At 45.2% G+C, this 144,179-nt stretch overlaps 1 protein-coding gene across 7 annotated transcripts; it reads right to left on the reverse strand.

Moving 5' to 3' along the window:
- Nucleotides 1-6,538: 6,538 nt before the first annotated feature.
- Nucleotides 6,539-95,640, reverse strand: LOC147424271 (5'-nucleotidase / magnesium ion binding protein). 7 transcript variants are annotated; one of them, XM_086501286.1, is made up of 10 exons: nt 95,395-95,495; nt 94,982-95,009; nt 94,741-94,877; nt 66,698-66,821; nt 65,990-66,046; nt 65,808-65,904; nt 65,069-65,279; nt 54,818-54,878; nt 51,457-51,517; nt 6,539-6,863 (listed from the first exon to the last, which is right to left on the reverse strand). In XM_086501286.1, exons 1-10 carry the CDS (start codon nt 95,472-95,474, stop codon nt 6,694-6,696), a joined length of 1,026 nt encoding a protein of 341 aa, XP_086357412.1. In that variant the 5' UTR covers nt 95,475-95,495; the 3' UTR covers nt 6,539-6,693. The 7 variants fall into 7 exon arrangements, with proteins under 7 accessions (XP_086357412.1, XP_086357416.1, XP_086357414.1 ...); XM_086501290.1 differs by having other exon boundaries at nt 6,540-6,863; nt 94,982-95,076; nt 95,395-95,534; XM_086501288.1 differs by having other exon boundaries at nt 6,541-6,863; nt 94,741-94,873; nt 94,982-95,076; nt 95,395-95,534.
- Between the last annotated feature and the right edge of the window lie 48,539 nt (nt 95,641-144,179).

The following is a 144,179-nucleotide window of genomic DNA, read 5'->3' on the forward strand; positions in this document are numbered from 1 at the left end:
TTGGCTTGGAAAGTAGCTCACTCTCGGGTTTCTAGGAAGGAATTCACAGCACTTAACAACTCTCTGTGTGAGGTCACTAATATTATCTCAAAACATCTAGGAAAAAAGGGGTATTTTCTTCAAGATACTAAACTTCCAGTAATTTTTCCCACCTATAAACTTCATAAGCATAAATTCAGATGGATATCTGATGCCTTGAATGGTAATTTTCACTAAAATTACCAAAGATATCACCCTTTGCCTTGACCTTGTACTTTCAAAATTTGAATTTGTTTGTGCTTCTAAGCAAAAAATCTGCTATAACTTTCTTCAAGTACACTATAACCCTTTTTGGTTAGTAAAAACCTTCACAAAAGTTACTCTTAACCCCCCTAAATAGATTTTCCATCTCTTCACAATAGATATTACTCATGCTATGAGAATATACCCCTAGAAGGAGAATTAGGAAGGAAGGATGTTCTATCTCGGATGATTAAGCTTGCCTTTAAACATGCTAAGAAGAAGGATTTCTTCTACATTTCTCTTTCTAAAAAACCTAGATGGATTAAAAAAACACAATCCTCTTTTCCCTTACACTTCAATGACGAGAAATTATGTATAAATATATCGTGGATCCTTGATAATTACACTATTCTCTTTGGAGGATAGTGCTTAAACCAAAACCTGGGCATTCCCATGGGCTTTTGATACTTAGCCTTCTTTGAATACAAATGGTTTCTCAAAACCATGGGTGACAAAAGTAACTATCATAAACTTTCACTACTCAAACATAATAATAGATATATGCATGACATATTAAGCCTTAACAATAGAACATTCTTATTAGAAATCAATCATATCTATCCTGACTGCCTAAAAATTGAACCAACCTATGGACAAGGGTTTACTACATCAAACGGCTTCTTTACGACTACGGTACAATTCCTTAACTTTACAATTACACTTCATAAACCATGTGTAGGAGACTATGAACAAAGGTTTTCTTGGAAGAGAGACCTATTAGATATCCACCTATTGAATTCATAAAAAGGAGCAACAATCAACGACATAAAGCTGCTCTTAGTGCTTGCATCAGTCTCCTTTACTTGATAGTATACTCCTCTTCTAACTGCTTCTTAGCATGGGAAGATATCAAGATACTTAAACACAAATTTTGCCTTAATGGATTCAAAAGAAGTGACATAATTAACAAAATCACACAGTCTCTTTCTCAAAATGACTGGCCTGGATTACATTTCAACCACACTAACCTTATTTCTTTAATTAGATATTAGGCCCATTCACAATGGGGCTACTATCGACCCATTGTGTATGGTGCCTGGGACAGGAAGGGTACACACACACACACACACACACACACACACACACACACACACACACACACACACACACGTACTTATATATCTAGCATTTTTCTCGGGGATACCTATCAACTATGATCAAAACCCTGGACTCACTCTCATATAGCTTGGCATTAATAAAAAAAACCCTGAAAAAATCCTTCTTTTCTTCCCCCTATGGGCACCCACCCATTATACTAAGCTCGAAGAAAGTGACATTTATGCATCTTACATGTGGACAACTAACCACTCAAGATGGAGGGATTTCTTCAATGTTTCCCTCTTGGCTACCCTTAGATACTCCCACTACGTGAGGCTATCCTTATAGAGGATGCATTGAGGAGAAAAACAATTAATTGTAAAAAACATGGGAAATAACTTCTCTTGTTTAACAAGGCCAGCTTCACGCCCTGAGTATTGGTCTCTGTCTCTCTCCCCTGCCGTATTACTGGCTCATAGGCAGCTCTCTAGATAGTGACCTAACCCCCTCGGAGGCGGCTACACTTGTAATCATGATGAGAATGGCACCCTGCCAAATCAGGCATAGCATGATGGGAGTAACTGCTCGCAATACGCCATGATTGTTCAAGCTCAACCTGCTTTTATTTAAACATGTGAGGGTGCTTTTTGCCTCTCACTTAGCCTTCAATGTGTTTGATAGTGTGTGATTTTGAAAGAGAGGGTTGTGCGCATTGATGCTTGCTGTGGTGATATGGAGCTCACAGTGCAACCCACGCAGGTTTGTACCTCGCTTAAGTTCATTCTTGTACTGTAATACGTTAATCTCTTTATGGTCCTCTATCGAAAGGGTTGTTCTGTAGTGGTGTAAGCTCCTCTGCTTTTTTCTGAACTTCCGTAAGACACACTGAAGGATGATTTGTGGTAACTGCCTGGCGGTTTGGTAAAGTAGGCTTGATAAGGCCCATATACTAGTTAGAATAGCATGAGAATGTTCATAACATCACCTTATTAAGGATGTTGACAATTATTTTGGACGATGTTAATGATGGTATAAAGGTAAGTAGCACCGTCTTTTGATGGCTCTTTGGCTCTGTGTATGTATGATGACACTTGGAGGGATTGATTACCTTGCTTTTTTCCAGTACTGTGCACAATGGTATTTGATTTTGTGGTCAATCGGGTTTTGCACTTTGTGTATGTTCTCACATCACTTGCATAAATTTTCTAGAAAACTAAACGAGTTCATACTGAAAACGCATGGCGTCGCCATTTTGTGCATACCAGGGTGTTTTATATCTATTTGAGCGAATTGTGAACTTAATATTTACATCTTACCAAAGATATATGGTATCTATACAAATAGTGGGTTTTTAGCCTGCTAAGGTTGATATTTTTGTAGGTTTTTAAAAAAGAGGGGTTTTGTTTAAAACTTCTTCCTTTGATCAACCATATTAAATCGTTTGATTTTCATGTATGTGACTGATACCTATGCCTTTGTTGGGCAAAATTTCAAATGGATGGAAGGTTTTTTTTTGAAATAACCACATGCATCTAGTCTTAATAAGAAAAATTCTCTTACTTTGGCTACTGCATCAGAAGATTTTACTCAAATCTAAAGGATTGTTGGTAAGTTAGAAAAAGGCTAAACATTGGGGATTTAGTACACTTGGATCAGAAGGGGTGGTCGCCTTGTGCTCAGAGTGATATGTATGCTATTATCTATTTAAGGTTTAAAAAAAAGAGAGGGGGATAGATAGAAACCATACATATAAATACTTCTATAAAACTTTGGGAAAATAAACCTTTTTCATAGAAAACCCCAAGGAACTGGATTACATGAACACTATGGACAAGGGTTTTTTTAAAGTGAAAGAATCTGTATGTTGGACATGGATGATATAGTCCATTGATACCTGTAAAACACATCCAAGGTTAAGTATTTGTTATCTTGTTTGGATAGATGCAGGTGAGGACTGTATCCTTTTTTGGAATTTTTTTGGCTTAAAGCAAATGTTTGTCCATGATTACACTTGCTCCTACTACTTGGGAAGTACTTCTATTATCGATTTATACTAGAATGAGCCTTCATTTTCATAAGCCATGAACAAAGATAATTGTAAGGCTAAGTTGTTTTTGTACTATTCATTGCCTTTTCTCTAAAGCCACCTGTCTTTTGAATGTTAAAGTTCAATTATGTCTTATAATTTAAGTAAAAATAGCTACACACACCATACATATATGTACACACACAAACACACACACACAGACACACACACATGTCACTTTCATGTGTGGCTTACTGTTTTGAGAATGGTTACTTGCTGGTATTTAACACTACATGGATAGTAGGTATAAGTTAAAAAGGTTCAAGTAGAACATAGATAACAACTGATAGGTTCGTTTACAAATATAATACTTATTCAAGGTTAACAAATTTGTTGTCATGTTTATATGGATGCAAGTGATGACTTTATCTTTTCCTCTCTCTCTCTCTCTCTCTCTCTCTCTCTCTGTCGTTGTCTCATAGAATTGCAGCACTAGCGATTGCAACACCCCATGCTCCATCAAGAGCTCGATTTCACGCACATAGCAGGCAAGGAATCCAAGAAGTAGCATGTGTAGGTAGCTTGCAGAGCTCAGGCAGCCCGAGTCCTCTCATGCAAGTCAAGCCTCGTGCAAGAAATTACAGCCTCCATCATGTTCTTCCACAACAACAACATCTGCCTCAAAAATTGAAGATTTCGTGCACATAAGCTTCAAAACATTTGGGTCTTTTCATGTATAAGTGAAATTTTACTCAACTTACTCAATTTCCTTGACATTTGTTCACGTTTAAACCCAAAAAATTTGGGGCTTTTGCAGCATTTGTCAAAATTTTTCCATTTTTGTCCAAATTTTGCTCTTAGGATGATGTGTTAATGGAATTGGGACAGATTCGTCAGTATAATTTCAGGGCTTTTACTGAAATTGTAGACTTCAGCAAAATTGACACGATAAGTTTTGGGGCTTTTGCTGGAAGTTGTGGATTTTGGCAAAATTGATGCACATAGTACACTTTGGGGATGTTTTGGAGAAATTGTAGATCTTCTTTGTTGTTTTGTGTATTAGAAATCGATATGAACTCTTATGTATGCAATACGTGTGTTATGCAGTACATGTGTTGGGTAACTCTCATCGAATAAATATATATTGTTGAATATTTATGTTTCAACTGTTCTATAAATCATTTGTACATCTGAGACTGTTGCAAATGTATTTTTTGGTGATATTGCTGAAGTGGGAGTCACTCGATGGTGCTGTATGCGTGTTATGTATGCTGAGAATTTTAGCTACTCTACTGAAAATAATCACATTTACTACAATATATGCATTTGGGGCATATTGGTGGTGATCCTTGCTCTTAATCTTGCTGTGATATTGGATTGCATTTGGCTAAATATTCAGTTGGTTATTTACTGTTATAAATTGTAGCATTATTATCTTTGGTGCATTGCTAAAATATGGCTACTAATGCTTCCAGTAACAATGACACTAAATCCCTCCTTGAAATCAAGAGGTTTAATGGCACCGACTTTGATATGTGGAAGGATAGAATTGAAGGCATTTTGTTTCTTAAGGATTGCAATGATGCGCTCTTGGAAATTAAGCCTTAACCATGCCAGATTAGGGTTGGGATAGACTCAATAAGAAGGCCATTGCATACATTGAAATGGTTGTGTTTGATGATCTACTTACATGCATTAAGCGTCTTAATGTAGCTCATGCTATATGGAATAAGCTAAAGGACACTTATGAAAATCAAACTCCTCTGGATCAAGTTCACCTCATTCGTAAAGATGTGAACATGGAGTCGGATGAGTTTAAGTTGACGTCTGAGCATTTGAGTGCTTTCACATGGATTTTGAGTCAATTGTTGCAGGATTCAGGTCTGCCAGCCTGATAAATTGAAGGCTATTTTCTTGTCGATGGCTTTGCCTGATAGCTGGGAATCTTTGGTGGTTTCACTTAGCAACAACCCTGCTTTAACCTTTGATGGTGTTTGAGACTCTATCCTGAATGATGAAATAAGGAGAAATTCTAGTGGTGAAAGAAGTGGCTCAACTTATCAAGTTAGGCAAATCCAAAAAGATGGGGAATGCAACCAATAAAGGCAAAAGCAGAAGTAGAAGCAAGGGAAAACAATAGGATATGACTTGTTATCAATATGGGTGTAAAGGGCATAAAAAGCCCAATTGATGATACTACAAGAAAGAGCAAGGAAAGAAATCAAAGGATGACAAGAAAGATGATGATAGCTCTTTCTCAAAAGAAGTTGCTAAAGCAAATGTTGCATCTAGTGTGGTCATTGAAGAGATTCTTGACACTGAAGAAGTGCTTGTTGCAGCTTCATGCATTAATGGAGATGTTATGGTAGCAACATGTGATATGCACATCACCAAAAGGGATGTGATTGATGCTTTACTTTCAGCTCATGATGAGCTGTCCCAATCTTGGATAGTGGACATCCGTGCCTCTTTTCATGTGACTCCCTCTTTGGAGTCGTTTTCTTCCTATAACACATGCTGGCTACTTGGACAACAACTATGCATGTGAGATAGAGGGTGTGGGCACCATTCACTTAGCTCTCAAAAATGGCCAAGAGCTGGTTTTGTAGGATGTGAGATATGTCCTTGGCATTAAGAAAAGTTTGCTATCACTGCGACAGCTGAATGCTAAAGGCTATTTGACAACTTTTGCTGGTGGGTCTTGGAAAGTACACAAGGGTTCTATGATGATTGTAAAAGGCAGCAAGAAGGGGACTTTATATTATTTGTATTGCAAAGCATTACCTGGAAAGTTTTTGGATGTAGTTGAAGTCCATTCTCAAATGGAGATTTGGCGCAAAAGACTTGGCCATATGAGTCAGAAAGGTCTTCAGGTTCTTTCCTCTTTAGGGAGAATTGATGTAAAAGGCACTGGCCTTGACTTTTGTAATGATTGTATATATGAAAAACATGTGGTCTCCTTATTCCTCCGGTGTCGCTAAGAAGTCTAATGCTCTTGATCTAGTATACACCGATGCATGCATTATGCTTATCAATTCATATGGGGGTGCAATGTATTTTGTTACTTTCATTGATGATTTCACTAGAAAGTCATGGGTGTATGTGTTAAAGAGAAAAAAATGAACTGTTGAATACTTTCAAACGGTTTCATGCCTCTGTTACCACACTAAAAGGACTTATGTTGAAAGAAATTAGAATGGATAACGGGGAGAGTATGTCTTTGATGAGTTCAAAAAGTTTTGTGAGATGCATGACATTAAGAGGGAGTTGATGACTCCTTGTAACCCTGCATCAACGGCCTGGCTGAAAGATATAATTGCACACTTTTTGAGAGAGCCAAATGCATGCTATCCATAACTAATCTCCCACATGAGTTTTGGGGAGAGGCTCTTAAAATTGCAATTCATGTATGCAATTGCTCTCGAATTGTGCTTTGAAGAATGGCATCCTTGGTCCGGAAAACTTGCTTCATATGACCATTTGCGTGTCTTTGGTTGTGACGCTTTTGTGCATGTACCTATAGAAATGCGGACCCATCTTGTTATGAAATCCATCAAGGACATCTTCATGGGATATAGAGATGAGGGAGAGATGGGTTATAGAATTTGGTTACCTCAGAACAAGAAAATAGTATGTAGCCGAGATGTAGTGTTAAACGAGGCAAAGTTATAGAACAATGCTACACATGGTGATCTTGATAAAAAGAAGGTCAAATTTAGTATGAACATCAAGCGATTAATTAGCCATTATTTGAAGATTTTGTTCTTATTGATGATGAATTTGAGTAGCAACCCGTTGTGCTACAGCCAAAAGATCATGGATAGCCAATAGATGCACAGGATGGGATAGGACAAGAAGAAGAACATGCTAAAAAAAAATTACAGCAGCAAAGAAACACTCAAAATCAGTCACCTAATGATGGTGTGCACATTCCTGAGGATGTAGGTCCTTAGGGCTGCTCCACACTGGCTAAACCAAACTCCATGAGTTCCTAGACCATGTTTCTCCTCGTGTGACAACATGTTCCAAATAAAACCTTACCATTTAGGTCCTTAACTGCATAACGCATAAATGTAGCTAGGACACTTCATTGTAAAAGTATGTGCTCCTACATGACCTTGTCATGTCTCTTAGGAGCAAAGTGGACGAAAGCATTGAAGCTTATACATCCTACTTGGAAAAAATAATCAAAACATGTTTCAAAATGAAAGAAAACCAAATTTGATGCGTACCTAGAGGTTGAACAAAGCGGTCACTAACCCATAGTCAAATGCAAACAAGCAAATTTTCCGCCTGTGGAACACTAATTGAAGGATTAAAGAAAATCAAGAAGTATTGCACGGCTAACCCTGGGTTTGCCTTTGCAATCCGAACCCCTTGGTCAAACTCTATATGAAAACTGTTCAACCTAGCAGCTAACGGTGACCAATACACTTTATCGTGTTTAGCAGCGATTGAAGTCAACATTGGAAGTTGAGCTTGGCCACTACCCCTTGGCAACTTGCGAACTTATTTCCTTGAAAGGAGAATCGTGATGAGATCAAATTGTGACCTTCAACACCAATGTAGTGATTGTATATTAGCTGGGTCATACCCCTACAATTACTACTCCGAGAGACACAACCAATGCTACAACTAAGCATAGAGCGTATCATAGTTGGAATCTTATTCACAACTAAATCTCAAAATGATTATATCTCTCCTCGGACAGAAGAGAATGATTCCTAACACTCCAAAGAAAGGAGTCATATTATATTTTCTTGGGTTTTTAAGAAGAGAGTACCTACTGGGAGGCTCTCTTAATATGTTCATGTCGTCCCATGGAATATTTGCTTGATAGCGAGGCCATGCCTACTTGCTATCCACAAAAAGCATGATCTATATTACTAGCACCTTGTGCATAGAAACTGCTCGTTGATATAATCATATTCAACGATGATAAGCAATGATACCAGTCGCAACTCGTTCTTCTAAACTGAGTAGGTGATGTTATAGCAGAAGCATAAACCATGCTTAAGTGGAATGAGTCCACAATACTGGCATGCCATGCATGCATGTCAAAAAATATTATGATAAGCCCTTGGCTTCAATGATGATCTCCAATGTGAGAAGATGTCATACGTACCTTGCACGATGCGTGCTGGCATGGATACATCAAATTTGGTTATTGTCAACCAAAACTGTGAGCTTATATCCTCTTATTTCCAAATCAGTGTTCCACTATCCTTGATCCTAAGTCAATGGATAGTACTGTAGCACAAAATAGAAGCCTTGCTTCATAGTAAGTTTGTCAAAGTACTTTGCTTTGCACATTAGAGAAATCTTATTCACATGAAAATTGTAAGACATAAATAAAATTAGAACATGAAATTATCTAGCCATAACCTTGTTGCCTCTGTAAGAGCAGTTGCCTTTGCTTGAATGTGGTTCATAGCCATGTATGCCGAGAAATTTAGAGCTGTTGGATGTACCTTCTATGCCCTTGAGGCTTGGTTCATACCAACCTCAATAAAAAACAGGTAGACAAGGGGCCAAGTTTTTTCTAGTTTGTATGCTAATAGCATATTCCAAACTTTGGAAGCTTCTAAGCCAAATGACCTAAATAGAAGCCTTGCTTTGCATAAGTTCATTAAGGAGATTAGAAGAACAGAGCCTGAGTGCTCCTAGCTAACATGTGCTCATGTCAAATCAGAAAAGAATCGATCTTGTCAAAATTTTATTGAGAAACAATCTTGCCAAATCATGCAATTTATTGAGAATCATGAGATTGCTTGCCCAATATTGAAAGAGATACTCAAGAGCTAGCACCTAAAACTTAGCTATCGAATGTCATCGAGCTGCCAAACACGGCTTGACCGAAGCAACATTTGCTTGGCAAGTTGGCCTTGTAAAAGATTCTTCAAGAGTAAGGAAGTTCAAAATCTTATGTTCTTACTGATTTTTTGAAATTACCGCCCTTGGCATAGGAACTGGGAACATATGGTGGCATGATTGTGCTTTCAATGTACTTTACGTACTTATTTTCCAGCACACTGGCAAGCTATAAGGGCTTTGAAGTGAGTATGCATCCAATGCATGGAGCCATCCTCCTGGAAGCCTTGCTTTCCCCCCTCCTCTACGTAGCACAAGGAGAAGATATCAAAGATATAATGGCCGACATAATACAAAAGCAAGTTCTTGAGAATCTTTGTATGGAGCCTTGCTCCCTAGTTAAAATTGATGTTCCTTTGTGCATCTTATGGCATTGTCATATTAGATAGAGCCAAAAGGAAATTAACCCTGCCGATTGTCGACCTTGTCGAGTAATATATTGGATGAAAAACCTAAAGACATCTACAATAATTATAGAAACAAAGCGTATAATGGGTTGAATATGACTGCCTCAATTTTTGAAAAACTTGCCTAGGAGCCGTGCTCCAAAAAATCCAAAACTTTGAGCTAGAGAGAAAATTTTTTGTTGGCTTTGTGAATAGAAACAACTAGTCGGCCATGTCGAGCATCTTTGCTTTACAAGCCACAGGCCTTGTGTGTACTAGCATGACAAGCACCTCAAGCTTGGGCAAGGTTCCCACAAACACGTTGAGCACCTTAGTCTCAACAAGCACAACAAGCACCTCAAGCTTGGGTAGGGTTCCCACCTCAAGGTCAGCCCCAACTTGCTTAAGGTCCTAGGTCTAAGGAATTTTAACACTAACCTTTGGAGGTCTTTAATGAGCTAACCTAAGGTCTTCTAAGCTCCATTATATTCACGTCTATATTCTACCTCTTGTTCCCATTCATCTCCCCCATATTAAATGATCAGTTCAATATGAGAGTCTTTTTGAAATAGGTAGATATGACATTACCTCTCTCTTGAATCCATAGTCGTCCTTGACTATGAGGTAGAAGAGATAAAGTCTTAGTCATTAGTCTACATTTCTTAGCGGGCAGAGGATCCCTTTTTACCCTACGACATCATTCTAGAATGGATGACTAGTCCATTTGGTGCTTGGGAGACTTAGCTGCTGCAAGCATGTATGCTCTTTAGTCCATATCATACTCTCAACGTGGAATGACAAATTCTACTTGGTGTTTGAGTGACGTCGTGCATACTATTTAAATTTGTGCACAAAAGAGGATTAGTCTTATAAGACAAAAACATTGTTCATTTAGAAAGCATTTACGTTTGCTTACTCTAGTGTAGCATTGTAAGCATTGACAAGGTTCATACTATCATAAGCCGTGTTCCTTACATCCATCTAGCATCTTCAAAAGGATAGTTTTTAAATTTAATAAGATACTGTCGGATAATCTTACCATGTCTTAGTTTCAATCTGTGGCGGGTCCTCAATTATTGGTTCTTTTGGTGACTCGCCTTTGTAAGGCTTGAGTAGGCTCACATGAAAAGCATTGTGAATGAGCCAATGGTTGGGCAACTTGAGTTGATAGGCCATCTCGTTGATTGGTTTTAAGATTTGCCAACTTAGCATAATACTTTTGGTGGCCCGTAGGATTTTTGCCCGTAGTTTGCCTCAATCGAGCCTTGGGAAACTTGAGTAGCACCGAATCATTTTCCTTGAAGGCTAAGGCCCTTCAATGCTTGTCAGCAGCAAACTTTTGCCTTTGTCGGGAGATGGATATAGCCTCCTTAATCTTTTGAAAAGATTCTTGTAGGTCTCGGCTATACTCATTGTAGCAGGGCTACAATGTCACTTCACAGGACAGACAGTTGGTTACACTTGGTCTGGTTCACACTGGACGGACCCTCTAGCTTGGGAGTGACACGTGGCAAGGTACCGACGGTGGTCTAGTGGACCTCGTGGCCAGGTCACCACATGGCTGACATTTATGAGCCGTTGGTGGCTCTTTATGGTGATATATATGAGTAGTAGCGTTTGGTCAGGGGAGCTTGGACGTAGTCGTCTAGAGTGAGTCTATACACAGAGCTCGTCTTCACCATCCCAGCACATCTGAGCCTCGACACCCCCATTGTACCTGTGAGTCCTAGGCTGGAGCTGAGTGTGCTGCCACACCAAAGTCTGTATCAGTCTTTGAGATAGTCGAGTCATATGTTCTGGTCTGCTGTTGTGTCTTTGTGAGCTCTGTTGATGTCTCTTGTTTCCTTTCTGTTCAGTCTGTTTGAGTGAGATTGTCACGCACATTGCACTGAGGACCACTCACTGTAGAGAGCACGACACATTATCCGTGCTACAAGTGCTCTCATTTTGGAGATCACCGTGGGACCTCAACTGAAATTTCATTCTGAGGTACAAATCTTGCAGCTAGTTGGGTCTATCTAGCTTCGCCTACCTTGCCTTGCATTGTTGCTCTCTCGCCTGGTCCAGCAGGTCTAGTCCCTCGCACTAGTCATCTCGCACCCTGGTCTGGACCTCGTCCCTGGTACAACCTGGTCTTGTCCCTGGTCCAGCTTGGTCTCGTCCCTGGTCCAACCTGGTCTAGTCACTTGCTAGACTGGTCTCGTCCCTAGTCTAGCCTGGTCTAGTCACTTGCCTGGTCTAGTAGAGTCAAGACCAGTCTTTAGCCAGTTCAAAGTTTTCTTCCCCAAAAGCTTGGTTGGTTTGGTGGTCGCTGCATGACCCATAGAAGGAGGTCAGTCGAGCGTCAAAGCGCACTACTGAGTCCTCTGAAGTACTACAATAGAAGACGACCCTTGGAACCTGCTGTTAGAAGCCCATCAACCTCATCAACCATACCTCCACATACGACATCACCCATTCCTCCCTCCGCTTCCATATCTTCCAGATCACCTTCTCTGGTAAGGCTCTCTCCTATTCTGCTATAGCAGGCTACTGAGCAACATGCTCAGCAAGGGGCCATGGGGCCGTTGGCTAGCGTTTTGGCTAAGGTAAACATCAAGTTCCCTACATTCAAAGGACTCTCTTCAGAAGATGCTGACGACCATGCAAGGAGGTTTGTATCTCTCTGTAGGGGTCGGGGTCTTAACAGGGAAGATGCCTATTTGGTACTCTTTCCTTTCACCTTGGATGGCATAGCAGACAAATGGTACAGCGAGTTTGCAGAGAACCATTTTGCAACTTGGGCAGCCTTAAGACAACAGTTCTGTGCAACTTTCAGGCCAGGTGACTACCAAGAGAAAGTGTTGGATGAGTTGGCCAACATGGTGCTCTAGCCAGAGGAGACCTTTGCAGAACTTATGATGAAAACCAAGTCTCTGGTTGCCAAGCTTCCCCAGCAACCAGGTGAATTTATGGTTAAGAAGTGGGTAGAGAAGGCGCTTCCCAAAACTTCTCAGCAAAAACTACGAGAGAGCCTCCGACCCGACGCCACTCTGGAGGAATTCATCGCAACTGCTACTAGGATAGAGGGGGCTAGGAAGCTGTTCATAGAGACCACCTCAGTGTTTTTGGAAAGTCCTTCTGATCCGATAACTTCTTTACGCAGGGAATTGGAAGCCCTAAAGTTACAGAGAGCTCTTATAGAGGAGAAGTCAATCTCCCTCAGACAGGAGAAGCCCCCACATCACGACGCTTTGGATCAAATAAAGAGAGAGCTAGAAGAGCTTAGGTCTCAGCAGGAGACTAAGGCTATGGTATGGTGCAACTCATGCCGCTCTCCAGGACACCCTCCACAGGACTGTGAGAAGTCTGGTCATGAGGACAAGGATTGTTACTACCTCAAGGGATTGCGAAAACTACAACAAAGCCTTGGTCATACTCTTCAACAAGGGACAACTCCGGCATCCAACATGGTTTCTCCCTGTGGCCATCCACACCATATGCCACCGTTGCTGATAGCCCCTCCAATGCAAGGTATGCAAAGTACTTTTCTGTCTCAGAGCTTTTATCATACCCATGCTCCCTCATCCCCTCAAAACTTGTATGCCTCCACCTCCAACTCCATGCACCAGGAGCAAGGACCACCTCGTCCGTCGACTCGCCCTTTGAATCGGCCCATTTTGTGCTACAGATGCGAGGAATATGGGCATTACCAAAGCAAATGCCCCCTACCAGAAAGATCCCCTCCTTGCCGTCATTGCCCTGAAACGAAGGATCACTACAGTAAGGATTGCCCTAAACTTCAAGCATCCACGGCTTCGAACTCAAGTCAAAGCCAGAATGAGTTTGCCTTTCCCAAGCTCAATTTGATCACAGTGAGCACCGTTTTCTCAGCCGCCCCCTTCTACCTACGTGGTTACCCCTCAAAATAAGCCACCGTAGTTGGCAGAGGAGCCATCGGGTGTCCTCACCCGGGCCCAGAGAGCCGCTCTCGGTCTTAGCATTCCATCAAGTTCAACTCCCCCACACATTCTCACACCAGTGGATACCCTGCCTGCAGTTGTTAACAAGCCATCCCCCAGTGCCATGAAAGAATCCAAATCTTTGCTCTCCGATATTGATGAAGCTTTCTTGGAAGCAGTTTCCAATCTGCAGAAGATCAAGATACCAGAGGAACAACAGGTAGAAAAAGAGAAGCTTACAGTAGAGACAGTCTTGAAAAACAATTTCCAACAAGTGTCCCTCTATGACATGTTGCGGCTAGATGCAAAATTTTAGAAGTGACACCCTTGCTGTTGTTCAGTCACTTTATCGTGGAGAGCAGGTCCTAGTGGCGGGCATCTCCCAGTGCGACCATCAGGTGATGATTTGTGATGTTAGTGAAGTGAACCCCTAACAAGTAATGACAAAACTTTTGTCAAGAATACACCATAGCCAAACTTCCCTTTCTGTGGTGCTGTAGTTGCGCTCTGCTTTGGTGAGCAGGCGACTTGCATAGTGAACAGGGCGATCCAGGTTGTACTCTTTACTAGGCTGAGTCAGCACAGCCCCCACAGCCAGTTGACTGGCATCCGTATGCACATGAAAAGGGAGAGACCAATCTGGAGACACTAAAATAGGTGCTTCAGTGAGGCGCTTTTTGAGGTATTCAAATGCTTCAGCCTCAGGTTTTGACCATTTAAAGGATACTGTAGCACTAGTGAGTCGGGTCAATGGTTGAGCCACCTGTGCATATATTCGTATGAACCTATGATGATATCTTGTGTGGCCTACAAAGCTCTGAACACCTTTCAGATTGATAGGAGGTGGTAACTTCAAGATTGCCACGATCTTCTCTGGGTCTGGTGCTAAACCTTTGGCAGACACTACATGGCCTAGAAGTGTGCCCTCAATGACCAAAAAGTGACATTTGTTAGGATTGAGTTTTAGCCGTGCCTCTCTGCACCTGAGGAAGACAGCAGAGAGCTGAGCGAGGTGTTCCTCTAGATTTTCCATTGGGGTTGAACATTGAGCACCTGAGAAGGTCAAAAATCGTCCATGAAGATGCGAAGATGATCCGTAAGCGGAGGACAAAAGATGAGATATACCGGTCGATTGAAAGAAGGTGGAGCGTTTTTCAACCCAAAAGACATTCTAGTGTAGATAAAAATATCCCAGGGAGTCACAAAAGCCGTTTTCAGCTGATCACCTGGATGGATGCCCAACTGATTGTATCCACTAAACCCATCCATGAAATTGTACAAAACATGCCCTGCTACATCTTTGAGCACACGCTCAGTGAAAGGTGTGGGAAAACCATCTGGAATAGTTACCTTATTCAACGCGCGGTAATCTACACACACCCAAATTTTATTGGACTGTTTCTTAGGCGCTATCACCATGTGTGATAACCACTCAAAGTGCTCCACATGTACAATGATCCCTGCCTCTTGCATTTTTTCGAGCTCTGACTTGACAGCCTCTGCATACTTTGGGTTGAGCTTATAAGCTCGGCCTCTGACAGGCTTAGCTCCTTCAACCAGAGGGATTGTGTGGAGACCCAATTCTGGTGGGATCCCTTCCAAATCCTTGTAGGACCAAGCAAAAACATCCTTAAAAGAGTGAATAAAAGAAACTACTAGGTCAAGTAATGCGGGATGCTCCCATAACCAAGCTGCTAAGAGGACGTGCTGAGGGTTGTCAGGGTCGCCCAGGTTGACTTTTTTGACAGGGTCAGGAGGTGTAACTATGGAGGGTACTTCAGAAGTTGAAAAATGAGCTGCCTCTTGCAGCTTCGAGACATCATGTGCTGGCGTTTGATCGATTGGAAACTCCGCATACTCTTCTTGTAACCATCCTGGTGGAAGCTCATCGAAGGGTAAATCTTCCAACACAAACATAACAGAGTGCTTTTGAGTGGGCAGGGCATCCGACCTGGGAGATGTTAGAGGAAGGGGGAATCATTGGTGAGTTCATGCAAAGGAGATTTTCCCCCCCTTCGGTGATGTGTGATAGGTTCCCTGAGGCCGAGGGCTTCCATAGGAGGATCATCTGAATCATGAGAACTTAGGGCTGACCCACTTACTTCTTCGACTGGTCCACTGTCTGCTGTAGGACTACTGTCTAGTGTAGGACTTGTGACATCTGTGTTCGCCTGACTAGTTGGAAGAGAGAGTGTTACCAGCACATGTGAGTTTTGAATAGAGACCACATAGCATGGCATCGAGGCGATAGCTTCCAACCACTGCAGCAAGTCTTCGTCAGACCCGTCAGGTGGGATGGGCTGCTCAGGGTCGGGGTTGGATTGTATTGACAATGAGCTGCGATGAACCACTCGATCCATACCTCCTTCGAGCCGAATTGGTTGCATGGGGGAGCCAAGAGTATGTATCCACATGGCGTCGTTGCCCCAATCATGAAGTGCCTTAGTATGCCTCAACCATGGTCTACCAATCAGCAAAGGAAATCCTCCCTCCACCTGAGGAAGACTGACCACCATAAATCCAAGCTAAATGTGAAGTCTTGTATCATCAGAGGCACCTTCTCTACTATGCCCACAGGGTAGACTGTCCTCTGGTCTGCCAATGTAGCAGTGAATGGAGCAGGGAGGGTAGGCTGCAGACCTAAGGCCAACATAGTAAATTCTGGCATCAGATTGATCCCAGATCCACCATCCACTATGACGCCTGAGAATTGATGCCCAAGAATAGACACAATGAGACGAGGACTTTTGTAGTCGGTGAGGGGAGCAGCTGGATATGAAATCATGTAGGGCTCCAAGGGCTACACAGGTAGGTGCCCGCCACTAGGCCCTGCACCAGGGTACAGGGACTGGATGATGGAAAGGGTGTCACTTCTAAAATTTGCATCAAGTCGAAGCATGTCGTACAGTCACACTTGCTGAAAATTGTTTTTTAAGATAGACTCTGATGTGGGCTTGTTTCCTTTGATCAGAGCTTGCTCTGGTATCTTAAGCTTCTGCAAGTCCTCTACTGCTTCGATGAAAGCACCATCAATATCTGATAGAAGCAAGGTAGGTTGGCTCTTGACACTACCTGCTGGTTTGTCGGCTACTACTGGAGTTTGACTCATTTATGTGACAGATGGAAAGATTGGACCGCCAGGGAGGCTGAGGCCAAGAGCAGCTCTCTGTGCTCGTGTGAGCACCCCAGCCGGCTCTTCCACTTGCTTCAACCCTTCTTGAGAGGCAACTACAAGAGTGGAAGGCGGTGCATGTGGAATGGAGCTTACTGTGATGAGGTTAAGCTTTGGAAGTGTAAACTCTTGCAGGTTCTAGCTTGTGCTTGCAGATGTGGACGCTTGTTGTTTTGGGCAACTCCTTACTATAGTGATCTTTAGCTTCAGGGCAATGTCGGCAAGGAGGGGACCCTTCTGGTAAGGGACATTTGCTCTGATAGTGTCCATACTCCCTGCACCTGTAGCACAAAATTGGCCTATTTGAGGGGCGAGATGGTCTCAGCCCTTGCTGCATTGGACCGGATGTTGACGTGTAGAAGCTTTGGGGAACTGAAGGAGTACTAGCATGATAAAAGCTGGGGGATGTAAAGTTGTTGTGCATACCTTGCATAGGAGGTGTTGTCAACAGAGGTGGCATCGGGTTCTGATGGCTACATGGTGACACCAGGTTTGATGCAAGTGTAAGCCATTGTTGGAGAGAAGGACCTAGACTTTGTTGTATCTGCCGTAATCCCTTGATATAGTAGCAATCCTTGTCTTCATGCCCAGACTTCTCGCAGAAGTGGCAATAAGCCCGAAGGGGACAGTTCTGTGGAGGATGTCCTGGAGAGCGACACGAGTTGCACCATACCATAGCCTTAGTCTCTTGTTGAGACCGAAGCTCTTCTAGCTCTCTCTTGATTTGATCCAAAGCCTCAAGATGTGGGGGTTTCTCTTGGCGAAGAGAGATATTTTTCTCCTCTTGAAGAGCGCGTTGTAGTTTTAGGGCTTCAAGTTCTCTACGTAAAGAGGCTAATGGATCAGCAGGACTTTCCGAAAACACAAAGGGGGTCTCTATGTGAGGGGAGTTGTTGAACAGCTTCCTAGCCCCCTCTATCCTAGTAGCAGCTGCGATGAACTCCTCCAAAGTGGCGTCGGGTCGGAGACTCTCTCGGAGTTTTTGTTGAGAAGTTTTGGGAAGCGCCTTCTCCACCCACTTCTTCACCATGAATTCACTGGGTTGCTGAGGAAGCTTGGCAACCAGAGACTTGGTCTTAGTCATAAGCTCTGCAAAAGTCTCCTCTGGCTGGAGCACCATGTTGGCTAACTCATCCAACACCTTCTTCTGGTAGTCACCGAGCTTGAAAGCTGCACAGAATTGTTGCCTTAAGGCTGCCCAGGTTGCAAAATGGTTCTCTGCAAACTGGCTGTACCATTTGTCTGCTAAGCCATCCAAGGTGGATGGAAAGAGTACCAAATAAGCATCTTCCCTGTTAAGACCATGACCCCTACAAAGAGATACAAACCTCCTTGCATGGTCGTCAGCATCTTCTGAAGAGAGTCCTTTGCATGTAGGGAACTTGATGTTTACCTTAGCCAAAACGCTAGCCAACGGCTCCATGGCCCCTTGCTGAGCCTGAGCCTGTTGCTCAGTAGCTTGCTGTAGCAGAATAGGAGAGAGCTTTACTGGAGAAGGTGATTTGGAAGATGTGGAACCGGATGAAGGAATGGGTGATGTATGTGAAGGTATAGGTGATGAGGTTGATGGACTTCTACTAGGTACCAAAAGTCGTCTTCTGTTATAGTACTTCAGAGGGCTCAGTAGTGTGCTTTGACGCTCGACTGACCGCCTTGTATGTGTCATGCAGTGACCACCAATCCAACCAACCCTTGGGCAAGAAAACCTTGAACTGGCTGAAGACTGGTCTAGACTCTACTAGACCAGGCGTGACTAGACCAGGCTGGACCAGGGACGAGGAGGACTAGACCAGGGTCGAGGAGGTCTAGACCAGGGACGAGGACAAGTTGGACCAGGGCAAGAGAACGGTTGGACCAGGCGAGAGGAGAACAGTGCAAGGCAAGGTCGGCGAAGCTAGGCAAGGTAGGCGAAGCTAGATAGACCCAACTAGCTTCAAGATTTGCACCTCACAAAGTGAGATTTCAGTTGAGATCCCATCGTGGTCGCCAAAATGTGAGCAAATGTAGCGCGGATAATGTGTCGTGCTCTCTACAGTGGGTGGTCCTCAGTGCAATGTGGGTGACAATCTCACTCAAACACACTGAACAGAAAGGAAACAATAGACATCAACAGAGCTCACAAAGACACAACGGCAGACCAGAACATATGACTCGACTATCTCAAAGACTGATACAGACTCTGGCGTGGCAGCACACTCAAGCTCCAGCCCAGGGCTCACAGGTACAATGGGGGTGTCGAGGCTCAGATGTGCCGGGATGGTGAAGACGTGCTCTGTGTATCGACTCACTCTAGACGACTACGCACAAGATAATACTAATGGCCCAAAACGACTACTCATATGTACAACCATAAAGAACCACCAACGGCTCATAAATGTCCAGCCAGCTAAGTCTATCTCCAAACTGAGTGGTGGTGGTGACCTGGCCACGATGTCCACTAGACCACCGTCGGTACCCTGCCACGTGTCACTCCCCAACCCAGAGGGTCCGTCCAGTGTGAACCAGACCAACTGTAACTAACTGTCCAACTGTCTGTCTGTCCTGTGAAGTGACACTGTAGCCCTGCTACAGTAATCTCCCGCGGTGCCGCCAATTCAAGTGAAATAAAGTTGGCCTTGGCTCCTCCATCAAAGAAAATCAAGGCTTCTTGATCTTTCACTTTGCCCCAAGCTCGGCAAAATTCTATACTTTCGTCAATCGTGCTTGGGTCAGTACCCATGCAATCAGGAATCAGTCATGCTTTCATCTTGCCTTTTCGTCCACGTTCCTCAGCTGCTTTCGAACTCTCCGGCCTTTCTTCATCTTGTTCTTTCTGTGCCTTTTTAGGGCACTTCGCGGAGATGGGTCCTTGTTCCCCGCATCCAAAAAACTTCCCCTCTTTGATGTAGTTGGCTCTCTCCCGAAGAGTGAGTCAAGGTCGTGCATCCTTATCTTTCTGATCTTGGGGGCTCTTCTTCTTTCTACTTTCATTTTTAGAAGTCTGTTCGGTCTTCTGCGTCATAATCTCATCTGTGGGGTAAGTCAAACTGCCCGAGTGTATGGCAAAGCCCCATTTTGCATGACTCATCAGTTCTTGAATAGAATCTGACTTTTGTTCTAAGCAGTGATCTCGGATCTCCGTTGGAAGTCCGCAGCTAAACCGCTCAATCTATTCTTTAAACGAGATCTTCTTAAATGAAGAAGCGGGTAGAAAAGAGCTCCAAAATCTCTCGCAATATGCGTCCAATCTTTCTTGGTCATCCGAAGATGATTCCAAGCAGTTCGTATGTCGCGTTCGTACTCCCAAGTCAGCCAAGAAGAAATAAAAAGCCTCTTAAATTTCAGCCATTTAACTAGCGCTTTCTTGTTCAATAGAAGAGTGGACCACCATGTTCGAGCATTTCCCTTGAAGTAAGAGGTAGCCCTCCGAATCTTGGAGTGCTCTGAGTAATGCCCTCCGGAGAAAGCTATATCAAGATGTTGCATGAAGGCCAAAGCCCTCGAAGCATCTTGGAATCCAGAAAAAGTGTCAAATTTAATTGACTGTCCACCTTCTTTAAATTCTCGAACTTTCTTGCTTTTATCCTCCAGAAAGTTATACTGGTTGGCTTTATAGAAATTCTTCTTCTTTGCATAAAATCTCTGATCATCGGAATCCGAACTATCCGAAGACGAGTCCTCTGTAGAACTGGAGAAACTTAGGCTTCTTTGCCTTCTTCTTGCCCTTTCCGAAGCTTTGCTTTTTGCTTGGCTTTTTCCCTTTCCTGTCTTCTTCGCTCGAGTTAGAAGAGCTAGAAGAATTATCAGAAGAAGAAGAGGAAGAAGAACTGGATACTCCTTCAAATCTGACATGCTTCTTCTGCCTTCTTGCCAAGGCAAAAGTAGATTGACGACCCAAATAACCCGGGAAGTTAGTTCCTTTCTTTTGCTTTTTGTCGAGCTTTTTAGCTTTGTTGTTCACGTAAAAAGGCTGGGTAATTCGTGTATCAACCACCTCTTCCAATTCTTGCTCTGTAAACATCCTCGGAGTAGGAGATTTCTTGAGTGCCGGTTTGAGGGGTGGTTATGTGGCCTTCCGCCACTGAGAGTGCACTTCGTCGAAGGATGTCTGAGTCAAAAATTTGGAAAATTTCGGATCCTTTGCAAGATTGATCATCATCTTTGTCGCATCGTCAACCAATTGTCGACGCTCCATCTCTTCAATCTCCGCCTAAGTAGGACGAAGCGGGCCGTACTCCTCGTGAGAATCTTCTTCGTGTTCTCTTCCCGTATCCCCAGATGCAGAGGAAGTCGACTGTTCGTTGTTGGAATCCATAAGTGCCACGAGAAAAGGATCGGATTTCCTGATAGCAGAGAAATTGGCCGCGCTCTGATACCACTATAACAAACTTGGAGACTCCAAGTCAAGATTCTACCGCGACACAGCAGAGATTCACTTCAAAACAGTTCACAGTTCACAATTGATTCGACACGACCCAACGGAGTTCTGTGCCTAGAGATATTGGCCCCAAAGCCTGGCAGCCCTTTCGGTTTTTATTTTTGTATTAATCTGAGTCCAAATTACAAGAGAGTGGGAGGGTTCTCACTCTCAGACTATACGTCCAAATGCTCAGAGTTATGAGAGCCCAACCCACCTATTTATTGATTACAAGGGACACCCAAAAGCAGAGCCCCAAAAGCTTCCAATTTTAAAGTAGCTCAAAATAAAGCATCTTATCCCAAAGCTTCTCCAAAAGCTTGCATAGAAATCAGCCCACGCAAAAGCAACTTCCGTACAACCTGCCGTACGCACTGCCACGTCAGCCTGTTTTTCCGCTTTTCCCGTCGCAAATTACGGAGATGTCGTACACTGCCACGTCAGCACCTCCAACGTGAATTCTGGAATCTGCAACCGGGGTGTGTGTGTGTCTGCTGCCATGTCACCCATTTGTGACAACTGGTTCTAAAGAAAGATGGATCTTGGAGAACGTGCATCACTATAGAGCTCTCAACAAAATCACCATCAAGAACAAATTCCCTATTCCGAGGATCGATGATATACTAGAGAGACTTCAGGGGTCTACTTGCTTTAGCAGAAGTGATCTGAAGAGTGGTTATAATCAGATCCGAATCGCTCATGGGGATGTCTACAAGACAGCCTTCAGGACGTCTTTTGGTTTGTACGAGTATTTCGTGATGCCTTTTGGTCTCACAAATGGTCCCGCCACATTCAACCGCATGATGGACATGATTTTTAGTGAGTATAGATCGTTTATGGGCACCTTTTTTGACGACATCATCGTCTTCTTCAAGAGTGAGGCAGAGCACAAACACCATCTTTTATTGGTCTTCCAACCATTGCGGCAACATCAATTGGTCGTAAATGGGAAGAAGAGAGAGTTTTTCTTGCCAGAGATCCACTTCTTGGAACACATGGTCTCAGCAAAAGGTGTGCAGATGGACCCGACCAAAGTGGAGACCATTCGTGATTGGCCAGACTTGAAAAATGTTCATGAAGTTCGAAGGCTTTTGGGTTTGTGCTCTTATTATCGGCTATTCATTCGAAAGTTTACAGAGATAGCTACTCCATTGCATGTGTTGACTCAAAAAGGGGTTTCCTTTACTTGGGGACCGTCGAACATTGCAGCCTTTTGGACTCTCAAGGAAAAGTTGACAACGGGCCGACTGTTGGCTTTGCAAGACTTGCAAAAGCCCTTTGAGGTTTATTGTGATGCTTGTGGTCGCAGTTTGGGAGCAGTCTTGATGCAAGAGGGCCATGTTATAGCTTATGAGAGTAGGATGTTTTCACGTCCTGAACAGGTTGCACAGATTTATGAGAAAGAAGTTTTGGAAGTTATTCATGCTCTTACATAGTGGCGACATTTTCTACTCGGAGCGGATTTTACTGTGTTCAACGACCATCAGAGCTTACGCTACTTTCTATCTGAGAAGCAGCTTTCGGAAAAGCAAATGCGGTGGGCTAATATCCTGTCACAGTTTCACTTGCAGATCGTCCATGTGCAGGAACAAAAGAATTTAGTGGTAGACACGTGTCTCGCAATCCATTGGTTCTGGCTATTTTGGCGATTCATCATAGAAGCTTCAAGGATATGGTCGATCAGTACACCACCAATCCTGATTTTGCAGACATCTTTAACCGGATATAGAGTGGGGGGACAATTGCACGCTATTCCATACGGGAAGGTTATCTGATGCGGAAAACGATGTTGTGTGTTACACAACCATTGAGTAAAAAGGTTATGACGGAGTGCCACTGTCCACATTTTTTGGGCCACCGCGGCATTGATACCACCTTGAAAGGTGTCAAGCATTGCTTCTATTGGCGGGGGCTCAAAAAGGATGTGGACGAGATTGATCACAGTTGTTTAGTATGCCAAAAGGTCAACTTTGACAACCATAAGGCACCAGGTCTTCTACAGCCCTTACCCATACCTTCTCAACCATGATAAAGCATAGCTATGGACTTTATTTTTTATCTACCCAAGACTCAAAGTGGGCATAGGCATGATGGCATTTGGACAGTCATCGACAGATTCAATAAGCAGGCTCACTTCATTCCGGTAAAGAAAATAGTTAAGCTCGATCATTTGGCAAAACAATTTGTCTCGCAGAGATTACATGGTGTGCTCGAGTCTATTGTTTCAGACAGAGATCCCCGATTCACTTGTTTGTTTTGGAGATACTCCTCAGGTTTTGGAACTTTACCTTGAGGCTTTTGGTCTAGCTTCGACTATTCTAAGAGTTCCCGATGATCAACGGGTTGAATCTAGTGCAGCAGGGATTGCACAAGAGGGGAGTCACTCCGCTCCTTCGTCACAGATTACCTAGATGGAATAAAGTCACTGACTTCCTTTGTGATTTCAGGGATACTGATGGGCTAACAGTATTCTGTTGTATGACTTTATGAAAGAAGTACTTCGAAATGGGAATTCCTGAAATAAATTTGCTATATGTGCTCTCATGTGAGTGTATTTGAGCGCATGTTTGAAAGACCTAGCAGATACTCCTCAAATTTTGGAACTTTACTTGAGGCTTTTGGTCTAGCTTCGACTATTCCTAGAGTTCCTGATGATCAACCAGTTGAATCTGGTACAGCCGGGACTGCGCAAGAGGGGAGTCCTCCGCTCCTTCGTCACACATTACCTAGATGGGATAAGGTTACTGACTTCCTTTGTGATTTCAGGGATAGTGATGGGCTGACAGTATTCTGCTGTATGACTTTATGAAAGAAGTACTTCGAATGGAAATTTTTGAAATGAATCTATTATATGTGCTCTCTCATATGAGTAGTGTTTGAGTGCAAGTTTGAAAGACAAAATGATTGCAGCATTTCTGTCTTGTTCTCCTGAGAGACTCCTGAGAGATGAGGTGGACATGATGGTAACAAGATTTAGTCAATCAAGACATCCACGAGAGATCAATGAGATCTGGATGTGATTGCTAAAAATGCTACACTATTTCATGATTCCCATCCAAGATCTCGACAAGGATGGTAATGTGAATGTGATTTGAATGTTCAGTGACTGTCGTCTTTGTGCAAGTGCTGAATATTTGAGTGTCATGTACATCGGTACCTAGAGTCACTATCTACTGAAATGGTTTTTGGCTTATGTCGGTTTTGTAGGCGTAATCAAGGGCCATTACATTTCTTTCAAGAGGGGGGTATGTCACAAAGTGATGACATGGCATGGTCGACTGGACAAACCCCGATGAAAATGAAAGATTTCATTTTACAAGTTGTTCCAACTTATAAGATCCTATCAGATGGGGCCTAGAGGACACTAGAAACTAAAAAGAAGCACTGAATTGCTAACGTGGCAGCGCTATATAAACTCCCGTGATTTGCGGTAGAGTGCTGACATGGCACAACGTACGGACTTCCCCGTTTTGCGGTAGCAGCGCTGGCAGCTTTTGGAACCAATTGCTTTTAGAACTTGAAGCTATTCAATGTACTGCTTTTGGGCCAAGGGCCTTAAAAGAATTGTCAGGGCCTCTCTCCCACAGATTGGCTTGGGAGCACTACGGAGAGAAGAGGACCCTCCGACATTGTACTTTGCCAAGTTTTAATAATAAAGAAATACCGAAAGGGGCGCTAGACTTTGGGGCCAATCTCTCTGAGCGTGGAACTTCGTCGTACCATGTTGTCTCTCTCTCTCTCTCAGTTTTGTTCAAGTCAGTTAACTTGTTTTCAATTTCTCTCACGTGTGTTGCATCAGACTCTCTGCTTGGGGTGTCCAAGTCTATTACACTGTGTCAAAGGCTTTGCGGAAATCTACAAAGCTACAATTAATCCTTGTCCCATGTGCTTTGCCCTCCTCAATGATCGCTCTAAGCATGAAGATATGATAAGTGTAGAGAATCCCTCATGAATCTAGCCTGCCCAGAAGCTGGTACACCCTCTCTCTGCCCATCTGCTCCAACTCATACTCAAGTATAGATGCATATATGTGCGATAGTTAGTGGGTTGGATCTCGCAACGTGAGTAGTTGTACAATTGTGGCTGTACTCCAAGTCTCAAGAAACCCCTCGCACATGGACCTGTGGAACATGAAGGCCAACAAACCATCAATATGATCCCTAGCATGTATGAAATGCTCTTCCACTATACCATCATGATCATGTGCCCTCCCTGTGTGTAATATGTCAATGGCTCGCCTCACCATCTCTACCATGAAGAAAGTAGAGGTGGGAGGACACGGCACCAATGGGTCTAGCAATGGTAATTGCTCCTCTACTGTGTATAGAGAGGATGCATATTGTGTCCATGTCTCTAAAGAAGTAATGACTGGAGAGGGTGAGTGCTCTCTAAAGAGTCACCAAGTGTGCCTAGAGTCCTGGCTTAAGAGTATCTGATAAATATCTCTGTCAAGCTGAGCTAAGAAAGCTCTCTTCTTTCACCATATCAAGCGGCAGAAGAGTATATGTGATTGCCCACGTGTGATGTCTTCCAAAGCCACCTCTCTCTATAGTCGGCGGGCTGTGGTCTTTCGACATTCATTATTATACCAACTATTCTGAGGCGTGCTCCCAAACTGTGGTCTCCCACTAGGCTCAGAGTGGGGAAAAGCTGTGATTGCTACTGTGTGTAGCATTTTGTCAATATTTGGGTGAGCTCTGACAAGGGTCTATAGGGATTCTCCCCTGCTAGAAGACTATATATCTCTTCTATATACACTTCATCTGTCTCTTTGCAGAACTGGTATCTCGGATGGCTATGTGTTGCATGATCAAAACCACCAATAGTGTAGGTAAAATCTATTGCAAAAGATATTTGAGCATGATCTACCACCACTCCAATAGGTTCAGGCAAGACTGATAAGTTTTGAATGCATGGTATAAGTGATGTGGGAGCCAAAACATAATCCACAGTGCAAGAAGTCCTATAAAATATGCAAAGCAATAAGCACAACAACAAGCAAAAGAAATGTTCAAACTGTCATCGTCTCGGGCATGAGGCAAAGGACTGTTGACAACCCAAAAGTCAAGGTAATGTTTATCAACGACCTCCTATTGCTCTCTCCTGCTTATATACATAATTACCCAACTTATCATCAAGGGGGGACCAGGCCCTCATTTCCGTCTACACCTATCGCAGGTCAAGCTCAATATGTTGAAATGTCTTATATGATAGTAGCCCTCATTATCCCATACAGTTATATGCTACTACTATCCTTCTCCATTTGGCAACCTATGGCTATACTGGAGCTACTCACCATATGACTCATCATTTATCTTGGTTATCAAATCTTATATATCTTGATCATCCACTTGAAGTCTGCTTGGGAGATGACAACATTCAATGTGCCAAAGGTTATGGAGATGTTATCATTGATCTTCCTAATGGTCTGCAGACTACCATCTCAAAGGTATACTATGTTCCTAGACTTAGGAAAAATCTCATTTCTGTTAGTGAGCTAACTTCTACGAGTACTAAAGTTGAATTCAACAATGAAGATTGCAAGCATCTAGCTAGAGACACCAATGGTCATCCACTCAATTTGCATGTTTCCTTTTTGCCTAGTCAACCACCTCAAGCTCCAAGTGGCTCCCACCCACCTCTCACACCCCCTTGCAAGTTATTGGCCTGTTTTTTGTTGCTCCCGCTCTAATCACCTCTTGCGCCACCTTGGCCCCATCTCATGCTTCCGCCCCTGCTCTCTCTGGCGCTGACCAATCGCTCCCTCTGGCTCCTGCCCCTTTGCAACCGCCTCCTTTTCCTGCAGCTGCTCCTTGTTGGCACTCAGCTTCCGTTGGTGCTCTCGTCATCAGCACTCCAACCTCACTTACACGCTCTACAGGCGGCACCTCAAGTTTTCATTCCCTTGCTTCCAATCATTGCCTACATCATCGCCACTAGTTGATACTACCCTATTAACGCCCTTAACTTCACACAATGGCCGCCTTGCATCTACCCATCCTCTTATGCCAACCATACCCTCACCCTCTCATCCAACACCGGCCCAACTGCTATAAATTCAGCTTCTACACACCGCTGCAACTCATTTTCCTCTTGCCCCTGTAACTCATCTCACTCCGCAACGCTATTATCACCAGTCATGACCCTCTTTTACCCAAATCTTATACCTTTAATGAACCCCCTTCTCTTTCCAATCCCTAGCTTCATGTGCAACCGATTTTCACACCTAGCTCAATCCCATCCTTGCTTTCCATGTCCCGTTTAAGTTTTTCTGCTCTCAAGTTGTCTCAACCAAACAGTGACTTATCCCTTGCCCCTTGCTACAGTCCCACCTCTCTAGCCCGCCATTTCCCTCACTTCAAGCCCTTCATTGGTTCCCACCACATACGCCTCGCCCTCCCCTCCGAACTCCCATAATACTCCCATCAACTACAGCATCCCCTCTGACATTGATGAAGTGGAATCCAAATCCTCTCAATCGGTTTCTTCCTCAACTACATTGTCTTCCACTGCTTCTCTGGGGATCCCAACCTTGATAGCTCTGTTACAAGCCGCCATGTTTGCACTCGCTCTATCGCCGACATCTATGTTGCTATTAGTTTTTCTGTAGTGCTTGGAAAAGAATTCTTGGAGAATCCGCTCTCGCAACCACTTGAAGATAAATTACAGCTTTCAGTTGTTGATGCTCTGTCTTCCTCCAAGGGCCCATTATGGCATGCAACCATATTAGCAGAGCTTCATGCATTACATCTGGCCAATATATGGGAGCTTGTTCCCCCGCTGGAACATTTCAATATATCAGTTGCAAATGGCTATTTAAGAAGTACCACCTCGCTGGGCAAGTTGACTGCTACAAAGCAAGTCTCATTGCTCGCGGTTTTACTCAACGTCATGACGTCCATTATTTCGACACATTCACCAGTTTTAGCTACGGCATCTTTCTGTTTGCTAGTTGCCATTGCCGCCAAATTTGGCTTGCCTTTACATCATCTTGACGTCATTACAACATTTCTGCATGGTTAGTTGTTTGAGGCCGTCTACATGGAGCAGCCACCTCACTTTGCTCATTCCGAGTATATACATTGTATCTGCAAATTGACATGCCCAATTTATGGTTTGAAGCAGTTCTCTTGTCAATGGTACACTAGAATGCATAAATATCTTTTGAGATGTGGAGCGTCTCGCTGTTGATTACAATATCTATTTATGGCTGTGTCATAAAGGAATTACTCTATTTGGCTTATTTGTAGACGACATTCCACTTACCGGCACCAATGATCTGATGGTTTTTTGTGCAATTGATTGCTTGCAACAAGAATTTCTCATCACCGACAAAGGCCCTTTGGAGTACTTTCTTGACATTGAGGTACTTCGGGAACCCGCAAGTAAGTGGATCAAGCTTTCTCAACTCAAATACATTAAGTAATTATTGCAATATTACGGTATGAGCTCATGCTCTTCTGAAGCCGCTCCTCATCCACTAAAGCATAACCTAGTCCCTGAATATCACGCATATACACAAATTGATTCACTTTTTTGGCCTTACTTTCACTTTCCACGCTTTTGCGGCCAAATACGCTGTCTCATCTCCTGCACCCGCCTTGATCTCTACTACACAGAGCACATTCTCTCTCGCTCTATGGCTAAGCCCTACAAAGTCCACAAGCCAGTTGTCAAGCGTACTCTTCGCTATTTAAATAGCACTAAGCACTATACCATCATATATCACTTTGATCCTACTATGCCGCTCTCCATCTTCGGCTATGTGGATGCAAACTAAGTTGGAGATGACCCACGCTACTTCTCTACAGACGTCTATGTCTATACTCTTCTACTTGCAAAAGGCTCTATTTCATGGCAAACGAAGCGTCAGGCTTCCATTGCCTACTCATCTACTAGGGTAGATTATGTTTCTGCTGCTCGTGAAGCTCTTTAACTATCCAAACTTCTTCAAGAGTTTTGCTTACCCTACGCTATCTCCGACGAACCACTGCTACTCTACTGCGACAATCAATCAACGATTGCCTTATCTACATCGCCTGGTTCGTCATCCAAGCTCAGCCAGTTCGAATTAGCTCATTTTTAGAAGGAGCTAGTTGCTCAAGTTTTCTACGACTATGTTAAAACTTAATCACCTTGAGTCGCAGAAAACCTTGCGCAACTAGCTCTTTCAACATATGAAAGCTAATGCAAACATGTTTGAGCTTGGATGAGTAACTCGGCGATGTAGTTAAGGCAATCGTTGATTGATTGTCGCAGTAGAGTAGCAGTGGTTCGTCGAAGATAGCATAGGATAAGCAAAACTCTTGCAGAAGTTCAAATAGCCAAAGAGCTTTACGAGCAACAAGAAAAACAGAAACATATTCGGCCTCAGTAGATGAGCACGCAATTCAAGCCACCCGCTTGATTGGCCATGAAATAGGGCTTCCTGCAAGTAGAGAAATACTACAGCTTGTAGAGAAGCAGTGTGGGTCATCTCAAGCGCAGTTTGCATTCACATAGCTGGAGATGGAGAGCGGCGTAGTAGGATCAAAGTGATATATGATGGCATAGTACTTAGTGGTATTTAAATAACGAAAAGTACGCTTGACAGCTTGCTTGTAGACTTTGCAGGGCTTAGCCATAGAGCGAGAAAGAATGTGCCCTCTGTAGTAGAGATCAGAGCGGGTGCAAGAGACGAGATAGCGTAATTGACCGCAAAATCATGGAAAGTGAAAGTAAGGCCAAAAAAGTGAATCAGTTTGTGTATATGCATGATAGTCAGGGGCTAGTTTATGCTTTAGGAGAAGAGGAGCAGCTTCAGAAGAGCATGAGCATACCATGATATTGCAATAATTCCTCAATGTATCTGAGTTGAGAAAGCTTGATCCACTTACCGGCGAGGTCCCTGAGTACCTCAATGCCAAGAAAGTACTCCATAGGGCCTTTGTCGGTGATGGGAAATTCTTGTTGCAAGCAATCCATTGCACAAAGAACCATCAGATCATTGGTGATGGTAAGTGGAGTGCCGACAGTCAACAAATAAGTCAAGTAGACCAATTCCTTCATGACACTACCATAGATAGATGTTGTAATCAATAACGAGACGTTGTCATTCACATCTCAAAATATATTCATGCATTGTGTACCATTGACGAGAGGACTGCTTCAAACCATAAATTGGGTGCTTCAATTTGCAGACATAATATGGATACTCAGAATGAGCAATGTGAGGTGATTGCTCTAGGTAGACGGCTTCAAAAAAATAACCATGCAGAAATGATTATAATGACATAAAGACGATGTAAAGGCAAGCCAAATTTGGCGACAATGGCCACTAGCAAACGGAAAGATGACATAGCTAAAACTGGCGAATATGTGTCGAAATAATCGACGCCATGGCGTTGAGTAAAACCGCAAGCAACGAGACATGCTTTGTAGCGGTCAACTTGCCCAATGGGATTGTAGTCCTTAAATAGTCATTTGCAGCTGACAATTTAAAAATGTTTCAACAGGAGAACAAACTCCCATGTATCGGCAAGATGTAATGCATGAAGCTCTTTTAATACGGCGACATGCCATAATGAGTCCTCGAAGGAAGACAGAGCATCAACAACTGAAAGCGGTAATTCATCTTCGAGTGGCTACGTGAGCGGATCCTCCGAGAATTCTTCTTTTAGTACTACAGAAAAACTAGTAGCAGCATAGATGTCAGCGAGAGAGTGAGTGCGACAATGGCGACTTGTAATAGAGCTATCAAGGTTGGGATCCCCTGGAGAAGAAGCAGTGGTAGACAATGTAGCTGGAAAAGTGGCCGATTGAGAGGATTGGGATTCCATTCATCAATGTCGGAGGGGATGCCGTAGTTGATGGGGGTATCATGGGAGTCCGGAGGGGAGAGCGAGGCATATGTACTTGAACCAATGAAGGGCTTGAAGTGAGGGAAATGGCGGGCTAGAGAGGTGGGGCTCTAGCAAGAGCCCGGGGATAAGGCACTGTTTAGTTGTGAGCAGAAAAACTTAAACGGGGCATGGGAAGCAACGATGGGGTTGAGCTAGGTGTGAAAATCGGCTGCACGTGAAACTTGGGATTGGAAAGAGAAGGGGTTGTATTAAAAGTATAAGTTTTGGGTAAAAGAGGGTCGTGACTAGTTGATTATAGCACTACACAGTGAGATGAGCTGCAAGGGTGAGAGGAAAATGAACTGCAGGGACGTGTGGAAGCTGAATTTATAGCAAGTTGGGTTGGCACAAGGGGATAGGTAGATGCAAGGCAGCCAGTGTGCCAAGTTAAGGGTGAGAATAAGGTGGTATCAACTGGTGACGATGATGTAGGCAATGATTGGAGAGCAAGGGGATGAAAACTTGAGGTGCCTCCTGCAGAGCGTGTAGGTGAGCAAATGAAAACGATAATCTTTGACTCTGAAGCGATCTCCATAGCCCACAAATAAAGCACGACTGGCACGGGGAGCCAATTTTGAAGTTGGATGTGTGTCGAGAGGATACGCCGGACAGCCCAAGATGCGCAGATGGGCGAGATTTAGAGGCTGATCATGCCAAAGTGTATAAGACATGGTGTCGGTATTCCGTAAAGATAAAATATAATTTTCTAAATAGGAAGCAGTAGCAGTTGCTTCTTCTCAATAAAAATCTCCCAGATGAGCTTGAGTGGCATGGCACGTGCAACCTTGAATAGTGTGCGATTTTTACGTTCGGGAACGTTGTCATCTCCTAGACAGACTTCAAGTGGATGATCAAGATATGTAAGATTAGATAATCAGGACAAATGATGAGTCATATGGTGAGTAGCTCCAGTATCTAAGAGCCATAGGTTGCCAAATGGAGAAAAGATAGCGGTAGCATATAACTGCATGGGATAATGAGGGCTACTATCGTATGTAGACATTTCAACATATTGAGCTTGCCCTGGGATAGGTGTAGAGGGAAATGAGGGCCTGGTCCCCCCTTGATGATAAATTGGGTGATTATGCATATAAGCACGAGAGACAATAGGAGGTCGTTGATAAACATTACCTTGACTTTTGGGTTGTCAACAGTCTTTTGCCTCATGCCCAAGATGATGACAGTTTGAACATTTCTTTTGCTTGTTGTGATTACGACTTTGCATAATATCATAGGACTTCTTGCCTTGTTAATGAGGTTGCCGAGGTTGCTGAGGACTATGTGGTTTCTTTGAAAAATGTTTCCGATGCTTTCCAGTAGTAATAAGAGCCATAGACGTATGAGAGCCAAAGGTTTTCTCTCTAAGAGTTTCCTCTTGCTTACTCTTAGCCACAAGATTATGTAGCTGCAAATTTTCAATAATCGCTTGAGTAGTAATAAAAGCTCTCCAAGATGCAGGGAGAGATGCTAATAAAAGCATAGACTGTAGCTGCTCCGGGATGGTTAGTCCAAATATAAGGACTTCATCAAGTATAACCTGCCAAGTTTCTAAGAACTTGGAGGATGACTGACCTTCTCACATGGTAGTGTTAACCAATTTCCTGATCACGAACCTTGGTAAACAAGATTAGTATGCTCATATCTTTTCTCGAAGAATTTACAAATAGCATGAGCACATTTGAGCCTGTCGATCTTGGCAATGAAGAATTAAGTCCATCTTTGCACTAGTATTATTGGTTTGCCACGCATTATAGGCATCAACGGTGCTAGTAGACACCTTCAATTTGGGTTTGGTCAGGTTGTACCTCTTCTCCTAACGTTATGTCCCAAAGTTGAAGTTGCTGGAGATATAGCTCCATTCTCATCTTCCATACTTGATAATTAGTGCCATTAAGCTTGTCGATAACATAACGGGCTTTGTAGGTAGCTGTAGTAGCGGATGTAGAAGCAAGCTCAACAATCTTGCAAGGTTCTGGATTCCTTGAAGATGACTTAAGAGGATAGGCTTTGAGTAGGAAGATAGGCTCGAGACACTTAAAGCTTCAATACTCTGATACCATGGGAAAACTTAATCACTTAGGCACTTAACTATGCTCAATTAACTCACTAATAAGACACACACACACACACAGAGAAAGATTTTTTACCATCTATGTGAGACCGAAGTTGGCCTATGAGACAAATCGAGTATACATGTGTGTATGTCCTCTGTGGGAAAAGACAAAACAATCTAAACTGGTACAAAGTAGGATAAGGATAAAAATCTCTCTCTCTCTCTCTCTCTCTCTCTCTCTCTCTCTCTCTCTCTCTCTCTCTCTCATTTTTGCTTAGTTCACATCGACTAGTCTAGGATCCTCAAACCGGCCCGTAGGGCAGTAGGTGTTGGCTTTCACACGAAATTCTTCACTTTAGACACACACACAGAGCACTTTGCAAAGGAGACCTGTAACGGGAATTAACACTTAATCACACACACGGCTCGGAAGCTAGAATGCTCCGAGCAGACGCCGACAACCTGTAGGCCCCAAAATTGGCACCCCTTTCGGTATTTCTTTATTCTTAGGAGGGTAAAGTACAAAGAAGAGTCCTGGGAATCCTTTGACTGTATCCCACTAGATACCGCCTGTTTTGGCCAAATTTCGGCAACATAACAGCCCCTAAACTTGCGCGAAACCAATTCCCCTGCTGGAACTCGCTTCTAATGGCGTATACCCTCTGATTCCTGCCCAAAAACAGTAAATTCAGCACGCTGTATTTACTGGTTTTTGCCCTGTTTTCAGCCCCAAACAGTCCCCTAACTGTCCTCTGCCAGTGGGGCACGATTCCCAAAGGTTCTGGCGTCCGTATGGCTGAAAAACAGTAAAATTACAGCGCATACACAGCGCTGATTTTGCACCTGTATGGTGAGGTTATGACCCTCACCAGTGCCTGCCTTGGAGTAGCAGCTAGCTACCCCTGTTCCTGCTCAAGGAGGCTCTTGCCTCAGCACAAAAGCATGAACCCACACAGTTGTACATCAATCAAATGAGGAGCCCTCTTGTGGGGCATCACATAACTGCACGTAGGAGAGAGAGAGAGCAGTGTGTAGTGTGCAGGGCATCACTCCTAGCACCACACTGTACATGAGAGGGAAAGGAAGCACTCCATAGCTCTTAACCTGACAAAAGCTGAAATGAGGCCTCTCCCAGCTTAAAAATCAGCGCCCATTTTTCTGCAAGGGGAAAGTTCATGAAAAATCGACACTTGGCGCATTTACAAGCATTTGCCCGTTTCGGGTTCGCCGCTTAAAAATATCTTGACCGGTTGCCCAGTTGACTTCGCGGCAGAGTTGTAAAATGTTCCCCTAGTCATACCGGAGGTAATGACGCGAACACATTTCATGGCCCAAAATAGCAGTTCCCTAAATTTTAGGAGATGCTTCCGTTGGGCTCCCACTGGTCTTCTGACCATCTATCCTCATTGGGACCGCATCCAAAAGTGCAACGTGGCCCAACTGTCGGATACTTTTTGTTGGTAGTCCCACCTTGACTTTACGCCTTAATTGAGTTCACTTCCTAGTATCCACCAACTTGCTAAGAGTGACGGGGGGACCTATATGATCTTGCTCTGAGCCTAGACATCCTCTTACCATACGAATTCCAGTGCCGACCACTACCCATCTGCGGGTGAAACTACCGTTCACATTGGCCATGCAATGCCCGACCGTTTGCTACTTCAAGAAGAGGGTCTCAAAAACAAAAAAAAACCCCTTGGAAAGAAACCAACAACTAAAGTTAGCAGTTGCCACGTCCTCGTGACATAGTTAACAGTAGCCACATCCCCGTGACAGATCCCATAGTATATATCTTTGTTTTGTTTTGTTATGTTGTTATTTTGTTACTCTGACTCTGTATTAGATCCACCACATTGTAACTTTCTGGTCTCATAGGTCACTTTGGCCTTTTGAAGACGTTAATATAACATTTCATTTCATTTCATTTCTCTCTGGCTATATCTACTTGAGTTACACAGATATAGAGACACTTTACTGGGAAGAGATAGAGAGAGACAGTCCCAGAGACAGATTACAGATTTCTTTTCGCTAGCTTTGGGACAGCCAGAGGAGCAGTCATCATTGCAGAGCTCGGCCCACACTCATTCGACCACTACCGGCACTCTCATCGACCGAGCACTGGAGCTACGGAGATCTAGACGGCCACGATTGAGGAGAGGGGCTACACAGCATCGACGGAGACTACAGCAGAGGATTCGAGCCATACTCTCTCGATATCCAGAGTGCGGATGAGGATGGATTCTAGTAGTAGTATCTAGTTCTTTTGTACCCAGACATGGTATTAGATTTACCATTTTGTAACAAATTGGTCTCATAGGTCGTTTTGGCCTTTTGAAGACGTTAATATAACATTTCATTTCATTTCATTTCATGTCATAGGACCTATGGGACCACACTGAAGATGGCTACTTGGAATTGTAATGGATCTATGAGGTTGGACGTTGGTGCCTTTGAGGACAGTTTCAGAGACACGGACATTGTTTTCTTCTCAGAGACGCATCAGGCCCCCGGACATCTTATGCCACATGTGGTGGGATACAAATGGGAGACAGCCCACAGGACAGTCGCGAGATCTGAGCATGGGAGTAGAGGTTCAAGAGGAGTAGCAGTGCTATTTAGGGAGGAGTTACAACCACTATTACATATTGTACGGAGAGATGATCATGCTAGATACACGTGGGTGAGGCTAAGAGCTGACACAGGCCGATTTCTATACATTGCCATATTTTACTTCCCCCCCAGTATGTCAGTATATGCTGCATCTAGAGGACAGTCGCCTTTCTCTATACTAGGTAATGATATATGGGAGTTTTCTAGGGATGGTGATATCATCCTCCTAGGGGACTTCAATGCCCGAACAGGCAACTCTCAGACATCTTCTACGACACTTCAGATGAGATGCTTAGAGAGCTGGATGTGGGTGAGTTGGGGCTTGACAGATCCTCACATGACAGAGAGCAGACGGAGTATGGGAGATACCTCACGGAGATGACGACTGCACATGGGTTAGCCATACTTAATGGTTTACAGCAATTTCCTGGAGCAGCCGGTTTCACATGCTTTCCACACACACAAGGCCAGTACAGTGGACTATGTTATGGCATAGCCGAGCTTTATTCCTTGTATTCAGAATTTCATAGTGAGAACCTTTTCTGTTTCATTTCAGTATAGTACAACACGGACATTAGGAGGTAGGTCACATACCCGTTATACATTTACACCAGAGACTGACTTAGTTTATACAGAGGAGATCTATAGCCGTCTATGCACAGCTTGTCCTAGCCTCTCAGTGGAGGAGTGCACCACTTTACTGACTGAGACACTGCATGGTGCAGCATCAGAGGCATACCCACACACTCAGCCTGGTCGGAGGCGATATTCTGGGAGCATGCCCCAAAATAGTTGGTATGATGAGGAGTGCAGAGAGATGAGAGCCCAGCTTCAGAGGATCTTCTTTTAGGAGTCATCACTTACAGACAATCTCGGATTGCTTCCCGACGCCTTGTGCGACAGAAGAAACGAGTTACTTGGCCCAGATGGAGCGAGACTTGTTTCAGTTGTTCTTGAGTAGAGACTCGGGAGAGGCATGGCGATTCTTTCATGAGCACTCCCCTCCCCCAGTGATTACTTCTCCTGATGTGTGGGGCTAGTATGCCTCATCGTTATATACGGTTTTTGGACAGGACCCCCCTTCCAAATCCTACAAAGCCATGCCCACCTACCAACACCTTCTTTACCACTGAGATGGTAAAGAGAGCCATCGACGGGATGAGGACCAACAGGGCATATGATCATGATGGTCTAGTAGCAGAGCACTTTACACATGCCAGAGATATGTTGGTAGAGGTTCTTGTAGTGTTGTTCAATCGTGCCATGTGTGAGGACTTGGAGATCGTCTACTATTGTGCCTATCTTCAAAGCAGGTGATCCTACAGAAACTTGGAGATTGTCTACTAATGTGCCTATCTTCAAAGCAGGTGATCCTACAGAGCCTAGGAATTACCGCACTATTATGGTTGGGCACACATTGGCACGGTTGTATGCATCCATTCTTGAGCAGCAGTTGAGTAATTGGGCAGAGGGTGAGGGTGTACGAGCAAAGGGCCAAGCCGGTTCCAGGACGGGTTTCTCCACTCTTGATCATATTCTGACACTCAGAGCCATCATTGAGGAGGGCAGGTCACACGGGAGACGGATTTATTGTAGCTTTGTGGATTTCCGCAAAGCATTTGACATGGTACCGAGAGCTCGATTGATGCGCAGACTGCAGGAGATGGGGGTGCCCATAGTGTTGATTTGGGGGATTATGGCTCTATACAATTATGGCTCTATACAGATCAGTGATGGGACATGTACGCACTCTGAGGGGATATCTGATTCAGTTCACTCCACCATTGGGGTGAAACAGTGTTGCCCATTGTCTCCTACTCTGTTTGGTATGTATGTTGATGAGGTGTCTAATTACATTGACAAAGAGGGTGATAGAGGTACCCAGCTGGCAAGGACGTGGATCTCATTGTTGTTATATGCTGATGATATTGTGTTGATCTCTGACTCGCCAGAGGGTATGCAGCGACAGTTGGATGCATTACACAAATTTGTAGAGGATAGTGGATTGTCTGTAAACCTTGGTAAAACTTTTACCAAGGTTATGGTGTTTAACACCACACTACAGTGGATCAAAAGATCAGCACCGACTTTCACATATGTCAAGAGATTGTAGAGTATATAGATGCATACACTTACCTTGGGGTTGTCTTCACTGGGCCGAGGTTTTCTTTATGGAGAGCAGCAGAGACTAGACTGACTAGAGCTTTTGCGGCCTTGGGAGGCTTGGAGAGGATGTGTTCGCAGGTTCAGTTCTAGGAACCTCGGACAAAGTTATGGCTCTTCGATACCTTAGTAGCCTCAGCTATGTTGTATGGGGTGCAGACATGGGGACCTTCTGTAGGTCAGGATGGTTGGAGACATACGGAGAGGCCCTTGGTATCTATGATCTCTCGACTGATCAAAGCCAAGGCCTGCGTACCCCACGCTATCATTCGAGCAGAGCTAGTTACCCCTCCTATGGAGATTGAGGCGCTTACCAGATCAGTCTCCTTTGTGCACAGCTTGTGGGATACTACTAGAGACAGATATGCTAGATTGGCCCTTGAGTCTTCCAGACAGTTAGCTCTTCAGGGGGACACTTCATGATGGTATGCACAAATGACATCATGGTTTCAGATGCATGGTTTCACCTTGGATAGGCTGCCCCCTTTCCAGTACTCTCTTCAGGCACCCTCGATGTCTCTTACACGGGTGGAGATTACTAGACTCATTCGTCAGGACCTGATCCAGCTGGATACCAAGAGGACATGGATAGAGCCGCCACAGGAGTTGGGCACGAAGATGGCTCTCTATAGAGAGCATCTCCTCCACCTCACAGGAGATGGGTTTGTGATTCGACCCAACTACATGGACATACATATGTCTCATGGTTTGCGGTGTGCCATTGGTCAGATACGCACATCCTCACATCAGTTGGAGATTGAGACTGGTAGATTTAGAGCGATACCAGCAGACAGCAAGGTATGCCACTTATGCCAGTTAGAGCCAGAGACAGATCTACATTACATATGTCATTGTGCAGTGTACTATGAGATACGGGGCCGTTTCCATTGCTTATTCAGAGAGGGTTTCGGTCCTTTCTCTAGGGTCATGAGTTATGAGGATTAGAGATGTCTTGGGCTATATCTACTTAAGTTACACAGATATAGAGACACTTTACTAGGGAGAGATAGAGAGAGACGGTCCCAGAGACAGATTACAGATTTCTTTTCACTAGATAAGTGACGGCCAGAGGAGCAGTCATCATTGCAGAGCTCGGCCCACACTCATTCGGCCACTACCGACACTCTCATTGACCGAGCACTGGAGCTACGGAGATCCAGACGGCCACGATTGACGAGAGTGGCTACATAGCATCGGCAGAGACTACAACAGAGGATTCGAGCCATACTCTCTCTATATCCAGAGTGCAGATGAGGATGGATTCTAGTAGTAGTATCTAGTTCTTTTGTACCCAGACATGGTAATAGATTCACCATTTTGTAACAGATTGGTCTCGTAGGTCATTTTGGCCTTTTGAAGACGTTCATATAACATTTCATTTCTCTCTCTCTCTCTCTCTCTCTCTCTCTCTCTCTCTCTCTCTCTCTCTCTCTCTCTCTCTCTCTCTCTCTCTCTCTCTCTCTCTCTCTCTCTCTCTCTCTCTCCCCTGACACGCGCATCTGCTGCCTGGCCTGCTGACGCGCGCGCAGGTCAGGCCCTTCTCCCTCAGGCGCAGGCCAATGCCTATTGCTCGCGCGCAGGCTGTCTCATTTTCAATAGTAGAGCATCCCTCTCTTCATGTATGAGTGAGGCCGTCAATCTGCGAGTCTCAAGAAGTGGCCTATCAGTACGATCATCACCAATACGCACAATGGCGAACACGAAAGAAAAACTAGCTACTCCACCCAAAACAAAAACAGGTACAGGTACAACTACAGGTACAGGGACAAGTACAGGTACAGGGAAAAACACAGGTACGATCACAAGAATGGACGGTCCGGTTGTATGCTCTATGCAAGACATATGGGGTCTCATTACATCTATGCAAGAAATGATGATGAGGCAGAGTGAGGACATTAAGAAACTTGCTCTCAAAACCCAGGAGTTAGAGCACACAATCAAGATGCAGGACCTGAAAATCACGCAACAAGAAGAGAAATTTCAAGCATTACAAGACACTTTAAACAAGTAGGTAACTACCCAAGAGGAGAATCTTGCAAATGTATGCGACACACAACAAAATGTACTTGGGCATGCAAACTCATGGGCAAATGTAGTAAGGAATGGCCATGCAAATTCACATGCTATATCACATGCGACAGATAGGTATGTAAATGTGGATGAGACAGAATACCATGAACGCGAGAAACGCAATATGAACATTGTGATTCGTGGCGTACCCGAATTTGACAATGAAAAAGTGCTCACATTGAACACGGATTAACAGATATCATCACAGACAAGTTTGGAATGCAAGACGTGGTCGTATACGGGGCACACCGTGTGGGCAAAAAAAGAGCCGAGGGCAATCATGCGATTGTATGCACATTGTTAGATGCGCGCAAACGAGCCATCATCCTTGAGAATGCACGGATTTTCTTGAAAGATAGCACAATCTACATTAATGAGGACAGAACGCCCATGCAACAAAAAGAACGGAGACAGGCATATGAAGAACGCATAAAGAAGAACGCATCCCCTAATTCGGGGACATCACAAGAGGCATGACAGGTAGGGACCCATGGGATCACAGATATACACGTAACAAGTTGGAATTGTCGGGGTTTCCCCTGGCACAAAGGAGATGGTCTGCAAGAAGTTTTGCCTAAAGCAGATGTACTTTTTTTGCTTGAAACATGGGAACATGATGCATGCCGTATCCCTTGCATTGAGGGATATATGACACAATCCATATGGATGCCAAGTATGAAAATGAGGGGTCAAGGCTGGGTTGCAGTGATGTACAAGGAGGAATTGCACAAGGTGATCAAAATAAGCAAGGTTGATGAATATAAAAGATATATCTGGATCAAAATTGAGACAAAGGATAAGCCAATATTCCTTGTTGGATGCTACATACCCAATAGAGAGTCTTCATTCTATAATGCCTTCAAAATAGACAAAGGAGATCCTTTTGGAGAATTGTATGCAGATATTGAAACCTACACACAAGAGGGCATAGTCATGCTTATGGGAGACTTGAATGCTCGTATAGCACACACTCAAATGCAAGTTGTGGATTTCACACTACATCCTGCCAATAAGGAGGGATATGACAACCCCCAATCCTATGTGGGAGAGGTGCTCTCATGACCAAATAACAAATCCACAAGGATCAGCCTTGATTAGCATGATGAACTCCATGCAAATGTTAGTCATAAATGGATCGCGGAAATTTGCAAACTCGGGTAAATACACAGCCAATAAAGGGATGAGCACCATTGACTACATGTTGGTTAGTTACGATGGATCACACATAATACATGATTTTGCGGTGGGAGAACGATCCCCAAACTCGGACCACATACCCATTCACGTATGGTTACGAGTGCCCACACAAAGGAAGGAAAAGATAGCAGCAGAGCCGACTTGGTCATACAAAATGCAAATAGAAAAGAAAAAGGAATATGCGACTTTTCTTGATAGCATACTCATGATACATGACATACCCTGCAATGTTGAAGACACGTGGCTAATTTTCAAACAAGAAATGATCACAACCGTTGAAGTTGTAATGGGTAGAGCTCGCAAACAGAAGAAAGATGCAAAAGGCATGCCACATAATTCATGGTTTGATGAAGAATGTAAGGCAGCCAAACACAGGTTGAGAATGACACTCAAGTCAGAGGAGGAATGGACACCTTTAGGCAAAGAATATAATGCACTCCTACGAAAGAAAAGAAGAAGATACGAGCTGGAAAAAGAACAAAAAGAGATCAAGCATTTCAAAGAGAACCCGAAAGGGGCATGGCGGAAAATGAAAGGGAAACGACAGGATATCATGGGAGACATCAACCAAGAAGACATGTATGCTTATGTGGAACAACTTTATGTACACAAAGATGCTAAGGAAATGATTGGAAATCAACCCGAGTTGCAAACGAAAGAACCCTTGACTATGAAGGCAACTCTAAAAGGTATACAAAAGCTTGAGAATGGGAAAGCACTAGACACCAATAACATGAGCTCGGAAATGCTGAAATGGTCAGGCAAGGTGGCTAAGGAATGGATCCATAGACTCCTAAATCAAGCAGCCACGCAAGATCTACCCACAGATTGGCAAGAAACCTGGATTAAGGCCTTATTCAAAAGTGGGGACAGAAATCAGCCAGAAAACTATCGCACTATTATGGTTGGTTCATGCATGGCAAAACTCTTGGGTAGCATTTTGGAAAAAGAGATCAGTGTATGGGCTGAATGTAAAGACAAACCTGCAATTGGTCAAGCAGGATTTAGATGTCAATACAGCACTATAGATCACCTCATGTCGCTCAGAGTATTGATGGAAGAAAGCCGCAAAACTTTGTATTGTTGTTTTGTGGACTTCAAAAAAGCGTTCGACACAGTTTGCAGAGATGGTTTCTGGAAAAGAATGGAAAACATTGGAGTACCGATACACCTTAGAGCGGCGGTGGCTCGTCTCTACAAAAAGGTGAGATGCATGTTGAAAATGCAAACGGGTTTCTCCCAAGAGTTCGAAAGTAACATGGGAGTGAAACAAGGCTGCCCTCTGTCCCCAACACTTTTTGGATTACGCATAGATCAACTTGAGGACTTCATACAACAAGCACTCGCACAAGAAGAAGATAGACCAAGTATTGGAGCTTTCATACTTTGGCTTCTCATATATGCCGATGATGTAGTCCTTTTTGCATATAACCTCAGGTCATTACAAAGATCAATGGATGCCGGGCATGCTTTCTGTGAAGCTACGGGCTTAGCTGTCAATGTGGAAAAGACGAAGAGTATGTCCATAAGAACACACAAAATAGAAAATCAGCCCAAGGTGATGTACCTAGACCAAGCAATCGAAGTGGTGGATAGTTTTAAATATTTGGGAGTGGATATTCCTTCCAATCATGCATGGGGAAGTTGTGTAAGAAGCAGACTTGATACGGGCAAGCCCAAATACTACCAATTTGAGAATATGTGTACACAAAGCAATATCCGAAGATGGGAGATCAAGCAATGGTATTTGAAACATGCGTAGTACAGACCATACTATACGGGGTGGAAGTTTGGGGTGCTAGCATATCGGCCAGTACATGGAACGAAATAGAAAAGAAGTTCTTATGTAGACATCTTGGGGTCAAAACGACGACACCATACTCCGTGATGATGTTGGAAACAGGCAACAGGCCATTAGAAATGAAAGCATTGCAGAGAATGTACAAATACATTATGAAAGTGAAGAAGATGTCTCCCAATAGAATACCACAAGTGGCATGGGGAGTCGGTTGTGCACCACAAAAAACCAACAAGAGCAAAATCCTCTCCTCAAGTCTGGTACAAGACATCAAGAGATGGTTTGCAAGATGGAATGTGGAAGCATATGTAGACATGCCTATCGAAGAAGGAAAAGAAGGAGATTATATGCTGAATGTTGAGCTGACAGCGCTAGACAGTCTCCACAACAAATGGAAGACGGCTACACACAGATCTAAATTTGAATACTGCTGCAAACATGTACACACAAAGTATTGGGAGGCATACAAAATGTCAGAAACACAAGTTCACATAAGAACTCCTATGTGTCACCGAGCAGGAAGAGCCATCACTATGATGCGTATCAGAGCTCACAGGCTGAAAGTAGAGACAGGAGGATGGCTGAAAATTGATGCAAGCCAAAGAGAATGCACCTAATGCAGTTTACAAAAGATTGAGGATGAGACACATGTGACTCTAGAATGCCCCGCATACACCGACATACGCGCTGATTTTCAGCAGCTTACAAGGGGATGCACTACTCTTGAGGAATTGCTCTCTAAATCCGACCCATCTCCTACAACTCTAGGCATATACCTAGCCAGTATTCTAGAACGTCACACACTACTCATGGAAAAGGCAAAGGGTGCTACACACCACACACCCCCGCAAGGGGAGTTTGCTTAGAGTTTTCGAGGGTCCCATGGGTGATTTTGGCCCCCCGAGGACGTAAATATCAAATCAAAGCAAATCTCTCTCTCTCTCTCTCTCTCTCTCTCTCTCTCTCTCTCTCTCTCTCTCTCTCTCTCTCTCTCTCTCTCTCTCTCTCTCTCTGTGTTCTTGGTTCTTGGCGAGGGCAAGCAGGTCTTTGGCGAGCAGGTTCTTGGCGATCTGGCTGAGGAATCTGAGGCGAGGGCGAGGGCGAGGAGGTTGGGGCGAGGGCGAGAAGGTTGGGGCGAGGGCGAGCTGGCTGAGGCGAGGGCGAGCAGGTTCTTGGCGAGCAGGAATCTGAGGCGAGGACGAGCACGTTGGCAAGGGCGAACTGGCTGAGGCGAGGGCGAGCTGTCGTGCTCAAACCTGCTGGATGAGGGACGAGAGGCGAGCTCTCTCTCTGCTGGACGAGAGTCTTGGGCGAGGGCGAACTGCTGATCTTGGACGAGAGACGAGCTCGACTGGGCGAGGGGCGAGCTGCTGGTCGAAAGATGAAGGGCGAGCTTCTAGACCTGGTCAAGGGCGAGCTGCTAAGCCTGGGTAAGCTGCTGGTCCTGTGTCAAGAGGTCGAGCTCCTGGGTCGAGGACGAGGAGCCTACAAAGGGCGAGGACGAGTTGCCTGCCAAGGGCGAGGGTGAGGGTCTTGACCTCTAAAGGACGAGGGCAAGCTGCCTGCCAAGGGCGAGAGCGAGCTGCCTACCAAGGGCGAGGGAGAGAAGAGCCAAGGGCGACGAGAGAGACCAGCCTGCCAGGGCTAGGGCGAGGACTTTGGTGACGAAGGCGAGGCCAACCAGGGGGGAGGCGAGACCTCTGCTGGTGAGTCTTTGTTCTTCTCTCTCAGATGGACCAACCAGCCGAGGATGGTGATGCAAGTGGCTTCACCACCCCACAAAAAATGAAAGCGACTTTCAAGCAGAGGAGCAGAGATAGTATACTCTCGCCAAGCTCACTGAGGGCAGGGAAAACCGTCAAAGTCCAAGATGATTTAATGATGGAGAGGGTTCAAGTAATGATTAAATCTGAGCTCAGCTTTATGAGAGATGACATCAGGAAAGAGATGTACGCAAATGCAGATAGTTATAAGAATTCTATGTATGCAGATATGAGGAAAGAATTAGATAAAGCGATGCTTGATAGGCATGATGAGATGTATCTATCTGTGAAAGGGGAGATGCAGGCTCTAATGCGGGTAGAAGTGAATGTAATGGAATGTATTATGCAGAAAAAGTTGGATGAGGCAATTGCAAGCTTTGAATCTTGGAAAACCAATGTGGAAAAGTGCATGAAGGAAAAAGATGCAGTGATTGAAGAGCTTAAAGGGAAACTTGCAGCTTGCAAAATTATGCCCAAAACGGAAGGGGGAAATCAGCCCTCGATGTTAAAGGAGCTCGAAGATATTAAGGAGAAGGTGAAAACTCTACACGAAGGGGAAGAACAAAACTCGAAAGAGGCTTCCTCATGGGCGGAGCGCCTTTTTAAAACACAGGAGAAAGTTGACGAAGCAGAAAAATGGATTGAAGGTGCAAAGAAAGGGAAGGCCCGGATGCCAGAAGCCGCACAGACTTCTACCATCATCAATATGACCATTGAGGAGGACTAGAGCCCTCCATGTGCGTATTACTGGTATCAAAGACACCGAAAATGTAGAAGACGAAGTGAAGGAACTCTTGCAGCGCATGGGCATCCCGGAACCTATGCACACAGGTGCTTGGAGAGTAGGAAAGAAAGGAGTGGATGAGAAGGGAAACGTCAAAGAGAAAGCACTTATTTTGCGTTTCCCGACTTTGGAAACAAGGAAGGAATTCCTGAAGAAGAGACCGGCACTTAAGAAAACTGGAATATTTATGGGGGATGACCTTACTTTAGCACAAATAGCACATATGCAAGAGTTGATGCCAGAGATCAAGGCAGCAAGGGAGAAGGGAAAAATTGCCTTTTATAGAGGAGGGAAAGTAGTGGTTTTGGAAAAACGCACAGCATGACGGTGCGAGACATATGGGACCACACTCCGGATGGCGGCATGGAATTGTAATGGATCATATAGGCTGGATGTGGGTGCCTTTGAGGATAGCCTCAGAGATAGAGACATTGTGTTTTACTCAGAGACACATCAAAAATCTGGACAGTTGATGCCAAGTGTGACTGGTTATTTATGTGAGACAGCTTGTCGGCCAGACGCTAGATCCCAGCATGGGAGTCGAGGTTCAGGAGGGGTAGCAGTTTTATTCAAGGAGGAGTTGCAGCCGCTATTACAGATTGTCCGGAGAGATGACCAGGCAAGATACATGTGGGTGAGACTGAGAGCTGAGACAGGCAGATTCTTATACGTTGCTATATGTTACTTTCCCCCTAGCACATCAATCTATACCTCACCTAGAGGGCAATCCCCTTTCTCTATACTTGATGATGACATATGGGAGTTCTCTAGAGATGGAGATATCATTCTCTTGGGAGACTTTAATGCCAGGACGGGCAACTCCCAAACGGTATTTTATGATACCTCGGAGGAGATGCTTAGAGAGATGGATATATCGGAGATGGGGCTTGACAGACACTCACAGGATAGAGAGCACACAGAGTATGGGAGATATCTCATAGAGATGGCGACTACGCATGGTCTGGCCATACTTAATGGTCTAGAGATTTTTCCTTCGTCTGGGGGATTCACATGCTTTCCACACAGACATGGGGCCAATACAGTAGACTATGTCATGACTTCACCGAGCTTCATCTCTAATATTCAGGATTTCAGTGTGGGCCCTAGACCTGTTGGAGTAGCAGTGGACCATGCTCTCCTGACTTTTTCAGTCTCTTTCCAGTATAGTGTCTCTCAGACACCACGAAGGATTGCACACACACGGTATACTTTTACACCAGAGACGGATTCAGTTTATGTGGAAGAGATTTACAGACGAATGTGGGCAGCCGCGCCTGTATATACAGTGGAGGAGATCACCACTTTATTGACGGAGATCTTGCATGGGGCAGCAGCAGAGGCATACCCACACACTCAACCAGATCAGAGAAGACGTTCTGGGAACATGCCTCAGAATAGTTGGTATGATGAGGAATGCAGAGAGATGAGAGTTCAGATTCAGAGCGAGCTTATACTTGGAGTCATTACATATCGACAGTCTCGGATTGCTCTTCGGCGTTTAGTGCGACGGAAGAAGCGGGCCTTTTTAGCCCAGATGGAACGTGATTTGTATCAACTCTTTTTGAGTCGAGATTCAGGTGAGGCCTGGCGTCTCTTCCGTGAGCACTTACCTCCTCCAGTGATTACCTCTCCCGAGACTTGGGGTCAGTATGCAGCATCATTATATACAGTACCCGGGCAACCACCATTACCATACCCTCTAGAGCCATGTCCAGCCACTAGTACCTTCTTTACCACTGAGATGGTGAAAAACGCCATTGACAGGATGAGGACTAGGAGAGCATATGATCATGATGGTTTGGTGGCAGAGCACTTCATACATGCTAGAGATTTATTGTCAGAGGTTCTTGCACGGTTGTTTAACCGTGTCATGTGTGAGGGACTACCCGAGTCCTCGAGATTATCTACTATTGTACCTCTCTTCAAGGCAGGGGACCCCACAGTGCCAGGGAACTACCGTACTATTATGATAGGGCACACATTGGCACGGTTGTATGCATCCATTCTTGAACAGCAACTGAGTAAATGGGCAGAAAATGAGGGCATACGAGCAGCTGGACAAGCTGGATTCAGGAGGGGTTTCTCCACTTTGGACCATATTCTTACACTCAGAGCCATTATTGAGGAGGGTCGGGCTCATGGGAGACGGATGTATTGCTGCTTTGTGGACTTCCGCAAAGCATTTGACACAGTGCCGAGGGCCAGATTGATGCACAGGCTACTGAAGTTGGGAGTACCCACAGAGATCATATGGGGGATCATGGCTTTATACGGCTCAGTGACTGGCCAGGTACGCACTCCTGAGGGGATTTTTGACATTGTTCATTCCACTATTGGAGTGAAACAGGGGTGTCCTTTGTCCCCTACACTTTTTGGTATGTATGTAGATGAGGTCTCTGACTACATTGACAGAGAGGGTGACAGAGGCGCTCAGCTAGCAGGGACATGGATCCCTTTATTATTATACGCTGATGATATTGTGTTGATATCAGAGTCGCCAGAGGGCATGCAGAGACATTTGGATGCATTGCACAACTTTGCAGAGGATAGTGGACTGTCTGTGAACCTTGGTAAAACCAAGGTTATGGTGTTTAACACCACACCACAGTGGGTCAAGAGATCGGCACCTACATTCGTATATGGTCAAGACACTGTGGAGTACACAGATGAATATACATATCTGGGGGTGGTATTCACGGGACCGAGGTTTACTCTGAGGAGAGCAGCAAAGACTAGACTGTCCAGAGCCAATGCGGCATTGGGAGGGCTAGAGAGGATGTGTTCGCAGGTTCAGTTTCAAGAACCACGAACAAAGTTATGGCTCTTTGATACTTTGGTTGCTTCAGCTATGCTTTATGGGGTCCAAGTGTGGGGACCATCTGTGAATCATGACAGTTGGAGGAACATGGAGAGACCCTTGGTATTTATGATATCCCGGATGATTAGAGCCAAGGCCTCCGTACCACATGCGATTATTCGAGCGGAGGTAGCTGCCCCTCCTATAGAGATTGAGGCTCTTACCAGATCAATGTCCTTTATGCACAATCTATGGGATACACATAGAGGCAGATATACCAGATTGGCTCTTGAGTCCTCTAGACAGTTAGCGATGCAGGGAGATGCATCATGTTGGTATGCGCAGATGACCTCATGGTTTCAAAGACATGGTCTCAGCATGGATAGATTGCCTCCCTTTCAGTATTCCCTGGATGCACCCTCCCTACCAGTCACACGGACGGAGATCACTAGACTCATTCGGCAGGATCTTATACAGTTGGACACCAGAAGGACATGGGTAGAGCCGATGCAAGAGTTGGGCACCAAGATGGCTTTCTACAAAGAGCACCTTCTCCAACTTTCGGGAGATGGGTTTGTGACTCGTCCAAGCTACATGGACACTCATTTGTCTCATGGCCTGCGATGTGCTGTTGGTCAGATTCGCACATCCTCACACCCGCTGGAGACTGAGACGGGTAGATTCAAAGGGATACCGCCGGAGTCTAGGATATGTCAACTATGCGGTAGAGAGCCAGAGACAGAGCTACACTACATATGCCACTGCACTGCGTATTATGAGATACGAGGGCGCTTCCATTGCTTATTCAGGGAGGGTCTTGGACCCCTAGATAGAGTCATGAGGTATCAGGATCAGAGATGCCTTGGCCTATATCTACTTGAGCTACACCGACATAGAGATAGTCTGTTGAGGAGACATGGAGTACGACAGTCGCAAAGACAGATCACAGACTTCTTTGGATCGAGGGAGCCAAGAGACCAACCACCAGCACAGGGTTGTACCCGCATTCATACGAGAGGCACCCTCATTGACAGGGCGATTGAGCTTGGGAGATCGAGACGACCACGACCGAGACACAGGAGCACACTACATCGACGGAGACTCCAGCAGAGGATCAGAGGCATTCTAGCACGACACCCAGATTGTCATTGAGGGCCTATTCTACATTTTCAGATTTCACATTTCACACTTCATTTTCAGTTTTCATTTTTACTTTCAGTACTTTTTGTACTTGTACTTCAGACATTGTATTAGATTCACCACTTTGTATCTGATGGTCTCATAGGTCATTTTGGCCTTTTGAAGACGTTCATATATCATTTCATTTCTCTCTCTCATTCATTGTGTCACATTAGCCCTCATTCACTACTCCCATCCCTCCCCTGCTCATATCATATGCAGTTCCCTTTTCAGTACCTTTTTGGCCTTCTAAATACGTTAATATACCATCTGATTTCATTCTTTTCTCTCTCTTTGGGTAGAGGCGAGCTCAGACCTTTGTGGATCTTGCTGCAGTACTCCAGGGGCTCTTCATACCATACCCACCATGAACCGTGTATTACACCCTGATTGTGGTACCAGATGAAGCTAGATTATACTTTGCACATGGCATGATTGTACTACCCTCAGCATATAGGATCTGCATTTATCCCTAGTGATAGAGCTCCATCCCCTCCCCTCATGTAACACCTCCCACTCCCAATCACCACATATTACAGGCTTTGTACCATTTCTTTTTGTATCTTTGGTCCTTCTCATAGATAGACATAGTCCATGTACTTCGATTTGTCTCATAGGCTGACTACGGCCTCTAACAGACGTAAAAAATCTTCCTTTCTTTATTTCTCTCGGCTTGCTCCCATGTTCTCCTCTACTCTGCTCTAGCCATGCCGTGTCAGCAGCTTCACAAAGTTCCTTCTTGTTGGCAGATGGTTCTGTAGGATGCACCAAAGTGGAGAACTTGGAAAGACTAAAAGGCTAAAAATGCACAATGAGGATCCATAATTTTCGTTTAGGCCGTGAATGTCCTAAAAGGGATTTTAAGCTTGGCAATGAGGCATAACCTCTTTTTTGCACTAGAAATAGGAGGTTCTATCCTCACTGTGATCATTTGGTGTCATAGGTATGATTGCCACGTGGGTCAAGGCTGATTTATCTGGTGCTTGTCAGGATTGGTCTAGAAAAGACAATGAGAGGCTATGCTGGCGAGGGCAATGTCCCTAGGGAGTCACCTTGCTGTTAGTGATCAAGACGCTCAATGCATCCTAGCCTACCATGATACAATTATCTTTAGCACTGGTATTCACCTAGTAAACTGGCATAATGCATAAGCTAAATGGTGGTTGATAGTGCTCTTAGAACGATGGTGCTCTTAGAACGATTGGTACAGAAAGTCTTGCAAGTTCTGCAAAACAACAAAGCCTCTTGTAGGCAAAGAAGCAAAAATAAGGGCATCAGATGCAAGCTTGTTGTCTTCAATATAAATGCACAGAAAAATCTGCAATTTGCAACCAAAAATTTGACTCGATGGTTGATATTGGAAAAATCACCAACAATGCTCCCAACTCTTTCATTAAACCTGACAGTAAGTCCAACAATCAGTTTCCAACTCTAACCCAAGCAATTGAGTCTTGTAGGTTCCCTATCCCCAATCTGCTGCAAGAAACTGATGTCCAAATTGTACTTCAACTAAGGATGCTACATGCATCAAATCTTACTACACTAATGGATAGTGCCTAGCGTAATGGTGATGAAATTCTCATTTGAATCAACAAGGACATCTTCCTAGAGGTGTTGTGTCGTGAATACACATGCTTGTTTGCGAGCATACACTCAGCAGGCCCGTTATACATATAAAGAATGTGTAATTTTCCCAGCAAGGTAGCACTACATTTGTTGAATAATTTGTACGTGAAGCACCATGTTTTTTGGTTGTGTTTGTAACTCAACTTCATGATTGTTTGCCACTGCCTTTCAACCAAACAGAGCAGACTAGCCCCTACAGTACTTTCTTTGCTAATAAGAATGGCTTATTCTTTCAATATCTATTTGTACTTATAACAGCCAAAGGCATTGATTTTCTTGTTTACTGCAAAATAAGCCTGTCATGTAAGTTTCTCACCTCAGAGACAATGTTAACATGACCTTTTGCAGAAAATAGATGACATGACCAATCCCTACGACGATATGAATGATGAATTCATGTGTCTGTTGTTGTTTCAAATCTACCTGAGCTTTGGGTCTGAAGATCCTTCACTAAGTTGGTGACATAGCCCATTGTCTCACCATGCTGTAATAATAAACATAAGTAACAATAAATTTCTCATCTCATCATCCGAGTGTGAAAAATACAAATAATGTGAGTGGCCGTGTGCAAGCGTATGTGCCTCGGTGTGCGTGCTTGTGTATAAAGGGGGGGGGGGGGGGCGCTTGTGTGTGTTGTATGGTGTGTTTTTATTTTTCTGCGGTAAAAGGAGCTGCATACTGTGTACAAAGCGACTTCTGGGGATGCTCAAAGGACGATCACCTAAAGTACAAAATGGGGAGTACAGTATGAGTGCTATGTATACATCAAGGTGGCATGTAGGAAGGATGCGGAATGAATCGCTGAGGAGATGTGTAATGCCAGGTGATATGTCCTTGATCCAGAGTAAAAAGAACTAAAGACCTCGCCCATGTCCTAAGGAAAGAATATCCACGCCGCTCCGCTGCCCTGGGAGAGCTTGCTGAAGTATCCCACTGGCTGCGAAGAGTATGCTCAGTCAAAATCTGTGCTCTTATGCTCTTTAGTTGTTCATTTGGAGTTTTTGCCCAGCCTTTGTTAGCTTTTAGGTGGCCTCAATCTTTTGAAAATGTCAAAATCTGATCACCAACTTGCCAATTGCTGCGTGTCAGTAAAGTGTGGGCAGCTGAGTTGTGTACACAGCCTGTAGCTCACTCCGTTAGTTCTCACCTTGCCATAGCTACGTTAACTTCACTGCATTTCCTCTCAGAGAAAAAGAGACAATGCGTGTGGGAGAGTGAAGGGTCTACAGATCTGTTTCTGAAAGAACAGAAATTGTAAACTCTATGGCTTCATCTTCTACCTCGAATCAAGCATTGTACAGCCATGATTTGGAGCGTAGCGGCTGTGCTACCAGTGTGAAACTGGATCGTACGGATATCGGACCACAATTTTATCGTCAAGAGAATGCAGATGCTCGCATTGTATTAGATGCAAATGAATGAGAAAATTGCTGAAATTCGTCAGGCTGATAAGGCTCCTCCAGAAAATGTGCTGACTCTTACTGTACCTGATACGGTGTTTCCGGTACAACAATTCGAAGAGAATGCTATTATTTTGTTCTTCCCTCGTAAAATGGCCAATGCAAAGGATGTGGGTCAGTGGCTCAATTCCAATTAAGAGCTTGGGGTGTAGATGATGTATATTATGCTGTCGTGGATTTTATGAGGTCTTATGCTCCGAGCCACAGTTTAAGTAGATGCTTTTGGAATTTTGGGACACATGTGATGCCATGGACACCCACTCGGGAATATCAAAACTTTAATTCATTGTGCCAACAGTTAATCAGCTTTGCCCTACCCATACTTTCATACTCAGCTCCTTCAGTCTCTTCGTAATGGGAGACATTTCACTTCAGCAGTAAGCACTGGCTTCTATGACGTGTGGGATCAGCCATGTCTTGTACATTATTGTAATCAATTGAACTTTAGTTTCAACGCACAAAAAATGTGTGTGTGTATATATATGCACACGCGCACACTGCATGACAAGGATTGCCCATGAAGGTGGGATAGCCAGATGCATTTTTAAATTTCAGCACCTTGGGACTTCTTTGTCCAAAAATTTCAGCACCATGGGACTTGGGATGCTTGGTGCATCAAGGTTGTTCACCTAGTGCATTACTCTATACCATTGCCACACTGCCTATGCTGTTATATATGGACAAACACATTAGGCATGGCAGTTCACAGGGCTTTATCAAAATGGTTTGCATGTTTTGGCACATCTTATGCGGATGATTCTGTGTTTTACCATAGAGCTCTATTTTGGAAATTTACAAGCAACAGATGCATTTTCACTGTATTGTTGAGTTGCTATCAACTTTGCCAATCAATACCATCTACCTGGTATTCGCATGTATGGCCCAGTCAAGTAGTTTCTTAAGGCCAGTTAATTACATTTAGTTACGCATCATGGCTACCTGGAATGTTGCCTTCAAGAAGGCAGCATGGGTGTTAAGGTATGTTGAATGAAAGATAGCTTAGTGGAAGCTCTCTATGTTTCCTCCGCATGTCTCTCTACGGATCGTACAGTCCATATTATGGCGTCCATTTAGTTTCATCCTCCGGCTTTGTCTGCAAGCAGGTTGACCATATTTATCTCCTTAGCTACTGCATGTCTGAAGAACCGAGTTTGATCGCATTAGTGTTAATATTCTTAAAAGAGTTTTCTTAAGCTCGCCTAAGATGCAGGAGGGCCTCATGACCACAAACGGTAGTGAACAGGGAACCATCATTTTCAAGCATATACATGTTGAAAATGGCAGATAATTTCCCGTCCTATGCCCATTTCATGCCACAACATGGCGACAGGAAACGGTTGGTCCCAACTGTTCATGTTTCTTCCTCTCTTCAGATATGCATTCCTTTATCCTATGCCAAGGTGTTTGCCCTTAAGGCCTTTTTGCTGCCTACATCACGGTGACAGGTAGAGCTTGTTTCCCATTCAACACCCATTTCATGTCACATTCTAGTGAAAGAGAATGGCCTTTTCCCTTCCTGTTCTTTGTTCTGGTTATAAGTTCCGTCTCTATGGCCTTCATTTGACTGAAATGGTGGGAGCCTTCTGTGGACACATGAGAGTTCACCCTTATGGCCATTGGTTGTTAAATTACACCCACGTATCTCATCTATGGTCATGTTTCTGGCCATATATCTGGTCGTCCCCATGCTACCTCTCTGATTTCAGGGTGGCATGGAAAAGTCCATTCACTGGTGGAAAGGTATCTTGAACTCGCATTGGAGGTCACTTGATGTCTTCATGTGCAATTTCCTGCTGCTCAATTTGGCACATAGCTTTGGCTGTTTGGTATAATTTCATCTCCTACCCCAGACACCACCATTTTCTTTACATGGATTGCTATTGGGCCCGTGGTCTTTGGGATTGTCCGAAGGATCATGTGTTCCTTCAAGCTTTAAGGGATCCATTTCACTATTTAGTAGCCTCTTTTCGCCAGAGACTCCACTTCTGCTTGCATATTGATGTGATGCCTCTGCAGAAATGAGAGCTGTTTCTAGTTGCATGCCATCTCTGCCCCATTTCAGTGTTCAGTCATGGCACAGTCATTGTACCCACAATGAAGCTCCACCCAATTCCGGTGCTGAGATATGGCACACACTGTATCTTAACCTCATTGTGAGTTTTCTCTCACTTCGATGTTTGCCACCAATAAGGTATAGTATTATTACAGCAAAAAGAGGGTGGGGGTGGGTGGTGTGTGAGTGGGTGGGTGGGTGCGTGCAAGCAAATGCAGGTGTTTGTGTCCATGCCGGAGTGTGTGAGGTGTTGGGCTTTATAAGACATTACCAATAGGACGATGTCAAAACTCCTTTTGTACTCCTCTATCCAAGAATCGACATTTTCATTACTGCATAAAAAAGCTCAATTTGTTTAGATCTATTGTTAGTTCATAAACATTCATCAACATGACAATAGTAAACCCTGTCTTCACAGGCATATCAAATCAAGATGACACTCTCTCTTGAAAGATAAAGTCCAGGGAACATTCCTTCACAATGTAGTTCGCGTGCAAGAAACTAGATAATGAGCACAACACAATAGTCAATTTACAAATTCTATGCTTGTTGTAGGCCAATTCTAGCGTCACTAGGGAAATATACTGACCTATCATCTATGATCTCACATCTATAAAGCCGATCTGCATATGCTGTGGAGAAGGTGGTCACAAAACCGAACGATTTGGATATTGATGGATGAGCTGCCACAAATTACATGGATACTAATCTGTGGACGTACATAACTAAAAGCTCAGATTTCCATACATCAGTGTTGTAAAGTTCCTACTGCGCACATGGAAATGCACACACTGCAGTAAAGTTGCATCTATTCATTGCATACAAAATGAAGAGTTTACAACAGATCATGCTGCAAAATAATACAAATTCGCATCACAAATAGGTGTAATGTCATAAGTTCCATGGTGACTTTCCTCATAAAGATCGGCACCCTTTTAGAGGCACAAAGAGTAGAGTAGGAGGGACACACTTCCGGGCACCCATACACACAATTCATTTTTAAGAAACCCTTGTTTTGTGTAGGCCACCTTTATTTTAGGTGTATATCCAGATCAAAGAGTGTAGGTGTAAAGCTGAAGATGTATGTATGTTCTACACTTTGAGACTCGTGTGCCTGCACTCAAGACTCAGTACAGCAAGCCGTAGCGTTCAGTCAATACTATGCATGATGGATCTGTTGGTTATTTTGTCTTGTGGATGACAAACATGAGTCTATAACTTTCAATTTCCTTTATAGGTGAACCTGGGCTTTTCCTGGATCCATCCAAGTATTTTCCTTTTGATGCTATAGCCATCCAACCAAGATAGGTGCATAGTCCCAGACAAATGGCTCGGCAAACGTACCATTATCTAAATTACTCTCGAGTCTCAATAAGGAATGGGCATCTCGATTGACTTGAAATGTCCTTTTAGAGATGTAATCTAGCCTAAGACTATATATAGCATTACAGCACCAGCTTTTATATTCTAATTCTTCATTTTTGCATTTACGTTTAATTCACTATAGTCTTAAGCTTTCTCGTGTACTTAGAAGCAAGACCACAAGCATAGCCTAATTTCTTTTCATTAAAACTTTAAAAGGAAAACACAAATTTGTATAGGGATACAAAATTAGACTAAATTGAAAGAGAACCCCAAGAACGTAATCGCAAAAGAGCTACTCCATTGAATGTCCACTCAATGGAAAGACCACTTAAGGCTTATATTCACATACACCCTATATGCAACCAAGCACAAAGGCTTATTGTAAGAGGGGGAGCAAAAGCTTTGTATGATCATGATTGGAGGAGCTTTGATAGAGCAAGAAGCTCATCACAGCAGACATGGAGGACTTGTCTTTCAGGCTGGAAGGGCCTTGAAGATTATTAGATGCTTGGAAGAGACAGAGAGCTATCAGATTCCTGAGGTACAAATTTGTGGAAGATTACCTCCGAGTTCCAAGGACTGCAAGTAGAGAGGCAATACTTAAAGAGACTGACATCTTCAGGGCCTTGGTAGCATTATACATGCATCATACAAGATCAGCCACCCCCAGAGGATGGGGAGACAGTGGAAGTGGATAAAGAGGCCATCAAGGAAGATCTCATTGAGAGCCTCGCGAGCAAATTGGAAGCAACAAAGGAAGGATGGATGGAGAGGGTGAGGATGAACCCCGTCAAATGTCAAAGAGGGAGCCCAAAGAGAAGAGCACCAAATAGTGCACACCATAATAGAAGAGCCAAAGATGAGAAATGCACGGCCGGATCAACATCTGAGTCACCGGCACAAAGAAAACTCCACCCCCAAAAGTTATGGGAAACGGGTATGCATGAAGCTCAGATACAGGAGACACGTACTACTTTTATGAGGAAGAGGGTGGTGTTGCGCACACCCGCAAGTGCTCCCATCTTTTTCAATGATGATCTCACAAGGATGTAGATTGAGCATAGGAGTGCATGCATGTCCTGCACCCCGCAAAGAGGGCAAGACAGCCATATACCGCACCGGCCATGTCATCAATGATGGCAAGACGGTCAAATAGGGAATTTTTACCTATGAGGCATCACATAGAGAGCTTCACATGGCGGCGTGGAACTATAATGGGTCGCTATGAACACACCTAGGGAGATTTGAGGTGATGGATGGCAAAGATATAGTTTTTTCTCACAGAGACACGTGAGAGGCCCGAGAAAATAAAATGAAATGAAATGATATTTTAACGTCTTCAAAAGGTCAAAATGACCTATGAGACCAATCCGTTCCAAACTGGTAAATCTGATACCATGTCTGGGTACAAAAAAGCGATACTAAAATTAACCTAGAAGTGCTACGAGCTGGACTGTGTGGGGTACGGCCTACCAAGAGTGTAGGGCTACTAGTGGGAGTCACTCCACCGGCAGTGTAAGCGACATGACACTTCCCCAAACTTAGAAGTGGCACTTCTCCACAGACGCGAGCTACAAGGGAGAGTACAAATACTCACGCGAGACCCGGAGGCTTGCTTTGTGTGGATGAGACTAAAGCTATAGGGGAGCATTTCATATACATCACCATATGCTACTTTGCCCTATGAGGATCAAAATTTGTGAAAGCAGGAGGGGATACCTAGGAGGATGGCCCTAGAGATTAAGAGAGGGAGGAGAAGGAGGGAGATACATTCTTTCCATACACACGCCTAAGAGAGGGGATTATGGAGTATTCCAGTCTGGGAGAGGTCATCTGTGTGGGAACTTCAATGGGCGGACACAAAGAAAACAGTGCAAGACATGATTTTGAGAGTCTAAGATGCTACACCCTTTAGATGAGGAGGAGCGGAGAGGACTTCAGGAAACATGACGACATCCTTCGCATATGGCAGCCACTTACTTCCGCTAGGTTCACAACACACTCTCGTTATCTATAATAAGATGGCATGGCCCAGCTCAGGAGGTTTGACATGCATCTGACCATCAGTCTCTGAGGGAGGCAGCACGATGGACTTCATACTGAGGTCTAGAGCAGCCACACACTTGATCACTTCTCTCACCACCTCACCACTTCCCATTGGTGCCAATCACATATACCTAACTACCATATATCTCATACTACCATATACATGTATGCACATTGGAATTGGAGATGTGCATACGGAATTGGAGCTGATCTCTTGAGATAGCTAATTCAAGTGTTAGAAGCTTACAGCTATTGGTGATGTATTAGTTCAGACAGTAGACTGGACAAAGGAACAGAAACTGAACTGGAATACGTCTACTCGAATAAGAACCAGACTAAGTACTGAGAATGATATTCAGATTTAGATTCAGAGTAATTGAGTACAGAGTAGGTATAACTGGAATATACTGCACTGCTGTAATTGGAATTACAGATGAAGGATTACAATGAAGATGATGTGGCTTATGGACCAAAAGATGAACAGAGTACAGTCGACAAATGACTTAATGCCTGCCTGTAACCTATACCCGTAACTGCCGACAACAACTGCCAACCCGATTACAATGTAATGGGTCCTATTTATATGCCTTGGGTTTACCATGGTAATTACCGTAGTATTTACTGATTGATCCACTGTCCGTCTCACAGGAGCCGGTTCCCACATAGTGAAACTGTCTCAGCCATCTACATCCTTCCCTCTTTTCTTGAATTTTGGCAAGATTCCAAAATTTCTAAAAAGAAAATTCCCCCATCTGATTCTCGTTTGAAGAGAAAAAAAATCCACCGTCTGATTCTGATTCTGGAGACTGGACTTGACCAATGATAGAGATACAGCTGAAAAGGCGAGTGTAGAGCTCTCATCATCTACACAGACTGATATCAACCCTCCAGCTGAGAAGGAAAAGCCCTCGACTGAATTCGGAGATGGAACTACCCAGTATCCTTCCACTGAACCAGCTTCCGTTTACCCTTTGGCTTGGATGGCGTCTGAGAAGTCCCAGTGCCAGCATTCTCCTTGTGAATGAGTCTGTAAATGGCCTCCTGCTCAAGCTGATCCCGCCTTTCCGTGGTCATCTCCACTTCATAAGGTGTAAGAGGATGATAGGTTTTGGTGTCAGGATCATAGAGCGTGCGTCTGCCTTTGGTGATCCAACTAGTTTCGGCCAGTTTGTGACAATGCGAAGCTGTATGGATCCATCCTTCTGGGAGAGGCTGATTGGTTTTGATCCAAGCTTCAGAAAGAATCTCCGCCATCTCTCTATACTGTGGTCCTAGGCCTGGTTTAGCCATAATATCCTTTTCAAGAAGTTTAGAGGACTCAACAGTAAGTTGCAGCAATTGATTGGTGATCTTGGTGAGGCCTCTGATCTGAATCTTCCACTGACCCATACACAATCTGATCCTCTGTACCTCCTGTTTCAGCTCTTGAAGATCATTTAGTTGGAAAACATCATTGAACAGTGTTTGCCAAGTTTTTCATTCCACAATCGATCGCTCATACCATACATTTGACAATAGTGTTCCATGAGGACTGGATGAGGACTGAACATCCATCATTGACTGTTTGTTGGGTCAGAATCAGTTGGCTTATACACTGTAACAGGAGCCATATAGGATAAAGCAGCATAATTAGATTTTTGTAGAAGGAGACGCCCTTTAAGTGCATGGGTCTGTAGCTGCAGTAACATGTCCTTCTTCATCAAGTGCAGAGTTTCTTCATTGTTTGGGATGGAGACGCGGCCCAGTAGGGTTGGAGATGCTGGACCTTTGCCCTTATCCAACTGTTCTGCTGACTTTTCAGAAGTAATCGCTTTTGCCTTATCTTGGCCAGTACTAGTAGTGACTATAATCTGTCCTGCTGACTGGTTGATTTCAGTGGTCTGATCAGTTTGTTTGTCAGCCTGGCTAACTAAAGTCTTGTCAATAATCACTGTTTTGACTTGACTCTCCAACTACGTCAGAAAAGCACTGCTCTTCGTCAGTGTCGTCCTCGATTTCTTTGAGTTGCCAGATTTATTTAGTTCAGCCTTCCTTTTCAGTCCAATCGGAGTGGACTAACTGACCGTTGCTTCTTCATCCGAAGACAAATCGATATTTTTTGACACTGGAAATGGCTTCTCACTCCAAGCCATTCTCACCTGGTCATGGGAACCTGGAGCAGTTGCCCAATACAAAAATTGCCAAACATACCAGGCCTTGAATACACTTTGGGATTTCAGTTTGCCAGTTTGCTGAAGCACATTATGTGACAATATCTGACAAAGGTTGATAGAAACTTTTGAATCCAATCTTTTTGCTAGCAGCATAGCAAAAAGCTTCTCTGACACATATGTCGGATTATTCTTTAGACTGACAGCTTCAGCCACAAACCTATAAGTAGCGGGAGCTTCCAGTCTGGCCCCTGGAATTCCTTGACGATTGGCTTTTCTTTTTCGCTTGGCGGCATTATCTTCCTTCAAGACTGTGCTGATCTGCTCTGGAGTTGCCACAGACGGCTTGGGCTCATTTGGCATATAAAATGCAAAAGCTATGTTGTCTGGTGTGACAGACACCTTCTTGCCATATATCATAGCACTGCCATCTTCAGCACTGAAAGAGTCTAGAACCTGCCTGGTGATGGCTGTGTCAAAGTCAATTTTCGTGGCTTGCAGAACCACACGTAAATCCCACAGTTGCAGAAGAGCCATAGCCTGGTCAATGAACACATAACATTGAATCTTGCTGTAAGGAATGAGGGGAAGGCTTGCCTTTGCAGCATTGACAAGAGCTTGGGTTTCATTGAGAGAGTCCTGCATCTTTTCAGAGCGTCATCTCCTATCATACACCGTTGAAAAGTGGTTGGTGCGTTGCATAGGCCAAAGGGCATCACCAGATACATGAAAGCTCCCTACTCTGTGATGAAAGTGGTCTTCTCTCTATCCTCAGGAGCGATCTGTAACTGGTTGTAGCCACTGTAACCGTCCATAAAACTATACATTTCATATCTTGTAATCTCATCAAGTAGCATGTCAGTAAAAGGCAATGGAAATGGATCTTTGATAGTTTGGGCGTTGAGTTTCCTATAGTCAACACAGACTCTCAATTTCCCATTCTTCTTGGGAACTACTACTATAGGAAACAGCCAATCGCTACTGGCCACTTCTGTGATGATGAACCCAGCCTTGAGAAGATTGTCAATCTCCTCCTTGACCTTCTTAGCATAGTTGGGGTTCATTCGATATCTTTGCAGTCTTACTGGCCGAGCATCTGGCTTCAACGGTATCCTGTGCTGGCATACTTCGGGATCCACCCTTTCAGGTATGTGTGTTCCCAGGCAAATACGTCTTTGTAGTTCTGGAACATCCTGCGTGCCTTTTCCTTCATTGTAGGATTGAGATGCTTATTAAGCTTGATCATCCTAGGACTATCCTCGGAGCCTAGGTTCCATTCTTCAACTTCTTGGTCGTCTGGAAGCAACCAATTAGGCCCACCGCCTTTTCTCTTGGTCGATTCCTCAGCATAATCCCAAGATGGCCCGTTAAGTTCTGAATCAGCATTCTGATTCACTGTGTGCTCTCCAGAATACACCGGCTCATCTGCCATGCTAGTTTTAGCTGATTCTTCCAGCCTCCCAATTAACTGAACTGATCTTTCTCCTGTATTGATTTCAGTAAACTTGTTTGGGAATTGCTTTTTTTGCTTATCGGCCTGCTCTTTGTTCAATAAAACCGCATTCAGGTCAATTTCTGCTAGAGGAAATATGTTTAGAGCCGCTAACATTCGTTCAATCTTCTTTGCCTCGTACTTCTAGCATAATTCCTTAGGCCTCAGCTCTTCTCTCCAGCTCCTAGTATTGTTCATCTGGATCTGAATTCTGGCCCCTTGTAGCGTCAGAGTTTGATTAGCATAGTCTTGAACAGCTTGTGCCATTCGCAACCATGGGCGCCCTAGTAGCATCCCATATGCCCCTTGCACATCAAGAACTAGGAAGCTGGTTTTGAACTTCTCCTTGCCTACTCGTATCGGCAGATTTTCAATCATACCAGTAGCTTGCACTACTCGATGATCTGCCATCCGCACTTTGAAAGGTGTTGGCTTTAAATTTGGAATGCCATCCTCTGCTGAAGATGTACTCCCATTATATTGACTCCTGCTCCTCCATCCAAGATGACACTTGAAAGTGGTTCCCATTGTTTCCGAACTTTGTAATCGACCTGAATGAGCGGCACTTCATCGTCTCGGACAGCCGTCAAATCAACTGTTCTGGCCTCCGCTTCATCTTTCCTTCGCTGTCTGATGAATTTCTCCACTTCAGGCAAAGTTCTTCTGATATCTTCAAACTCCACAGTGAGTTTTTGAATTCTATCACAGATCTTAACATGGATTTCTTCTTTCTCCTCATTAGACTGGTTGTCGGAGCTCGAAGAGCTGGTCGTATCTTCACAATGCCATTCCTCCCTTGTAGTGCTTCCAGTTCTTCTATCAACTCCCAATTCTCCAATCATCCCTTGTACCGCAGCCAACATGGTCTCAGGTATGCCAGGCTTTGATTGATCTTTCTCAGTAGATTGGGCTGGTATCTTCTGAATGACTCGTGCTTCAAAACTTTTTGGCTGCTCTGGTAGCTTCTTGGCTAAATCCTCCGTGATTTTCGCCGCTAGTTCTCTCTGCTCCTGCCATTCATCAACCACCTTCTCTTTACCCTTGGCCTTCCATACCTCTCTCTGTTGAGCCCATTTGCTGCTTTCAATAGTGACTGGTTTTTCTGGAATCTCTGGAGTTTCCTCAATTACTACTCCTTTGCTCCGTGTTACTGCCCGTACTGGAACTGGCTCTGGTGCCTTTGCCTCGATAGCCGCAGTTGCAGGTGTGTCTGAACATTGAGCCGCGAAATGCCCATACTTTCCACAAGTATAACAATTCAAACTCCGGCTCTGAAAGTTACCACGCTTCCAGCCTCGGCCAGTACCCGCTTGGTATCTGCCGCGGCCTGGACCAGTACCACTAGTACCTGGTTTCTCCTCCTGAGAAGCTTTGGCAGTTTCCACTCTTATTGGTTCGGTATATGCTACTATTGACAAGTCTTTGCCCTTCTTGAAATGATGAATCCTAATACCACTTTCTCGCTGCCTCCTTCAATGTTTGCGGAAAGTATTCACCTTAGTTATCCTCATCAATATTCTTCAGCTTTGCATACTGCTCAAAAGCCTGGATGTGAACATCCAGATCATCCTTCTTGCCCCCTTTGAATACTGGAAAAGAGATTTTCAATGAGGATGTGTAATCATGCCGATTACCGCTGGTCCTTCCGCTTCTCTTCTTAGAGTCTGAATGCCACTTTGGAGTCTTCTTACAGTTGTCAGTATCTGCATCCCAATTAATATCTGTTTCTGTCTCTGTGTTAGTGTCCTCTCTGGCCTATCTACTAGAAGTGTGGCGACTGCTTTTACTACCTTTGGTACCCTCATCCCCTTGCCTGGACCGAGAACTTTTGGCCTTGCGTGCTTCCCTTTCTGCCCGTCTGCGTCTAGAGTGACTGGAATGCTGTGAGTCCTACGTCTCATCAGCCTGACTGTGCTCCTCATGGGCCTCAGTGTCAGTCACCCTCTCATGCTTAGGGTCAGAGTCTCTTCCCGACTCCTCAGGAATAGGATCAACACGGATGGTTGGTTTCCGACCACGACTGGTTTTGGGTGCCATTGCTGTAGCTGAGAACTTCCAATTGGGAAAAGAGTGTTCCAGTCAACGAGCTTCAGCTCTAGCCACCATGATCGCCAAAATGGAATTGGACCTGATCTCTTGAGATAGCTAATTCCAGTGTTAGAAGCTTACAGCTGCTAGTGATGTATTAGTTCAGACAGTAGACTGGACAAAGGAACAGAAACTGAACTGGAATATGTCTACTCGAATAAGAACTAGACTAAGTACTGAGAATGATATTCAGATTCAGATTCAGAGTAACTGAGTACAGAGTAGGTATAACTGGAATATACTGCACTGCTGTAATTGGAATTACAGATGAAGGATTACAATGAAGATGATGTGGCTTATGGACCAAAAGATGAACAGAGTACAATCGACAAATGACTTAATGCCTGCCTGTAACTTATGCCCGTAACTGCCAACAACAACTACCAACCCGATTACAATGTAATGGGTCCTATTTATATGCCTTGGGTTTACCATGGTAATTACCGTAGTATTTACTGACTGATCCACTGTCCGTCTCACAGGAGCCGGTTCCCACATAGTGAAACTATCTCAGCCATCTACACACATCATGTTTACGGCGCTTTGGAGGCACTGAGCGGCGAGCTCTCCTCCACACTACATACATCAGCCATTAGTAGCTTCACACACCACAGTCATGTTGGAGGCACTACAGACCATGCCCAAGAACAGATGGTATGATGATCAGTGCAGAGAGCTACACAAACTACTCCGGGCACCATGAGCACTATACTAGATCACAGAGCACCAGGCTCGCAGAGAAAGAGGACTCTCATCTGCCCTAAATGGTGAGAATTCGAAGAGGTCCAGGAGCTAAGGCTTTTCCATCTACTCATGAGCAGGCTCACAGATGGTATGATGATCAGTGCAGAGAGCTATACAAACTACTCCAAGAACCATGAGCACTATACTAGATCACAGAGCACCAGGCTCGCAGAGAAATGAGGACTCTCACCTGCCCTAAATGGTGAGAATTCGAAGAAGTCCAGGAGCTAAGGCTTTTCAATCTACTCATAAGCACAAATTAATTGTGGCATAGCACCCACTAAGAGAGCCCCGACCACACACCCCTACTGAGAACCCACAAAGATGATATGACTATGCATAGAGTGTCGGCTCAGCAGAGGACTGAAATGCATGTCAAATCTGCGGAAAGGGGTGAGTAGCAAATTAGATTGCAGGTGTCTATGGTGTGTGCGTGTATACATACACGTATATTCATTTATCGATTTCTTTTTATTCTTTTCTTTATGTCTTTTCATGATTACTTCAAAATGATCATTACAGTACTTTACAGGAAAAATGAGGCAGTAAGATTGCTCATACATGGATTACTTTTAGCAGATTAATAACTCATACCAAGAAAGGGAACTTTGTACAGCTGAGAGAAAGAAGTACTTACAGAAAACCAACTGAGATACGAATCTTGTAATCCAATCCATCAGACATGCCAAGGTCTCCTAAGTGGTCACCGAGTAGAAGAACATTTGTTCGCCTTTTCAAAGCAGAAACATCTGTCTCACTGTCCGGATTGCTTCCAGTTTGTAACCCATGGTGTTGACTTGACATTCCCAAGGCATGCTCATTTTTGTTTAGCACATGTATTGTCTTGCCTTCAAAAAAGTTGGCATGAATATGCATGCGGAAAAACTGTAAGCATCATCAAAAAAGGAATCTGTGCAGAGCTTAAACCAAGCTTCATCATACTTATTTTGTTCTCAAGAACAGCCTACAGGCACCAACGCCGGAAGAAAAAAAGGTTCATTAAGGAATTGTAGATTTCAATATGTAACAAAGCCAAGCTTGATCATGCCATCCAACAAAATAAAAACACTAAGATGATGGAAAATTCCCCCCCGCTCAGGGGTTGCAAAATCATGTGTCCAATTGCTCTGCTACAAGTCCTGAGTACCGGGGGTATCAACTCCAAAGCCTGACTTCTGAATCCCCATCACAAAGAGTAGGAAAGCCCAAAGACTTATAACCCATTTACTGCTGTTTGAAACCCACTAGGGATGTCTCATGTACCTTTTAGGACGTGAGATAACTAATCAGCTTTGGAAGCACGCCTCCTTTGAATCAGACAGCTTCACTCTCTACATCTATAATGCATGGTGGAGTTATGAAGATTCTATTGATACCTTTAAAACCTATCAAGTTGTCATTAGAGTCGAACTCCATCTTGTTTGAAACAATCCTTACATTAGCAAACTTTCTCCCCAGCTTCTGATGCATTACCTGGAAAAAAGCATACCCTCTACTGTTAATCGATTTAGCCATCTTCATTATGCTGATGAAGTGAATTTTTGAAGAAGCTATTTACCTCCTCAATAATGTCAGAGAGCCCAGCAGAGAAGATGAGAACAGGAACAGAGTTGTCCTGCCAAAACAAGTAAGCTCTAACAGGGCCTTCTTTTCATACAAAGGCAAGCCGACTCTATCTGAAACACTCATAATAAACTACTCCAAATTCCAATTTGGCAAGTTTTGACGATGTAATGTATGTTGGACATTGTCAATTCCAATAGCTCTATATAGGGGAAACTTCCCATCATTATCTTGTCACGGTAACTTTTGTAAATGTACGTCAAAAGTTGAAAAACAATGTCTGTATACAACACTTTAGAGAACACATAGCTGCACCGGTAGTCTGGAATGAACGATATAACAGCACTGGAACAGTCATCAGACTATTAGCCCACCCTGTGCTTGATTTCCCACCAGATTCCATACCCCTAATTATGATCTCACATTGAAATGTTGTTACAAGGAAAAACTTCTGCATGGTAATACAAATCCAAGTTGCATTTACTTGTAATGGCAAAGTGGCATTGGGAGATTACCAAAAAAAGGATAACAGTGCCTAACAGTAAGCATTGCCTCTCCTCTTTTGTGAGTGGTATCTGATGTGCATCTTCAATTTTCAAAAAAGTTCGTAGATAGTAAAGAACCCAAAATATAGCAAATTTTCCTTAAAGGATAAGTGGAGTAAAGCCTAAATTATTAAGTTCAAACATAACAAAGAGTTCACCTGCAAGAATTGCAACAGAAAATTCACCCCATCACGAAACTCAATTTTAGCCCTTGCAACTGATTCTACGATAGCTTGACGCGACAGGCCCCCTTCCACAAGTAAGCAATGTGTTTTCTCCCACCTGGTTTAAACATAGGCACCAGTACCCTTAAAAGATTGAACAACAAGTACAGGTAAATAATATCAGCCCAGACTGACAATGCAGCAGGAAGACTAGAACAAAAGCCACTTGAAACCTCTTACCGGAATCCCATCAGACTTCATGTCACAATTGTGACCATATAATATTTTTATGCAGAGTGTTCATACCTGTTACGAAGAGTCTGGTTGCCGCTCAACACAAAATGGTTGCAATGTTTTCATCAAAGGATGTGACTATTTTCCTAAAGGGTGTCTCTCTACATGAGTACACAACTATTCGTGTGTCTTTCTTGTCTCCAATATAAAGGAATCCTAGTATCACATAGTTCAATCCATCATTTCATCTGAGTTCTCAGTGACCAAGTCTCTTAGTCTCAAAACTTTGCGCATCAAGCACTCAGTTTTCAACTCATAAGAGTGTCAATAAAATATAGGATAACGCTAAAACCTCACATTGGTATCAGAGGAAAACATTTCCTACCTGTGGGATACGGTGCCCTTCATCCCTTTCTCTAGGCACTCTTCCTATGCGAGAGTGGATGAAAGAAACAGAGAAGTGTTGGAGCAACTGCTCACGTGTCAAGCCACTGAAGAACGGAGCCAACCTGCAGATCCCGGCCGAGGAGCCTGAAATTTAAGAAGCAACAGAAGAAGTCTTTACCAACTTATGGGACCCCGTCCGATGGGGGCCCAAGTCACTAGAAGTAAAGCTGGCACACATACACACTCAAACTCCCCTGCGTAAAAAAGATGATGACGTGGCAACTGTACGGACGACCTGCAATTTGCGTTGGCATGCTGACGTGGCACTATACGGACGCCGCAATTTGCGCTGGCATGCTGACGTGGCAGCTTTACGGATTTCCGTAATTTGCGCTGGCAGCTTTTCACGCCAAATTTTGGGAGCAGACGCTTTTGAGTTTGAAAGCTTTTCATGTAACTGTTTTTCATGGCCAAGGGCCTTTCAATACAAGCCAAGGGCTCATTCTCTAGCATGCTTCTGCGTGAAAGTGCAGAGGATGGAGTACCGGAAATGTACTGAATTCAAGCAATATAAAGAAATACCGAAAGGGGCGCCAACATTTGGGGCCAGTCTCTTCGGAAGGAACTCTGCCACTCCCCCTCTCGTGTCGTGCATCTCTTTTAGTTCAATTGTTTTTTTTTTTCCGAGAAAAAGATTCTTCCATTAGTTAATAAAAACTGCCCATAGGGCTACAAACCACCTCTACTAGAGAGGGCTACATCAAAACCATGGGGAGACTCTCCTAGTGAGTAAACAAAATATATACAATGAGGCTAATTCACAAAATGGGAGAAAGAAAGAGCCACACAGGTGGGCGGTAGTGCCATCTGGCCGCACCCTGGACCATGGTGAAGAAAGGCCCTGGGCACCGGAGTCGCACGAAAGCCTCTCTACGCTCCCGCATAATTCACGAACAGTCCCCGCCAGTGGGACAGGGCGAGCCTCAAAGATGCGGAAGCAACGGGCCTGTCAAATGAACCAGAGTGTCAGGCCACAAACAAGCTCCCAACACACCTCTCTCTCACTGCACCACTCCTGGGGGGTAAGCTCTGTGGCAGGCTGAAGTGTAGGTTGTTGAGATGTCGAGCTCTACACCTTGAGCTGGCATCCACTACGGGTCTTGGCTGCTTACGGCATTTACTCACTGGCGCGTTAGGTGACCGACACGGAGGATCTCTGCCAGTGATTCTACAGCTGGACTACACTTATAGTGCCAGCCTAGTACGCTTCTAGCGAGTTCACACTTAGTGACCGCATGTACATATGTGCTACTTTTCAGCTTTAGCACTTAGTCATTTTGTACTCTCTTTTCTGTGAAGAAGAAGAAGAAGCTTTCCATCTCTGTGTGCTTTGTGCTTGTCTTGTGCAGCTCTCTTGCATCCTCATTCTTTACATGGTATCAGAGCCTGGTGTAGGCAAGAGAGGCTAAGAGAGCAAGAGCATCACAATCCCTTCGTTCGCAATCCACAACCAGATGCCGAAAGCGCCTCGCGCAGCGAAAAAAATTTTAGGGGTTTTTCGCACAAGTTTCTGAACAGGTCTCCAAAGTGCAGTATACAGAGATTTACTGTACAAGTACAGTGGTTGTATGTACGCTTGATTTAGACACTCGTTGAGTGTAGAAAGCGTTACAAGAACCACGATAGCAGGTTCAGCAGATTTGCAGGTTTTTGCAGATTGCAGCTATTTTGTCTTAGTGCTTCAAGATGTCTGACGGTTTCAGTCAGATTGTTACTGAGAAGCTTGAGAAAAATAACTACCCTGCATGGAAGTTCAGAATAACAAATTTCCTAAAAGGAAAAGGTTATTGGGACTATGTAGAAGGAGACAATGAAAAGGAACCAGAGATTCCCGAGGCAAATGCTACAGCAGAACAAAGGAAAGCTTTGAGGGACTGGCAACAAGGCCAGAGCAAAGTGATGTATTTGCTTTCTATGAGCATCACAGATGGCATGATGGGCTATCTACAGGATGCTGAAACCACCGCCATTGCATGGAAAAACTTAGGCAGAGTGTTCGAGGTGAACACCAAGGCCAGGAAGCTTCAACTAAAGTCGGAGCTAAATCAGGTTAAGAGGAACAACCTCTCCATCTATGATTATGCTTTGAAGATCAAGAGTATCATTGACGCTCTTGGATCTATTAAAGTCTCAGTGGAAGACGATGACATTGTCCGTGCATGCTTGGATGGTCTAGGAGATGAGTATGTACATTTTAGGTCTTCCATGAATACAAGAGACGACATCCCCGTGTTCCAAGATTTGATTTCTATGCTTATTCTTGAGGAGAAGAACCTTGACACATCTTCTTCTCATGGCAGAAATAATTCTGAACAGGCCTTCTATTCTAACTCCAACAGAGGTAGAGGTAGAGGTCGTGGTCGAGGCCCAAGGGGTTGCAGGGGCCAATTTCTGGAAGGTCAATCAAATCAAAACAATACAGGTGGCAGGGGAAACCAGTCTCAAGGCAGGAGGAGTCAAAGAGGTCGTGGTGCAGGATCAAGCAGGCAGCAACATACTCCAGATAGTAGAGAATGTTGGACTTGTGGTGAAAGAGGTCACATGTCACGTGACTGTCCAAAGGGAAAAGCAAGTAGAAAGAGAGAACAGGGCAACTATGCATCTACTAGCAGAGATGCAGATGACAGCAAAAACGAGCGCATGTTTGTTATGCAACATGTAATGAATACAATGACTGCAGAGAATTCCACCCAAGATGATGTTTGGTATGTGGATTCAGGTGCCTCTAATCACATGACGTCTCATGGAGAGTGGTTTAGAGATATGCGCAAACCAGATGTGTCAGGCTATGTGCAGACAGGAGATGACACAGCTCACCCCATTGCTCATGTAGGGGACATACCTCTAAATACGAAGAGTGGGAAATCAAAGTACTTAGCAGATGTACTTCATGTCCCAAACATTACAAAGAATCTTGTTTCTGTTGGACAAATGGTTGAGCAGGGTTTGCAGGTTCGCTTCAATCCAAATGGCTGTTATGTAGAAGATTTCCAGAATGGCTGTAAGCTGATCACAGAGGGCAAATGTGTGGGCAGAATGTTTACGCTGAATGTAGACATGCCTGAGGTAAAAGCTGCATTATTTGCACAGGGCACAGGTGTTGTGGCTGACGTTGACATTTGGCACAAACGCATTGGCCATGTCAATGAGCAGAGATTGCGCAGCATGCAATCAAAACAGATTGTAAAAGGTTTGCCCAAATTCAAGGTGGATGGTATGCATAAAGTGTGTGCAGCATGCCAGTTTGGAAAACAGTCAAAGGGCTCATTTCCACATGAGCGCAATGTATGTAAAAAAAGCAACTTGAGGTGGTGCACACAGATGTTTGGGGTCCAACCGATACTGCAAGTATACATGGTTGCAGGTATTATGTCTCTTTCATTGATGACCATACAAGGAAAGTATGGGTCTACTTCATGCGTAACAAAAGTGAAGTGTTTGGTCACTTTCAAGACTTCAAAGTCATGATTGAGAAGGAGACAGATATGCAAATCAAGACATTGAGGTCAGATGGAGGGGGATAGTACTTCTCCAATGATTTTTCAGATTTTCTGCGAATGCATGGTATACACAGGCAGTTTACATGCAGATATACTCCACAGCAGAATGGGGTCGCAGAAAGGAAAAACAGGCACATTGCAGAGGTTGCACGTGCATTGATGAATGAGAAGAACATGCCTCATCATTTCTGGGCTGAAGCTGTAAATACAGCTGTGTACATTATGAACAGGACACCTACAGCTGCGGTGCATGATGTAACACCTGAGGAAAAGTTTACAGGTACAAAGCCTGATTTGGCACACTTGAAAGTGTTTGGCTGCATAGCTTACGTGCATGTACCAGATGAGTTGCGTAGGAAATTGGATCCTATAGCAGAGAAATGTATTCTTGTGGGATATTCCCTTGAACAAAAGGGGTACAGGTGCTACAATCCTACTACACGAGAATTACGAGTGAGCAGAGATGTAGTCTTTGATGAGATGAGCAGCTGGTACAGTAATGCACATGGCACTATTGGGGCTGATGTAAAAGATGATGTGGTTGTACAAAATGTGAGGCCACAGTCACAGGTTTTGAGTGGACCACAAGAGTCCTCTTCTCGTGGCTCTGTTGAGAAACCATGGAATGGTAGACTACGTACGCAGGTTACTCCACCAACAGGTACAAGGAATGTATCACGAAAAGGAAAGGAAAAGGTTGATGAACCTCCCTTTATGGTTGATGCATCATCAGGTTTTTCACATGTAGACATGGATTCAGATGGTTCTGAACAAAGTCTTGATGAGGAATTTGGAATTCCGGCTGTCAGGACACCTGGTGTAAGGAAAGTACAAGAAGATGCTAGAGGGCAAAGGAGTGACCCAGGACCGCGCAGATCTAATAGAGTCAGAAATCCAGTTCAGAAATTGACTTATGATGGGTATCTAGCGCATCACCAAGCCTACATGGCTAAGGTGATACAGGATGTGGAGCCCACATGTTTTGAGGATGCAGTTGGAAATGTGCATTGGGATGATGCAATGAATGAAGAGATGGCTGCATTGGAAGCAAATGACACATGGGAGTTGGTGCCATTGCCAAGTGGCAAGAAAGCTATTGGCTGTAAATGGGTGTATAAAACCAAGCATAAGGCTGATGGTAACATTGAGCGTCACAAGGCAAGGCTGGTCGCAAAGGGTTATGCACAGACGTATGGCATAGACTATGAGGAGACCTTTGCTCCAGTGGCAAAGATGACGACAGTGAGAGCTGTCATAGTAGTGGCTGCATCTAGAGGATGGATTATGCATCAAATGGATGTAAAGAATGCCTTCTTGAATGGTGAGTTGCAAGAGGAAGTGTATATGGATCAGCCACCTGGTTATGTCGATCCAGGTTACCCAGATTATGTATGCAGACTTCTCAAAGCTTTGTATGGTTTGAAGCAGGGCTCTAGAGCATGGTATGACAGGATTGCCAAGTATCTTGTCAGTATTGGTTTTAGGAGAGCTCATGCTGATCATTCACTCTATGTACGTGAGAGTGATGTGGGGATTGTGGTTATTACCATATATGTAGATGACCTTATTATTGTTGGTGACAATGCTATGGAGATTGACCATGTGAAGGGTCTTCTCAAACAGGAGTTTGAAATGAAAGATTTAGGTGAGTTGCGCTACTTTCTTGGCATTGAAGTGATCAGGACTCCAGAGGGTGTATGGCTATCACAGAGACAGTATGCTTTGGACATGTTGTCAAAGTATGGTATGGCTGATTATAAGCCAATTTCTATTCCCTTGGATGTGAATGCAAAGCTGAGTGCAGAGAAGGGTGATGTTGTTGAGGATGTCAACATGTACAGGAAGATTGTGGATAGTCTAATCTACTTGACTATCACGAAGCCAGACTTGAGCTACACAGTAGGCTTGGAGAGTCAGTTCATGCAACTTCCGAGGAAGCCACATTTGGATGGAGTACGACGCACACTTAGGTATGTGCAAGGTACTCTTGACTACGCATTGTTCTATGCAGCAGATGCACCATTAGCATTGTATGGGTATACAGATGCAGATTGGGCAGGTAGCATTGTTGATAGGAGATCTACGAGTGGCTTCATGTTCTCTTTTGGGAGTGCTGCTGTTACTTGGAGCAGCAAAAAGCAGCCTACGGTTGCTTTATCGAGCACAAAGGCCGAGTACAGAGGTGCAGCAGTTGCGGCGTGCGAGGTAGCTTGGCTACGCACATTACTTGAGGACTTGGGAGTGCAGGTGGACCAGCAGATTTTCATCCATTGTGACAACCTCAGCAGCATGCAGTTGGCTAGGAACCCAGTGTTCCATGCCAGGACCAAACACATAGAGGTCCATTACCACTACGTTCGAGAGCGAGTGTTGGCGGGCGACATCGACTTGTTCTACGTCAGCACAGAGGAGCAGATAGCGGATATCTTTACCAAGGCCCTCGGAGCTGAGAAGCTTCGACGTTTCCGAACTATGCTTGGACTCTGCGACATGCAGAGCTCGAGGGGGAGTGTTGAGATGTCGAGCTCTACACCTTGAGCTGGCATCCACTACGGGTCTTGGCCGCTTACGGCATTTACTCACTGGCGCGTTAGGTGACCGACACGGAGGATCTCTGCCAGTGATTCTACAGCTGGACTACACTTATAGTGCCAGCCTAGTACGCTTCTAGCGAGTTCACACTTAGTGACCGCATGTACATATGTGCTACTTTTCAGCTTTAGCACTTAGTCATTTTGTACTCTCTTTTCTGTGAAGAAGAAGAAGAAGCTTTCCATCTTTGTGTGCTTTGTGCTTGTCTTGTGCAGCTCTCTTGCATCCTCATTCTTTACATGGTATCAGAGCCTAGTGCAGGCAAGAGAGGCTAAGAGAGCAAGAGCATCACAATCCCTTCGTTCGCAATCCACGACCAGATGCCGAAAGCGCCTCGCGCAGCGAAAAAAATTTTAGGGGTTTTTCGCACAAGTTTCTGAACAGGTCTCCAAAGTGCAGTATACAGAGATTTACTGTACAAGTACAGTGGTTGTATGTACGCTTGATTTAGACACTCGTTGAGTGTAGAAAGCGTTACAAGAACCACAATAGTAGGTTCAGCAGATTTGCAGGTTTTTGCAGATTGCAGCTATTTTGTCTTAGTGCTTCAAGATGTCTGACGGTTTCAGTCAGATTGTTACTGAGAAGCTTGAGAAAAATAACTACCCTGCATGGAAGTTCAGAATAACAAATTTCCTAAAAGGAAAAGGTTATTGGGACTATGTAGAAGGAGACAATGAAAAGGAACCAGAGATTCCCGAGGCAAATGCTACAGCAGAACAAAGGAAAGCTTTGAGGGACTGGCAACAAGGCCAGAGCAAAGTGATGTATTTGCTTTCTATGAGCATCACAGATGGCATGATGGGCTATCTACAGGATGCTGAAACCACCGCCATTGCATGGAAAAACTTAGGCAGAGTGTTCGAGGTGAACACCAAGGCCAGGAAGCTTCAACTAAAGTCGGAGCTAAATCAGGTTAAGAGGAACAACCTCTCCATCTATGATTATGCTTTGAAGATCAAGAGTATCATTGACGCTCTTGGATCTATTAAAGTCTCAGTGGAAGACGATGACATTGTCCGTGCATGCTTGGATGGTCTAGGAGATGAGTATGTACATTTTAGGTCTTCCATGAATACAAGAAACGACATCCCCGTGTTCCAAGATTTGATTTCTATGCTTATTCTTGAGGAGAAGAACCTTGACACATCTTCTTCTCATGGCAGAAATAATTCTGAACAGGCCTTCTATTCTAACACCAACAAAGGTAGAGGTAGAGGTCGTGGTCGAGGCCCAAGGGGTTGCAGGGGCCAATTTCTGGAAGGTCAATCAAATCAAAACAATACAGGTGGCAGGGGAAACCAGTCTCAAGGCAGGGGGAGTCAAAGAGGTCGTGGTGCAGGATCAAGCAGGCAGCAACATACTCCAGATAGTAGAGAATGTTGGACTTGTGGTGAAAGAGGTCACATGTCACGTGACTGTCCAAAGGGAAAAGCAAGTAGAAAGAGAGAACAGGGCAACTATGCATCTACTAGCAGAGATGCAGATGACAGCAAAAACGAGCGCATGTTTGTTATGCAACATGTAATGAATACAATGACTGCAGAGAATTCCACCCAAGATGATGTTTGGTATGTGGATTCAGGTGCCTCTAATCACATGACGTCTCGTGGAGAGTGGTTTAGAGATATGCGCAAACCAGATGTGTCAGGCTATGTGCAGACAGGAGATGACACAGCTCACCCCATTGCTCATGTAGGGGACATACCTCTAAATACGAAGAGTGGGAAATCAAAGTACTTAGCAGATGTACTTCATGTCCCAAACATTACAAAGAATCTTGTTTCTGTTGGACAAATGGTTGAGCAGGGTTTGCAGGTTCGCTTCAATCCAAATGGCTGTTATGTAGAAGATTTCCAGAATGGCTGTAAGCTGATCACAGAGGGCAAATGTGTGGGCAGAATGTTTACGCTGAATGTAGACATGCCTGAGGTAAAAGCTGCATTATTTGCACAGGGCACAGGTGTTGTGGCTGACGTTGACATTTGGCACAAACGCATTGGCCATGTCAATGAGCAGAGATTGCGCAGCATGCAATCAAAACAGATTGTAAAAGGTTTGCCCAAATTCAAGGTGGATGGTATGCATAAAGTGTGTGCAGCATGCCAGTTTGGAAAACAGTCAAAGGGCTCATTTCCACATGAGCGCAATGTATGTAAAAAAAGCAACTTGAGGTGGTGCACACAGATGTTTGGGGTCCAACCGATACTGCAAGTATACATGGTTGCAGGTATTATGTCTCTTTCATTGATGACCATACAAGGAAAGTATGGGTCTACTTCATGCGTAACAAAAGTGAAGTGTTTGGTCACTTTCAAGACTTCAAAGTCATGATTGAGAAGGAGACAGATATGCAAATCAAGACATTGAGGTCAGATGGAGGGGGATAGTACTTCTCCAATGATTTTTCAGATTTTCTGCGAATGCATGGTATACACAGGCAGTTTACATGCAGATATACTCCACAGCAGAATGGGGTCGCAGAAAGGAAAAACAGGCACATTGCAGAGGTTGCACGTGCATTGATGAATGAGAAGAACATGCCTCATCATTTCTGGGCTGAAGCTGTAAATACAGCTGTGTACATTATGAACAGGACACCTACAGCTGCGGTGCATGATGTAACACCTGAGGAAAAGTTTACAGGTACAAAGCCTGATTTGGCACACTTGAAAGTGTTTGGCTGCATAGCTTACGTGCATGTACCAGATGAGTTGCGTAGGAAATTGGATCCTATAGCAGAGAAATGTATTCTTGTGGGATATTCCCTTGAACAAAAGGGGTACAGGTGCTACAATCCTACTACACGAGAATTACGAGTGAGCAGAGATGTAGTCTTTGATGAGATGAGCAGCTGGTACAGTAATGCACATGGCACTATTGGGGCTGATGTAAAAGATGATGTGGTTGTACAAAATGTGAGGCCACAGTCACAGGTTTTGAGTGGACCACAAGAGTCCTCTTCTCGTGGCTCTGTTGAGAAACCATGGAATGGTAGACTACGTACGCAGGTTACTCCACCAACAGGTACAAGGAATGTATCACGAAAAGGAAAGGAAAAGGTTGATGAACCTCCCTTTATGGTTGATGCATCATCAGGTTTTTCACATGTAGACATGGATTCAGATGGTTCTGAACAAAGTCTTGATGAGGAATTTGGAATTCCGGCTGTCAGGACACCTGGTGTAAGGAAAGTACAAGAAGATGCTAGAGGGCAAAGGAGTGACCCAGGACCGCGCAGATCTAATAGAGTCAGAAATCCAGTTCAGAAATTGACTTATGATGGGTATCTAGCGCATCACCAAGCCTACATGGCTAAGGTGATACAGGATGTGGAGCCCACATGTTTTGAGGATGCAGTTGGAAATGTGCATTGGGATGATGCAATGAATGAAGAGATGGCTGCATTGGAAGCAAATGACACATGGGAGTTGGTGCCATTGCCAAGTGGCAAGAAAGCTATTGGCTGTAAATGGGTGTATAAAACCAAGCATAAGGCTGATGGTAACATTGAGCGTCACAAGGCAAGGCTGGTCGCAAAGGGTTATGCACAGACGTATGGCATAGACTATGAGGAGACCTTTGCTCCAGTGGCAAAGATGACGACAGTGAGAGCTGTCATAGTAGTGGCTGCATCTAGAGGATGGATTATGCATCAAATGGATGTAAAGAATGCCTTCTTGAATGGTGAGTTGCAAGAGGAAGTGTATATGGATCAGCCACCTGGTTATGTCGATCCAGGTTACCCAGATTATGTATGCAGACTTCTCAAAGCTTTGTATGGTTTGAAGCAGGGCTCTAGAGCATGGTATGACAGGATTGCCAAGTATCTTGTCAGTATTGGTTTTAGGAGAGCTCATGCTGATCATTCACTCTATGTACGTGAGAGTGATGTGGGGATTGTGGTTATTACCATATATGTAGATGACCTTATTATTGTTGGTGACAATGCTATGGAGATTGACCATGTGAAGGGTCTTCTCAAACAGGAGTTTGAAATGAAAGATTTAGGTGAGTTGCGCTACTTTCTTGGCATTGAAGTGATCAGGACTCCAGAGGGTGTATGGCTATCACAGAGACAGTATGCTTTGGACATGTTGTCAAAGTATGGTATGGCTGATTATAAGCCAATTTCTATTCCCTTGGATGTGAATGCAAAGCTGAGTGCAGAGAAGGGTGATGTTGTTGAGGATGTCAACATGTACAGGAAGATTGTGGGTAGTCTAATCTATTTGACTATCACGAGGCCAGACTTGAGCTACACAGTAGGCTTGGAGAGTCAGTTCATGCAACTTCCGAGGAAGCCACATTTGGATGGAGTACGACGCACACTTAGGTATGTGCAAGGTACTCTTGACTACGCATTGTTCTATGCAGCAGATGCACCATTAGCATTGTATGGGTATACAGATGCAGATTGGGCAGGTAGCATTGTTGATAGGAGATCTACGAGTGGCTTCATGTTCTCTTTTGGGAGTGCTGCTGTTACTTGGAGCAGCAAAAAGCAGCCTACGGTTGCTTTATCGAGCACAGAGGCCGAGTACAGAGGTGCAGCAGTTGCGGCGTGCGAGGTAGCTTGGCTACGCACATTACTTGAGGACTTGGGAGTGCAAGTGGACCAGCAGATTTTCATCCATTGTGACAACCTCAGCAGCATGCAGTTGGCTAGGAACCCAGTGTTCCATGCCAGGACCAAACACATAGAGGTCCATTACCACTACGTTCGAGAGCGAGTGTTGGCGGGCGACATCGACTTGGTCTACGTCAGCACAGAGGAGCAGATAGCGGATATCTTTACCAAGGCCCTCGGAGCTGAGAAGCTTCGACGTTTCCGGACTATGCTTGGACTCTGCGACATGCAGAGCTCGAGGGGGAGTGTTGAGATGTCGAGCTCTACACCTTGAGCTGGCATCCACTACGGGTCTTGGCCGCTTACGGCATTTACTCACTGGCGCGTTAGGTGATCGACACGGAGGATCTCTGCCAGTGATTCTACAGCTGGACTACACTTATAGTGCCAGCCTAGTACGCTTCTAGCGAGTTCACACTTAGTGACCGCATGTACATATGTGCTACTTTTCAGCTTTAGCACTTAGTCATTTTGTACTCTCTTTTCTGTGAAGAAGAAGAAGAAGCTTTCCATCTTTGTGTGCTTTGTGCTTGTCTTGTGCAGCTCTCTTGCATCCTCATTCTTTACATAGGTCGACCCCTCTGGATCACTATCATCCTGCTGGTGGAGGATAGCTCAAACTGGAGCGCAGGGCCCATGAGGGTGGACTAGGCAGCAACACCCCAAGTGTACTGTCGCGTTGTGGAAAGAGTTAGCATCACTCGAAAAACCTGAAGCCAAACCTGTTGTGCCATGGGGCAGTCCCACAAACAGTGACGCTGACTCTCCAAAGGATAGTCACAAGCCGCACAGGCTGCCGAAAAGCCACCATGTATCAGCCAGCTCCCCACTGCTGTAGCTTTGTGTGCAACTAGCCACTGGAAAAAAGTGACTTGCCTCGGCTGTCTGGAGTCCCACAACCGCTCCCAAAAGCCTAACAAGAACTCAGTTGTGAGACCCTCCTTCTGCCAATGACCGTCCTCCTGCCAATGAAGTGTTGTAGCACGACAAGCCTCTCTCCATGCTGCCAGTATGTGTCGCCCCAGTCGAACAGTGTACTGAAAGAAAGGGATCCCAGGGTGGTCGGCTGAAGAGAAGGAGTCTCTCCAAAACCACTCTCTAGGGTCCCACTACACTCGTGCCAGAGGGCAGATCTCCAAAGCCCAAAGCCACCAATGGCCTGTCTCAAGATCTACTCAGTCAGGATCTGTGCCACAGGTCCTCCCACAGATGCCTACTACTCGTATCCTCTAAATACAACACTCTGCAACCTGTGGAGCCTCTATTGAGACTCTGTGCACGCGACCCTCGCTCTGGATCTCAAAGAAGATGGGGGGTACGGACTCCGAGCAACCACGAACTGCGATGAGGAGCTCCAATTGTGTGAAGGCCACCATCCATCTGGGAGCTGCTGTCTCTAGAGGGTGAGCCACTCAGCTGGTAAAGCCTTTGTAATGTCCTGGCACATGCTCTGCATCCCTCTCATGCCTCGTAGTTGGATGCTCTGTGCCTCCTCTGGCAAACCCGATAACTGAAGTCAGTCATCGAGAGTGCGGGATGGGCCCTCTCCCATGGGACCCCAAGAAACATGGGGCCTACTATCAACCAAGTGGCCTCTCTGAGAGCTAACCATGGGGTTCCAAACCAGGGGCTGTCTCAAGCGCTCCTCCGTGCAAGTGGCCTGGTGCTGCTCCAAGCCACTCCGCAGCTGCTTCCAAGAGCGAAGCAAGCTCGCAGCAAATCGATCCTCCAGCCTCCTACTCATACCAACTCTGCGCATCTCTATAAAGATCCACCTAATGGAAGGGCTCCAAGGGCCTCCTGCATGAGGGACTCAAGCTCGAAGCCGCTGAAGCAACAACTCCTTCCAGGGCTCCTCCCCTGGAAGCAATCCTCTGACAACAAACTTCCTAAGAAGGGCTCTGCTCTGCTGTGCTGGGTCGATGATCCCTAGCCCCCTCTGAGAACACGGTAGGGTGATTGATGACCTACCAGGCTACTTTGGCCCGGGCTAAATGGGTGTCGCGCCTTGACCAAAGAAAGTTCTTCATCAGCCTCTCTAGCTAGCTGATATAGGAGCTCAAGAAGATCCAACAAGACATGATGTACCACATAGTAGCCAACAGCACCTCGTTGGCCACTACAACTCTGCCTGCCAGAGAGAGCCATGCCGAACTCCAATGCAACAACTTTCTCCTAATGGACAATAGGAGGGGAGCAGTTTGCTGCTCAGGGGACAAGTCTAGGCCAACTTGACAACCCAAGTAACGAGCTGCAGTCCCTGGGGGAATCCTTCTAAAACCCTCACCTCGTGACCAATCAGGCATAGGAGCATTGTCAACCCAGAAAGCTATTGTCTTTCTCCAACTGATCAGTGCGCCTGATGCAACAGAACACCTCGAGCCTGCTCATACCTATGCAAGTTGGCCTCCTGGCCCTCCAAGTACAAGGCTGAGTCGTCGGCAAACTCAGCGTCAAGAATCCCATCTGCCCTAATAGGAATCTCGAGACCACGCAAGCCAACTTGCTAAGAAGTCAAAAATCTGCTCATCACCTAAGGCCTCAGCATAGAACAGAAAGAGGAAGGAGGCAAGAGGGCAACCCTATCTGACCAAACGTGCGAGCAAGAAGTGTTCCCCTCTTCCCCCTGCCAAGAGCACCTCACTGTGCACACGCCTCTAGAGAGGGCAACCCTATCTGACCGAACGTGCGAGCAAGAAGTGTTCCCCTCTTCCCCCTGCCAAGAGCACCTGACTGTGCACACCCCTCTTCCCCCTGCCAAGAGCACCTGACAGTGCACACGCCTCTAGAGAGTTGACACACCTTTGATTCAAGCATTTGAGAAACCCATCCTATGTAGAGACTAGAGTGCCCTCCAGGAAGTCCCAGTCAACTCTGTCGTAGGCCTTCTCGAAATCGAGGAGAGTATCACCAGGTCCTCTTCTCGGAGACGCGCGAGGGTAGACGCCTCCCAAAAAGTGAAGATGTTGTCAAGGATACTACCCTCCTTGACAAAACCTGTCTGGGTCCCATGTATAATGCTCTCTAGTAGTGGCTAGATCCTCAAGCTCAGAGCCTTTGCTAGAATTTTGTAGGATGAGTTGAGGATGGTAATGGGTCGCCATTGTCGAATCTCATCCAAGGAGCCGCCCTCCTTCAGAATCATGTAGATCAAGCTCTCACTCATGTTGTCAAGCATCTCGCCAGTGTGAAAAACGTACTGGAATGCGCTGCAAAGATCTGAACCAAGCAAGTCCCAATACTCTAAGAAAAACCTGGGAGTCAAACCATCCTCCACTGGACAACTACCTCGGGGGAGTGCTCTAAGGGCCTCATGGAGCTCCTCTAGTTGGAGGGGAAGCTCAAGTCTCTGTCACATCTCCTCAGGAACAAGGCAAGGTATCTATGCCCAAACCTGCTATCTGCATACATCTTGACGCTCTGACTGAGGCTCAGCTGACAACAGATCACGATAAAAGTTAGTAGCAACTGCACGCATATCCTCAGGCTCTGAAGCAACTGATCACAATGGGTCTCCTCAACTGATAACACTAGTGTGCGCATGGCGTGGCCCCATTGTCTTAAAAAACTCCACAGTAACTCTGTCACCCACCTGGGTCCACTGAGATGCCTGACGATGGAAGGCAAACTCATGCGCCGCTCCTCTATGCTAGCCAACTCTTATCTAGCCTACTACATCTGCTCCTCAAATTAAGGACTATCTGGATGCTGCTCCTGCATCCTCTGCAAGGAAACAATGCCCCATCGAAGACGCTTCTCCTCCTCCTGGGCTGTAGCCAAGCGAGCTACAAACTCCTAGAGGAAGAAGCAACTAAGCTCAGCCAATCCAGAGGCCACTCTACCAGCAGGGGTGTCCTACGTGTCTAGGCTCTCTGTCCAAAGTGCCTCCACCCGCTCTCTAAGCTCTGGATCCAACAAGATCCTTTCGGGGATGCGTAGCATCGCACCCCCTCTCCTCTGTCTGTCTGTCACAGTGAGAATCATTGGCGCATGGTCGGAAAAAGTAGTTCCTGTCAGGATGCAAAACAGATTCCCCCCCAACACACCACTGCTCTGCGTGCGGCAAAGACCAAACAACATGAGACCAAAACTCTGCTCATGCACTTGCCACATTGGGCGCATGTATGTTCAAGAAACCCATGAGGCAACCCTGAACTTGTATAGTAATCCATTGAGCTCTGCCTAGCACAATAATACCTCTGTCCACAATGGCCTGCTTCCATGAATCCGCAATAGTCATACATACCCCTCCCTAGATACATCCAGGTCCAAATGCAGCTGACCAAAATGTCTCACAGCGACCACGCAAATCTGACCACATTGTCTAATGCGGCTCTCACAAAGATGATACTCATGTAGCATAAGAATATCAATCTCACCACCCACAAGGCAACGCTGAAGCTCGTGACGCAACCGACCCCTACGCTGAAATTGGCGCCCTCCTAATCCTTGCACATTCCATGAGACAATCCTCATGGAGTCCGTGAGAAAAAACAGATGCTACAGCAGCAGTCAACCTCGCTATCTTTGAGGCCGGTTTGGATGGGGAGTAATCCGAATCCGAGCCACCTCTAGACAAACGCATCTGAAGTGCCTGTCCCACCCAGGCCAAGGCCGACCGTGCAACCCGTAGGGCTACATCCTTTGTCCAAGAATCCTCATGTACAAATACATAGCAAGGGGGGCTCTAAGTGTCAGCAAACAAGTGTACCACAATGTGTCTGCAACCTGCTACATCCGGTGGCGTCACACTAAACTTGGCTAAAGGCCAAAGTGTCTGTACCAAATCTCTCACCCCCTGGTCCCCCTGTGTGGTGTGGGAACTCAATAGCCTGGACCTGGAGCCAATCAAGAACTGTGTGCAGGGTCCACTCTGTATGATCCCTGCTGCACAACGGAAAGGAGAAACCTACCGCTGTATCCAGAGCCTCATTGCCTCGGGCTTCTAGAAAGAGGACGTGGACTCGAAAGCAAGCATCCTCCGGTTTGGGAGAAGAGTCACCAAGGAAGCGTGTGAAGTTGTAGTCGAAGAAGTCGCATCATCTACAAACGTCAAAGCTGGTCAAACCTCGAGGGACTGCTGCAAAAGGAGAGGTCTGAACCAGACGTGGCATCCTCAGGTGGGGATGTCCCTCTTGAGCCATGCAGCTCGTAGCGAAATCACTACCAAGAGATCGTCTCGCTGCGGATGTGTGTCCAATCCCCTGCGTCTTAGGAGTGTGGGATGGGTCGGGTGATGAGGCTGAGGGCCCCACCAAGTAGAGAGGAGGAGCGGGAGGTGGGGGTGGGGGTGAGGGTGGAGGAGGGGGACGAGGAGGGGGGGGGGGGGGGGGGGGGGGGGGGGGGGGGGGGGGGGGGGGGGGGGGGGGGGGGGGGACCTGAGGTGAAGGGGGCCTCCTCAGGAGATTCTTGCTACAGGGGGTCAAAACCGTTCCCTATCGTAGCCCAATGCTGCTGAGTTGCAGGAGGTCGACCACCAGAGGGGGCAGTGTGGCGAGCCAGTCCCTATCGACGGCGGTCAGGCACCTGCTGCCAACCGTCAGCTGTCTAATCGCTAGCCTCTGTCGAGATACCAGCCTGTGTGTCCCGGGTACCTGTCTTTTGAGCATGCTCAGCCTTGGGAGGCTGCGCATGCGCGGTGAGTCGAGATCTCTTACGACGACAGGCCTTTGCTAAGTGGCCCATCTGCCTCCAAATGAAGCACTGGTTTGGAAGTCCCAAATACTCCACCCTCTTGCGTGACCATCCCCTACCCACCCTCGGTAGAAGGACCACCTTCGAAAGAGTACGGGTGTCACAAACCAAAACATGTACTGAACGCACACCAGCAACCTTGGCTGCAGCTGAAGCTGTCGTGCACGGGGTCTCCAAGGCTGTCCCAATCTCAGAACCAATCCTGGAAAGAAGCAGTAAGTACTCTCTCCGCAGGCCAGGGAAGTAGACTGAAATAGGCAAGTCTGCCTCCTCGACAAGAACATCCGATGCTAGATTGAAACCATGGCACCACTGTCATAAGTGATCTTTGACCGCTCGGATGGCCAACGGGCTCATCGAGATGACCTTGGCAACCATCTCGAGAGTCAAGTGGTCCTGCTACATGAGCAAATCCTCGGACAAACCTTCGATAATACGAACATAATCCCAGGAAGCTACGTACATCATGTACCGTAGTGGGAATAGGCCAATCTTCTACCACTCGGATCTTGGCAGGATCCATACTCACTTGATTGTGAGAGACTATATGGCCGAGATAGTGTATCTTTGAGAGAAAGAACTCGCTCTTCTTTGCATTCACATGCAACTCATGCTTTCGCAATTCTTGAAACACTAAGTCCAAGTGCTTCCGATGTTCCTCTTCTGACTTAGAGAAGATGAGTATGTCGTCAAAGAATATTCTCGTAAAAGCTCGATACGGACTGAAAATGCGGTTCATCATGCGATTGAACGTCGCAGGAGCATTGGTCAAGCCGAAAGGCATTACCAAAAATTCGTATAGTCCAAAGGTTGTGCGGAAAGCAGTCTTTTGGACATCCTCAGGGGCGATCCGTATCTGATGATACCCACTCTTTAAGTCTATGCGACTAAAGACACTTGCACCGTGCAACTTATCGAGTACATCATCAATCCGAGGGATCGGAAAGCGATTCTTGACCGTGATCTTGTTTAAAGACCTATAGTCTATGCACATTCGAAACGTGCCATCTTTCTTCTGCACCAGTAGAACTGGAGAGTAGTAGGGTGAAGCACTTGGCCGTACTAACCCTTTCTCTAGAAGCTCGTTGACTTGCTTCAGAATTTCCTCTTGCTGAGCAAGACTCACCCGATAAGGGGGTTGATTGGGAGGCGAGCTACCCGGTATGAGATCTATGCAGTGATCTTCCGGGCGTACCAGAGGGAGTTCATCAGGAAGTGTTTCCGTGAAACAATCTTTGTACTTTTCAATAAATTGAAGACGCTTAATTTCCAGACTAGAGAGTGAGTCCCCACTAGTTTTATCCGTCTCACGTGCAAAAATCAAGTAAGCAAAAACACACTTCTTCATTTCTTTCTTAATGGAGATATGGCTTACAATTGGGAACTGCCAATCTCCTACATCAGCATGAATCTTTATTTTCTTACCCCCGTGATCAAAAGTGAGGGTCTTTTCCACATAATCGGGAATAGGTGTCATGTGGAAGTGCCATGGCATACCCAAGATGATATCACATCCCTCGATGGGTGCCATCAAAAATGATTCGCGGTCCTTGTACTCGCCAATCCGAAGATTGAGTTGTCCTTGCACGGGAGTTGCATTGGTTGTCAACCCCTCGAATGCCGATCCGGATGTAACCGGTGTGCCAAGCTGAGCCGGTGTGAGGCACAAACATTCCGCAGTATCCAGGGAGATGAAGTTATCCGTGGATCCTAGATCATAAAGAATCAGTACTCGTTGGTTGTTCAAAGACCCCCAGCCCTTCAGAAGTTGACGCTTCCCTTTCTCCGTTTCTATGTTTCCTTGAACATCTGGAATTGAGTTCGAGCTTGGTGGTGCCGGTTCCTTCCTTGCTTTCTCTTGCCTCGTAGAGGCTTGTTCTTGCCGTTGCTGCTTTAGCGAGCAATCCGGTTTCATATGTCCTTTCTCGCCACAGTAAAAGCATCTTCCTTCCTCTCTGAAAGTTTGAAGTTGAGTAGGAGAAAGATACTTAGTTCGCTTGCCATTGCCCTCTGGCTTCTTAGTATGATCATGGTCCCTAGATGGAGGACGTTTTCTTCCTTGGCCCCCTTGGTCATCGTAGACCCCTCTTTGTCTTGCACGGTAAGTGCTATGCTCCATTTTTTCTGGGCGTCCCAGTTGAGTGCAAATCCTCAGCAATGATTGCTGACTCCATCATCCTCTGAAGAGTATCATGCGGATACACTTTCATGCTCTTTCGAAGCTGCGGTTGAAGACCCGCTTCGAACTTTCGTTTCTTTTCCTCGTCGGCAATCTTCATGAAGGGAGTGACCTTCAGAAGAACCGACCAATACTTGTCCACATAGGTCGTTACTCTTTCATGTTCCTTCTGGGCAAGCCAGTCCCATTCCTTCCGTATGTCCTGCTCGAAGTCAGGAGGAAGAAATTGTTCATAAAATTCAGATTTGAAGCTCTCCCAAGTTCTGGCCTGGGAACCTTCCAGAATCTTGGCTAGCCACCAATTACTTGCCGTTTCCTTGAGGTGCATCCCCACATGGCGTAATTTGGATCTTTCTGTGAAGTGCCCATTGGTAAAGGCGACTTCAAACTTGTCTGATGAAGGACAGTGCTTTGGAGATGTCTCTCCGTCCGTTGTAGGTTTCGAACTTGATGTCCTTGTCGCCCGATTTGAAGACTCTCATGCGATGTTGAGACTTGCGACCATGCTTCTTGAATCGAGGCTTATCTTTAGGTTGGTGTAGGGTAGTAGTAGTAGCGGCTTCCTTCTTCTGACGAGATGATCGAGAAGTAGAAGTATAATCGGGAGAGTAGGATGGAGATGAGATAGAGATGTCCTTGCTCTCATCTAGCAAAGAGAGCGCTTTTTCCTAGCCCTTCCTTGGAGTAGGCCGTTCATTCCGATCCGAAGATCCTTTGTGCACCTCGGCACGTTCTTCTTCTCTTTCCTCCTGCGGTCTCACGCCAACAGTGTGGTCTGGATGCCTGGCTGCATCGGTTCCATTCGTTTTCTTCATTCCGCCCAAGAGCTTTTGGACATCTGGCAATAGTAAGATTTGTTACAAATCCACAAGCTGAGCTTGCACTTGTTGAAGCTCCTCTTCAACGCTTCTCCCTTGGCCCGACATGGTTCTTCCCGTTCTTCCCGGAATCGTCCTTCTTTGCAGAGAAAGAGAGGAGTCCGAGCTCTGATACCACTGTCACAAAACGGGAGCGTACACGAGCACTTAGAAATCTGAAAAATAAAATACTTTGCAAAGGTGAGAGAAGGGAGAAGATCGACACAGTATTGGGGACCAGAAGATGGGCTGGTCCCCCCCCCCCATCAAGAGTACTCTTTATTGAGGGAGAATTCTTATACAAGCACGAGAACCCGAGGAAACCCCTCCGTTCTGTAATCTTAGACCCGAAGGATGTGCTTTCCCGTAAAGGGCTTGGGCACAAGGCCGTTCCTTCCCGTAAGGGACCTAGGCGCGAAGCCGTACTTTCCCGCAAGGGACTTAGGCGTGAAGCCGTACTTCCCGTGAGGGGCTTTCTCGTAAGACGGGATATTCCTGCAAAACAAACCACACAAAGCAATAATTCTCAATGCGTATCAACACCTTATACCTGTCGCTCCTTGCTCGGAAAAGCGACCTCCGTACTCATTCGTCACACGAACACTTGCAATTTCCATCGCCAACACTTGCTCAAGAATCCCAGCGCTAGTTTCTTCTGCTGCTTCCGGCGTGTCTAAAATTGAAACGCTTGCTGCCCTTTTATAGGCCCTTGCACCCGGCGGGAATAGGAGCCGAAAAAGCAGAACCCTGGCGCCCCTAGAGAGAGGAGAGAGAGAGATCGCTGAATCTGGCCTTCGTAGCTTATTAGCGCTGAGTTTTTTTAGAGAGCCTTGCTTTATTTTATTATAAGAGGGCTGGTCACTTAAAAGTGACCGGTCACTCTATAAAATAAAGTGTGGACCTTTTCAAACTTCAAAAACTCACTTAGTTAGTGAAAATAATGCTACACGAACACATTCCAAGCGTCCCCGGGTGCAGAACACGGCACAAATGCAATGCAGACACAGACTCCTCGAGGGAAAGCATCTGCCCTCCCGCGAATGTTCCTGCTTTTCGTAAAAAGCTTCATTGAACCCATCTTTATTCTTGTGCCTACGTTCTTACGCGTATTTTCTTACTCAGTTCGGATTTCCTCCTTAGCCTACGGAATGCCCCCTTACTAATGCACCCGTCACCCATCATGTGACGCATCAGGGGCACTCGTAACCCGGCCCTTTCCACCTAACTTACGGAAACTCCTTCGCGATGTTTACCGTCACCCATCAAGTGACACATCAGAGTTGTCCGTTCTTGATGGTACTTCTTATAGCTACAATCTTTTAACAGTTCTTAGTGTACACAATAAAATATCCTAGAGAAAGAAATTAATCATTAAAAGAAAAAGAATAGTCCAATTAGCAACACCTACCCCCTCCCCATCTACGCCGAGGATTGCACCAGATCCTATGGAGGCTTTTCTCAAGATGATGATGGACAGAAAGTTAGAAGGCGAAGAAAGAAGAGCAGAAAGAAAGGCCGAATTGGATCGCGAGCGCGAAGACAGAAGGGTAGCCTTGGAGCGTGAGCGTGAGCAAGCGCGCTTGGCAGCCGAACAGAGAAACCAACACATGCAAGAGTTGATCCTACTATTTTCTAATGTGCAGGCGCAGATTGAAAAGAATCAGAAGAAGGAGACTCTCTCCGTCTTGTCTTCTCAAAAACACAACACACATGATTTGCATGATCAAGATGTGATTACTCACAAGCATGATGATTTGCAAGATAAAGATGTGATTGTTCACAAGGATGATGGTTTAGTAGATACTTTGTCTAGTGAAGCTAACCTCATTGCAGATTCGATAGATCACAAAGAACCGATCTTGGCTCTCGAGTCGAGGTCCAAAGAACCCCACAGGAAGTATTCTGTGTTCGAATGATTAGTCAGCACGCATTGTTCGAGTGTTTCATTCGTGATGCTTTCCTGTATTTTAGTGTAAGGTGCAGCGGAAGTGAATGTTGAACTTTGCTCAAGATGAGTGCTTCGAATTGTGCTCAAGGGTTCCTTTTACTTACGGAAGGGAGAGCCTTCCGTTACTTTAGTGAGAGAGTGCAATGGACACAAACAAAGTGGTGAACACTATGAATGAAGGTGCATGAGTCTGAGAGATAGAGAGAGAAGAGTACGACACCAAAATGTTGTCAAAACCCCCCTCCACCGAAGGCCCCACTCTCTATGGCGAGAGCGGTCTACTATTGATTGCACAAATCTCTACAAAACTTTGGACTTGCTGACGATGTCGACGACGATGAGACGACGACAAGACGGGCTGAAATCTGAAACGCTAAGGGCTGAAATCTGCAAATCTTTATCTGCTGAATTCTGACTCTATGTCGATGGCGACGATGCAATGACGACGTGCTGAAAACGCAGATGCTGAAATCTGCGTTTTCCGAGCTGAAACTGCGAACTTCGATGGATCTGACGGTGCGGCGAGGATCTGTTGCGGGAAGGTGAGATCTACGAGGTTCGGGACTCCTAGTGCTGTGTCTAAACGCTGAAAACTGAAAACGCTGGTGCTTACTGAGGTTCCGTCGTGATGAATCTGCAAAACGCCATGTTGATGCAAAAACACTAGGGCTGAAAACTGTCCTGCTACTGCCGGTTGTCCTGCAAATGCAAAACGCTAGGCTTCTTGATCTGTCTTGCTGCTGCCGAGGCTGATCCGCTGTGCAAAAAGCGCCAGGCTGCCTGTGGATGAAAACGCTAGGTCCTTGCAGTTGCAAAAACGCTAGCTCTGCTGATGTGGGGGTTCTTGCTGAGAAGGTGTCTATTGAACTTTCGTTCCTGCTGCCTCTTCTGCCGGATTATGCTAGCGCTAGGTTTTCTTATATACATCATTGGCCAAATTGTCCTACCCAGTTCCCAACAAAAGTCACTTAAAAAATAATAAGTGAAAAATGTCAAAAATAGGGAAAATAGGTCTATGCACTATAATAATGCTCCTGATTGGTTCTGATGGAAATTTGATGATCATGCTATGTGCAACCAGAGGATATGCATCTACATCAAGTGTCTGGACATGCACGGTCTGCGAACAGACTCACAAAAGTGCCAGATCACTTCCTAATCTAACTGAACTGAACCCATGTCATGAAGTAGCTTGTCCACGTACACATAGTGTTAGATGTGCACGTGACATCTAGTCACCGTCTTTATGTGATCCCTTTTCACAGGCATACCCTATTGCACGATGAAAAGATGAAATGTTTGCATTCAAGAAATTCACATTCCATGTCTCTTCCTTGGCATGACACAGTATCCGAAAGAGCACAAGAAGGATTGAGCATCAAGCATCGGCATGTTCGTTGTGATTTGCCACAGTTGATAGATTTAGATCAGAAAGTCAAGATTCGACCCCATTTTTTGCTTGTGTTTGATGAACGGTTTGGCACTCCGTCTCTTTGTTCATCTCCATTGCATGCACAGTCATTTAGAAAGCATAAAATTTTCCCAGTCACTTTATATGGAATGGGTATGTTCATGTTTTTTGTGTTGGAAGTGGTTTCAGGAATTTTCATCCTCGGAGATTCTTGAAGAAGGTAGACGCATAGACGCATGACTATAGACAAAGTTGAAGCATTGAAGGAGCCACAGATGACTTTGTGTCGCTTTCGGTGCAAGCCCAAAGAAGCAAGCGTTGCAAACCTTTATGAAGTTCAAGTATCGCATGACCCACGCATTAGAGTGGGCCGGCGAAGAGTCCTTTCCAAGATTCCAGACGCTGTTGACGATCTCCCTTGACACCATACAATTTGGTACCAGTACCTCACTTTGAAAAGGAGGGGATGTCACGTGCACATTTAACCCTTTGTGTACGTGGACAAGCTACTTCATGACAAGGGTTCAGTTCAGTTAGCTTAGGAAGTGTTCTGGCACCTTTGTGAGTCTGTTCGTCGCAGGCTGTACATGTCCAGGCACTTAGAGTAGATGCATATCCTCTGGTTGCACACAGCATGATCATCAGCATTACCATCAGATTCCATCAAGAGCATTTTACAATGCAGAAAACCTATTTTTCTATTTTAGCCATTTTTCACTTATTATTTTTAAGTGACTTTTGTTGGGAAACTGGGTAGGACAATTGAACCAAGCTTATATAAAAGAAAACCTAGCGCTAGTGGATTCTCGCAGAAGAGTAAAGGAGAGCACAGGCACCTAATTGCAGCAGGCCTGTCACAAGACGGGCACCACGTGCCAATAGAAAAGAACAGACTGAACAGACTATAAGCACTTCAATAACAACTGAACTGAAAGAGAGAGACGACACGCGACATGGAGTGGCGGAATTCCACCCCAGAGAGTATTGAACCCAAACCCCGGCGCCCCTTTCGGTATTTCTTTATACTGCACCACCACAGTACAAGCTGGTACTCCAGACTCTGCACCTTCTCCATGAAGCATGCCAGAGAATGAGCCCTTAGCACATATTAAAGGCCCTAGGCCCCGAAAGCAGTTTACAGTGAAAAGCCTTCAAACTCAAAAGCATCTGGTCCAAAAGCAATGCCAAAAAGCTGTCAGCGTAAATCACGGAAATCCGTACAGCAGTCAATGCAAAACGCGAAAATCCGTACAGCCTGCCACATCATCATGTCAACACCATTTTCGAAAATCTGCGTGTGGGGGATCCTGCTTTATTTTAATCCTTTATGTCACTCGGGGCCCCATCGGACGGGTCCCCCATAAGTTGGTAGGACTTCTTCTTCTGTTACTTGTTCTTCTTAGGGTTTAGGCCCCTCGGCCGACATCTGCAAGTTGACTCCCTTCTTCAGGGCTTTGACACTCAGCAGTTTGTGACAAGGCCCTCCAAAAGACTTCTCAAGCAAGAACCCCTGCAAGGCCCTTGCGTTTTTCAGCAGTAAAGCCCAGCGCTTTCAGCAGCCATTTCCGCATCAGAGCAGCCCTTTGGTCCAGCGTTTTGCAGCATACAAGACAGCATTTTCAGCCTTGGCTTGACAGAGTTTTTCAGCCCTTTGGACAGCGTTTCTCAGCCTTGACACACACTGGTAGAACCAGCGATTTTCAGCCAAGAGTGGCAGCGTTTTCAGAGGTCTACACCAGCGTTTTTGCATTGCTGTCCCAGCGTTTTTCCAGCCCTAAGAAGCAGCATTTTTTCTCAGCTATCAAATCTGCAGATCAGCCCCGACTTGGTGTAACGGTGACCGACTCGCAGCATTCAGTTTTCAACCTTAGCATCGTCATCGTCGTCCGCACCGTCGACTTCAACATAGCATCACTTAGACTCGCAGCATCATCACCTTGTATCAGATTTGTGCAATCAACAGCATAGACTTCTCTCGCCATCGAGAGAAGGGCCCTTGGAGGAGGGTTTGACAACTCTTCTGGTGTCATATTCTCTTCTCTCTCTATCTCTCAGTCTCAACACCTTCATTCACACTGTTTACCACTTTGTTTGTGATCATTTGCACTCTCTCACTAAATGACAGAAGGCTCTCCCTTCCGTAAGTAAAAGAAACCTTGAGCATAGTTCGGAGCACTCAAAGTTCATCTTCACATCCGCTGCACCTTACAAAGGCTTTAATGCCACATGACATTATTCGAGCCAAGCTAGCTGCTCCTCCCCTTGTGGTCGAGGCACTTACCAGATTAGTATCCTTTATGCACAGTTTATGGGACCTCCCCAGAGACAGATATGATCAGCTGGCCCTTGAGTCCTCCAGAAAGCTAGCACTACAGGGTGATACAGCATGTTGGTATGGGCACATGACATCATGGTTTCAGTTACATCGGTTCAGCATGACAGATTGCCCCCGTTCCGGTACTCCTTGGATGCACCTTCCCTATCTATCACACGGACAGAGATCACTAGAATAATACGTCAGGATCTGATTCAGCTAGATACCAGGAGCACATGGATATAGCCGATACAAGAGTTGGGCACGAAGATGGCTTTCTATAGAGAGCATCTTCTCCAACTCATGGAGGACAGATTTGTGACGAGGTCTGGATACATGGATACACATTTCTCTCATGGGATACAGTGTGCTATTGGCCAGATACACATCCTCGCATCAGCTTCAGATCGAGACTGGTAGATTTTGAGGAGTACCAGCAGAGGCCAGGATATGTCATTTATGTCATATTGAGCCAGAGACAGAGCTGCACTACATATGTCACTGCCCTGTGTACTATGAGATCCGTGGTTGCTTTCACTGCTTGTTCAGAGAGGGTTTCAGACCACTTTCTAGAGTCATGAGATACCCAGACCAGAGATGCCTAGGCCTATTTTTACGCGAGCTACGTAGACACAGGGAGAGCTTGCTGGGGAGAGCCAGTCTCAGAGGCAGATCACAGATTTCTTTACACCATACAATGAGCAGCCCGAGGAGTGCTCACCACAGCAGAGCTCAGCTTCAAGTCACGCTCACACCAAAGGTACGTTGACCGATCGAGCGATTGAGCTAGGGAAATCCAGACGACCACGATCACGGGGGGCTTCATAATACCGGAGGAGGCTGCAGGCAGCAGAGGATACGGATCACCCTAGCTTGACATGTGAGGCGCCCAGTCAGAGTACTGACTATGGAGGATATTGACGAGATTCGCCACCGACCGATGAGGGATTTCTTGTGACCCCCCCTGACCACCCCCCCCCGGATCCGCCTACCATTTTTATATCACCCATTGTATCAGCCCACCCATTGAACCATTGTATCAGCTCTCATCCCCCCCCGCCCCCCTTTTTTTGGTTGTACTTAGACATTGTACTAGATTCACCACTTGTAACTTTTTTGGTCTCATAGGTCACTTTGGCCTTCTATAGACGTTAATATATCATTTCATATCACCCAAGTGTGGTAGATTGGTTATGCCATTTCCCTCTTGAATAACAAGTCTTGAGTTCAACTCCTCGTTGGCTAGATCTTTAAGGTCTCTTGGGATAGTTTCCTACAACGTTAAAACTCTCTTCTTCTTCTTCTTCTTCTTCTCTCTCTCTCTCTCTCTCTCTCTCTCTCTCTCTCTCTCTCTCTCTCTCTCTCTCTCTCTCTCTCTCTCTCTCTCTCTGTGTGTGTGTGTGTATGTGTGTGTGTGTGTGTGTGTGTGTGGAGCTCTGGAGCTCTTTCTTTCTCCAAGGCTCAAAAAATACTACTCCTCGGGACCGGACGGGCCCACCTATTTATTAAGTTGTGGGCCCGACGGCTTTTTATTTTTCTTGACAGGCCCGCCGATATCTTTCATTTTCTCGGCTGGCCTGCTGGGATTTAACAAAATCCCAGCGGGCTTTTTGTGGGTTACCAGATCGCCCTTAACCGGCTTCATGGTGATCATGTTAAGTATCATTATGTAAATATGACAATAACACTTAGTAATCCAAAAAAATTTATGTGATTACATAAATATTAAATCCCTATCCTCTAATGTTGCTTAGTGTATGCAATTCGGGATGATAAACCAATTCCATGTATATCCATACACTCTCGTAGGCAACCCCTCCGTACATTGTGTGTCTCCGTGTAAAAGCAATGTCCCTACCTCAGAATGTCCTCAAAATATACCGCATCAAGTTTTAAAGAAAAGCCATTACAATTTCACACTATCATTTTTAGGGTCCCATGGGTCCCGTACCGTCATGCTAACCAGCGTTCCGTAATGATCACCTTCCCATCTCTATAAACAGCCCATTTTCCTTGTTTTAGACAACCCATATTGTTTTAGACAAGCACTAGATTTGATGCAAATATTACACCCTTTGTACACAATAGAAATTCTCTGAAAAAGTCATGCATAAAACCCTCCCCCTAAACATGGACTTAAAAATTAACCGCTTAAGACAGTATAAGCATGAAATTCAAGCAATACCCTACAAAAAAAATCCAGTCCGCAATGTCAAGTCTGTCTTACTGACCATTCTTCCATTAACTTAGTCTTCTCTGGAAGTGGGATGGTTGGAGATATTTCCAAAGGGTAGTAGTGATCAAATAGTAGCTGCCGCTTCATGTCATACTCTGGATTGCCTTGGTTGAGGAGCGAATGACTGCCTGGCTTAACATTCAGAAATTTGAATACATAAATGCTCTGCTAGAATAATGAACATACCAGAAACAGAAGTAAATCTTCTAAGTAAAACGAAGAGAGCAAGTATATACTTTGTCCTCTTTTCCCATCAACCAAGTACTTTGTGAGCGTCATGTCAAAATCAGCAATAACCTATCAGCAGAGAGAATGCAACAAGTAATCTATGCTGTCCACATGCAAGCATCAGCTGATCAGAAATAATCTAAGAGCAGGAAAAATGAGTAGTACAAGATACACAAAACAAATTGGATGCATTAGCGCAATTCCACGTATGTGCTATGTATGTAAGGTTACATTTCCAGAAATATTAAAATCAAGCAAACACAGATATGCCAACTCCATGCCCACATACATATGAGTGTCAACGACAAGCATACATACATGAATTGAGCATACAGACATACATCAACTACATGCATGCGTAACCTGTCTTATGTGAGCATATGTATGCAAAAAATATGCGCCCCTTGCATCATTTACATACTTGTAGCTTGGAGAGGCCACCGCAACGACGAATGCCATCAATCTTAAGTTGCAGGCCAGTGGGGTCTGCAATGACGACATTGGAAGAGGAGGCGAGCTGAGAGCAGCCACAACTCAGAGCTCGCGAGCGGTTGAGGCAGCTCGACATAAGAGTTGCTCTCATCAACATTTCCCGCCCGCCACCGAAGTGGCAAATTGCAATCACGTAGACTAATACTTAACAGTGGGACAGTAGGCGACCAGCCGTTAACTTAATGGCAATGGCAATTCCTTTTAAGCCCTTGTCACATCCAGCTTAAATGGCGAGCGCTCATTGGCTACAGAAAAAGGAAGAGATGCCCTCCAACTTGTCAGAGGGACTGCCTTCATCTCCTCTTTTGGAGGGGATCTTGTCAAAGTCAACGATGCGGAAGCGTAGAGACCAAGGAGGGAGAGAGAGAGAGAGAGAGAGAGAGAGACTCCTAAACAATCAATCTTGGCAATGAATAACTGAATGTGTATACAATGGAGGCAAGGGGTTGCGTATATAATAACCTCAATAAATTGCCCTAGCCAAACTTTGACAAATAAGTAAAATAAATACCTAAAAGCCAAACTAAATAATGGGATCACATTGGGTAGTTCACTTGAGATACCAAAACTCTAACACCCTCTTTGTAGCTCACAGTGGACATCGATAGTGAGACCAAGTCGGTGAAGAAGCTACCATGGACACCCCTGTAAATGACCTTGTCCCCGTGTGCTTCCCCATCTATCTCAGAAATCTGAATTTTGCCTTGAGTTATCAACACGACTTCCTCCTCAATGAGAAAAGATCTGAGATCATCAAATTCCAACTTTTCCTTCGTGACTTGGAGTCAAAGTGTCCTAGACATTGTTTCATACTCCTTGGGCAACTTCGTGAGAACCAAAGTAGCTAACTAAGTACTCGCCAGTGCACTTTTCATAGCCAATAGTTGATCATGAATAACTTTAGCCTTCATAAGAAATGATTGCATGGAACTTCCTCGTGGAAACTAGATGGCAAATAACTGTCCAAGAAGGGTGAATGCTCGCATGGTAGAATCTCGATAAAACATTCCAACGATCTTGTACCACATATCTTTGGCAGTCGTTAAAGTCTGAATAGCTCGAGAAAGGTCCTTTGTAAGAGGTTCCACAATGGCTGACATTGCCTTCGCTTTAGCTACATTCCAATCGACACACGATTTGAGATATTCATCATCTTGAAGGCGGGTGTACCTAGTGTGGAGATCCCTCATGGGACGGGGCTCCGAGCCATCGACAACATCCCATAAGCCTTTTCGCAAGAACCAAAGTCGCATGATCAAATTCTAATGAGCGTAGTTATTGCCATTCAATTTGGCTAGCGCTCGAGCAAGGGGGGGGGGGGGGGTTCATGATGAAGTTGTAAGATCTGGAATTCCGAGAAACCTTATTGCACTCCAAGGGTGACCGCACAAACCAAGTCTCAAATTCCATAGCCGATCCTCAGAATCTTCTATTGCCTGTTCGTCTCCCAAGCCGATCACCAAGAACTACAAAGCGTTCGCCTCAAAAATGCTCTCTTCCCCAAGCTACTCCTCAAAGTGTGGCAAATGGGGCTCCGAAATCCATCGTCCAAGGCTATCCAAGTCGAGGCTACCAAATCCTCCTGTGTTGTCCAAAGGTGCCCTCCACACTCACTTACTCTCAAAGCATTTTAAAACGTTGGTGCAGGATGAGAGAGGAGGGGGCACTTGGGTTAGCGGGGGGGGGTTACTACGACTGGGCATCTCAAAACACAGAGGCAAAGGGCACTCTCGTTGTCCACGTTGACACTATGAGGCAGCGGCGTGCAGGAGCAAATTCCCTCCACTAACGCTAGCGATAGCGTTTCAAAACGCTACCGCAGGTGGCAAAGGGACCGCGAGATGCTATCGGCTTGGCATTTCAAAACGATGGTGCTAGGGGAACTTTCGGCGTCGCTGCGTAGCAATGTTTTACAACACAGGTGATAGCAAAGGGCGACGGGATTAAGCACCGACGACAAAGGGAGGAAAGGCTCCTCATGAGCTCTCTTTATGAGTGCTCCTCGTCCGCCAAGGCTCTGATGCCATGTCAAAGTCGACGATGCGGAAGCGTAGAGACCAAGGGGGGGGGGGGGGGGGGGGGGGGGGGGGGGGGGGGGGGGGGAGAGGAGAGAGAGAGAGAGAGATCATTAATCAATCAATCCAATCAACTTGGCAATGAATAATTGAATGTGTGCGCAATGGAGGCAAGGGGTTGCTTATATAGCAACCTGAGTAAATTGCCCTACCCACACTTTGACAAATAAGTAAAATAAATACCTAAAAGCCAAACTAAATCATGGGATCACATTGGGCAACTCACTTGAGATGCCTCAACTCTAACAGATCTACGGTCTCAAATCGATGTTGATTTTGAATCATCCGATCCATTTGGGGAAAAATATGAGTTTGATGGGGCTTGACCTCATGATATCCCAACACGAAGCAAATGTCATACCACTACGCTAGTGGACTTGTTTTGTTATGCAAGGGAAATGATAGCATTGTATTGAGTAGTTTCGGCACGCTCGCAATCTTAGTTCACACCAAGTTCAATTCAGGTTTACGCCAAGTTCACACCACCAAAATATAGTGCACATAGCTTGCAAAGTTGACATATAGTTCACATCTAGCTCACATGTGCCCAAATTTACACTGAGTTTACATTTAGTTCACATTCGGAATCAAAAAACGATTGTGATCCCTATCGAAACACAACGCCGTTTTCAACCATAGATCCCTTCTAAAATTCGAGTATCATTTAGTAACTAGAGTGATGCCTTAGCTGCATTTGTAAAGTATAGAAGTGGAGGTAGAGGGAGAGGATGAATGTGAGTAGAAGTAAGAGCATTCAAGGTAGAAGCAAGAGAGGGAAGAATGGCATACAAACCAACCAAAGCACCACCAAGCACGACATATTTCTCCAACAAAACTCATGACTAGCAAACTTATCGTGAATTCTCTCATCCATGTCAATATTTTGTGTGAAGCCACATACCTTCAAGGTGCAAGTGTAGGCAATTGCATATGGAGAGAGGCCTTTCCATTGCCGTGCAAATGAACACTGCTTCTTTGACACAACCATGTTCATAATATCCAGCAATCAATGCGTTCCAAGTGAAAACATTCCACACAAGAAGCCCATCAAGAACTTCTCATGCATTATTAAGGGGTATCACATTTGGCATAAATAGTCCAAAAGGTGCTCCCTAAATATGCATCTTTTAGAAATAACCCTCTATTGTGGAGTTGACTTTGTATCCGATTGACTTGGTATAGATCCTTCTTCTAAGCACATGCTTTTGGTCTCATGAAAAAAGAAAAACTCAATGCGTTGACACCTCATCATGCTTTTCCTGTGTATGCTCAACTTGAGTAGCCAATATTGCTTGTTCCTTGTATTTGTCAATTGATTTGCCCTCGCTCTGTTGTGACACAAACCTAGTGATGCTTACAAGATATGCATCAACCACAAAAAATGATAAAAGGGATTGTCTGTGTGAGTGAGTGTGCGTGTCTGTGAGAGGTGGCTTTTAAGCTGCAAGCATAGGCGCTTGCATTTGGAGAAAGGGCCTTTGCATCTGGTTAAAACAACCAAAGAGCACAGCCATGCTGGGCATATTTTGGTGGACAACAAGGTTATCAAGAACTTGCCCACATCATTTTGCATTAAACAAAATCACTTTCGTGATTTTTCCCAAGCTTCGTTGACCAACCCTTGCTAGGAATATCCTACTATAAGAGCATTCCAAGAGATTTTGTCTAGCAAGAAACCCTCACTTCACATCTGGTTACAACAACTTCCTTCCACAGCCATGCCGCTCATATATTGCAATCAACACATTCTAGAATGTGAAATTTCACATAGAAAGCTCATCTAGAGTAAGTGTACCACATTTGGCATACATATCAACCAAAGCATTGCCAAGCGAAGCATGTTTTTCCAACAGCCTCTGACTAGCAACCTCATTGTGAAGTCTCTCACCAATTTGAAGGCCTGCCATACACCTTCAATATAATGCCAAGGGTAAACCTAGGGGGATACGGGACCCACTCCAAGGGTCAGCTACTAGTGTGGATAGGGGATTCTAAGTATGGGTGGCCAAGGGTCTATTTTAGGGGTGGTAGAGTGAAGAATCCTCAGGCAGTTCTCATAGGTCTTAGACTAGTATCAGATCTAGGGGACATGGGAGCTATGGAGGAGAGGGAGGAAGGCTTTGCATGGCTCATGCATGGCTGCCTGATCTCTCTCTCTCTCTCTCTCTCTCTCTCTCTCTCTCTCTCTCTCTCTCTCTCTCTCTCCTCATGGAGGGTAGGCCGAGGAAGATTCAAAGGTTACGCAAGAATTGTACCTAAGGAGAGCCGTCGTCATCGTGAAGCAAGAGCGGCGGGAACCTCCCCTTGCTCACACAATGAGGTGAGGATGGCCTGCACAATTTAGCTTTGGATTTGCTCCAAAAAGGAATTCCTGTAAAGAATGAGGATGCAAGAGAGCTACACAAGACAAGCACAAAGCACACAGAGATGGAAAGCTTCTTCTTCTTCTTCACAGAAAAGAGAGTACAAAATGACTAAGTGCTAAAGCTGAAAAGTAGCACATATGTACATGCGGTCACTAAGTGTGAACTCGCTAGAAGCGTACTAGGCTGGCACTATAAGTGTAGTCCAGCTGTAGAATCACTGGCAGAGATCTTCCGTGTCGGTCACCTAACGCGCCAGTGAGTAAATGCCGTAAGCGGCCAAGACCCGTAGTGGATGCCAGCTCAAGGTGTAGAGCTCGACATCTCAACACTCCCCCTCGAGCTCTGCATGTCGCAGAGTCCAAGCATAGTCCGGAAACGTCGAAGCTTCTCAGCTCCGAGGGCCTTGGTAAAGATATCCGCTATCTGCTCCTCTGTGCTGACGTAGAACAAGTCGATGTCGCCCGCCAACACTCGCTCTCGAACGTAGTGGTAATGGACCTCTATGTGTTTGGTCCTGGCATGGAACACTGGGTTCCTAGCCAACTGCATGCTGCTGAGGTTGTCACAATGGATGAAAATCTGTTGGTCCACCTGCACTCCCAAGTCCTCAAGTAATGTGCGTAGCCAAGCTACCTCGCACACCGCAACTGCTGCACCTCTGTACTCGGCCTCTGTGCTCGATAAAGCAACCGTAGGCTGCTTTTTGCTGCTCCAAGTAACAGCAGCACTCCCAAAAGAGAACATGAAGCCACTCGTAGATCTCCTATCAACAATGCTACCTGCCCAATCTGCATCTGTATACCCATACAATGCTAATGGTGCATCTGCTGCATAGAACAATGCGTAGTCAAGAGTACCTTGCACATACCTAAGTGTGCGTCGTACTCCATCCAAATGTGGCTTCCTCGGAAGTTGCATGAACTGACTCTCCAAGCCTACTGTGTAGCTCAAGTCTGGCCTCGTGATAGTCAAGTAGATTAGACTACCCACAATCTTCCTGTACATGTTGACATCCTCAACAACATCACCCTTCTCTGCACTCAGCTTTGCATTCACATCCAAGGGAATAGAAATTGGCTTACAATCAGCCATACCATACTTTGACAACATGTCCAAAGCATACTGTCTCTGTGATAGCCATACACCCTCTGGAGTCCTGATCATTTCAATGCCAAGAAAGTAGCGCAACTCGCCTAAATCTTTCATTTCAAACTCCTGTTTGAGAAGACCCTTCACATGGTCAATCTCCATAGCATTGTCACCAACAATAATAAGGTCATCTACATATATGGTAATGACCACAATCCCCACATCACTCTCACGTACATAGAGTGAATGATCAGCATGAGCTCTCCTAAAACCAATACTGACAAGATACTTGGCAATCCTGTCATGCCATGCTCTAGAGCCCTGCTTCAAACCATACAAAGCTTTGAGAAGTCTGCATACATAATCTGGGTAACCTGGATCGACATAACCAGGTGGCTGATCTATATACACTTCCTCTTGCAACTCACCATTCAAGAAGGCATTCTTTACATCCATTTGATGCATAATCCATCCTCTAGATGCAGCCACTGCTATGACAACTCTCACTGTCATCATCTTTGCCACTGGAGCAAAGGTCTCCTCATAGTCTATGCCATACGTCTGTGCATAACCCTTTGCGACCAGCCTTGCCTTGTGACGCTCAATGTTACCATCAGCCTTATGCTTGGTTTTATACACCCATTTACAGCCAATAGCTTTCTTGCCACGTGGCAATGGCACCAACTCCCATGTGTCATTTGCTTCCAATGCAGCCATCTCTTCATTCATTGCATCATCCCAATGCACATTTCCAACTGCATCCTCAAAACATGTGGGCTCCACATCCTGTATCACCTTAGCCATGTAGGCTTGGTGATGCGCTAGATACCCATCATAAGTCAATTTCTGACTCTATTAGATCTGCGCGGTCCTGGGTCACTCCTTTGCCCTCTAGCATCTTCTTGTACTTTCCTTACACCAGGTGTCCTGACAGCCGGAATTCCAAATTCCTCATCAAGACTTTGTTCAGAACCATCTGAATCCATGTCTACATGTGAAAAACCTGATGATGCATCAACCATAAAGGGAGGTTCATCAACCTTTTCCTTTCCTTTTCGTGATACATTCCCTGTACCTGTTGGTGGAGTAACCTACGTACGTAGTCTACCATTCCATGGTTTCTCAACAGAGCCACGAGAAGAGGACTCTTGTGGTCCACTCAAAACCTGTGACTGTGGCCTCACATTTTGTACAACCACATCATCTTTTACATCAGCCCCAATAGTGCCATGTGCATTACTGTACCAGCTGCTCATCTCATCAAAGACTACATCTCTGCTCACTCGTAATTCTCGTGTAGTAGGATTGTAGCACCTGTACCCCTTTTGTTCAAGGGAATATCCCACAAGAATACATTTCTCTGCTTTAGGATCCAATTTCCTACGCAACTCATCTGGTACATGCACGTAAGCTATGCAGCCAAACACTTTCAAGTGTGCCAAATCAGGCTTTGTACCTGTAAACTTTTCCTCAGGTGTTACATCATGCACCGCAGCTGTAGGTGTCCTGTTCATAATGTACACAGCTGTATTTACAGCTTCAGCCCAGAAATGATGAGGCATGTTCTTCTCATTCATCAATGCACGTGCAACCTCTGCAATGTGCCTGTTTTTCCTTTCTGCGACCCCATTCTGCTGTGGAGTATATCTGCATGTAAACTGCCTGTGTATACCATGCATTCGCAGAAAATCTGAAAAATCATTGGAGAAGTACTCTCCCCCTCCATCTGACCTCAATGTCTTGATTTGCATATCTGTCTCCTTCTCAATCATGACTTTGAAGTCTTGAAAGTGACCAAACACTTCACTTTTGTTACGCATGAAGTAGACCCATACTTTCCTTGTATGGTCATCAATGAAAGAGACATAATACCTGCAACCATGTATACTTGCAGTATCGGTTGGACCCCAAACATCTGTGTGCACCACCTCAAGTTGCTTTTTTTACATACATTGCGCTCATGTGGAAATGAGCCCTTTGACTGTTTTCCAAACTGGCATGCTGCACACACTTTATGCATACCATCCACCTTGAATTTGGGCAAACCTTTTACAATCTGTTTTGATTGCATGCTGCGCAATCTCTGCTCATTGACATGGCCAATGCGTTTGTGCCAAATGTCAACGTCAGCCACAACACCTGTGCCCTGTGCAAATAATGCAGCTTTTACCTCAGGCATGTCTACATTCAGCGTAAACATTCTGCCCACACATTTGCCCTCTGTGATCAGCTTACAGCCATTCTGGAAATCTTCTACATAACAGCCATTTGGATTGAAGCGAACCTGCAAACCCTGCTCAACCATTTGTCCAATAGAAACAAGATTCTTTGTAATGTTTGGGACATGAAGTACATCTGCTAAGTACTTTGATTTCCCACTCTTCGTATTTAGAGGTATGTCCCCTACATGAGCAATGGGGTGAGCTGTGTCATCTCCTGTCTGCACATAGCCTGACACATCTGGTTTGCGCATATCTCTAAACCACTCTCCACGAGACGTCATGTGATTAGAGGCACCTGAATCCACATACCAAACATCATCTTGGGTGGAATTCTCTGCAGTCATTGTATTCATTACATGTTGCATAACAAACATGCGCTCGTTTTTGCTGTCATCTGCATCTCTGCTAGTAGATGCATAGTTGCCCTGTTCTCTCTTTCTACTTGCTTTTCCCTTTGGACAGTCACGTGACATGTGACCTCTTTCACCACAAGTCCAACATTCTCTACTATCTGGAGTATGTTGCTGCCTGCTTGATCCTGCACCACGACCTCTTTGACTCCCCCTGCCTTGAGACCGGTTTCCCCTGCCACCTGTATTGTTTTGATTTGATTGACCTTCTAGAAATTGGCCCCTGCAACCCCTTGGGCCTCGACCACGACCTCTACCTCTACCTCTGTTGGAGTTAGAATAGAAGGCCTGTTCAGAATTATTTCTGCCATGAGAAGAAGATGTGTCAAGGTTCTTCTCCTCAAGAATAAGCATAGAAATCAAATCTTGGAACACGGGGATGTCGTCTCTTGTATTCATGGAAGACCTAAAATGTACATACTCATCTCCTAGACCATCCAAGCATGCACGGACAATGTCATCGTCTTCCACTGAGACTTTAATAGATCCAAGAGCCTCAATGATACTCTTGATCTTCAAAGCATAATCATTGATGGAGAGGTTGTTCCTCTTAACCTGATTTAGCTCCGACTTTAGTTGAAGCTTCCTGGCCTTGGTGTTCACCTCGAACACTCTGCCTAAGTTTTTCCATGCAATGGCGGGGGTTTCAGCATCCTGTAGATAGCCCATCATGCCATCTGTGATGCTCATAGAAAGCAAATACATCACTTTGCTCTGGCCTTGTTGCCAGTCCCTCAAAGCTTTCCTTTGTTCTGCTGTAGCATTTGCCTCGGGAATCTCTGGTTCCTTTTCATTGTCTCCTTCTACATAGTCCCAATAACCTTTTCCTTTTAGGAAATTTGTTATTCTGAACTTCCATGCAGGGTAGTTATTTTTCTCAAGCTTCTCAGTAACAATCTGACTAAAACCGTCAGACATCTTGAAGCACTAAGACAAAATAGCTGCAATCTGCAAAAACCTGCAAATCTGCTGAACCTGCTATCGTGGTTCTTGTAACGCTTTCTACACTCAACGAGTGTCTAAATCAAGCGTACATACAACCACTGTACTTGTACAGTAAATCTCTGTATACTGCACTTTGGAGACCTGTTCAGAAACTTGTGCGAAAAACCCCTAAAATTTTTTTCGCTGCGCGAGGCGCTTTCGGCATCTGGTCGTGGATTGCGAACGAAGGGATTGTGATGCTCTTGCTCTGTTAGCCTCTCTTGCCTGCACCAGGCTCTGATACCATGTAAAGAATGAGGATGCAAGAGAGCTGCACAAGACAAGCACAAAGCACACAGAGATGGAAAGCTTCTTCTTCTTCTTCACAGAAAAGAGAGTACAAAATGACTAAGTGCTAAAGCTGAAAAGTAGCACATATGTACATGCGGTCACTAAGTGTGAACTCGCTAGAAGCGTACTAGGCTGGCACTATAAGTGTAGTCCAGCTGTAGAATCACTGGCAGAGATCCTCCGTGTCGGTCACCTGACGCGCCAGTGAGTAAATGCCGTAAGCGGCCAAGACCCGTAGTGGATGCCAGCTCAAGGTGTAGAGCTCGACATCTCAACAATTCCATGGCATGCTCGATAGTTTTTGTCTCTTCATCTTGGCCATGCACACAATGGAGCATCCACTGCGAGTGAATTGTTCACCCTTGTGCTGGCAAAACAAAAACCGCCATCGATGTGTAGCTTTGTCTCATTTTTTGAGCATAAGGGGTGCCCTAAATTGGGCACACTCTACAAACAAGGGCGATAGCCCATACCCTCATCTCCTTGGTTATGATGTTACGGAGTCGAAGAGCTACAAGATGCATAGCAATTGCCTCAACTCCGGCCTATGGGGAGATGATGCGAGATGTGTAGAAACATCAATAATTTTGCGAAGTGTTGAACTTCTCCATGCAAGGCATGGTGCAGGCTGAGGACCGACATGTCGGTGAATTTTGCGGTCAAGCAAGGTTTTCAATGCTTGTGTACAACACCATCGGGTGGAGTAGGTGAACAGAGGGAGCTTTTTGGGGAGCTTTGGAGGGATATTTTCATGGAAAATGGAGTGGTTGTCAAATTTATTGAAAAAACTCCCTCCATGAACTTTGTGTTGGATTCCCTAATCTTATGCAAAAAGCTTCCTCCATCAAATGTTGGTTAATGTGTTGGATAGAACTTCTTTGGTGTAGCGTTTGGGTTTAGGGTAGAGCTTAGCCAAAGACAAAGTATGTGTGCATGTTGCAATCATTAAAGGATGCAATGCACGCGATGGGAGAGGGGGAGATGTACTTAACAATTCAAGAGAGAAAAACACACCTCAATTGGCATGATGCTGCAGATGTGAGTGTTAATAAGATTGTACATGATCTATCTACTGTTGTTTTTTGTAGCAATTTCTCTAACATTAATTCTCCACAATGACTTAGGCAAGGTCATGTAACCCTCCTTTACTGCTTTCCAGATAGAACAGTCGGTTACTATTCTGCGATGTTGTACCTTCATCATTAAGGTTAATAGAAAGTCAAGTTAATAGCACGTCAAACGTATGAAAGAGAAGCAATGTAATGGTGAGTAGCATGTAAAGCAAGGCTGCTTCTGTTGTGCTCAGTTAAATGACAAGCAGTGCACTTCTTTTCATGGCATTTGGATAAATGTCGTAATACATCACCCAAAATTGTGTCATCACATCAACAGACATTGCTATAAAGTGGCGAACGAAATCACGATCTGAGAATTGGGACTTTGCAAGTGGTAAGCTCAACTACCAACAAAGGATAACCATAGTGACTGCAAGTTCATGAAAAGAGTTAGAGGAGTAGGAAAAATCCAATTAATCACCAGATCAGACAAGTCCACATATCTTTCTCATAGTTCACGGATAGGGTTACAGGAATAGAAGATAATCATTTATTTACAAGATTAGAGTTCTTGAGAATAAGCATATCTCTTTGTTCAAAAGAATTTTAAAAGCGATCGACCACTTATAATGGTTTACAAAAAAGATCAGTGTCCACACAATGTGAGGTGATGTTTGAAATATCTACTCTTAAGTCATGGACCGGTGGATCTAACTCCACAATGTTTGGATGTGGTTCCAAAAGAGATGATGCCTTCATGGCATGCTCCGCCTCATCTGCATGTTTCTTGTCTTGCTCCTGCATTTCTCTCACATGACGGGCTTGCATTTCCAAAATAGTGCATAGTCTCGTGGAGAACGCCTCGTTGCTCTCAAATATTGTCAAAGATATGGCCCATCTTGCTCCCCAACAAAGCCAATGCTCCATAGTCTCCTCCATACTGAACGACAACATCGTTCTCATTTACATACTTCGCGATCAATTGCCAAACAAACCAATGCCTATGTCCCATACCCCCTTGCACAACAAACGAGTGTCAAAACATGCAGAAAAACTTTATTTAGAGATAGTGGGCATCGAATTGTACCTCGCATATGTGTAGCATCCTCCTCTTTTATCCAATCATCCTCCTGTAGCAAATTGAACCAGGCTCTCTCACCCTTGGTCCCTTCTTCAACCCCCTATCTCTCTCCTCCTTCAAACCCCTCTATCTCTCTTGCTTTCTCCCTTCCAATCTCCCTCCCACCCACCCACCCACCCACCCTCTGTCATAAAATCTAATATCTACCTATTCAAAAAAAGACTTTCTCATATTGAACTGATCAGTTAATATGGGGGAGATGAATGAGAACAAGAGGTAGAATATAGACGTGCATATAATGGAGCTTAGAAGACCTTATGGTTAGCTTCATTAAAGACCTCCAAAGGTTTTTGTTAAAAGTCCTTAGACGTAGGACCTTAAGCAAGCTGGGACTGATGACCTTGAGGTGGGAACCCTACCCAAGCTTGAGGTGCTTGTCGTGCTTGCTGACTAAGGTGCTTAAGGTGTTTGTGGGAACCTTGCCCAAGCTTGAGGTGCTTGTCGTGCTTAAATGACTAAGGTGCTTGAAGTGTTCAATTCAAACATGATCTCTCGAGAGGCATAAAAGATTGTCATGCTTAAATGACTAAGGTACTTGAAGTGTTCAATTCAAACATGATCTCTTAAGAAGCATAAAAGACACATGTCAAGATCCTCCCCATTTTGCCCTCATGATGTGCTTGAATCCTATTGGATAGGCTTTAAAGGGGTCTAATGAGAATTTAGATGCATTTAAATAAATAATTAAGCTCTTTCTCTCAAAGAGGGAAAAGAGGACACTTGTCAAAATGATATAATTAAATAATACGTGAGAGAGAGAGAGAGAGAGGTCGACCAAGCATGAGAGGGGGACTAATTTGGACATCCTTATTCTCATTCTCATATACACACACTTTGATGGTGTGAAGCAAAGAACTCCATCTCCTTCTCTAAGCTTGAGAAGCTGAGAGCCAACACCACAACTCTTGACTATGGAATGCAAATCCAACCAAGAGCCAAGCTTCAATGGTATGCTCATCTTCTCTACCATCTATATTGCTATGCTAAGTTAAGCTACAAGAGTAATCTATGGTGAGGAAAGTACTTCTTTCTCGTATGTTACTTCTTCTTCCTCTTCCCTATCCTCATTCCCTGCTAGCTCTCTCCACCTTTGAAGGTGTTTGAGGTCTTGGGACTAAGGCCGGGGACAAGTTAATGCTTTCATTAAGTTGATTAAGGGCATAATTTCGATGCATGAAGCTTTCCATCTTCATTGCATCGATTAGGTCTTAAGGAACACAAAGCTTGTATTGTACCAAGTCTCTCATTATGGGAGAATCTATAATACAAAAGCCTTTTGGAGAGGAGACTGGCTACAAGTAAATCCGGTCCTCAACTATTGTCAACTTCTCTAATTCTCTCTCTTGCAAAGTATTGTTCATGCCAAGCTAATTAGGTATAATGAATATGTTGCTATCTATCATCAAGTCTTCTCTTTATGCTCTTGAAGAATTCTCTTAAAAATGATCACTATAGTTATTTTAATTCCGCTACTTTCCATGTTACAAGTCCAATTCTGTTACATTGGTATCAAAGCTATTGGCTTCTCTTTTCTTGCTTAAGAAGAGAGGTCCTTAAGCTGTCCACAAAAGGTTGGACTTGTTAATTGCAAGAGGTAAGTGGGACATGGATTTATTTTCTCGGTGGGAAGAACTTAGTTCCACGTACACCGTTGAGAATTATAGACTTGATAATGGAGTCTTTCAAGATTTGCCTTTGGCTTAACCATTATTGAGCTAATAGAAAACTCGGTAGGAACCATAATCCATTGGGCACTGTTGAAGGGTAGAAAATATGGTTTTGAGGGTACCAAATCACACAAGTACTACTTACATAAGTTTAATTAGCATGGCTGACAATAATAAAGAGAGTAGAATGAATGTTGATAACTTTGATTTTGCACATGAAGGTGCTACTGAAGATGCCGCCATGCTTGTGAACTACCTTGTCACTAGGCTGCAACAAGCTATGAGCAACCCTGCCCTACAAGCCGAAGTTACCCAGCAACTTCGCAGCTATGGCTTCCTTCAAACTCCCCAAGATGAGAGAGAGCTTAGGAAGCCTCATAATGAGACTTCTAAAAGAAGACTCTCTTCGGTGCGGGAAAAGAAGAGGAAACCAATGAAAGAGAAAGAAGTGATTTGGAGGATGTGGCTCCATGAAGACGGTGGTCTCAACGATTACCAACTCCTCCAAAGTATGAGTCCCATGCTCCTCCCTATGCGGGAAATAGAGGGATTCAACCTACTCTTTGAGGAGTAGAGACATATTTCTATTGGCCTAGCATGAACGTGGATGTACAAGAGTATGTTTCCAAATGTGTGGTATGCCAAAAGACCAAGTATGATAGGGGAAAGTAACCTGGATTACTCCAGGCATTGCCAATTCCTAATTCACCATGGGAGAGCATATCCATGGATTTTATCTTTGGATTGCCCAAGTCTATCCATGGGAATACGGGAATATGGAGAATAGTTGTTAGGTTTAGAAAACAAGCACATTTCATACCTGTCAAAAATACTATCAAGGCACACCAAATAGCAACCCTCTCCATATCCCAAATTTTTAAAGACCATGGCTTGCCAACATCAATAGTGTCGGATAGAGATCCTTGAATGACTAGTAATTTTTGGAAGGGTCTCTTTGAAAATCTAGGTACTCGGCTAAATTTCTCTTCGGCCTATCACCCACAAACGAATGGCCAATAGCCAACCTTACAGTCCTTGATCTACTCAAGACTTATGTTACAGAAGTAGATCAATGTGCCCAATGCGAGAAGCACTTACCTCTTGTAGAGTATGCAGACCAGAACATATGACTCGACTATCTCAAAGACACAATAGCAGACCAGAAATATGAATCGACTATCTCAAAGACTGATACAAACTCTAGCGTGGCAGCACACTCAGCTCCAGCCCAGGACTCACACGTACAATGGGGGTGTCGAGGCTCAGATGTGCCGGGATGGTGAAGATGTGCTCTGTGTATAGACTCACTCTAGACGACTACGTCCAAGCTCCGCTGACCAAACGCTACTACTCATATATATCACCATAAAGAGCCACCAATGGCTCATAAATGTCATCCATATGGTGACCTGGCCACGAGGTCCACTAGAGCACCGTCGGTACCCTGCCACATGTCACTCCCAGGCCAGAGGGTCCGTCTAGTGTGAACCAGACCAAGTGTAACCAACTGTCTAACTGTCTGTCCTGTGAAGTGACACTGTAGCCCTGCTAAGGTTGCCCGCCACAAGACCGCTCACCGCCTCGGTGAGAGGAATACTTAAAAAACTGTGAAGGGAAACCACTAGGTACTGCATCCGTACATCTTTCTTGAAGCAGGTGTTAGGCCCATGACCTTACATACCTCAAAAGTGGAGTTAAAAACACTGCACTGCTCGCAATCGCCTTAAGCCTCTAACTAGGCAGGAACCCAGTATGTATGATTGCATAGCCTAAGAATCCCAATTGGAAAAAAATGAGGCTCTACAACAAAGAGATAAGCTCAGTTTGATTCCAGCGCATCTTTATCTTCCCTAACCATAGTGATAGGAAAATGACCTGGTCCATGCTTGCAGTTGCAGATGAACCTTGCCACACTTTTTGCAACAACACTCTTCTCAAAAAGAGGGATGACCATAAGCCCGAGTAACACCGCAAATAGGGTTAAGATCATCATGATGGCAGAACAAAAAAGGGGGAAAAACTTGCCGGTTGGGCGAGGGGGGATTTGCTGAGGTTGAGAGAGGAGGGGAGGGCTAGATAGGGGCTAGTGGTGGAAAGGGAATGTGAGGGGGGTGGGTAGGGGCGAGGGGCTTGGGTAGGGCCGAGGGGAAGGTGAGGGGGAGGGTAGGGCAAGGGCGAGGGGAAGGGACTAAGGCGAGGGCGAGGGGGACGGTAGGGCAAGGGCGAGGGTGAGGGGGAGGGACTAGGGCGAGGGCGAAGGGGAGAGGGGAGATAGGGGGCGAGGGACTAGGACTAGGGCGAGGGGTAGTGAGGGGGCGAGGGGAGGGGATGAGGGGGAGGGTAGGGCGAGGGGAGGGGGATGGACAAGGACTAGGGCGAGGGCGAGGGGATGAGGGGGAGGGTAGGGTGAGGGGAGGGACTAGGGCGAGGGCGAGGGGTGAGGGTAGGGCGAGGGGTAGTGAGGGGGCGAGGGCGAGTGGGAGAGGGGAAGGGTAGGGCGAGGGGTAGGGGGTGAGGGGGTGAGGGGGACTAGGGGCAAATAAGAAGCACCCAACTATCATGACCAAGACAATTATCATGATCTTGGAATTCATCTTGCAAGACGGGCTCTGTGAAGGGAGTTTGCTAGACGCAGAGGAGAGCTTTATTCTGGTCAAAGAAGCAGACACCACAGGGGTCGATGTTTGAGGGGTGGTGAACTCCTGTAGGGGAGATTTCTTCCCGCTTATATACTTTTTTATAGGCTTTCCAAATTCAACGGCTGTCATCAAGAGGGCTTTCACCGAGAGCGCATCACGAGTATCTTCTGTGACCTTTATCTCTTGAGCTGGCACATTAGGTTTAGTGACTGTGGAAACATTTGAAGAGGGTGTATCTTCAGGCCAAGAGTGAATAGAGACTCCATAACAAGGCATAGATTTGGTAGCCTCCAACCACTCGAGTAGATCTTCATCTGACCCTTCAGGTGTAGTAGACTGTTCTTGTTCAGGTTTGGTTTCCATTGACAAAGAAACTTGCTGCACCACGGGATCCATACCACCTTCTAAGAGAATGGGTTGCATCGAGGAGCCAGAAGTATGTATCCACATTGCGTCGTTTCCAATCATAAAGTGCTTTAGTGTGTCGCAGCCATGGTCTTCTAATGAGCAAAGGAAATCCGCCCTCAACCTCGGGAAGACGAACCACAACAAAATCCAAGTTAAAAGTAAAGTCTTGTACCTGCAAAGGCACATTGTCGACTATGCCCACTGGGTAGACTGTCCGTTGGTCGGTCAATGTAACTATGAAGGGAGCAGGGCGAGTAGGCTATAGACCTAGAGCTAACATAGTGAACTCGGCCATCAAGGTGATGCCATATCCACCATCCACTATCACTCTTGAGAATTGCCGACCTAAAATGGACACTATCAGGCAAGGACTTCTATAATCAGTGAGTGGGGCTTGGACTTTGTTGGTCCAGTTACTCCATCTGCTCAACAAGGCAATCGTAAGTATCTCTTGGTAGCAACAGATTATGCAACAAAATGGGCCGAAGTGGTGGCTACCATCGACTGTACAGCCGCCATTGTCGCAAAATTTTTGTATGAAAATATTTTTTGCAGGTTTGGGTGTCCTCTGGAAGTCACCAGTGATCGAGGTAGTCATTTTGTCAAGGACTTGATCTCCACTCTCCTCACGAATTACAAGATTTTTCATCGCAAATCTTGCTCTTACTATCCTCGAGCAAATGGGCAGGCTGAAAGCACTAACAAAGTGCTAATCGCGCTACTCAAGAAAGCTTGTCATTTGCATCCAACATCTTGGGCTCAGGCTATCCTCGGCACAGTTTGGGCTTATCGCACCTCCTTCAAGGCAACCACTAACTACACCCCATTCCAGCTAGCTTTTGGCTTAGAAGAAATTGCACCATATGAGTTCAACTCAGGTTCAACAAGAGTGGGAAGTGTTCATGTCACAGCTGGGATTGCTTCAACAAACTTCTCTCGTCTCTCAATGTTAGAAGAAAGCAGGAGGTTAGCTTCACATGCTCTCCAAGCCGAGCAGATTTGTCACAAAGCGTGGCATGATCGCCATCTCCGAAGGCCGAAAATAATGCAGGGCTCCTTGGTGCTACTCTATCAAGCTAAGTATCTAAAGAAAGTTAAGAAGCTGGTTCGAGCCTGGCAAGGGCCATTCAGGGTACATGAAATTTTGCCACAAGGAGCAATCCAGTTAGTAACTTTGGACGGTGTTCCATTGCCTCTGGTAAATGGCTCCAGAATCAAGTGCTATTACTCCTCTGAGTAAACAGTCTGCAACTATTCCGCCATCTGTAGGTTCTATATCCCATCTCTCTCCTCCCCACTATCTTTCCACCAGAACGGGTGTTCTGTTACTGTCTCATTTTCTGCTCTCCTCCCCACTATCTTTCCCCAGAATGGTTTCTGCTCTCCTCCCCACTATCTTTCCGCCAGAATGGGTGTTCTGTTACTGTCTCAGTTTCTGCTATGTTTGTAGAAGTTTCCGCCTTTCCTCCTAAGGTATCTTTTCTCCACTCAGTCTTGGTAATTGGGTATTGTCTTGAACTTCTTCAGTCCAAACACTCCTTCTCTAATTGTTTCTATCCTTGGTGTTATTTGCCGATAAGTACTAAGGTCTTTCCAGTTAAGCTTCTAGTCCAGTTAAGCTTCTAGTCGGGAGTCTCCAAGGGTCATGGTTTTGTTCAGTTTGAACAAGTGGAATCTGCTCAGATGGCGATTGATGAAGCAAATGATATGTAATCAAGGACTTGATGAGGCTCAAAATGATATGTAATCAAGGACTTGATGAGACTTGATGATATGTAATCAAGGACTTGATGAAGCAAATGATATGTAATCAAGGACTTGATGAAGAATATGGCAGAGTTTATGTCCGATAAGAATTTAGGACCGTCTTTGAAACCTTTGGTCCCATTAGCAGTGCAGTTATTATTCTAGCTCTAGGAATGGGCCATTCGAGCTTCTTTACTTTTGTGCTCCAAAACTTGCTACGAGTAAAAATTGCTTGCGAGCCTTAATCTCCTAATAGCCTTCTTTTCTCTAAGCTTCAACTTCCACAAGCTTTAATTCTCCCACTCTACGAGCATCACTTCTCTTCCCGGTGTATCTGCCCGTTGCGTCCGATTCCCTGCCCTCTCTCTACCTCGCCCTTAACCAATCCCTCCCCTACTCTCTCACCCCCTCGCCCCTACTCTCTCCCTAGACCCTACCCTACCCTACCCACCCCCTCGCCCTACTCTCTCCCTCGCCCCTACCCTCTACCCACTCCCTCGCCCCTACCCTCTACCCTCGCCCCTACCCTCTACCCACTCCCTCGCCCATACTCTCTCCCTCGCCCTACTCTCTACCCTCGCCCCTACCCTCTACCCACTCCCTCGCCCCTACCCTCTACCCACCCCCTTGCCCATACTCTCCCCCTCTCCCCTACCCTCTACCCACCCCCTCGCCCCTACCCTCTCACCTCTCGCCCTACCCTCTACCCATCCCCTCGCCCATACCCTCTCCCTCGCCCCTACCCTCTACCCACCCCCTCGCCCCTACCCTCTCACCTCTCGCCCTACCCTACCCACCATTGCCCCTACCCTCCCCCTCGCCCATACCCTCTCCCTCGCCCCTACCCTCTACCCATCCCCTCACCCCTACCCTCTCACCTCTCGCCCTACCCTACCCACGCCCTCGCCCATACTCACCCCCTCACCCCTACCCACTACCCACCCCCTCGCCCCTACCCTTTCTCTACCTGGCCCCTACCCTCTCTGCCTTCGCACCTATCCACCCCTTACCCCTACCCCTACCTCACCCCTCGCCCTTATTTCCTTTGGCTTTGGCTCGTACTAACTTGCCTGAACCCTCGCCCTCCTACCACTCTGTGCCTCGCCCCTACTGGATCGCCCCAACGAACACCACTCGACCCTACAAAAAATCTCAAAAATGCGTCTATAGAATCTACTGCTCTCTACATCAACCTCCTTCTACTGTCGGGATCTCGTACTCGAAACACTCTTCCAACTGTACTCACTATGGCAGGAGGTAGCAAAAAACAGACAGCAGGAGGTGGTAGCAAGCAAAAAGAATTGTTGTGAAAGAAGAAAGCCGTGGCTGTTGAATCAGAGGAATCAGCGAGTGAGGAGATGTCAGCAAGCAGTAGCCACGACTTGGATGACATAACTTCCAGCGACCCCAGTGATGAAAGCTACAAAGCAGACTCGTCGTCTCAGTCAGAAGCACACTCCGAGTCAGATGCTTGGAGTGATCAAGAGGACCATACAAAATCAGCTCAAAAGAAAGGGAAACAGCCAATCATGAGTCATATAATCAAGAGGCTTGCAACATCCAAAAATCACACCGCGTTCTCTTTAGATTTTTATTTACAGCAGCCTCGACCATCTCTGAGCGAGGTCTTTTCCAATGCTCAGCTGCAAACTCTGGGTCTCACAGCATTGGCCGATGCCAATCTACCTACCACTGTTCCCGTGGAGATGATACATCAAATGTTAAAGGATTTCCAAAAGTAAGGGGCCACAAGTTGACAGCTACAAGGCTTGGCCATGCCATGGGTATGACTAGCTTTCCATCTGTGAAGCCGGCTACACGCATTTTTTCTAAGCTGTCCAAGGATGCAACAATTCAAGCATGCCAAGAACTGCTAAGTTCGGATCACCCAAACTATGAAAGGAACAAACGGATTCTGGCAATCTTCATGCATTACTTTCTCGCTAGAGAAGCCAAAGAAGATAAAGAAAAAGGTGATCTTCCCACTATCTTCTCCCACTGTGACGGCCTCTACTATTTGATCCACACCATACCCTGTGGATTCCACCAGATTCTCTTTACCTCTTTACAGTCTAGGGCTAAAAGATTTCGGGCCCAAGTGCAATCTGTGCAGTTAATCTTCAAATGTTTTGCAACACCTCTTTTGGCATGGGTCATAAATATATATGTTAGCCTCGACGAAGTGGATGAAGATCCACAGGAAACCTCGAAAGGGAAAAGAAAATCTGTAAGTATTCAGGCTGACCCTATAGTTACCAAGAGAAAGAAGATAAAAGCAAAAGTGGCGAAGGATACAGTGCATTCTTTACTCTCCTTGCCAGTTTCAGAGAGCCAGCAGACTAGGGTGACGCGTCTTCCGAGTCACACTCCATCTACTTCTGCCCCTAGTTCCACTATGCCAGCAACACCAGTGTCTACAGCACCAGTCTCTACTTCCGCCCCTCCTCAAAACAGGATGGCCGCTTCGCCCTTACAGGATCCTCTCCCTTCTTCTCCCATCTTCACTCATACTCCAGTCAACATATCTCGTTTCAGTGCAATCAGGGCCAGTTTGGGGTGTCGTAGGCCGCTATTGGTATGGCTGGATTTTCCCGACCAGCACGTAAATATGGCACCAGGGAACCAAATTATTAACGGCCAAGGGGTACAGAAGATCCCCACCACTGTACCCATGTTGCAAACGCTTCCCTATGAAGTTTGGGTGAAATCGGCACGTGGTGGGATGGTAGGCTTTGGCTTTCACCCGAAATTCGTTACTTTAGACGCACACAGAGCACTTTGCAAAGGTAAATTGTGACGGGGATTAACACCTAAGTACACACACGGCTCGGAAGCTAGAATTCTCCGTAAATGATTCCATTGGGCTCCCAATGGTCTTCTGACCATCTATCCTCTTTGGGACCGCATCCAAAAGTACAATGTGGCCCAACTGTCGGATACTTTCTGTTGGTGATCCCACCTTGACTTTATGCCTTTATCGAGTTCACTTCCTAGTATCCACCAACTTGCTAAGTGCGACGGGGGGACCTACATGATCTTGAATTGAGCCTAGACATCCTTTCACTTTACGAGTTCCAATGCCGACCAACTTCCCGTCTGCGGGTGAAACTACCGTTCACATTGGCCATACGATGTCCGACCATTTGCAACTTGAAAAAGAGGGTCTCAAAATTAAACAAAAATCATTGGAAAGAAACCAACAACTAAGGTTAGCAGCTGCCACGTCCTTGTGACATTGGGAGCAATGGAAAAGCCAAAAGCATACAAAGAAGGTGGTGCAGCTGTGAAGTTCGATACTTTCAGCAGCTTTGAGGACAAGATGAAGGCTCTTACTTTCCTCCAACAGTTTGATATGGCTTATATAGGGGGGAATTTTACACAGGCCTCCAAGGTCGGGAAAGCTGGCACTTTCTTGAAAGGAAATGTGCGTTCATGGTGGATGACATCGTTGATGCAAGGACATGCACCCGCTACTTGGATCTACTTCAAGAAAATTTTTGCATCTATGTGGCGACGAGTTGACACCAACTCAAGGCGGCTTCTTGCAAAAGCTTAGATGAGTACAATCGGAAGTTCTGTAAAGCATTGCTCTCGGTAATTTCCTACAGGTTTGTGCCACTGACAGAGCAGATAGAGAAGTATCGTTGTGGGCTGCCTAAAGGGCTCCGTAATTACTGCATAAAGAATAAATTGGCCACCCTTACTTAGCGTATGGAAGTTGCCAACACTGGTCATGCCTTGTTGAAGGGAGAAGACAGTGGATTTTAGAGTAACGTGAAAGGGGGCCGGTCAAAGAAAAATTCAGCAAAGAGGTCCTTTGCAAAAGCGACTCCTCAAGCTTTCGAGGGGTCTGGAAATGCAGAGAAGGCTTAAGACTCAGCCAAGTCTTCTAGAGGGCAGGCCAAAAATAAAGAAAAGTTAAGGGAAAAGTTGCAGAACAGTTATTTCGTGAAGTTCAAAAACTATCCACCTATGGATGCAAAGTGGATGGAAGTAAGTGAATTGATAAGTCATCAAATGTATTGGAGCTTTACCTTGAAGCTTTTGGTTTACAACGCATGTATTCTCCAACTCAGATCACTTTAGTAGAGCAAAGATCAAAGGGCTTGACACGTGCTCAAAAGAGGGTGATGATAGAGCCAACAGTTCACATGTACATAAGGATTCAATGCAATAGAAGTGTACATTGTTTGATAAAAGTATGAAGGTCTCATTAAGTCATTTGTACACCTGCTTGACAGTCTTTCTGGCAAATACATGTGATGGTAAAAAGGTGCTAACCACATTAAATCATTTGTGGCATGTATAGGATGCATGCAATCGAGGACGTTTGTGATTTCAAGAGGGGGGTATGTCACAAGACTATGACACCACTATATGTATCTGCTTGTTTCTTTCCCTAGATTTTTATATTTTTCGACCCTCTTGTTGAAATCACAAAATGCTTGGACATTGCGTGGCCGGTGTGGAACGGCCGTTGGCCAAGAGTTTCACCTGCACGAGTCAAGGCTAGGCAGCCACGAGATGGTTGGTCCGATCCGCATTGGAATCCGATTAGTAAAGAAGTGTCTAGGCTCAGTTACAGTCATTTAGGCCCCTCGACAAGACTTTGTAAGTTGGTGGGTACTAGGAATTAAGCCAAAAGGAGCAAACTGGACACATGGCAGTAGGAGAGCAACTTGCAGGTCACTTCTCACTCTCCAGAGCTCATTCCAAGAGGGGGCACCCAAAATTGAGGCTGGGGCTGATTTTTGAACATAAGTGCCACACAGTGTGTGTGAGTAGTGCAAGTGATCACAACTTTAATGGAAAGCTTGCCTTCTTTCTTGTCTCATGTAGCGCGATGATTTGCTCTCGCGCATCTCTCTCTCCCCTTTGCACACATGGTAATGCCCCACTAGTTGGGCTTCTCAGATGACCATGTACAGTTCTGGGGATTTTATGCACATTTGCCAAGGCAAGAGCCTTCTCTACAAGAACCGCTAATCCCCTTCAGGTACGCACAGTTCCATTGCGAAGATGTGTGGAAACGAAGAGTTTTCACGCCTGAAAACTTGTCCAATCTACATGGAAATTATCCGATTGTGTGCGGGAGCCTTTGAGACACGTGTAGACGTGTTTGCTATGCTCAAACTGATGCGAAACAAAAAATTAAAGCCTATTGTATGTTTCTGCAGGTTTAGCTTTTCAGACCTAAACTGCAAGGTAATGCCAGGGGAGCCTCGGGAAAGCCTTGGGTGCTTTTATAGGAAAATTTAGAGAGATTTCTCGCGAGGAATCTTGTCTAATTCAAAGGGCAAGTAACTCTACAGATGCGAGAGTTTGAGGGCTACCCACAGGAGTGATCGGCATGCGAGCGCAAAACAAAAAATTACAGCAAGCTGTAATGTTTTGCAGGTTTAGGGTTTTGGCTAGTTTTGATGCCTATAGGTCCTAGGAGCTTCAGGGAAGCTAGTGAATCACCGAATAGGTGTTTTGGTGTAAATTGGAGGCCAAAACAGAGATTTCAGCTTGCTGTAATTTCTCACCAAGTTTTCTAAAGTGCTCCTAGTGGGTGGAAAGTCATTGTTTACTTCGGATTTTGTCCATGGAAACTTCTACTGTGGTTATGCTACCAAAATTGGGTTAGAGTAGGGAAAGTTCAGCACGATAAAAGTGGGACATCTTATAGAAGTTTTTAGGTTTTTCTCAAGTGTAATAAGAATAAAGAAATACTTAAAGAGGCGCCAATCTTTTGAGGGAACATGGTGTCGCTCTCTGCTTGGAAGCGCTTTAGCTGCCAAGCCGTGGTTTGCTTGAAGTGTTGAATTCCTCTCTCATGGTTCTTTGTGAAGTTCCTTTGTGTCGTAAAGTAAAGATTGGGTGAAAGCTAAAGTCTACCGCCCTACGGGCCGGTTTGAGTGTCTTCTCTGTTGAGGCCACGACCCCTTCATAGGGATACAAATCTCCTAGCATGGTCGTTTGCGTCCTCTGTGGATAGTCCTTTGAAAGTTGGAAACTTTATTTTCACCTTAGCCGGGACGCTTGTGAGCTCCTCGATGGCTGCTTGCTCAGGAGCGTGTTGCCCAAGAGCTTGCTGTAACACAATAAGCGAGAATTTTACTTGGGAAGGTGACGTGGGGGGTGAAGAACTGTTTGAGGGGAGGGAGGTAGTTGCGTAGGAGGGAAGGGGTAATGGGGCTGGGGGCTTCTACTTGGAACGAAAGGTTGACACTTTTTGTGGTAGTACTTCAGAGGGCTCAATAGTGCGCTTTGTCGGCCTTTTGACCGCCTTGTATGTGTCATGTAGTAGCAACAACCCACCCAAGCTCTGGGCGCAAAGATCTTGGAACTTGCAGGATAGTCTGGACCCACTGGACGAGACCCGATTAGACGAGGCTAGTCCACACCTGCTAGATAGGGGCGAGAGAGACTAGACCAGCTAGATTAAGCGAAGATGGACTAGACCAACCTGGACTAAAGCGAAGCTGGTCTAGACCAAGATGGACCACACAAACAAACTAGACCAGGCGAAGAGCTGAACGAGCTAGCTCCTCGACCTGTAGCTCAATGGATTGGAACCAAACCGGGCATGCCAAAAATGAGAGCACCTATAGCAAGAAAAGTGTGTCGTGCTCTCTATAGTGGGTGATCCTTAGTGTAGTAAGCAAGAAACCCCGCCCCGAGCTATTTTAACTTACGTGCAACAGTTTCGAATCTTGACCTAATACTCAAAGCACTCAAATTTCTCTTATTTCCTTTGGATAGGACAAATGCATTTTTCTACCTTGCCCCTCTCCATCAGCCCTATTCTCTGCTTTGGAAATTTCTCTGGTTTGTGAATTTCGCCGCTTGGTTCATGCTTGGGCCTTCTTCAGTCTTTGTTTTTTGAAAAGATTATCTCATTTTGGCGAAGTTTCTCGTACTTCTTCATCGTATACTGCAATTACTTACATCACCTTCTTCATCCAGGTTGGCTACATTTTCTTTTCCTTCCAGTTTCACTGTTCTCTCTCACCGGGACGGTGAGTGGTCTTGTGGTAGCAACCTGTAGCAAGGCTACAGTGTCACAGGCACTGGATAGACAGCTAGTTGCAGTTGGGCCGGGGTACACACCGGACGGACTTTTGCTTGGACAGTGACACGTGGCAAGGGATACAGATTGTGGTCTAGTGGGCACCGTGGCTAGATCACCACGCCTCAGTTTGGAGATAGGCTTAGCTGGATTGGATATCTGCTAGCCGTTTGTGGTTCTTTAGGAGATACTCATGTGTGGTTGGTGGAGCTCTATCATCATCCACTTTGTATGGTTTAGCATCAAGTCTTGAGTCCCAAGTCTAGAGTTCGGCACGCCACTGGCACTCTCCCTGCACATTGGAGCCTGGACACCCCCATTGTACCTTGAGTCCTGGGCTTGGAGCAGTGTGTGCTGCCAACCAGAGTTGTATGGTCTTTGAGTTTGTCGAGTTCCTTTGAGTTGAGTATGTAGTTGTGTTTTGAGTTGTATCGTGTCTTGAGTCATATTCCACTTATGTGTTTGAGTCATGTTCTTCTGTGAGGTCCCTTCTGTTGGAGTGAGGTTTCATGCATACTGCACTGAGGAGCACCCACTCTAGATAGCATGACACCTTTTCCCCGCTACAAGAGTTTTCACTCTCAGTTCCGATGTAGTTCCTTCAGATACAGGTTGTCGTTCATCATTGTATAGAATGGTTGCTGCAGTTCTTTGGTTCCTCCTCATCGGACATATAATTCCTCAGTAGCCTCTCTTGTCCTTGTAAGGTGCAGCGGAATGAATGTTTGAACTTCGCTCAAGATGAGTGCTCCGAACTGTGCTCAAGGGTTCCTTTTACTATGGAAGGGAGAGCCTTCCGACGGCTTCTGTTCCTTTAGTGAGAGAGTGCAATGGACACAAACAAAGTGAATGGACTGGACACTCTGAATGGAAGTGCTGAGATTGAGAGATAGAGAGAGAAGAGAATACAACACCAGGGATGTTTTCAAACCCTCCTCTAAGGGCGCCACTCTCTATGGCGAGAGCGGTCTACTATTGATTGCACAAATATCTACTATGCTTGGACTTGCTGACGATGTCGACAACGACGAGACGGGCTGAAATCTGAAACTGCTAATGGCTGAAATCTGCAAATCTTTCTTTGCTGAATTCTGACTCTATGTCGATGACGACGGCGATGACGACGATGCAACGACGACGCACTGAAAACGCAGATGCTGAAATCTGCGTTTTCCGGGCTGAAAGTATAAACTTTGATGAATCCCACCGTGCGGTGAGGAACTGCTGTGGGAAGGTGAGATCTGCGAGGTTCGGGACTTTTTCTGCTGTTCTAAATGTTGAAAACTGAAAACGTTGATGCTTATGGGTGATTCTGTCGCGAAGGTTTGCAAAAACGCTGATGGCTTCAGGTTGAGGCAAAAACACTAGGCTGAAAATGGTCCTGCTGCGGTGAAATCTGCTAACGCTGGGGCTTCTGCTTCTTGATATCACCAAGAATCTGCAAGATTCAAAAACGCTAGGTTTATCTTGTGGAGCAAAAACGCTAGGCCTCTTGGGGGTTCTGCTGAGAAGTTGCTTGTTGAGCGTGTGCTCCTATTGCCTCTTCTGCCAGAAAGTGCTAGCGCTAGGTTTGCTTATATACAAACTTAGCAAAATTGCCCTACCTACTTTCCAACAAAAGTCACTTAAAAATAATAAGAGAAAAATGTCAAAAATAGGGAAAATAGGCCTATGCACTGTAAAAATGCTACTGATGGGATCTGACTGGAATCTGATGGTCATGCTGTGTGCGACCAGAGGATATGCATCTAATCTAAGTGTCTGGACATGCACGGTCTGCAAACAAACTCACAAAAGTGCCAGATCACTTCCTATTCTAAACTGACTTGACTGAACTAAACCCTGGACATGTTGTAGCTTGTCCACGGACACACAGGGTTGGATGTGTCACGTGACATCCCCTCCTTTTCAAAGTGAGGTACTAATACTGAACTGTATGGCGTCGAGGGAGATCGCCAATAGCATCCGGAATCCTGGAAGAGACTCTTTGCCGGCCCACTCTGATGTGTGGGTCGTGCGGTACTTGAACTTCATAAAGGTCTGCAACGCTTGCTTCTTTGGGCCGCGCCAAAAGCGACAAAGTCTTCTATGGCTCCTTCAATGCTTCAACTTCGTCTAGAGTCGTGCTTCTTTCTTCTTCAAGAATCTCCAGGTCTGAAAATTCCTGAAACCACTTCCAACACAAAAACATGAACATACCTATTCCATGGAAAGTGAGTGAAAAAAATCTCGTGTTCTCTAAAGATTGTGCATGCAATGTAGATGAACAAATAGACGGAGTGCCAAACCGTTCACCACACACACGCAAACCATGAGATCGAATCTTGTGTTTTTGATCTAAATCAATCAACTATGGAAAAACACAATGGAAATGCCCATGCTTGGTGCTCATACTTTCATGTGCTCTTTCTACAATTGTGTCGTGCCAAGGAAGAGACATGGAATGTGACTTCCTTACATACATACTTTTCAGCTTTTCATGAAAAATCTGTATATATCAGTGCTCATTCATTAGTGAAACTTGCTCAACGTACAATATGTCATGCCTAGAAAAAGGGATCACATAAAGACGCTGACTAAAATACAAGAAACGATCATGAATGAAACACTCGAACAATGCGTGCTGACTAATCATGCAAACACATAGTACTTCCTGTGGGGGTTCTTTGGACCTAGACTCAAGAGCCAAGATCGGTTCTTCATGATTGATCGAATCTTCCTATGGGGGTTTTGTGGACCTCGACTTGAAAGCCAAGATCGGTTCTTTGTGATTGATCGAATCTGCAATGAGTTTAGCTTCACTAGAAAAAGTATCAACTAACCCATCATTCTTGTGAACAATCACATCATCTTCATGTAAATCATCATGCTCGTGAGAAATCACATCGTGATCATCATGCAAATCATCATGCTTATGAGAAATCACATCTTGATCATGCAAATCATCATGCTTGTCATTGTCATCCAAATCATCATGCTTGTCATTGTCATTCAAATCATCATGCTTATCATTATCATTCAAGTCATCATGCTCATCATTATCATGCAAATCATGTGTGTCTTGCTTTGGAGAAGTAGAGATTGAGAGAGTCTCCTTTTCCTGCTTTTGTGCAAAGTGCGCCTGCACTTGAGAAAAGAGTCGCAACAACTCTTGCATGTGTCGCACTTGTCCATGCTCACGCTCTATGGCTGCCTTTCTTTCTGGTTTTCTTTCTGCGTGTCTACGATCCATTTCTGCTTTTCTTTCTTTGCATTCACGATCAAATTCTGCCATTCTTTCTGCTTTTCTTGCTTCGGGTTCTAACTTCCTGTCCATAAACATTTGCTCCAACTCCTCCATAGGAGTAAGTGCAATCCTTGGCGTAGATGGGGAAGGGGGAGGGTCGGAAAAACCTCCTGGTGGGGAAAATTCTTCTTCGTCTCTCTCATGCTCATCACCTCCAAGCGAAGTATCCATTCCGCTTCGAGTGATGACCATCCACTGAAGTCTTTGGTTCTTGTGGTCTTGGGTTCTTAAGTTCACGAGGAACTTGGGTTCTTGTGGGTCTTGGGTTCTTGGGTTCTTGAGTTCTTGAGGTTCTTGAGGTTCTTCTTTCGCTTGCAATCTATGCTTGAGAAGGATCTTCTCTTCACCCGAGTTTTGCTCTTTTCCGCGGGTGCACCCCTTGGCGGCCTTACGCTCACACCAAGGTTGCTTTTTTCCACCTCACGTCGATTGGCCGGCCGCTAAGTGCACGGTCTGCTCTCAATGAGTGAAAAGAGGCACAAGGGGAGGTTGGACAAGCGCTTCTTTCTTGGGTTTCCTGTCACTCTTCAAAAACACGATTAGGAATCGACACGCCCAAGTGAACTTGGGTTCGTGCGACCTCAACAAGCAAAAAAAATTCTTGTGATTCTTGTGGTTCTTTCCTTGAGTGATACAGAACATTGACAAAGCTCTGATACCAATGTAAGGTGTAGCATGAATGTTTGAACTTCGCTCAAGATGAGTGCTCTGGACTGTGCTCAAGGGTTCCTTTTACTTACGGAAGGGAGAGACTTCCGTTCCTTTAGTGAGAGAGTGCAATGGACACAAACAAAGTGAATGGACACTGTGAATGGAAGTGCTAAGACTGAGAGATAGAGAGAGAAGAGAATATGACACCAGAGATGTTGTCAAACCCTCCTCCAAGGGCCCCACTCTCTATGGCTAGAGCGGTCTACTATTGATTGCACAAATCTCTACAATGCTTGGACTTGCCGACGATGTCGACGACGATGAGGACGACGACGAGACGGGCTGAAATCTGAAACTGCTAATGGCTGAAATCTGCAAATCTTTCTCTGCTGAATTCTGACTCTATGTCGATGATGACGGCGATGATGACGATGCAACGACGACCCGCTGAAACCGCAGATGCTGAAATGTGCGTTTTCCGGGCTGAAACTATAAACTTTGATAGATCAGACTGTGCGGTGAGGAACTGCTGTGGGAAGGTGAGATCTGCGAGGTTCGGGACTTTTTCTGCGGTTCTGAATGCTGAAAACTGAAAACGCTGATGCTTATGGGTGATTTTGTCGCGAAGGTTTGCAAAAACGCTGATGGCTTCAGGTTGAGGCAAAAACGCTAGGCTGAAAATGGTCCTGCTGCGGTGAATCTGCTAACGCTGGGGCTTCTGCTTCTTGATATCGCCAGGAATCTGTAAGATCCAAAAAGGTTGGTTGATCTGGTCCAAAAACGCTAGGTTTATGCTGTGGAGCAAAAACGCTAGGCCTCTTGGGGGTTCTGCTGAGAAGTTGCCTGTTGAGCGTGTGCTCCTGCTGCCTCTTCTGCCAGAAAGTGCTAGTGCTAGGTTTGCTTATATACAAACTTAGCAAAATTGCCCTACCTACTTTCCAACAAAAGTCACTTAAAAATAATAAGTGAAAAATGTCAAAAATAGGTAAAATAGGCTAAATGTACTGGAAAATTCCCCTGAAGGATTCTAATGGGAATGCCTATGATCATGCTGTGTGCAACCAGAGGATATGCATCTACATTAAGTGTCTGGACATGCATGGTCTGCGAACAGACTCACAAAAGTGCCAAATCACTTCCTATCCTAGACTACTTGATTGAACAAAACCCTGGTCATGCTATAGCTTGTCCACGGACACATAGGGTTGGATGTGTCACGTGACAGTCCCGTTCCTTGGACTTCCCGTTTCTCCGTAGAAACTTGGAGTTTCTGGCATGTAGTATATGACCAGAGGTGCATATTTCCGACTCTTTTCTCGATGCGTTTTTCCCCAAGCAGCCCCGACCCCAACATTTTTCATGAGCAGCCCTAGCGTTTCCACCTTGCAGCCCTCAGCGTTTTTGGTGAGCAGCCACGACAGGGTTTGCAGATGATGACGCAGTGTTCTTTTGGAGGCGATTCCTTGCTAGGAGAGATGGGAAGCAAATCATCCCCTTCGCCTCATCCCCTCAGGCCAGCCCATCTTGTGGGCATTTCAGTAAGAGGCATAGAACCATCTTTTTGTGTCGGTCTAGGAGAGCAGAGATCTAGTTCTCTCTCTCTCTCTCTCTAGGAGAGTTGGGGCCACAGATGAGAGGGTCCTCTCGATATCAGCGCAGACTGCGATAGAGGATCCATACCATACTGGTGTGACATAGGAGCTGTCCCGGATACTGATGTATATGTATATGATGCCTCGACTGTCAGAGAGCTCCATTGTATCAGCTCACCCTTTGTCTTCCCTTTGTATCAGCTTTCATCCCACCTCTACCCACTATTTCCTTTTTAGTTCTTTGTACTTTTTGTACCCAGACCTGGTGTTAGATTCTCCACATGTAACCTTTTGGGCTCATAGGTCATTTTGGCCTTTTGAAGACGTTAATATTACATTTCATCTCTCTCTCTCTCTCTCTCTCTCTCTCTCTCTCTCTCTCTCTCTCTCTCTCTCTCTCCAGTTCTTCCTTGATGCCAAGATCAATGTTGGGGTTGTTGCCCATGTTGTTGTCATGACCGTGGTCTCATGTGCATGAACAGTTGGCAGTGTCAGTAGCAGTCGCAGTTGTGTGCACCTCGGATCTATCTAGTTGGCATGTTGGTTCTATGTGGGACCACCCTTGGTCCCTTCTATGAGCAAATTGTTATTAGCATGGAGAGCCTTTCCTAGCTCTCAACCTCGATCAACAGTTACAGTGGGGATGTTTACTGATGATTGATAACTAGTCAAGGACTTATACTTTGTTGATGAGTTACGTTAGCCAGTTACTTTCATGGAAAGTGTAAAGATGTATTCTTTTTAGATACATCTTAATTGTAATAACTCGTTTAGCATACTCAAGTGATTTCTAAGTGGAGTTTGTACGCTATGTTGGCGAATATGGTCTGGTTACACAAGACGGTTGTAAAGGGACAACAATGTGGAAAATCAAGACGCTATTCTTGATTTCATTGAAGCTCCTAACCGTGTTCTGGTCAAATGGATAGCTAGATCCATGAAGGATGCCACTGCAAAAAAACATTAGTGTTCTTTACGGAGATATCATCAGTTTGTTTTCGAGGATGAAAACACTTCTCCAAGGGGGGAGTAATGTCATGCCTAGGGTAGAGACATGTTGCAAAGTTTCCCCAACGTTGTATGCTAATGGAATATTCCAAACTTTGAAAACTTGTCTGCAATATGCCCTAAATTGAAGCCTTGCTTCGCATAAATACATGAAAAGGATAAGATAGGATGAAGAACGTGCTCATGTCTAACAGCTTCGCCATGCTGGCAAACAGATGTCAGTGTAGAAGAAAATTGACCTTGTTGAGTTTTGACATAGAAAATCAGCCTTGCTAAATCGTGCATCTTATGGAGAAACCTTAGATTACCCAATACGAAAGAGAGCTCAAGAAGCGTAGCTATCGAATTTCAATTAACTTCCAAACTCTGCTTGACCGGGGAGTGAACCATGCAACTCTCCCCCCAACCTCGCTATATATCGGCTCGTAGTCATTCAAACCATTGTCACATGGGGACAGGGACGGGGGTCTCGGGGATGTGACAGGTTCCGAGGACGGGGACGTAGCAAAGCAGGGGACGGGGGACACGGGCCAGGGGACGTGTGTTAAAAAAATTGTTATATACTAGACAACACTAAGAGCACAAGATTGCAAAGAAAAAGTGGGTTTTGCACTCATAAATACCAAATTATGACATGCGGTAAGAACGTGGCGAGCATGCGCCGCACATGTTGACGTGATGATAAATTATCATACTCAAAGGGAAGAAATTAATGATGTACAAATGAAGAGCGGATTAGTAGAGTCTAGTGGGAAACATTGATATATAGCTCAAGAGTCAAGACTCTGAAAGCCCTATAAAAAAGGTGTGGGGTCCCCTGCTCGCGTCCCCCCTGCATGTGCCATTGGGAAGCCGCGTCCCGGGACGCGTCCGCTGTGTGTCCCATGTGAGGGACCCCTCTGCACCGCGTCCCCCCGTCCCGTCCCGCGTCCCCCGTTTCGTCCCTACCAAAAAGGGGCATGTCCCCGGGTCCCCTGTATCTATGATTCAAACACATGTCCCCTTGACCGCATGTCCGTCCTGGCCCTTGGCCTACGCGGTCTTACCGTAGCCATGACATTTGTAGCAGGGCTACAATGTCACTTTCACAGGACACACAGTTAGTACCGTTGGTCTGGTATGGTTCACACTGGACGGACTCTCTGGGCTGGGCAATGGCACGTGGCAGGGATACGAACGGTAGTCTAGTGGACATCGTGGCCAGGTCACCACCCTCAGTTTGGAGATAGACTTAGATGGTTGAAATTTATGAGCCGTTGGTGGCTCTTTATGGTGGGACATATGAGTAGTAGCTGTTGGGTCATGTTTATCAGCTTCTTCATATATGGTCAAGTGTCGTCGTCTAGAGTAGAGAGTCTATACACAGCATGTCTGCACTATCCCTGCACATCTGAGCCTCGACACCCCCATTGTACCCGTGAGTTCTGGGCTGGAGCTAAGTGTGCTGCCACGCCAGAGTCTGTATCGGTTCCTTTGAGATAGTAGAGTCCATATGTTCTGGTCTGCTATTGTGTCTCTGTGTTGATTTGCTGTTATCTATTGTTTCCTGTGTTTCCATTCTGTTTTGAGTGAGATGTCACGCACCCATTGTAGAGAGCACGACACACTATCCGCGCTATAGGTGCTCTCATTTTTGGCACGCCCGGTGCGACCTCAACTTAAGTCTCACTCCCTATTGAGGTACAAATCGAGGAGCTAGCTGGGTTTTACCTAGCCTGGCCTACTTCGCCTTGCCTAGTGCAGACTACTGTTCTGGTCCAGTTTCACCCTAGATAGCTTACTCTAAATGACCTAGTCTCTCGCCTGCTGGTCTGGTCCTCTCTCGCGTTGGTCCAACCAAGCTCTCGTCCTTCCTTGTCCCTGGTCCAGCTAGGTGGTCTAGTCACTTGCCCTGGTCTAGTAGAGTCTAGACCTGTGTTCAACCTGTTAAAGGTCTTCTTGCCCAAAGCTTGGTTGGGTTTGTGGTCACTGCATGACACATACAAGGCGGTCATTAGAGCATCAAAGCGCACTATGAAGTCCTCTGAAGTACTAGTACAGAAGACGTCAACCCTTGGTACCTAGTAGAAGTCCACCAACCTCATCACCCATACCTCCACATACGGCATCATCCATTCCTTCATCCGGCTCTACATCTTCCAGGTCACCTTTCCCAGTAAAGCTCTCTCCCATTTTGTTACAACAAGCTATTGAGCAACAGCCGCGTGAGCAAGAGGCCATGGAGGCATTGACCAGTGTTTTGGCCAAGGTAAATATCAAGTTTCCTACTTTCAAGGGACTCTAAAACCGGCCCCGTGGGGTGGTAGGCATTGGCTTTCACCCGAAATTCTTTACTGTAGACACACACAGAGAGAACGTGCAAAGGAAACCTGGGACGGGAATTAACACTTAATCATACACACGGCTCGGAAGCTAGAATGCTCCGAGTAGACGCCGACAACCTATAGGCCCCAAAATCGCCCCTTTTGGTATTTCTTTATACTTTGAGAGGGTAAATTACAAAGTAGAGTCCTGGGAATCCTTTACCTGTATCCCGCTAGATACCACCTGTTTTGGCCAAATTTCGGCAGCATAACAACCCCAAAACTTGCGCAAAACCAATCCTCTGCTGGAACTCTCTTCCATTGGCATTGCTGGAACTCTCTTCCACTGGCATAAACCCTTTAATTTCTGCCCAAATTCAGCACGCTATATTTATTGATTTTTGCCCTGTTTTCAGCCCCAAACAGTCCCCTAACTGTCCTCTGCTAGTGGGGCACTATTCCCAATGGTTATGGTGTCCGTATGGCTGAAAAACAGTCAATTTACAGTGCATACACAACGCTGAAAACGCACGTATACGATGATCCCAAACAGTCCCCTAACTATCCTCTGCCAGTGGGACACTATTCCCAATGGTTATGGCGTCCGTATGGCTGAAAAACAGTCAATTTACAGCGCATACACAGCGTTGAAAACGCACGTGTACGGTGAGGTTATGACCCTCACCGGTGCTTGCTTTAGAGTAGCAGTTAGCTACCCTGTTCCTGCTCAAGGAAGCTCTTGCCTCAGCACAAAAGCATGAAACCACACAGCTGTACATCAGTCAAATGAAGAGCCCGCTTGTGGGGAATCACATAACTGCATGTAGGGGGGGGAGAGAGAGAGCAGTGTGTAGTGTGCCGGGCATCACTCCTAGCACCACACTGTACATGAGAGAAAAAGAAAGCACTCCATAGCTCTTAACCTGTGACCGGTTCTCAATGAAGCATCCTCCTAGCATAAATCGAGCGCCCCCTCTTCTGCGCTTGACTTGTAATGAAGATTTCCATGGCTGCCAAAACCTGCATATCGCTAAAAACGTAGCAAAACAGCCCTATAAACACGCATCTGATGCCTTCCAATGCTGAAAATGAGCTCCCTGATCCTAGGTAAAGTCATGAGAAGCTCAAAAATGGAGAGAAATGGCTGAAAATTAGAGTTATCAGCCTCCAAAAATGCTCCAAAAAGTCAGTTACGAGTTTTGTTCTCCCAAACTTGGTAAATTGGCCAAAAAGTGCCACTTGACACTCATGCATGCAATTTTCCCACATTGGGCTTCATGCTTAAAAATCTCTCAAATGGTGCATCAATTGACTTTGCAGCAGAGTAATAAAATGTTCCCCTTGTCATTCTGAAGCTAATGACGCGAATAGATTTCGTGGCCCAAAATAGCATTTTCCTAAATTTTAGGGGATGCTTTCGTTGGACTCCCACTAGTTATCTAACCATCAATCCCCACTGGGACCGCATCCAGAAATGCAATGTGGCCCAAATGCCGGGTACTTTCCTTTGGTGATCCCATCTTGACTTTATGCCTTTATTGAGTTCACTTCGTAGTATCCACCAACTTACTAAGTGAAACGGGGGGACCTACATGACCTTGGACTGAGCCTAGACATCATTTTACTTTACGAGTTCCAGTGTCGACCAACTTCACGTCTGCGGGTGGAACTACCATTCACAATAATTATACAATGTCCGACCATTTGCAACTTCAAAAAGAGGGTCTCAAAAATTAAACAAAAATTATTGGAAAGAACCGAACAACTAAGGTTAGCAGTTGCCACGTCCTCGTGACAGACTCTCCTCCGAAGATGCAGACGACCATGCAAGGAGGTTTGTATCTCTGTGTAGAGGTTGTGGTCTTAATAGAGAAGATGCTTATTTGGTACTCTTTTCATCTACCTTGGATGGCTTAGCAGACAAGTGGTACAGTCAGTTTGTAGAGAATTACTTTGCAACTTGGGCCACTTTACGACAACAATTTTGTGAAGCTTTCAGACCAGGGGACTTCCAGGAGAAGGTCCTCGATGAGTTGGCAAACCTGATGCTCCAGCCAAATGAGACTTTTGCAGAGCTCATGACTAGAACAAAGTCTATGGTTAAGAAGTGGGTGGAGAAGGCTCTTCCCAAAACTTCCCAGCAAAAACTCCGAGAGAGTCTCCGATCTGACACCACTCTGGAGGAATTTATCGCGGCTGCTACTAGGATAGAGAGAGCTAGGAAGCTGTTCGCCAACTCCCCTCAGGTAGAGACCCCCTCAGTGTTTTCAGAAAGTCCTTGTGATCCGTTAACTTCTTTACGCAGGGATCTGGAAGCCCTAAAGTTACAAGGAGCTCTTCAAGAGGAGAGGTCCTTCTCTCTTAGACAGGAGAAGCCTCCACATCACGAGGCATTGGAACATATCAAGCGCGAGTTAGAAGAGCTCAAGTCTCAGCAGGAGACTAAGGCTATGGTTTGGTGAGCTCATGCCGCTCTCCAAGGCACCCTCCACAGGAATGCCCCCTTCGGGTGTATTGCCACTTCTGTGAAAAGTTTGGACATGAGGACAAGGACTGCTACTACCTCAAGGGATTGCGACAAATACAGCAAAGTCTTGGTCCTACTCGTCAACAAGGGCCAACACCTGCATCCAACATGGTTTCTCCTTGTGGCCATCCACACCACATGCCACCTTTATTGACAGCCCCTCCTATGCAAGGTATGCAAAGTACTTTTCCGTCTTAGAGCTTTTATCATACCCATGCCCCCTCATCACCTCAAAGCTTCTATGCCTCCACCTCCAACTCCATGCACCAGGAGCAAGGACCACCTCGCCCATTGAATCGCCCATTTTGTGCTACAGATGTGGGGAATATGGTCATTACCAAAGCCCTTTGCCCGAAGGGTCCCCTCCCTACCGTCATTGCCCTGAAAGAAAGGATCACTACAATAAAGATTGCCCTAAACTTCGTGCATCCACGGCTTCGAACCCAAGTCAAAGCTAGATTGAGTTTACCTTTCCCAAGCTCAATCTGATAGCAGTTAGAACCGTTCCTCAACCACCCCCTTCTACCCACGTGGTTACCCCTCAAAATAAGCTACAGCTAGTAGAGGAGCCATCGGGTGTCCTCACTCGGGCCCAGAGAGCCGCTCTCGGTCTTAGCATTCCAGCAAGTTCAACTCCCACACATATTCTCACAACAATGGATACCTAGTCGTCAGCTGTTGACGAGCCATCCCCGAGTGCTAAGAAAGAATTCAAATATTTGCTCTCGGATATTGATGAAGCTTTCTTGGAAGCAGTTCCCGATCTAGAGAAGATCAAGGTTCTAGAGAAACCACTGGTAGAACAAGAAAAGCTTACAACTGAGACAGTCTTGAAGAACACCTTCCAACAAGTGTCCCTCTATGACATGCTATGGCTAGAGGCAAATTTTCGAAGTGACACACTTGTTATTCAGTCACTTTACCCCAGAGCAAGTCCTAGTGGTGGGCACCTCCCAGTGCGGCGATCGTCCGAGTCTTATATGATATCCCATCCCACTGCCCCCTCACTGATTATAGAAGCCCTCGCTTGACAGTGACCGTCTTGGGTCGGCATTTCTTAGGAGTGATAGTGAATGGTGGATCTGGGATCAACCTGATGCCCGAATTCAATATGTTAGCTCTAGGTCTACAGCCTACTCACTTTGCTCCCTTCACAATTACATTGGCTGACCAGAGGACAATCTACCCAGTGGACATAGTGGACAATGTGCCTCTTCATGTACAAGACTTTACTTTTAACTTGGATTTTGTTGTGGTTCGTCTTCCCCAGGTTGAGGGCGGATTTCCCTTGCTCATCGGTAGACCATGGCTGCGACACACTAAAGCACTTCATGATTGGGAAAACGATGCCATGTGGATACATACTCCTGGCTCCCAAATGCAAGCCATTCTCCTAGAAGGAGGCATGGATCCCATTGTGCAACATAGTTCTTTGTCCCTAGAAACCAGCCTTAAATTGGAACAGCCTACTCCACCTGACGGGTCAGACAAGGATTTGTTGGAGTGGTTGGACGCTACCAAATCTATGCCTTGTTATGGAGTCTCTATTCAAGCTTTGCCTGAGGGTACACCTACTCACTATGCGCCCTTAGTGGAAGCCTTTGGATTGGGTGAGCCTACGAAGAGTCATAGTAGAGGAACCACACCTTCTCTACAAGAGTTCACCCCCAGCTCAACATGAGCCCCATTGATGTCTGCTTCTCTCACTAGAACAAAGCTCTCCTCTATGTCTAGGGAACTCCCCTTCACAGAGCTTCCTCAAGATAGGATACACTAGAAACATATTGTTTTCAAGCTGGATCAATGCCCCACTCATGATGCCTCTTTGCTACTTGACATAGCAACCTCTTCACCCACAAAATACTGGAGTGAGTGAGATTGTCACGCACATTGCACTGAGGACCACCCACTGTAGAGAGCACGACACATTATCTCCGCTACAGTGCCATCTATACGGACACAACCCATCTACCCTCGTCCCCCTCTTTCAAATTGGTCCCCTCACCAAACTCGCCCTACCCCCTCCCCAACTCGTCCCCCTCCCCTCACCAACTCGCCTACCCCCTCACCAACTCGCCCTCCCCTTACCCGTTTGGTCCCCTCCCCAATTCGTCCCCCTCCCCTCACCAACTCGCCTACCCCCTCACCAACTCGCCCTCCCCTTACCCGTTTGGTCCCCTCCCCAACTCGACCCCCTCCCCTCACCAACTTGCCCTCCCCTTACCCATTTGGTCCCCTCCCCAACTCGTTCCCCTTCCCTCACCAACTCGTCCTCCCCTTACCCATTTGGTCCCCTCCCCAACTCGTTCCCTCCCTCACCAACTAACTCGTCCTACCCCCTCACCAACTCGCCCCCCCTATCCTTCTCTCCCCCCCCTACCCACCCCCTACTCGCCCCCCCTCACACCCTCGCGCCCCCACCCACCCACCCACCCACCCCCTCTCTTGCCTTCCCCCCTACTCACCCCCTTTCTCCCCCTCGCCCCTATCTAGTCCCCACTCGCCCCTACCCATCCAATCTCCCCCTCGCCCCTATCTAGCCCCCTCTACCATATCTAGCCTAACCCCCTGCCCTACCCAATCCTCCCCTACCTACTCCTTCCCCTCTAGATAACAATGAATAAGGCACTGACAACGTAGAGTTTTCTGCGAGAATTAATCCTGTGCACTAATTGCAAAAAAGAAAAACCGCAGCTTGGCAGTCTTTAGTTCATACTTTCTGGTCAGCTTACCTAGCCGGGGCATTACTTCTTCAGCATATTTTGCAAGTATCGACATTGTTTCATTGGTACTTTCCTCTTTAGGAACTCGAAATCTTCTCCAAACATCACCTTCTTCAGTTAGAGTGTACTGCGTTTTTTCCCATTTTTCCTGGTGTTTCAAATGTTCTCTCTAGTTTGACTGTTTTGTCTCACCGAGACGGTGAGTGGTTTTGTGGCGGACAACCTGTAGCAGGGCTACAGTGTCACTTTCACAGGATACAGTTAGTACGATTGGTCTAGTATGGTTCACACTAGACGGACTCTCTGGGCTGGGCAGTGACACATGGCAAGGATACAGACGGTGGTCTAGTGGACATTGAGGCCTGGTCACCACCCTCAGTTTGGAGATAGACTTAGATGGCTGACATTAATGAGCCGCTGGTGGCTCTTTATGGTGGGACATATGAGTAGTAGCTGTTGGGTCATGTTTATTAGCTTCTTCATATATGGTCCAACGTCGTCGTCTAGAGTAGAGAGTCTATACACACAGCACGTCTGCACCATCCGTGCACATTTGAGCCTCGACACCCCCATTGTACCCGTGAGTTTTGGGTTGGAGCTGAGTGTGCTGCCATGCCAGAGTCTGTATCGGTTCCTTTGAGATAGTCGAGTCCATATATGTTCTGGTCTGTTGTTGTGTCTCTGTGTTGATTTGTTGTTATCTATTGTTTCCTGTGTTTCCATTCTGTTTTGAGTGAGATGTCACACACATTTCACTGAGGAGCACCCACTGTAGAGAGCACGCCACACTATCCGCGCTACAACATTTGACCGGAGCACGGTTTAGTAGGAGATTTAATGAAATCAAGAAGAGCATCTTGATTTTCCACATTGTTGTCCCTTGCAACCGTCTTTGTGTAACCGGCCTATATCCAACATAACGTATAGACTCCATTTAGAACTTACTTGAGCATGCTAAACGAGTTATCACAAGTAAGATGTACCTAATGGAGTACCTCTTTTCACTTTCCATGAACATAAGTGGCTCACGTAACTCATCAGCAAAGTATAAGTCCTTGACCTATTATCAATCTTTGTCAGTAAACAATTCCACCATGACTGGTATTCAAGGGTGAGAAGTTGACTTAAACATGAGGAGACTAAGCTTAGTCGCAAACATGCTTTGTCGTATGGTAAGCGAACTTCAACTAGAGAGATAATCTTGCCAATTGGATTATTTGGTGCTAGCGTACGGGCTAAGCATATCCTTTAGCACAAGATTGAGACTTGTCAATTGCCTATTCTCCTGGATAACTGATAGTACTGAGGTGTATTTCCCCACCGTTTAGAGATAGTCCTCCAAAATGACTGGTAAACAGGGATTAGAATTCCTTGCATCATTGCTGATTAATCAATAAGATTTTAGGAACAACCATCCTTGTTAATTGTAGTGAGCTCACCTACAAGCACCCAAACCGGGCCATGACCTCAATTGATGACTGATAGATCGACAATTGATGTCATAGAGATAGTGCACCGACAGTGCGAAATGCATTAGAAGCTACTGATGTCATGAAAGTGCATGCCATACCAAATTAGTCTTTGCTACACACTAGCGCCCATAACACCTGCATTTAGCAAAAAAATATTCGAACTTGCATATCCATAACCGTATTGGCCAATGCTTATGGCTAATGTTATGCTCACGACTCATTTAAAAGAGCTAAGTACTCTTTTTGTGAAAACCGTGTCAACATATTTGGACCATAATAGAATGTGAAAATCCCTCACATCTAGGTATCAAATGAACAATTTTATTGATTGACCATAACTTTGCTACGTGTATAAATACTCATCCATTAAAATTGTCTAACAATACTTGTAACCTGACAGTAGATTTATGTTTAGTCCTCGAAAACCACATTGGGAAGCAACGAAATGCATCTTTCGGTACTTAAAAAGGTACACAAGAGAAATGTATATGCTCTGGGAAGGGTACACTAGAATTACAGGGATTCTGAGTCATAAAATGATGACGTGGCAGAGCGTACGAAAAAGGTACACAAGAGAAATGTATATGCTATGGAAAGGGTACACTAGAATTATGGGGATTCTGTGTCATAAAATGATGATGTGGCAGAGCGTACGTATGCCTGCTGTCGTAGCTCCTATACGATTTCTTGCGGACGTGGTTGACTGTACGGATGTCGCAAATCGCGTTGACATGCTAACGTTGACACGTACAAAAACTTCACTTTTCATGCTGATAAGCTGACGTGGCATAACTGTACGGAAATTTCACTTTTTGCGCTGAAGATTTTTGACCAATTGCTTTTGAGTTTACCTACATTTGGGGCTCTGCTTTTAGTATTTATTGTAAGAATAAATAAGCCCAAGGGGGTCTCACTTCTCAAAGCATCTGGATGCAGAGTCTAAGAGCGAGCACCCGCGAGAGTTGTACTTTGCTCAAAGATTAACATAAGAAGAAATATTGAAAGGGGCGCCATTCTTTGGGGCCGGTCTCTCTTGGCACGGAACTACGCCGGGCCGTGTCGACTCTTAAATTGTGAGTATTTTAAGTGAATCTCAATTGTGTCACGAGAAAATCTAGACTTAGGGTGTCCAAGTTTGTTACAGTGGTATCAAAAGAAATACCGAAAGTAGCATCAGTCTTTGGGCCAATACCTCTTGGCACAGAACTCCGTCGGGCCGGTGTCGGATCAAATTGTGAACTGTTTTGAAGTGAATTCCTGTCGTGTCGCAGTAGATTGTGCGCTCCTTGCCGCACTGTCGAAGCAAGGGACTTGCCAATACACCGTGTGCGAGCCGCAGACGGCTCCAAGCACACAACAAGCCTAAACTAGCAAGCTCAAGAGAGCAAAGGGTGTGTCACTCACCGCTCTACGCTCGCCTTCGTGGTGGATTCCTCGCCGCGATGAAGAAGAAGCTGCAGTCGTGCCGCGCTCAACTGCCTCGCCGCCGTCGTGCCTTCGTAATGCTCGATCGCACACACACACACTCTCCCTCTCTCTCTCTCTCACACACACACACATACAAGGAGGTGAAGAAGAAGAAGATGGAGATGGAGATAGAGCAAGAGCACTCTTCTATTGCACAAATGAGAGAATGAGTAAAAATTAGGTTTAGTTGGCTTTTATATGAGCTCACCCCATTCACACTTGGGCGCCCATGCTTAGCCAACTAATCCCTTGAATGTCCCAGTTAGAGTGCGCCTCTCATCGGCGATCACTCTTACCCTTTTCCTATTGGACCGACAAGCCCGGTACCTGACTCTACCAAATACATAATACACGTCCGTCGTAGGTGATGGGGTGTCCGTGAGCTGTGAGGGTTAACATGCCCCCCTTCCTGATGTAGATTCCGTCCTCGGAAGCTATTGAGTTGAAGCTGGTTCGTCGAGGTGGAAGAGCATTTGAGATGAATGTCCTTAGCCTTCTTCAGTCACTGCAAAATCAAACAACATTGCCACAGTAATTGCATTCTCTTAAAAAGCATATGCAGTTTTAGGTAGACAAATTGATTGGTAAAAGAATTTCAAACAATTTGTCAGCAATGAACATTAAATTGCAATGTAATCAAATGCAAAAACAGATGTACAGGTAGAAAATTAAACAAGTCTGGGGTCGCTAATTTGACGGTCGAAAGGCACTAGAGATCGAATATTAATACCATGGGTAAGCTTCTTAATTTTCTGTGGTCAATTAAGTTGTTTAATCGCGAGAGCCAAGTATTCATGTTCGAGGGCTGACTAGAGGCTATATCTAGAAGACTTTGTAGTTAAGCTACCATAAAAGGAATTTCTCATGAAATCATCGCCTGACTGATTACTTTTTCTTTGACCCCCCAAAGTCTTTTCACATTGATGCAATTATGATGTGTGTGCTTATTTTGTATGCCTTGGGTTTTTTGCTTTTCAAGGAAAAGCGCCCACACTGGGAACCTCTAGGGCTCTAGTACCATAGGCGATACATGTGAGTGAAGTACCAATTTAAGCAGGGATTTCTCTTCCAGCTTAAAATTTTACATTGTGGCACTTGGATTTTTTGTTTGTTCATTTTCAGCATTTTTATTTTGTAACTTTGGGGGGTCATATAACAATGTTACCCTCCCCAGGCTCATCACATTAGTAAACTCCCTTTATAATACTTAAGCTAAAGGTCAATAGGGTTAAGCCCACTAGAAAGCCCTAGTACATTTCATACAATGCTGCTTAAGAACCTAAGTAACCATTGCTTATTAGGAAGGCATTCCCCATGGTATTAAGAGAAGATTTCTAATACCTAGCTTGGTCAAACTAGCTTAGTCGGACTGCTTGATTTTTAAACCTAGACAACTGATTATGACAAAACATTACATTGAATTAAATGTTTGATACTAAGCAAATGCACTGAATATTATGCTACCAATCACAATCAAAGCAGACAAACATGGATGCAAAAAGATAAGGGCAATGCTAATGGACATAAAACACCTGTTTGTGTCGATGGTCGCGCTTGATTTGAAGTGTGAACGAGAGAAAGGTTCCATGAAGGTCCAAATCCTATCAATAGCAACACGCTCCTGTACACACTAGGAAACAAAAGGAATACCTCCAGGCGGCACATTAGTAGGAAAAGAGATCTTTGCTAATCACTCAACTTTAAAACAGAAACACTCCTATCGTACTAATCTTACCTATCCTCCATCACTCAAGTGATGAGGATCAAAGGTGTTTTATGGCATAGGTTTCTGTTTCACTGTACCAGATGTGACATGTGTAGGTCTGAGTCAATGTTTTGACTTTTAATGTGCATACTCGTTTGCTAATTGCTCTTACTCTTTATTTTTATTTTTATTTTTGGTGAGTATAAAGCTTTATATGTACATTCCCTAAGATTGGTGATTGAGAGGTCAGGGAAAAAGGTTGAGAGGGAAGCAAGTGAATGATGGATGTCCACAAACACTCCCCCCTTCCTTGGGTAGATCATACCGTTTGAAATGAGCTTGTCACTCTTTGAAACCAATTGTTCCAGTTGGTAATAGGTGAGGATTTTTGCCAGTAGTTTTCTATTACCCTAGGTGCCTCGTCGAGTTGCAAGGGTGGTAAGGTACTCTCCCAGGATCGAACTTGAAGTGGTTCATCAGGTGATTCTTGAACACTGGGAGGTGTGGATTCTTTTGTAGCTTCATGGAGATCCACTACTATAGATGGAGGCTGTGTAGAAGCTTTTACCTCTATGGATGTATTACATGAGGAGCTAGAAGCTTCATGGGACTCCCCCCTTCCTGAGCTAGGTGGAACAAATCGTTCTTTCTTTGGTACCCAAACTAGCTCGGGAGCGGGTGTGTAGCATTCTGTGATTTTTTTCTTTCCACGATCATTGATTCGTTTTGGAGCTACGGGATTGGGCTCACTTGGGTCAGGTGTTAGGTAAGAGCACAATCTACGTTTTGGCACCCAGATTTGATCATTTCCTTGATAGTAGCCTTGGGCTTCCAATAGTCGTTTAGGGATCCATCGCAACATTTTCTTACTTTTCTTGGAGCGAGTGGTACGTTTCTTACAAGGCTTCTGTTTTTTAGCACTAGCTATGGTCACTAAAGAAGCTTTAGGGACCCACTTGTATGTTTTCTTCGTTACATTAGGATGAGTCTTGTCGGAAGCGATATGCATTGCTTGTAGCATATTTAAGGGTACATGCATTTCATCCCCCTCAGGTGTTACCCAGGTCGTCCCCCTATTTCCCCAAGTGTCTATGGTTGATGCTAGGTGGACCCAATCCACATTGTCCGACTCAGTCATCCCAGGTAGGATATCCATATAAGGAGAATCTTGGCCAATGTCTGTATCCTTCTTACAAGTGTAACAATATTGTAGTGGGGCTGAGTGAACTGTGGTGTCAGAGCGATGATCAATAATGGTTTTACTCCCTAAGGGGTGTACCTTACCAGTCACCAAATCCACTCTAAGGACAGAGTCTTGGAATTGCAAATAGACATGATTTTTAGACCAATCATGAACCATTTGTGCTTCCCTCATGAATGGTCGTCCTAAAATCATTTCATATGACATAAGGTGTTTAGAGAAATCCATTACAATGAACGTATGTCGTACCTTGTGTCCTAGAACTTTGATCTTAAGATCCTTGAGCATCCCCATAGGTTTGGCTATGGTACCATTTGCCATCTTTACCACAATGTTAGTGTTATACCACAATGTTAGTAACACTGAGGTGGGGTTTTCCCATGGATTCCCAACAATCTTTTGTAACGATGCTAACTCCCGCACCACCATCAAGAATTCCCTTTATAGTTAATCCCTTGGTAGTGATGGGTAGGGTCGCATTAGACTCGTCGCCTTCAAAATACTGCCCTAATTCGTTAATGGGTACCTCGATCACAGACTCGTGTCCATCTAAGTCAAGTGATTGCACATGATTTTCCTCATCAATCATAATCGAGTCAGGCCTATTTGGTTGCGCAAAATGCGGTAATCCCGTTCGTAGCTCTCCGTTAAGGAATGCTCGAAGTGCAAGGAATAACTCAGGATCTCCATACAGCTTTGCTATGATCGTGGTTCGGACCTCAGAAGACATGAAGTCCACTAGTTTGGCAACATTCATTGGCATTTTGCAGGGTGTAGGTCCTTGACTAGGAACTGGTGAGGATGGAATCTCATATTCCTCAATGGGATCAGGTATTCCTTCGTTAAACATCCTTTCCAACAAGAAAGGTGTATGCTCACTTCCTGATGCCCGTCCTCACTCCCTTCTTGGATGATACTAGATATGGCTAACGGTCTATGGTTCATGTGGGGTGGATGAACTTGCGTGGGAAACACTGTGTCATGAATTTTGACATGCATGGGTTCTGGTTCTAGTTTCCTTTGAGTCTCCTCCACTAAACCTCTTAGATGTTTCACCTGCTCAATCTCGTCTACTGGGTTTGGGTACGTCCCAATCTTCTTTTACGATTCTTCCCTTTTTGCCCCTGCGGTTTATCTTGGGGGCCTTGGATTGGATTTGGAAACACTTGTGGTGTTTTCAAAGGCTCTTTATGGTTTTCTCTTATTCGGTTTTCATTTGGTTCCATGTTACGGTTTTCTTTGTCGGTCTTTCCCTTTGTGGTATTGGTTCTAGTCTCCATTGTCTCGATTGAATCTGAATCATCCTCGAGGTCATTCATATACACGGGGTCATCTCCTGTTCCTATGTTTGTTTTGGAACTTGGCTTTGAATTTTCCGTATTCTGCGACTTCTTCCTTCGTGTCTTCTTTTTCTTTGCTTGGATAACTGATGCGGTATCTCTCTCTTCGAGGATATGTCCTGGCCCTTGAAGCATGGACCGTGTAATCGCATAAGCGGGTGCGACGGGTGGTATTGGCGACGTCACACTAGCAATTTCGACCAAATTTAGGGGTGTGATTTTAGGCGCATTTGGGTTATGCCACAACGATTACATGTGAGTATTGGCATTGCAGACGTGCTCCCTTGATTCATTTGCATCTGTGCAGCATTCATTTGCAGCCTAATAGGGCACTCCGTTGCCCGATGTGGTCCACCACACTCATAGCATTGAAGAGGTGTCCTCCTAGCTTGGGTGTTGATATTTTGACCTCTGGATGCAAGAGCAGCAGCTTGATAAACCGGCTTGACTTGCCCCCAACAATCTTCCATGTAGTATATAGGACACTCTTCCAATGTATCAAGTCCGTAGGCAATACTAGTGTCTATTTCCTCCTCACAGCCATGTGCATAAGCATTTGATGGCTCGCAACCCACTTGGTTCATAGGGGCGACTCTTGGATGCGGGGGCTGCGGTCCTAGCACAGGAGGTGGTAGCGGTGTAGCTTGAACAACATTTTGAGATCTAGGAACCATGTGTTGCGGTAGTTGCTGAACACGTGGAGCAGGCATCAATACAGGAGCTCGAGGTGCATCCGTCCAGGCTACAGGTGGTCTATGTGCCATCATACGTTTGATCATTAAACAATCCTTAGCTTGGTGACCATACCTACCACATGCATTGCAAGTTCCATTAAATTTTACTCTAAACGTAGGGCACTCACTAGTGCTATGTGGACCTAAGCAAATGGAACACCATTGTTGCTCCCTTCTTGGATACATGTGACTATTTTGAGGGGGTCGATTATCCTTAAGAGACTCTTGGATTGCCTTGGTGAGGTCTGTCAAGAATGTCTCAAATACCTTTGGCTCATTGGCAATGGGCTTTGCAGTCATGGGTTCATACTCAATGGCTTGTGAGCTAGTGGATCTCGTGTCAGTAGACACCCTCATGCCTGCTATCATCAAGTTGTCCTCTAATTGGATTGCATTGGCATTGACATCTTCCCAGGTTGTGATACCTCTAATCACTAGTCCATTATAGATTCCTTCATTCCTCAACCCTCGAATGAATCGATCAAGCAGTTGGTTATTGTTGAAGCGCTCATTTACAGGGCAGCGAGAGTTTAAGTGCTTTAGACGACTAAGGAAGTCCCTTACTGACTCTCCTTCCTTACGTTCGGCCTTCTGTAGCTGAGATGCTACACCCCAAAGCACACCTTCTCGTATGTACTCCTTTAGAAACAATCTTCGAAGGGTAGGGTAGATTGTTTTCTCGTCCACCCTTAGGGTTCTATACCAATCTCCAGCCTTCCCACTTAATGTCAAGCTTAAGGCATTGCACTTATGTAGTTCGTTGCGTTCCCCTAAGGAATCACATACTTGTTCAAACACTTCAATGTGTTTTCTAGCATCTTCGTCCCCATTGAATTTTTGCGTGAGTTTGGCAATTTGCACTGCCTTACTTCGAGGCTCTCTATCAGATGCGTGACGCATATTTTCCGCGATAGATCGACCTATGGTTTGAGCAAACGCTGCCAAGTCACCTATGTGAGGAGGCAGGGCCGGTGGAGGTACTCTTGGAATCATATGTGGGAGAGGGACGGGTACCGGTCTTGGCATATGTGTGGATGATGCAGGATATGGAACATAACCGGGCATAGGTCCACTCGGATAAGAGCTAGGGAGCGGCACTCGAGGAGCATAAACAAGTGGTACAATTGGAGGTGTGGGGGCCATGTGTGCATAAGGGGCTAGAGGCACATATGGTCGAGGCCCCATATTAGGTACTACGACACTAGGTAGTGGCACTGCGCTAACCGTAGATGTCATCGGTACATTCTATGTCAGGCTTATCCCTGGAGTGAGCACTGTGTTTTCCTTAATAGAGGGTTGAGCCAAGTTAGGGAAGCTAAAGTTGTCGCTCGGAGGCTCAGATTGCATAGAGACCCCAGGTGAAATGACGTAAGATGGGTCCATGGGGCTCATTAGAGGAGTCTCCATTTGTGATAGAGTAGGCTGTTGAGCCTTGCTCGTATCCAGAAATCTCATGGGGCCAGTTGAGAGTATATTTACCCCTCGGTTTTGCCTTTCTGATTGAATAATGCCATGGATAACATTACAGATCATTTTCTGTTGATCTTCGATGCTCGTG

This window comes from Adiantum capillus-veneris, chromosome 26 (genome assembly GCF_014529385.1).
Source record: "Adiantum capillus-veneris isolate H3 chromosome 26, ASM1452938v2, whole genome shotgun sequence".
In the NCBI taxonomy this organism is placed as follows: domain Eukaryota; kingdom Viridiplantae; phylum Streptophyta; class Polypodiopsida; order Polypodiales; family Pteridaceae; genus Adiantum; species Adiantum capillus-veneris.

Excerpts from the sequence above, each read along its gene's own strand:
- LOC147424271 (XM_086501284.1), bottom strand. The coding sequence starts at position 95,562 with ATGTTGATGAGAGCAACTCTTATGTCGAGCTGCCTCAACCGCTCGCGA. Across the intron at positions 66,822-94,740 it reads ACTAAGTTAATGGAAGAATG|GTGGGAGAAAACACATTGCT; the intron begins GTCAGTAAGACA and ends TGTTTAAACCAG. Across the intron at positions 51,518-54,817 it reads GTTTTGACATCGTCCTATTG|CATGGTGAGACAATGGGCTA; the intron begins GTAATGTCTTAT and ends TTATTATTACAG.